The sequence below is a fragment of the Dipodomys merriami genome, unplaced genomic scaffold, assembly GCF_024711535.1.
Source record: "Dipodomys merriami isolate MVZ:Mamm:240054 unplaced genomic scaffold, mDipMer1.0.p SCAF_27, whole genome shotgun sequence".
Lineage (NCBI taxonomy): Eukaryota > Metazoa > Chordata > Mammalia > Rodentia > Heteromyidae > Dipodomys > Dipodomys merriami.
In genome coordinates, this window is record NW_027204159.1 from 2,218,041 (window position 1) to 2,362,219 (window position 144,179).

At 36.1% G+C, this 144,179-nt stretch overlaps 1 protein-coding gene across 3 annotated transcripts; it reads right to left on the reverse strand.

Annotated features, from left to right (window-relative positions):
- Positions 1–1,803: 1,803 nt before the first annotated feature.
- Positions 1,804–92,859, reverse strand: Pja2 (praja ring finger ubiquitin ligase 2). 3 transcript variants are annotated; one of them, XM_070036024.1, is made up of 10 exons: positions 92,765–92,859; positions 43,968–44,083; positions 42,024–42,224; positions 39,683–40,733; positions 30,418–30,603; positions 23,056–23,241; positions 16,720–16,831; positions 6,514–6,628; positions 6,192–6,313; positions 1,804–4,438 (listed from the first exon to the last, which is right to left on the reverse strand). In XM_070036024.1, exons 2-10 carry the CDS (start codon positions 43,996–43,998, stop codon positions 4,313–4,315), a joined length of 2,130 nt encoding a protein of 709 aa, XP_069892125.1. In that variant the 5' UTR covers positions 43,999–44,083; positions 92,765–92,859; the 3' UTR covers positions 1,804–4,312. The 3 variants fall into 3 exon arrangements, with proteins under 3 accessions (XP_069892125.1, XP_069892124.1, XP_069892127.1); XM_070036023.1 differs by lacking the exon at positions 92,765–92,859 and adding an exon at positions 61,148–61,287; XM_070036026.1 differs by lacking the exons at positions 30,418–30,603; positions 92,765–92,859 and adding an exon at positions 61,148–61,287.
- Positions 92,860–144,179: the final 51,320 nt, after the last annotated feature.

A 144,179-nucleotide genomic window follows, 5' to 3' on the forward strand; every position in this document is an offset into this window, starting at 1 on the left:
ACACCAACTTCAAAAGATAATACTAAAAACCATGATGGAAACCAAGCTTACTTCACTATTCCCTAGGACTTTTCATATCAACAAAAATATTTTTACTTTTATCCATGAAAACCAGTAGTACTGGATCTATAGTCATTTCTCTATTATTACTACTTCAAATATAATTAGGTGATACTATTTCTAATATAGCTTTTGAGAGGGGGAAATATTTTGAAAAGCAGCTAGAAAAGAACAGAACACAGTCTCAGAGAGAATGAGGCTTTTTCAGTGGTTTGCATTGTCCTTCTTGGTTCAATATATCAGCCAACTAAGATTCTTCCAAAAAGAGTATCTGATTGCTAAACATGACAAAAATCACATAAGGTGATTGGAAGTTGCTTCAACAAGCCTCCTGGGAACTCTACCCACCTGGGTGGGCAGACTATAAGTAGCATTCTGAGCAAAGCCTGTATTCCATCCTGAATGAGTCCATATTTATTAATACCTAAACAAAGCTATACTTTATTACAACTGGAACTGACACAAACTAAGAGAGAAGCAACCAAAAAACATAAGGACCTTTTTTAGTTAAATTCTGTGAGGATGTCATCCTCCATTTAGGTTAAGAATGCCTATGAAATTCTGTAGCAAGAGACAAATGTGGTATGTTTGCCTAATAATGATGGTGGCATTAGTAACAAGGTGTATCAAAAACAACCATAAGAGAATCATTTAAAAGTTAACAATAATATCCCTGAGCTCTGCTCTAGTTAGATTACAGAATTATGTTCAATTCCAATCCAACCCACTATGGTCTGGAAGAGATAACATAAGATTACATAGAAGTGATGCCCAAGGAAACCAAGGAGCCACACAGAAGAGACACAACTACTTTGCCTAGTTTCACACGTGTGCTACTAATACAGAAATTTCATTTACTCTTTTAACAATGCAACCCATGACTTGGAAGGGTGCTAGGCAGCTCCACACAACAGTGAATAAAAACAGTGAATAAAAATTATGATACAATTACAAAAGGACATTTGCACTTTAGCAGAGATATACCACTGCTATTTTCTAGTCTTAGACTGTATTTTTCTATCACAAGTTTATTATACTAGTAGAAAATAACAATTCAAAACTTGCTAAAGTTTCTAAATAAAATGTGCCCCCCCGGGCTGGGAAGTTGGCTCAGTGGTAGAGTGTTTGCCTCACATGCATGAGGCTCTGGGTTCGATTCCTCAGTACCACATAAGCAGAAAAAAGCCGGAAGTGGTACTGTGGCTCAAGCATAGAGTGCTAGCCTTGAGCTGAAGAGCTGAGGGACAGGATCTAGGCCCAGAGTTCAAGCTCCACAACCGACAAAAAACCCACACACAAAAAATGCTCCCCCCTTGTTAATTTAAGCTTAACAAACTCTGCCAGCATCTAATTGATAGTTCTGAAATGAGTGATGTATTTGAATCCTTTATAAACCATGAACATTCTTTCTAACTGAGCTGATTTAATAACAAACCCATTGATTTAGAGATAGTCACTGAGGTGAGGCAAGCCTCCTTCCCCAAACTGAGTTACTGAAGTCTTGGGTCAATATGGAAACCCGATCTGCAAAAACCAGACTGAGAAGAGAAGGCAACTATTCCTTCAGAGCTTCTCTAACAGTTCGAAGTCCACCAATTTCCACAGTTCAATTTAAAGAAAGTCAAACAGCATGAACCCATTCTTGACTTCCTTAATAGCTGTGTTCTTCGCTATTAACTCTCAATCCTTTAAGGGCTACATTACAGAAGGGATATGATTACACAATTAAATATTAGAAATAACCACTGAGTATATCCTGTTTATTGTTTATGATTTACACAGAAAATGATGGGTTGGGGTTATAGAACAATAAACCAATTATTACATTTAGACCTGGGCTTTTGAAAAACTTGCATTCCATTTTAACAGTTCATATATATTTAACAGCTTATATATAAATCCAGATCACAAATAATCTTAAAGAGTTAGTTAGCTTTGTGATAAACAATTATGAAACACAAAAGAAAACCACATAAATCTAACTTAAATATCAGCATTCATATTATAAGAAATAAGAAAATGTTCAAAAAAATAAAATTATTAGATCATCACAACATGGAGAAATAAGATAAACAATATTTTATTAATATTCATATCTACTTCTAATATACCTTCATATATTCATAACTTTTTCAAAAGGATCCAAGATAAGATCAATATTTTGGGGTTTGAACTTATCAGCCTCAGCTTCTACTGGCTTATTTCCATAAAGTCCTAAAATTTCCATATTCTTTTTAAAAAATTTAACCCAACTCTCATTCAACTTTTCTCCTTTATAGCAGCCATTTGAAGGTAAGGAGCCAACAGTAAAGGACAGTAACAGATGGAGCAAAAAGAACAACAGCTCTGATGTTTAGCTCAACACTGCTGGTTGAATTTAGAAATAAAAAAAAAAATCTCTTAACAACTGGCAGATAACAGCAAAATTTTAATAGACAAAGAAGAAATATTTTCTTTGGGACAGCTGCTATCTAGGAGAAGAAAACCAAGGTCCCTTAATACTATCTAAATATAGTGTGTGGCTTATTACAGAGAAATCTGAAGCAATTTTAAGTTTAACCAGTAAGTGTTACAACAGATTAACACTACTTGAATAGAAAATGAAACAACAACAACAAAATCACACTAGCCACAAATTTCCACAATATACACATAAGAATTAATTGCAATCTGATTTGACTCCTTGACACTAACTGATCATTGATGAATATGGCATGGAAAGATCACATAGTAGAAAACAAGCAGAGATTAGTTTATATAACAGTTTATATACATCAGAAGGAAAACATGCTAGCTAATGCAACATTAAGGCCTGAATGTAAGCATTTCCAAAGTCACAGAAGCCCCAAAGAACCCCTAAATTACAAATTCACCACATTTCATGCATGCATTGCTCACTTTTGTTTTACCCATAAAAGGATACAGTATTTTGCTGTAAATACCAGACACATTTACAATATTTGCAAAAATTAGAATGCAAGTATATTGTTCCTTATACTTTTAAGAGCCTCAAATGTACCAACAGTGAAAATTCATTTAATTTTAAGACTGGAGAAAAGAGACAGAATATAAATATTCAGAGAAATTACACAAATAAATGTAATTCTGCATTTGGGAAGTCACATAAATATTTTGCAAACTAAATTTCAGTGAACCACTTGAATGGATATACACTCATTGTGTGCTTTACTATTTTACTTGCTCAACTGTGATATTCTAAAAGCCACTGTTCTATAGTGTTCATAGCAAATCACATCTATAAGTTAATTACTATGCCTGCGTGTATACAAACTTGCCTGTTGCATGTGATCACCTACGAAGCCATTTCATTTTCACTGGGAGTTATATAATTATAAAGGTGACTCTATGCAAGTTTTCAGACCTTCCAAAATATTTCAGAACCAAAGTTACCTGAAACAAACTATCCAATACTTACTAAACAAATGTGCCAAGTGTGCTCTGAACTTTCAAGTTTAACTTTTACCAAGTAGAAACAGTTCGATAAGCACTGAAGAGAGTTTTATAAGGCTATCAAATTCATCTCACTGTACCAAGCATTGAGTATTAAATTCCTCATATGCCTCATTGACCTTATTTGAAGAACATCCACTGTTTACTGAATTTTAATGTCTAGCCATTTCAGGAGGGGTTATATCTAAGATTTAAATTTTTGTGTTATTTTGGCCAAATTCAGCCCATTGCCAGGCACTTAAAAAGTCCTTATTTTAAACCAAGACAGAAGTATAGACAATTTCCTAAAAAACTTCTCAGTATTATAAACTAAGAGGTTTCAATTTAGCAAAAGCAAAGGGATTGGTGCAAAAGCATGCTTTAGAATTCATCTTATTTCCAAATGAAACCAATTTTACTATTGTGTTCACGGTTCACATTTGAGCGAATAGGAGAGCTTAATTATAATCTCTTAGTGGCATACTTTAGACAAAACCAGTAACATGTGCCACATAGATGACTATTTCTTTGAGAGCGTTGACTGATAAGCTTGACTTTACACTTAATACCAACATACTCAACTAAAGAAAATGGATGCACTGTTTGAACATTCAGCTTGAAAATGTTGAGTACTTTCTGCAAACCTAAACTCAGTTTAGAAAGGCTATTACTCTCTTTCTAAACTATGGCATATACTATATATAGCACTTTAAATATATTTATATATAATTATTTGCACATCAGACTTAGAAGGAATTTGCAGATTTACTTTGATAGACTGATTTCATCGCAACTTTTAGATTTAGGGGGCTTCTGCAGTAGTGTCGTTTGAAGGTGGGGCATCAGGATCAGGCTCCGAGGAAGCGGCTGCAGATGCTTCAATAACTGCAGGTGGGAAATGACGGCGGCACACAGGGCATGTTCCCGACTGGAGGGAAAGAACAAGTTAACAGCCACCTGAAACATCTGAACTGCCACACAGTATCTTTATACAGAGAGATTGTATCATTATCCAAATATCAAATAAAATACCTTAAAAAAGTAAACTTTACAGCAAAATGTTAATACCATTCCTATGTACTTCAATCATAATGTCTTGCAGGGCCAACAATGAATTCAATTTAATTTAATAAAAATTTTAATTTAATTGAATTTAATAATAATGTGACTTTTTAAAGGTTTTTGTTTCTTGGCAGTACTGGAGTTTGAACTCAGAACCTTGTGGGGCTAGGCAAGCATTTTACTGACCATTTGAAGCCACATCCCCAGCCCTCATTTAATGAGTTTTAATTAAGAGTTTCACACTTAGCCACTGATGCTGAAAACAGATTGAGAAAAAATCACAGGGAATGTCCTCATGGACGGCAGTTTAACTTAACAATGCCTTGTATAGAGTTACCTATTTATTATTTATCTCTTATCTCCTCATGGACGGCAGTTTAACTTAACAATGCCTTGTATAGAGTTACCTATTTATTATTTATCTCTTATCCATAAGAAAAATCATCCAGAATACTATTTTCCAAACTATGTTCTGAAGGAGAAAGTGATCAAAGAAAGCAATATTTTAAAAAATATTTCAGGCCGGGCGCTGGTGACTCACGCCTGTAATCCTAGCTACTCAGGAGGCTGAGATCTGAGGATCGCGGTTCAAAGCCAGCCTGGGCAGGAGAGACCGTGAGACTCCTATCTCCAATAAACCACCAGAAAACCGGAAGTGGCGCTGTAGCTCAAGTGGTAGAGCACTCGCCTTGAGCTGAAGAGCTGAGGGACAGCGCCCAGGCCCAGAGTTCAAGCCCCACGACCGACAAAAAAAAAAAAAAATTCAGAATAAAAGATTTTTATCTCCATTTAGAATGCCAAGAAGCCTCATGAGATAGCAAGCACACAGAACCTCCACATGGCAATAAGAAACAGTAATTGTAGTGTAGCATGTTGTAAGTATTAGCTAAACTTTGAAATGTGCATCATGAATTTATGTTGTGTTTTTGTTAATAGAGTAACAATTTACCACATTTCTAATAAGTTTTAATCTGATATGATTTTTTAAAACATGCACAGGGTACTTACTTCCAAGTACAAATGATTATCTTATTTAGTTCTCCCAGCACTATATGTGTATACATACATACATGATTTGTACATATAAACGTATGAATACCATAAAAAATGTTCAAAACAATATATTAGGAAGCTAGCAATAATCAACTGTACAACTCTGATCTAACCTCAAATAAGCATTGTATTTCAGACTTTGATCACTTAATTGGCAAGTATGTTTCAAATGAAACATGAAATTTGGAATAGATACTGCTTTTGTAGAGAAGTTAACTGGGAAACAGTTGTCTCAGTCTATCATTTTATAAATTAAAAAATATTCTATTTGGTGAAAATTTGTCAGATTCTGGCTTTTCATGTGTTTTCAGTAATACCAACACACATTTGCAGAATAATTATTGTTACAATATTGAGTAGAATCAAAGACTTCTTTCCTTAAGATAGGTTTGAAAACACCAAATTTCATGGTTGGGATTAAAAATAGTGTTTACTGTCTATGACTGAAGGCAACCATGAAGTAATACAAACATGCAGTTAAATAAATAGACTTAAAAGGCATATGATTATTGTTAACTTAGAAGAAAGTGTTAAGTATTAACATTTAAAGAAAATCTAAAGCTTACCTTCTGTAGCCAAATTGAGACACATGGTTTGTGAAAGAAATGGTGACAGGGCAGCTCGGTTGCAATATCATCCTTAATGTACTCACTGCAACAGATGGGGCAGCACTGCTCCTGACCAATAGCTGAAACATAAATCATTTAGAGTAAATTTAATAAATACTGCTTTTGTACAAAAGTTGAATGGAAAACATTTGTATCAGCTTACCATGTTACAAATTAGAAAATATTCTACTAGGTGAACGTTTGTCAGACTCTGGCTTCTACAGAAAACTGAAACATACTTAAATCTACAATGTGTCATATAAGCCCACTTTGCCCTTACCAGTGTGGTCTTCAAGAACCAGAGTCTCTGGAAGCCCATCAATGCTCTCCTTACTGGCTGGGGGATTGGCCACTTCCACATCCACTGCAAGAGACTCTAAATGTGCCAGTGCAGTCTGAAAGACAAAAGTTAGTCTTTAGTTATAAAGTACTTTAACAGTACTGGGAAACTGTTTTTAAAGTATCTTAAAAGTTATATTCACTCTACTCTGTTATTAGTCTTTTGTCCTTTTAACCTTCTTCCAAAAGGAACCACAACCATTAAATCAAAACATAAACACACATACTCAGAAACACATCCCGTTGCTTCACACAGACAATCTATTTTATCTGAGTGATCATCAACTTGTATGTTACAATTATTTTTTTCAGAGAAGCTGCTGTCTTACAATTTTTAGGAGCACCTTTGTAGGATAAACAGTATGTAGAAAGTCGAAATTTCTTTTGCACTGATTATTTTTTCTCTTTACTATTATCTTCAAACAGTCGCACAAAAGGCTTTAATTTAACATGACTATTTGGGTACACCATGTACCTTGATCAGTATTACCACTTCCATCATTCTTCCCTGCCCTCTGATCGATCCCATCGCACCCATCTCAAGTTAATCCACTTCTATTTTCATGTGTGTGCATTGCTTTTTATGGTTGCATTTGCCTGCCATTCCTCTTTCCATTTGTCTCTAACACCCTGTGAGCGGGGGTCATGCTTCCTGCTGTTTCCCCTTGTAACACAGAAGGCATGTACCACTATATCCAACTTCTTCCACTCAGACTGAGTCTTTCAGATTTTTCTGAATGGCTGGCCTGGAACCTTGATCTTCCTAGTCTCAAGGTCTCATAAAGCTAGGATGACAGGCACTCAGTTACGGGTTAAGAAGGATCCTTGTGTATATGTCTGGGCTGGTTTCAAACTGTAATTCTTTAGTTCTTAAACCTCCCAAATAGCTTAGATATTAGGAGTGAGCTACCAGCACCCAACTAGAAAGTGAAACGTTTTGAAAAGTGCACTTCACAGGAGATAAAATGTGGTGAGGTTATTGGATGCTCGAGGGACAATAGCAGCTACTGCTTTATCTACTACTGGCAGTCAGCATACCCACATTGCCAGCTCTCAAGCATTAGTAGGTTATCTGGGTAGTGAATTTCATATATAGATAAAAGTGTCTATATAAAATTATATTTCAAAGAATGGTGAAAAGAACATTAGATAGTATGGCCACCTAGAAGGGTATTCTCTTTCTTTTTGGTACAAATTATATGAGAATGACAGGATTTTGAACTCAGGGCCTTACTATATACCTGAGCTATGCCTCTAGCTCTTTTTACTTTTAAAAATTATTTTTCCGGGCTGGGAAGGTGGCTCAGTGGTAGAACACTTGCCTTGCATGCATGAGGCCCTGGGTTCGATTCCTCAGCACCACATAAGCAAAAAGAAAAAAGCCGGAAGTGGTGCTGTGGCTCAAGTGGTAGAGCGCTAGCTAGCCTTGAGCTGAAGAGCTGAGGGATAGTGCCCAGGCCTAGAGTTCAGGCCAAATGACCGGACTCCCCCACCCCCAAAAAATTATTTTTCAGATAGAGTCTCATGTCTTTGCCTTATACCATAATTCTTCTACCTTAACCTCTTCAGTACCTGGGATTACAGATATTTACCACCATGTTCACATTGTTTGCTGGTGTCTTGCTAACTTTCCCTCAAATTGGCCTCAAACAGTAATCCTCCAAAGTAGCCAGGATTATAGGTGTCTATCACCATCCCTGGCCCTGTAAAATTACACATTCTCAGTGAATGTGCTGCTTCTTCTGACTGGCGTTTATCATCAGTGATGGCAAAGTCCTATCTTGTCTAGAAAGTCTGTTCGTGGTTCCATATCACACTGGTATCTTTTCTCTGAACTGCTACTACTCAACAAAATAATATTATACAAGTTAAAAACCTACTTGTTAGTAGTATCTCCTAATTATACTAATGTAATAGCTACGAAAGCCCTTAACATCTAGTGTAATACTTTGCTGTTGAGATGGCTATTAAATGGTCCTCAAAACTTTGTAATCAGGAATATAGCAAAATGGTATAGCTACTACAGAAAACAGCGAGTCTTCAGTAAGAATACAAATAAAATTACCATGTAATTCAGCAATTCTATTTCTGGACATATACCTAAAATCTAAATCTAAAATTGAAAGCAAAGACTAGAATGAATATTGTGATTATTGGTCATTGCAGCATTATAAGTAACAGCCATAAGATAGAAGCAATAAAAGAGATTAGTGGATGAAAGGGCATAATATGGCATGTGCACGTACAAAATAAGAGAAGGGAAGGGAGGGTAGGAGAGGAAGAGGATGAGAGGGGAAAGGGAAGAGAAAAGAAGGAGAGGAATAAAAGTAGGGAGTGAAGAAGAAATGAGGAGAGGAGAGAAGGCAGAGAGGGAGACCAATAACATCCAACCATGAAAAAAGAATGAGGGGCTAGGGGTTTAGCTCAGCAGAAGAGTGCCTGCCTGGCGAGCGCAAGGTACTGAGTTCGGTCCTCAGCTCTGGGAAAAAAAATAAGAAAAAGAAAAAGGAATGAGATTCTGATACATGGTGCAGCATGGATGAAGTCTAAAGACATTGTGCCAAGTGGAATAAGCCACAAGGATAAACATTATTTTATTCCATGTATATGAGGTTCCTAAAGTAGTAAATTCTATAAAGACAAATGGTAAAATGGAGGTTTGCCAGGGGAAAAAGAGAGGGGAATATAAGGAATTAGTTTCTAACAATATGAATGTACTAATGACACTTAACTTCATGCTTTAATCAAAGCAATAAATTTTAAATACAATTTTAAATAAATAAAGCACAATAAAAAACAAAAAAGTTTGTCTTCCTACACAGGAGCTAGATTTGTCTGATAGTTACCATTGTATTTCTTTGGCTGGCAAACACAATCTTTTATATGCTTAAGAGTCTAGCATAATTTTTCCTACTGCACAGACTTACAATAGAGCACAGGGCTAAGTCCAAAGCACAAGTACCAAAAAAAAAAAAAAAAAGGAAAATGAATGTGCTAATTGTTGCTTCACAGATCCAAATTCAACTTTCATTTATGCTGTTTGTTGTAAAGCCCTTGGTCAGCTAACATGGTCTGAAACTAACATGGTCAAACAGAGGGTGCTGAGGAGACATCCACAGGAAGAGACTTTGCTCCTTAGTTCCAGCAGCATAGGAGGCATCCTTAGACAGCCATATCTCCAGCACCAGGCTCAGGCTCCTCAGTGCACATGGTTCCTTGTGGCTTCTCCTCACTTCTAAAGCACACTTAGTGTCTGTACTGCCCAGCAACTGTAGTATACAGTGACAAGAACTTCTCCTGGCACTTACTTTGGTTTTCATAGTAGTAAGTACAGTTAGTCACTTTCTTGTGAACAGCTTCTCTAATGACCAGAGACCAGACTTTTGCCAAGTTCCTATAAGTCATGGCTATGCCCTCCCAACAAAGTCTGGATTTCAGCTATGGGGACTGGAAAACACAGCGTTCCATCTCAACCTGAAAACTGTCCTTAATTCTGCAATTCATAAATTCTTTACTCATTTATCCTTAAAAACAAACTGATCATTTATTATTCTAATCTCCTAGTGCAGATAATAATAATATAGTAAAGTTTTTCACAATAGTTTATCTCTTTTTTGACTGGTACAGATTGGTACTGGGAGCGGTCCCAGGACACAGACCTGCAAGAATCAGATTTGGAGGTTGATTTGCTTGGACCTTTGGGCTTAAGCTCACAGGAATGAGATGCTAGGGGCCCATGGACTTTGTGAAGCTCTCACTATGGCTGTAACTGTGATGAACTGCTAACAAGAAGGCACCTATGGTGCAAGTACAGGTAACACCTGCATTTGATTTGATGGCAGTAATGCTTTGCCCATAGCACTATGGTGGAAGATGGATTGTCCTTAGTGTCTTTGAGCACTTAAATAGAAAAGCCACAAATACAAAGCTGTTAACTATCAGCTGAAGACACAGTATGGGAGCCAGAGCTTTTGTGACAGGCCTTTAAGAAATCTATTCTTTCTGAAAATGAAATATTATGTGTAGATTGCTAAGTTAAAGTGAGAGTAAAGGTGGCTCAGTGGTAGAGTGCTTGCCTTACATGCATGAGGTCCTGGGTTTGCTACCTTAGCACCACATAAGCAGAAAAAGCTGGAAGTGGCGCTGGGGCTCAAATGGTAGAGCACTCATCTTGAGCTGAAGAGCTGAGGGAGAGCGCCCAAGCCCAGAGATTAGGCCTCAAGACCGACCAGCAAAAAAAAAAAAAAGTGAGTAAAAATCTGTGTTACCAAATTCCTAAAATAATTGTATCTTTGGGTCAGGAATGTGATTCTGAATTTTGGAATGTAGTGAAAGTACAAACTTGAATCTTCCAGTCACTCTGAGCTATCTTTTACTGCTGGATGATGTCTGCTCTCCACCAAGCATCCTTTGTTTGAAAACTCTGTAATAATTTGTCTGCAGAGTCCATCTCTTAGCTCTTTAATACCAACAGTAGGGCACCACAAACCTTCAAGAAATGTAGGTTGGCATTACCCACATACAGACTCAAGGACTAGCAGCTTTGCATGTTTATTTGCTTGTTTTCGGTATATACTTAATTATATATGCTAATTTTCTTTTTTCTCCATTTTTCTTTTTCATATGCCAGTTGTTGGAAACTGTATGTATAATTTTGAATTAAAATAAGAGCATATCCAGGATGGCTGGATTTGTGGAGCAATTGGTATAGCTAGTCAAAGATATAAGGATCTTAAGACTATACACCTACAAATTCTGGGGAAAAAGTAAATAAAAACTTGATTTAGAGTACCTTGTTAGTAAAATACAGTTTACAGGAGTTCAAATGTACATTGGAAAGTGTATACAGAAATGCAAATCAAAATTATACTGTAAAGGCCAGGTGTGGTGGCATGGACTATTAATCTTGGCAATGAAATCTGAGGTAGGAGGATGGCATGTTTGAGGCCAGTCTGGTCTACACTGACCCTGTCCTCAAAAAACAAACAACAACAACAACCACAGAAATTACATTGAAATTCCATCTCACCACAGACAGAATGACTAACATCAAGAAAACAATTAATGCTGACAAGGATAAGGTGAAGAGTGGGAGAGGAAGAAACCCCTTCCATTGTTGTGGGAACGTAAATTAGTACAAGTATGGAAATCATTACAGCAATTTCTCAAAAAAGTAAAAATAGAACTATATATGGTCTAGCAATACACCTCTCCTGGGTATATACACAAAAGAATATAAATCTGCATATACCACAGATACCTGAACACCTATGTTTACATCAGCACCATTCACAATAGCCAACTTAGGGAATAAGACTAGGTTTTGCCTATCAGCTAATGAATGGATACGAAAATGTGGTGTACACACAGTGAAGTATTATTCAGCCACAAATAATGAAATTATGCTATACTGCAAAAAAACAGGTGGAACTAGAGATCATGTTAAGCAAAATAAGCCAGACACCTAAAGGCAAGGACTTCTCTCATATGCAGAATCTACATTTAAAAAAAAAAAAAAACCCTGAATATGCAAGTGGGACTGTTGGAGAAGAGAGTAGATCCAGCTGAAGGGGAGAGGGAGATAAGAAAGGGCGATGGGTAGCAAATATGACTGAATATATTACATGCAAGAATGAAGATGTCATAAGTAAGCCCATTAAAAAGAATGAGAAACTAAAAAACTTAATAGCAATTAAGAAAGCATTTTATTTTTGTATCGTTCCAATTTTTTTAGTATATGTGTTGCCAAAGCGAACACAAGAAAGCATTTTAAAAAATGCATATGGAAACTCAGCAGCCAAACCAAACAATAGTCATCAAATTATTGTTCCTCAAATCCAAATTCTCTATTTTTGTCAGCTTTGTGAAAATGGATCTGGGCCATTTTAATATTTCCTTCTAACAACTCTCACAAAGTTAGGCTCTGTTTGCAAAAGAAGAGACACTGTGGGAGACCAACCAGCCTTTGCTTTTGATGCTAGTGTGCTTGCTGCACACTGATGGCAGCTCTTGTAGTGAAGGGGCCAGCAGCATCCCCAGCACCCACTTTGGACAGCTCTGTAGCACCATGCTTTCAGTTATTCCTAACTTTGTCTTAACTGTATTCACACTTATTCCTATAGCTTTCCCTGGCACTTAGTAGCACTGTGTTCCAGTGTACAGCTTTCCAGTAAGTTCTGCCAACATGGTACAAAAGCCACTTCTCGGCCATCCAGTGAGCCACAACTGTGCAATTTATATCAAGGTTTGGATTTCAACCCTGGGATAGAAAGAGACTCTTCTTAGAGTGTTCTAAGTTAGCCAGATGGCTGGTCGCTTTTCCCCATATATACTTTTCATATATTCTTTTTAATTATCTTTTTATTTTAGCTATTTGTTATTCTAAACTCTTGTAGTTAATGATCACTAAGAAACAGTAATACCCTATCTGTTCTTTTCTTTCTTATATAGCTATCTACAGATCCTGCTTAAAAGAGCTCATCTATGATCCAAATATAAAGACTGGTTAATAATAACTTCTGTGTGGGGAGATTATTCCAGGTTGTGTTTTGATATATGTTGTTTCAATGTTTTATAATCCCTTTCTCTAATGATCTGCACATTTGTGGTGATAATAATTAACACCAAGAATTTAATATATTTAGCAATTTACCTTTATACATATGTTTAAAATAATCTGGAGTCATTTATAAGCAACAAGAGCAAAAGACATCATTTTTTATGCATGACTATGAAATATCTAAAAAAAAAAGCCTACATCTTTAGGAAGAACAGTGTATTTTCAAGTTACTATCAGTTACAACTAAATAGTTTGAATAGCACAAATCAGTTTAAGATAGCATAATACTTTGTCAGTACAAAACCCATTTTCTGAAGAAAGGAGAATTTAGTTTTTGAAGAGTAAGACTTATAACAAATGACATAATGGTCATTTAATGCTAATTTGAATGACTAATCCTCTATCAAGATTTGCTAGTTTGACTGCTGACTTGACTGTACCTATGAATCTACCAATTCCTGACAACTTAGCATTCCACTAAGTATTTTGCTATATGCTTTAGCACAATCCAGTAGGCACTTTATTATTCCGCGTATGTGTGTGTGTGTGTGTGTGTATTCTCCCTATGAATAAGTGTGTGTGTGTGTGTGTGTGTGTGTGTGTGTGTGTGTGTGTGTGTGTGTGTGTGTGTGTGTGTGTGTGTGTGTGTGTGTGTGTGTGTGTGTGTGTGTGTGTGTGTGTGTGTGTGTGTGTGTGTGTGTGTGTGTGTGTGTGTGTGTGTGTGTTCTCCCTATGAATAAAGACTCTTCAAAGAGTCCATGAGTGTGGTAGGTCTGAAAGGAAGCAATAAGTCATGCTTTCTTAAACCGATATACTTAAAATTGTAACTGTATCTGAGGTATCACATTGGATCTCTGTTCAAATATTCTATTTATATCAACTTTTCTTCAACTTTATAAATCAGAACACACTGTTGTACCATTCAGAGGAACAGTCTAAAATACTGGGGTAAATCTAAATTTTGGCAACTGAACAATAAATCTTTCCAAGTGGCTTTAAAAAAAATCAAAGCTTTGCTTTGAAAACAATTGAAGCTGGTTAAGTTGATGTAACTTTTAGAATATTTCAAAAGCAGTGAGTAACAAGGTTATGATAACACTCCTTCCTTATTAAGACATTTATGTAAATGATACCTCAATCTTTACATTCATAAAGATAAAATTTATGTTGAATTATGTCTCATTCTAGGAATAAACTCACAAAATAATGGGAAAGAGAAAGTTCCACTGCACTAAGGAATGCTATTTCCAGAAAAATTTTATGTTTAAATAGTTGTTAACCATGATTTCCAACTTATCTATGATTAATTGAATACTATTAACTGGAACTCAACTTAAGCCACTTGTTTTACATTAGAAATTTTTAATATTTTCTTGAAAAGGAATATGAAGGGAAAATTACTACTTAAATTTATGCCAAAAGTTTTAGATACCAACATAAATGTGCAAAGAAATGTTTTTTTTTTTCAGATCTGGGAGTATGTAGCAAGCCTTAATATTGTTTTAAAAGGTTAAAACTGTTCCTTATTTTATCCTCCCTTCATGCAAGTATGAGACATAGATATGAAACTAATGCATACTGACAAGATTTTTACCAAAAGCTACTATTGAAACAGAAAGGTAAGTCTAGTACTGGAAAAATACCAGAAATGCAAACACTAACTTATAAAAAGGGATATAGGGTTGCTGAAATAGTAAAAGCATAGTTTCTTTTTTCTTATTTTGCTTTATTTAAAGAACATTAGAGTTCGATCTAAAAAGAAACTTTGTAAGTTTTTTTAGTTTCATTTTTCAAAATGGATGAATAAATGCACAGTAAATAGGAAAAATTAAAAATTCTGTACAATAATAGGAAAAGAGAATGCACTGATTCTGTAGTGTGAAATACTTCAATCAAATTCAATAAGCAGAGCACTGAAATATGAGGGAGCTGCTGTGTAGAAAGGAGAGGCTTAAAGCCATTAACCAGAAGCAGGACACAGTGTTAAAAAGTGACTATGAAATTGGCAGTGTCACTGGGTTGCTCATTAGCAAAAGCCCAGAAAAGATGAAGCTGTAAGTTACTAGACATGCTGTTCTTTCTCGCTTGTCTTTATTCATCTGCCAATGCCTAGATGACCTTCACAACCCACCTCTCCAGCTCAAGATTCCAATCAAATGTAACATTTCTCATTAGTAATAAATGTTACATTTTTTATTTTCAACACTTCTTTTAAAGTTATTTCAAAGGTATCTCTATACTGTAAGAAATCATAATCCACTAGCATGAACAATGTTTTAAATACTGAGAATCCAGATTCTACAATCTGTAATCAATATGTTATTGTAGCTCAACATCTAATCCTTAATCTTATTATGTGTATAATGTAAGCTGTCATATTGTCCCAATAGTTCATACAAGTTACTGGCAAAGGAGGTTAAATAATCTGGCAAATGTCCTAAGCCTGTCTGGTAATACTGACTTTTTTGAACTTCATAATATCTACTGTGGTAATTTTGAGAAAATATAGAGCATAATAAGTACAACCACCTCCATGAATATTATATACATATGTGTATGTATACATATACATATATATATATATATATATATATATATATATACACACATACATATGTATGTATGTCTATAACTGCCAAAGCAGAGCTAGTATCAGTGCATGTGAAGCATGTGTGTATCATCCATCTAACTTGGGGGTGGGGAATCTTTTCAGTCAAGGACCATTTGGATATTTAGAATAACACTTAAGGACTATACAAAATCATCAATACAGGCAGATAGAATGCAAGAAGCATATGTGACTATTGTGTCGTGTACCAAGTGATGCTAAATGACTCATATAGCTCATGGGCCAGAAATTCCCAACTTGGATCTAATTAATCACTCTAAACTGGATTTTCTTATTTCAAAAAATGTCAAAATAAAATGTCATTATGGCATTGTCTCACTTTTGGCTCATTCACCAAATTACTGTTTATACTCTGGAAATCACTTAAGGAGCAGTGATTTAAAGAAAGACTTCTTGTGATGAAATTCATTAGTACAGTGGCTTCTGATCTTGGGCAAATACATTTAAGAATAAGAAGCTATTTCCTGTTTTTGTGAAATAATAATAAAAAGGCAAGAGAAAGCAGCAAATGTGCCACATTTATGAAAGTAGGTGAACTGGGACAAAGAGGAACAAATTTCCTAATTATATTAGGTAGCAAATAAAAAGCCATAAGAACAAAAGAAACATTTGAACATGATCTTCAATTTCACTTCACAAATAAATTTGTGCCCATATGCATATGTATAAAATATATATTACATATCTTATATAATTCAATATAGGAAAATTTTATTTTACAAATGCAAACAAAACATGATTTCCATTTTGCAGTAAAAACAGAAATACTGGAACTTGAGATTAAATGGCAGGATATCAAGTATAATTTATATATACATATGGTAATTATTAATCTGTAGTAATTGTTATTAAGTAGATGATAAAACTATACAGTTTTTCTTCAGTGTATTTATAAGAGCACAAACATATCATGTCATATCCAATCAATTTATCTATAGGCATGAGGGTTACTAAAATACCTCCATAGCCTGGGCTAAGCGTTCTTCTAGTGCCATGTAGGTGAGGAACTGAGGATCCACATAAGAAATAGCTTCAGCAACTCCCAGTCCATCCGCAAAGCCATCAAATAGACTGAAAAAGCAAAATCCACAACCATGATTTGGGAAATATTATTCTAAGTATGTAATTATATTAGCATGTTGATAAATTGATACATATTCTACAAACAGAAAACCTTAAAATATGTTCATGTAAACCTTCTGGGCTGAGAAGTAGGAAAAAAATCCAAAAGCAAAGCTATGTACTAAATATAAGTTAAAATACAATTCTATTCCCCAATAGTCTGCCAAACTCACTGCATGAAGTTTATAGGGATATTCTCCTATTTCTATCTGAGAAGACTACTTAAAAGAAATTATTTCTCTTGGTCAATTCTGATAGTTTCCATTTATTCTATTTATGTTGGTTTCCAATCTATGTATTGGTGAAAGTGTAAGAAATTTAGTACAGTTTTAATCCACCATTAATCAAGGTCTCTTTTTCTTCTTTTACTTTGTATTATTTGGGTTTAAAAGTATTTGAATTTTTCAAACTTTTCTCATTAATCTCTTTACCCCAACTCTGTTAAGAACTGGGTGCTTTTTATTTTAAAGCTACAAAATTACTCATCTCTTGTTAATTCTTGTTATTTCTTTATGACCCTGAAGAAAAATATATTTCACTCTGATGCTAATCCTTTTATTTACCTCTAGACATACAAGGTTCTTCTCTTCTCTGGTTTTGGAATTAGTATTAAAATTTTTGGAAACCTAAAGCATGTCCCTCTTCTCTAGTCTTGTTCCACTGGATATTTCATTCAATCTCAATTCTTTTAATTATTCTCTCTGAATGTAACTGCTAAAACGCTATAATTCCAAACTTTTCCTGGAGCTGCTGACCTATCTCTAGTTATCTATGGGACACTTTGTATAGCTACTTCCATTACCTCATAAATCTACCACTAAAACACTTAATTTTGTCTAAAGGAAAAATTCTGTTGACTTCCATGCCCTATCAAAATTTGAATAGCATAATCAAGAACATGTACACAACTTAGCTTAAAATAGTGCTAATGTCAACCTGTGTGCCATCATTAAAAATATAAATAAATTGTGGAAACAGACACAAAAGTGTTTGATATGAAGAATATTCTTTAGCTCAGTTGCACGTGGAAATCATTGAACCTCACACAATAAAGGAAAATTCTCATGTAGTCATAGATTTTAGAATTATAACTAATACTAAGAATTACTAAATCTATTCCACCCTGTGATAGTAGAACCCTCTCATTTAACAGTGAGATTTAATATGAAGAAGTAGTTGCCTTGAAATCAGTAAGATGGGGATTTAACTGAGTCATATTTAACATGAAAAGATTAATTGTGATTGTTTCTTCATCTTTAAAATAAGCTGAGTAGATACATAAAAATTCCAGGCACAGATGTGACAACAATGTAGGTAGTACATTCCCTACACTCAGAACACATTGCTTTCCAAGGTGGTCCTCTTAAGTGTGGAACAACTCTGCTAGAAGAATAAAACTTATGGGAAATAATATTCCTACTGATAACCCTAACCCTTTTGCATTATATGTACTTCTTGAAGCAAAATGAATTACGCCACTTTCTATAAAAATTCCTTCAAATGACTGAAGTAAATTATCTCTCAATTATTATTTTCTTCTTCAGGCTAAACACATTTACATAGTCAAGCCTGACATTAAGTTGTAATTTGGCCTTTGCAGAATAATTCATTAGTGGTGAAAATTTTAACATTAATAGAAGAAGCATGGCAACAACAGTCTGAAACATGGCTCCATAATCAAATAATCAGAATTCATACTACTAGTAAGAGAATACTCTGCCACCAAGTACCTTCTGTTAAGAATAAAGAAGGAGCTAGGTGCTGGTGGCACATGCCTGTAATCCTAGCTACTCAGGAGGCTGAGATCTGAGGATCAGGAGTAAAAGGCAGTCCAGGTAGGAAAGTCTGTGAAACTCTTATATCCAATTAACCACTGGAAAACTGAAAGTGGCACTGTGGTTCAAGTGGTAGAGTGCTTGCCTTGAGCTAAAGAGCTTAGGGACAGGGCCCAGGCCCAGAGTTTAAGGCTCCATCACTGACAAAAAAAAAAAAAAAAAAAAGAATAAAGAAGACAGCACTTATTCTGCTAAAAATCTCTAAATGCAAAGAGTAGTCCTGGATTACAGCAGAGAAGTATAGATTAAACTAGTAATGTAGCATGCCTAATTATGTGACTTCAATAGTATATAAAGAAATATATAAAGAAATGTTCTTTTTGCTTAAGAAATCCATTCTAAATTTTATAGGTAAATAAATCATATCTGTAACAATCATAAGAAAGTCAATAAAAAAAACTTTACCATAAATATAGTAAAAAGAAAATGATAACTTAAAAATGTTTTGAAATGTTAGCCGGGCGCTGGTGGCTCACGCCTGTAATCCTAGCTACTCAGGAGGCTGAGATCTGAGGATCGCGGTTCAAAGCCAGCCCGGGCAAGAAAGACCATGAGACTCCTATCTCCAATAAACCACCAGAAAACCGGAAGTAGCGCTGTAGCTCAAGTGGTAGAGCGCTCGCCTTGAGCTGAAGAGCTGAGGGACAGCGCCCAGGCCCAGAGTTCAAGCCCCACGACCGACAAAAAAAAAAAAAAAAAAAAAAAAAAAAATGTTTTGAAATGTTAACATTTAAGCCAGGTGTGGTAGTGGTGCCTTAATCCCTTCTATTAGGGAGGCAGAGGCGAGAATCACCAGTGTAGGCAATAAAGATAGTAAGACCATAACTCAACACCATCACCACTACCATCAACAAAAATGAAGGGTTGGGGGTACATGTAGCTTAAGAGATTATGCCTGAAGTCCTGAAATCAATCACTAGTATCACATTAAAATAATTAAAAAATGTTAGCATTTAGGGCATCTTAGTAAAAGATGTATGAGAATTTTCCATTATTTTTGTCACTTTTCAATAAGTCTGAATTTATTTTGAGAATCCTATTATTAAGCCATTATTACATTCATGCAGGTTTAACTTCTTACAATCGTAGCAGGTTAATAATTATAAATCTGACTTTTCACAGGAAGACAGAGAAGTTAAAAGGTTATCAATAAATAAATGGTAGGATGTTTTCTCCGTACAATTTCCTATCACAATGAGGTATGACATACTCTATTTAAAAATACTTCTGAAATGCCAATCAAAACAAATGAACTGAGGCTATTTTCCATTTTTACTTTAAACAAAAATAAGGAAACAAAAGGCTATGGTTTTTTTTCAAATTGTGTCAAAGTTTGCCTTCACTGCCAAGAATTGCTACTACTTCCCATGGGATTTCCATTTAGCTGTTCAGATGTCATTTCAATATAAAAAATGAAATGTATATTTACCTTATGAACTTTTAGCCACAAGATGTAAATTCTTAAGAGCGTTATTTATGCAAATGAGAAGGTGGCATATTTAGATTTAAAAGAGTAACTTCCAATAATTTGGAAACAAAAATCAATGCTAAAATGTTTTCCCTAATTAAAAAAATATATATTTTTAGCTCTAAGAAATTTTGAAGCCATTAATTAAGCCTTAATGCCCCAAGAGGCATTAGAAAGACCATCAATGAATTAGTTCAAATTTTCAAATTAAAAGTATATTCCAAAAAGTTAAAAGTATACTCCAAAAAGATATTATTCCATTAAACTTTTAATGTGACACAACCATTTTTAAAGTTATCTGGAAAATGTATCAATTCTTAAAAGCATCCTGTATCTCACAATGTTTTCAAGTAATAGGTACTAAAGTTTAGTGGGGAGGGAGTTAAGCAGTTCATTAAACTAGTTCAATGGGTGAACAATCCTTTAAATATTAGTATATACCTACAGAAAAGAACTATAAATAATTACTTTTACAATGTTAAAAACATGTAACTGAAAAAAATTCCCTTATATGAAACAATGCCTTTAAAGTAAGTACAGATAACTAAACGGACTAATTATCCACTGCTGGAACACTTGGAGGAATTAATCTGTATATGAAGACAGCAGAATTAAGGAGTGCCGTAGGAAGTAGAAAGCCTAATAAAAGTGAAGACATAAAAGATTAAATGGGAAGATATAAAAGCTAGAGTGCCATTAAAGTCAAAAAGGCTGAGACTAGGTGAAACTATTGACTCTTTATAATGTTTGTGAAGTCAGAAAATAGGTTTTAGAGAATGGGTATGTTTAAAGTAGAAATACATCTTGCTTGGCTTCTATAAACCTTTTTTTCTAGCCCAGTATAGTAGCCAGGCATTATGAGCAGAGCTCATGCCCATAATCACAGGCACCTTATTGGTAGATGGCAGAATCACAATTCAAGGCCAGGTAGGCAAAAAATTAATGAAACTTTATCTCGAGGAGCAAACCAGACAAGGTAGTATATGTCTGTAACCCAGATACTCTAACAGTACATAATACAAGCTAGTATAAGATCATGTCAGATCAATTTACAGATGATGATACAAGCTTAACCAATGGCAATCCTATGAAATCTATCTGAAAAATAGCCAAAGCAAAAGGATGCCTGTGTAGCACAAGTGGTGGAACACTTATATGGCTAAGTGCAAGGGCCTAAGTTCAAACCTCAGTACTGCCAAGGAGTATAAAATTAAGAAAGACCCTCATTATTTTCACAAAATGTCTGTAAAAGTCTGTTCTATGTGAGTAATTTCCTCCTCTTTGAGGAGTAAGAATAGGCATATTTAAGAAAAATCTTAAGGAGGGGTTGGAAAGGTGGCTCAGTGGTAGAGCGCTTGCCTTGCATGCCTGAGGTCCTGGGTTCTATTCCTCAGCACCACATAAGCAAAAAGAAAAAAGCCAGAAGTGGCGCTGTGGCTCAAGTGGTAGAGCACTAGCCTTGAGCTGAAGAGCTGAGGGATAGCGTCCAGGCCCAGAGTTCAGGCCCCACGACTGGACCCCCAAAAAAAAGAAAAATCTTAAGGAGATACTGAGTTCATGACAGAACAATCTGAAGAAGCATACAAAGAAAAAAGTGAGGTCCAGAAGAAATAAATGAGTTTATCTTACTTTTTTTTTTTTTTTTTTTTTTTGTCGGTCATTGGGCTTGAACTCTGGGCCTGGGCGCTGTCCCTCAGCTCTTCAGCTCAAGGCGAGCGCTCTACCACTTGAGCTACAGCGCCACTTCCGGTTTTCTGGTGGTTTATTGGAGATAGGAGTCTCACGGTCTCTCCTGCCCGGGCTGGCTTTGAACTGTGATCCTCAGATCTCAGCCTCCTGAGTAGCTAGGATTACAGGCGTGAGCCACCAGCGCCCGGCTATCTTACATTTTTTTTGTAGAATTTTAAATTAAAAAAAAAACTTCCTGTAAATATAGCCATGTAGAAGAAACAAGGTAAAACATATCAAGCCATTTTTCCTCTAAGAAAAACTAGAATAAACTTTCTATAGCTTCATAATAGCTACTTCTAATGGAATATTGCACACTTGAAAGATAAACTCCCAATCTCTTATCAGGATACATTGTTTACATGCATGAAAATGTTACCATGGGAAGTGGTGCTGTGGCTCAAGAGGAAGAGCGCTCATCTTGAGCTGAAGAGCTGAGGGACAGTGCTCAGCCCCAGAGTTCAAGTCCCACAACCAACAAAAAGAAAAAAGAAAAAAGAAAAAGAAAAAGAAAAAGAAAAAGAAAAAGAAAAAGTTACCATGAAAGACCCTTATACAGCTAATGTATGTCAATTAAAAAAATAAAACTAAGAAACCCTTATAAGCAAAAATGGTACAATTCGAGCATTGTATCTCAAGAATTCACAAGTCTACTTCATTTACATGCTACTGTTATTTGAAGCTACCTAATTTTTGTCAGTATTAAGTAAGTTTAACTGAAACATTTCTACAAAATACAACTGTATCTTTTATATTTCACATATAGAGAAGTAAAAGGAAAGAGATGGAAACTGAATTCTTGTGATTTCATCCTAAATTTAAAACTACTTCAAGTATTAATTAAGAGTCTATTTTTTAAGGAATATACTAAGTGCTATAAAAACATATAAACAAAATAAAAAGTAAAATATCTTCCCCATAAAAAGCATATAAATAATTAGCATATAAAGTGACTTGAGTGTCCAGGAAGAGGCCTCCAATTAGAGAATGTAGGCAAAAGGCCACACAGAGGGTGATAGCTGAAATGAACTTTGAAGGAAAAGACTAACAGGAAAAAATCAGAGATGCAGTTCCTATCAACTAAAATCATGAATGAATTTGACTCAACCAATTAAGCACTGTAATGACACTGTGCCTCATACCTCCAGTCCACATCCAAGTCTTCACTCACACTGGAGTCATCCTCAAGGTTATTGTTACCATCCAACATGAAAGCTTCTGGCTGTGCAAATTCATTGGCAGGCTCATTTCCTTCATCACTGCTGCTTTCATTGACTTCATTGTACTGTAACCAAGGGATTTCTCCCTCTTCCAAAGATGTATGTTCTCTAATATAAATAAGACAAAGAAAAAGAAATCTTAAAACACATTGTAACACTGTTTTCTACAGAATTCTGTTCAATGTAAGTAAAGTATTTGAGTTCTAATCTCATGATGCTTTTGACACTAAAATACATTTTTATTTAAATGCCAAAATGTACAAGGAATAATTTCTAACTGCACAGGAACATATTTAGTCGATTTAGGCATTATCTATGTTCCTGCATTTTCTTTACTGTAAGGAAAAAAAAAAACAAGAGAAATTCATCTGAGACTATTTGCATTTTATTTTATGTTTTGTTTGCTTTGAGACAGGGTCTCAATATGTAGCCTGAACTGGCCTTGACTTCTCCATCCTCCAGTGTGTTCAGATTACAGATGTACATCACCATACCTGGTGATTGATTTTGAGTAGTTTCCCCTCACAAAGTATAATTCAAATTCCTCCAACTATCACATTAATCATCATGATCCATGCTTTACCTTCAGTCTATTCAGATGTTGTTGCTCAACATTTTGGCCCCTGTCTTTAATGCTCCTAACTCCTCTGTTTATTCTTGGGAACACAAAAAATATTTCTACCTTCGGCACTTTTTTCTATCTGAAATATTCTTTCATCAGACTTTTTACATCACTGTTCCCTTCTTGGTTTTCAGATCAGCTTTCATGTCCCTTCCTTAGAGTAGCCTGACTCAGTAGCTCTTCAGTAACTAGTTATCATATCACTCTACATTTTTTAAGTTATAGGATTCATTTTTGATATTTTCTTGTTTATTGTTATTCTACTTTCATTAGAAATATAAGTTCATGGGAACAGACATACAAATCAATGGTATGCATTAAGGAAAATAAATAAGTATTTCAAAACAGGAGGCCAGTTCTTGTAATAAGCTGTACTGAAACAACTGGCCATCAGCCTGGAGGGAAGCTAAATCCTTTGGCATCTATTTGCCCTTAAACAAATCTGCTATAGTTTTCTGAAATGTATGTTAATGCTTCCACTGCTACTATCATTAAAACAATGAAAATATTAGAATAATCATGACAGAAAATTGTATATAAATCTTATGTAATTCTAAGCACACTGGAACACTGAAGCTAGAAATGGGTAAGTTTCACAATACACAGTAAATAGTCAAAACACCAAAAATATGATCACAAAACTTAATGAAAAAACTTATATTAAAATACATGCCATACAAAAAGACATTAATAAATGCAAACCAATAAATGATCAACATGACCAGTAAAAAGGAGCAGAAGATATGTTTAACATGCAGAAAAGAAAATTTAAAGAGTTTTTAGATAAAAAAGATGTCCTTTCTCACAGTAAGGTAAATGGAAATTGAGTAGTGAAATATATTTCCAACAATTGACAAAAGTAAAAAAACCTTTCATAACTTTATCAGAGGTGCTGATAGAGATCTGAAGACAGTACTGGTAAGTTTCTTTGTAGGGACTTAGCAGTAGTTACAGAGAAGCATGTGCATGCCCACTGACCTAGTGGTTTTGCTTCTACATGTTTATTCTAAAACAAACATACACAATGTTTTTGTTATAATATTACTTCTAACAGAAAAAGGTATGGGAAAGTTTAGGTGAAAAGAAAATCAGTGTACCATGTTTTATTATACCATGTAGATAATAAATAATAAAAAACTAGAGCAAGAAGGATTAGAAGAAAGTAGAAGTGCTGAGTTCAAACTTCTATACCACCAAACTGAAATCATTTCACCTAAAGTCAAGAACAAGACAAGATGTCTACTCTCCTCCACTCATATTCAATATAGACAGAGCAATAAGGCAGGAGAAGAAATAAAAGGGATTCAAACAGGGAAAAACTCAAATTATCCCCACTGGAAGATTATATGATCCTATTCTTAACAGAGCATAAAAAGTACACTCAAAAATTTTTTAGGCCTGATAAACAAACCTTCAAAAATTTAGCTGGATATAATATCAACATACAAAACCCAGTAGCTTTTCAATATTCCAACAAAGAACAGTCTGAGAAAAAAAATCAGGGAAACAATTCCATTCATAATTGCCTCAAAAACAACAAAATACTTATGTATTAATTTAACTAAGGAAGTGAAACTTCTATAAGGAAACTATAAAACTTTGAAGAAAGAAATTGAAGACACTAGAAGATGGAAAGACCTCCTATGCTCATACAGTAACAGAACTGATATTATGACGATGGTCATACTGCCAAAAGCAATCTACAAATTCAATTCAAAATCATTCTTTATACCCCAAGATAAGTATTCAAATGTTTTTCCTTTCTTGTGATTGTTTCTAACATATTTATAAGATGATTTCTTTGTTGCTATGTATGTCCCTCCCCCACGGTATAATCCTTGCCTTCATTGTATTTGATGTTGGTATAATTTGTGGAGTGGAAGGGCAAAAACAAATCGTTTAAAAAGGGATACAGGTGGACCATTGCAACATGAGATGTGTAAGTCGTTACGCTGAAAAACGAACTTTACAACTTTGGGGGGGGGGATGAGGAGGAGGGGAATGGGAATGGGAAGGGAAAACAAAGGAGGAGGCAACAATGCTTGATATGTACTCATTACCTTGCCCATGTAATTGGTAACCCCTCTGTACGGTATTTGCACAATAAAAAAAAAGATTTAAAAAAATAGAAAAATTAATTGAACAATTATAGGAAAGCAAAAAAGTCAAATAACAAAAGTAGTTCTGAGTAAAAAGAGCAACACTGAAGGTATCACAATACTACATTTCAAATTATAATATAGTAATAAATAACTGTTTGGTATTAGTTGGACTCAAAGACCAATCCAATAGAATTGAAGATTTGGGAATAAAACTGCACAGCTATTCCACATAATTTTTGACAAAGAAAATAAAAAGACATATGAGAAAGATAGCCTCTCCAAAAAATGGTGCTAGGAAAGCTGGCTATCCACTTTCAGGAAATTGAAACTTGACTCTATCTCTTACCCTACATAAAAATCAACTCCAAATGTATCAAAAAACCCAAAGTAAAACTTGAAAGTTTAAATCTAATACAGGAAAACATAAGGAAGATCTTGGAACTTATTTTCTGATTAGGATTCTAAACTGTACAGAAAACAAGAACAGGAATTGAAAAATGAGACAACAAAGAAAAAAGTGTCTTCACATCAAAAGAAACAATTATCAGAACCGACAGAAAAATCTTCCTTATCTATTCCACAAATAAAGGACTACTATCTAGAATATGTATAAGACTAAACAGCAAAAGAATACTCTAGCTGGGCATCCGTGGCTCATACTTGTAATCCTGGTTACTCAGGAGGCTGAGCTCTGAGGCTCACGGTTCAAAGGGAGCCCGGGCAGGAAATTCCTGAGACTCTTATCTCCAATAAACCACTCAGAAAACGGGAAGTGGAACTGTGGCTCAAGCAGCAGATTGCCTGCCTTGAGCTGAAGAGCTGAGGTTCAGCACTGAGGCCCAGAGTTCAAGCCCCACGACTGACCAAAAAAATAATAATAATAATCTAGTAATCAAATGAGCAAATGAAATGAACAGGCAGGTCTCAGAAGAAGAAATATAAATGACTGACACATCATACTTAGCCAGAAAGGAAATGCAAGTCAAAAATGCACTAAGATTTGAACTTAGCCAGTTAAAATGACAATCAAGAAAACAACAAAGGGGGGCTGGAAAGGTGGCTCAGTGGTAGAGCGCTTGCCTTGCATGCTCAAGGCTCTGGGTTCGGTTCCTCAGCACCACATAAGCAAAAAGAAAAAAGCCGGAAGTGGCGCTGTGGCTCAAGTGGTAGAGTGCTAGCCTTGAGCTGAAGAGCTGAGGGACAGTGCCCAGGCCCAGAGTTCAGGCCCCATGACCAGACCCCCCCCCCCCCAAAAAAAAGAAAACAACAAAGGCTGATGAAAATGCAGAAAAAAAGAAACATTCATACAATGCTGTTGTGAATGTGAACTAGTACAATCACTGTGGAAATCAGTATGGTGGCTCTCCAAAACACTAAAAATAGACCTTCCCTATGACCCTGCCATACCACTAGTGAACATATATGTGAAGGTGTATAAATCAACACACAAGAAAACACACTTTCATATCTATATTTACTGCTGCTTTATTCAGAAGAGCCAAATGATGGAATCAGTCAAAGTTCCCCAAAACAGATAAATGGGTAACATATAGAAGGCTACAAAACAATAAATAAAAATGAAATCATGTGATTTCTAGGAAAAGGATGGAAGTAGAAAATATCATGATAGGCTAAGCTCAAAAAGCCAAATATCATATATTTTGCTCATGTGTAGTACCTAGACTTAAAAGACATATTGAGCTTGGCGTCAGTGGCTCATGCCTATAATCCCTAGCTACTCAGGAGGCTGAGATCTGAGGATCTTGGTTCAAAGCCAGTCTGGGTAGGAAAATCCATGAGACTCTTATCTCCAATTAACCACCAGAAAACTGGAACTGGTGTTGGTGGCTCAAGTGGTACAGTGCTCACCTTGAGCTGAAGAGCTCAGGGACAGCACCCGGGCCCAGAGTTCAAGCCACACGACCACCAACAACAAAAAGACATATGGAATTGTACTTATGTATACATATACACATACACAGACACAGAATATAATTCTAATTATGGGACTGTATGGGAAAATGAAGGGAAAAGGAGAGGAAAAAAGAAATGTGGAGAATGAACAATTTCAAAATACTGTGCAACTATGTATGCAAACATAAGACATCCTAGTAACAGGGGAATAGGGGCAAGGGAAAGAGAAAGCAATACAGAGTGTTACACTGATTAAAATATAATGTAAAACGCCTTACTACTGTTAACACTAACAACAACAAAAAAGAATGAAAGGAAAGTAAAACAGGCTCTGATGGTGGGGTATGTATGAGCAGGAGTAGGTTATGAAGAAGAGGGTGAATGAGGATTAATATGAAGTAGCATACTTCCATTTATGAAAACTGAACAGCAAAATTGGTTGAAATTGTCTTAAAAAGGGGAAGTAGATAGAGATGAGTGAGGGTGAAGGTAATCAGAATAAATTATATACATGAATGGGAATGATACAATGAAACATTCTTATACAAATAATTTGTTAATTAAAAAGCAAAACAAAAACCTAACCAGAAGATACTCATAGCATAGCTATTCACTGTGCTACTAGCCATATTTAAAGAGAAGCAGAAATGGTTAGGGATATAGTTCAGTGTTAAGAGCTCTTGCTTTGCATGTACAAGGCTCTGGGTTCTCTCCCCAGCATTATGAAGGAGGGGGAAAAGGAAGGAAAAAGGGTTGAAAATGTGGATGTGAATGTGTATGCATGCATGCTTTTATATACATAGGTTATCTTTAGAAAGTTACAAAGGAAATTGATTACAATATTCTTTAAGTGGTCTCTTCATACTAAGTCTACTTTTTATTAGGTCAATAAGAATATATTTTAAGAAAAAATGGAAAATTATAATTTCTTAGAAATTTCATCCTCTGACAGATGGGAATTTTATCTTTTACATAAAAGAACATAATCAGGAACTTTGGTATTTCCTCTTTTCCTACAAACTTAGGTAAAAATACATTTTGAACCCTTGTATAATTCTAAGCATGTTTCATCAAGGTTAGTTTCACTAAAGTTAGTTTATTATTTAGCTGGAATCATTGTTAGAAAATAAAACTGAGGTTAAACAAATAATATCACAGATTCACCAAAATCAAGTAGTTCTAGGAGCTTTTTCTAGGAGCAAGTTTAAAAAGGAAAAATATGAATGAAACTACAATTTGGCATATTAATGCACAAGACTAAATCTGAAAATCTGAGTTAATTAGCAAATATCAAGTTCCAAAAAATTAGACAGAAGGGACTTTAAGAATGCACATGCCTTTTACAATATAAAAGGTCAAGATCAAAGTCTTGGCAAACTTAAATTATAGTTTAGATTTTAAGAGATATTGTAATACAATAAATTTCAGTGTTAAGAGCAAACAAACAAATAAAATGCATAATGGAAAAAACCCTCACTTCTGAGTAAATTTTGGTTTAACACTGGGGCCTACATGTGGTTCTTGCCTACTCACTGTTTCAAGCCCCACTCTCATGCCTTTTTCCACCACTTCCTATCCTTTTCAGTGTCTGTTCTTACCATTCCTTTACATAGAAAGCTCTTCTCTTACATAGCCAACAAGTTTATTTTTTTTAATTTTGTGACAGTCCTGGAGCTTTTTCACTCAAGGCTAACACTCTACTACTTGAGCCATAGTTCCATTTGCAGCTTTTTGATGGTTAACTGGAGATATGAGTCTCATGAACTTTCTTGCCTGAGCTGGCTTCAAACTTTGATCTCAGCCTCCTGAGTAGCTAGGATTATATGCATGAGCCCCTGATACCTAGCTTATCAATTCTTTTTTTGTTGTTGTTGTTTTGTTTTGTCCGTCACGGGCTTGAACTCTAGGCCTGGACACTGTCCCTAAGGCTCTTTAGCTCAAGGCTAGAGCTCTACCACGGTTAAGTATGAGTTTACATGTGCACACACATGAAATTAACTTAGAAGCCAGAAACTTTCTTACAGGGAAAATACCAGAACAAGAGTCAATGAACAGTGAGCCACAGGTTATTTCCAATCTGCCACCATTTCTGCAAATAAGATCTTGTTGGACTACAGTTAAACCAATTTATTTACATATTGCCTATGGCTACTAACAGCTGAGAAGCTACAAAAGAAACTATCCACACAATGTCAAAAAAAATTATTATCTAGCTTTTCACAGTGAAAGTCTGGCCATTCCTAGACAAGTAGTATTCCTATTAAAGTTAAAGAAATCATCATCAATCAAGTTCTGGAGATGCCATTTCCAGAATGCAGTTAGAGAAGAATAGGAAAACTTCAACTTTTGCAACTGTCCCCACTGCTGTGAGTGAATCACAGATCTGTCTCCTTGGCTATTACCTCCCTGTATAGTAATGACAACTTACATCTACTTCTTCCTATCTCAACAAAAATGACTTTGAAAATGCCTAAATTTTCTTTAAAATGTGAAGTGAAACCAAGCATTATATCTCTGTAAAAGATAATGTTGTACCTACTGGTACAACACAGAGCTTATAATTAATAGTATACCCAATATTTGAATGTGATGTATATGCCATTCTTGCATATGCACAAAAAATGCTCAATCTCACTGCTAAATTACCCTTCCTGAAGAGATAATTCCTGGTTTTCTTCTTCAGGACCACTGCTCTCACTCTGTAACTCAGGTTCATTCTCATCTTTTCCTGGCAGTGTCTCCCAGCTCTCATCACTTGAGGACTGATCTTTCTCTGTGCCAGAAAACCGATGAGGCAAAGAAGCAGACCACTCCCCATCACTGCATTCTGAACTGTAAATCAGAGCAAAAATAATATCAATACATGTTCGATTGTTTTCTTCATTATCCTTTGGAGTGTTACCAGGTATCATGAGATAAAGGGCACTACTAATACTTAATCCAGCTAAGACTAATTCAATTTTTAAAGTACTTTGGATATAATTCTTCTAAATGATTATGCTGTATGGCAAGTTATGAAACACATCACTAGTTTTTTTCACTGAGGTATATAATGCCTATATAAATGCTTGTCATAGTTTAGACAGATTTCTAAGTAAATTTTTATACATAATTTGGTAATACTATCTAGAATAAATTATAGACTTATTACTCAATATTTATTGACCTGAAACTATTTATTTACATAATGACACTTATTACTTATTATGTATAGTTTTCTACTATTGCCATGTAGTAAAAACTTGTTTCCCTCTTACTTTTACATACTCATATACAAAAGAATCACACTTTTTTTTTTTTGGTCCGTCCTGGGGCTTGAACTCTGGGCTAGGGCACTGTCCCTGTGCTCTTCAGCTCAAGGCGAGCACTCTACCGCTTAAGCCAAAGCACCACTTCCAGTTTTCTAGTGGTCTATTGGAGATAAGAGTCTCACGGAGTTTCCTGCCCAGGCTGGCTTTGAACCGTGATCCTCAGATCTCAGCCTCCTGAGTAGCTAGGATTACAGGCGTGAGCCACCAGCACCTGGCAAGAACCACACTTTTAAAAGATATTCTAATTAATGAAAAGAAATGCTAATAAATCTTTACTGAACACAAACTAAACTTTAGTTTGACAATGTTTAGATAAAGCCACAAAGGCATAATAAACGGTTTAATAAAGAACATCTGAAAATTACACCTAATTACATAACTTTGACTAATTTGGTTATATTTTATTTTTAAAGATTAGCTTACACTACTGAAGGTTTAAGTATTAGTGATCAGTGTTGGAAGTTTTAACCCAGGTAATGGTGTCTCACACCTATAATCCTACCTACTCAGCAGGACTTTGGCTCAAAAGACAGCCTGATCAGAAAAGTTCACCTGTTTTCCACCTCTAATAACCACCAACAAGCAGGATTAGAGGTGTTGTTAAAGTGGTAGAGTGCCACTGTAGCAAGCCCAATGCCCTGGGATAAACTCTAATATTGCCAAAAAAGAAAAAGTTAAGTCTTGAATTTTTCCTCCAACATTCTGGTCAAGAACCTTAAAGATTTCCCTTTGTTCACTTGACTTTTGAAAAATAAAAAGTTTATCTTCTGTAGGAAGTGTTAAGTTGTATATATCTAGCTAGTGGGTTCCCTTATTCTAGAAATAATTGAAAAATCAAGATGTTATTAATAAACAGAAGCACTAATCTGAGCTCTGAGATATTTAATGGAAGGATAAAAACAAAATTCGCTTTTACTTTTCAGTAAAAAAAAAAGGACCATAGAGTATAAATAGCCGAGAAAAGGAATGCAATACACCTAGGTATAGCTAACAAAAAAGTCTCTTTCAATTGAGTATAAGGAAAAGTCACTTGCATTCTGGAAAAATTTGTAATCCAAAGCATAAAAAGTTTTAAAAGGTTTTAAAATAGGTTTAAAAAACTTATTACACTAACTTACCTGATGACAAAGCTCCTCAAATTCAAATCTATACATAAGTCTGATTTTTATCTCTTTAATAATTAAGAGTAGTATTTCTATATGAATGTTGGCAATTTAGGCTTAGATTAAAGATCTGTTTTTATTACTGATTGATTTGCAGTCCTATGGCTTGAACTCGGCCAGGGCTCTGTCCATGAGCTTCTTTTGCATAAGGCTAGCGCTCTACCACTTGAGCCACAGTACCACTTCTGGCTTTTTCCGAGTAGTTTATTGGAGATAAGAGTCTCACAGACTTCCCTGCCTGGGCTGGCTTCAAACTGTGATTCTCAGACTCCTGAGATCTAGAATTAAGGCTTGAGCACAGGTGCCCGGCAGGATCTGTTTTTAAAACATTAAACTCAGAGTATGATCCTGTCCAGAAAAAATAACATGAAAAGTATGTACTTCGGAAATTTACTGAAATGACTGATATAATATCTCTATTGCCAAAGCAAAATGAATGCCTATAAGCTTATAAAAGCCTACATAAAAAAGTAGCAAACTACATTCAGCCTTTGGGCCAAATCTCTCCATGATGCTTGTTCCTTAATTGTGAAATAAAAATGATTTTTACATGTTTCATTCTGTCTCTTGGTCAGCAAAGTATTTACAATCAGATTTTTAAATAAAGTTTGCAAAAAGGAAGTCCTGAAGGTTACTGCGTTTCTATTATGTAAGAAATAGGATCACTAAAATGACAAGACCACCTTTATTTGCCCAGCACAAGAGGTATAAAAGCTACAGATAAAAACTGCCATTTTGCTAGATGCTGTAGGCTAACAACTGTAATCCTAGCTACTTAGGAGGCTGAGATCTGAGGACCATGGTTCCAAGCCAGCCTAGGCAAGAAGATCCCTGAGACTCTTATCTCCAGTTAGCCACCAGAAAACCAGGAAATGGCACTGTGACCTAAGTGGTAAAACACTAGCCTTGAGCTGAAGAGCTCAGGAACAGCACCCAGACACAGAGTTCAAGCCTCAAGATTGATCAATACACAAAACACAAACAAACAAAAATCCCTTGCCATTTTTCTCCCACTCCCCCTTACCAAGTTGTAAAGTTCATTTCCAACATAGTATCTTGTGTCACTGTTGCACTGGTTCACCCTTTGTTCTTTGTTTCACCATTCTGTTATTCCCTTTCCCTTCCCCAAATCAGATAAGTATATATACAAGACATAAGGTACCAGAATCAAAAACAGTGACTACAGGGGACAAACCAACGGGAGGGAAGAACAAGAAAAAAAATGTCATACAGTATATTAAAAACAACAACAACAAAAACCCTCTTGTTTCCATATCTTGGTGTTCATTTTGACTATATGGTCATATGAATGGCCATTATCAAGAAACAAACACAGTAGATGCTGAAAGGGATGTGACTAAAAGGGAATGCTACTACACTGCTGGTGCTGGTTCAACCACTCTAGAAAGCAGTATGGAGGTTCCTCAAAAGACTAAACATAGAATTACCCTATGACCCAGCAATCCCACTATTGGGCATTTACCCAAATGATCACAAACAAGGCCATACTAAAGCTATTAGCACAACTATGCTCACCACAGCATTATTTACCATAGCTAAGGTATGCCTCTGGGTAGATGAAGAGATCAAGAAAATGTGGTATATATAAACAATGGCATTCTAAGCTTCCATCTGAAAGAATGACACTGCTCCATTCATAAGGAGATAGATTTGGAAAAAAATCATATTAAGTGAAGTAAACCAGACCCAAAAGAAACACAAGCTCCGTGGTTTCCCTCATTTGTAATAATTAGTATATGTCTAGAATAATCCTAGCAGAGGGTCACAATAGCTCTCTCTTTTTCTACCTACTTTAATCTTGTTATCTAAAATAAACTCTTTAGAAACCTTTAAAAATAAAGAGTTTGCAGATCTTGGACTCATATTACTATTGTTCATTATATACATAACTCTTACTTTTCAAGAGATAACTTTTGAATGTATATTTCCTCACCCACCACTGAACACCATACTTTGAAAGTCATTATTCATTAAATATTTTTCAGTTTCCCATTTTCTTTCCAGAGATACATTCTCATTAAATAAAATCTATCTGTATATGCATTTTTATTTTCTATGCTAAAGGCATTTTCATATCCTAATTTTGTAAACCATGTATCTTTCACTCTTCCTTATTTCTCCATATTCAAATCCTTTCTTTCTATTCTTTGCACAATGACTTTATCCTAGTATGTTTTTCTCCATTTCTAATGAAAAAAAAAATCCCTAACTCAAGTGCTTTTCCCCAAACCAAAACCTATATACTCAATTACTAATTGGTCTTCCTAAATTTAATCTTACTCCCTTAACTTATTTGTAAAATGTATTCTGGATATCTCCAACATTTCCACTTATATTAAATGGTACATTTATAGTAATACCAAAATGTTTACTAGCTCTTCTCTTTCCCACTAAATGTTTACTAGCTCCTTTCTTCCCCCCTCGCCTCAGCCCTGTGACTTTCACCCTCACAAATGTTGTTGCAGGAAGTGGCACTGTGACTCAAGAGTGCTTGCCTTGAATTAAAGAGCTCAGGGACAGCACCCAGGCCCAGAGTTCAAGCCCCACGACCAACAACAACAACAACAACAACAAAATGTTGCAGTTATACATATGCACCTTATTCTAAGGTACAACAAGTTAGTTTGCCTGGATTGGAATCCACTACTCTACATCTTTATATTCTACCTGCATGACATTATTTTCGTCTTTTTTTTTTAATTGTGAAAATACCATACAGAGGGGTTACAATTACATGAGCAAGGTAATGAGTACATTTATTATCAAGCATTGTGTCTTTGCCAAAGGAAACCAACTCTACATCCTCTGGTTTATGTATCGACAAGGACAACCTCTGGGGTCATCCAATCAACTTTAGTGTTTCTTATACACCAAAAGCAAACAAATTACACCATAGCCAGTCACCCAAATTAGATCTTCTGCCTTTTCATTACTTAGAAAGTAAGATTTTATTTTTCACTTTTGATGACTATGTAAGATAATATCCTTATTTTGCCTTTTGGTTCACAATGCCTGAAATACTACATGGACACCATATAAGAAAGTTTATAAATCTTTGGGTTCCAAAGAAGAAGAAACATTACTATTTTGACTATAATTTCTACTGGCATATATATATATATATATATATATATATATATATATATATATATACGTGTGTGTGTGTGTGTGTGTGTGTGTGTGTAGGTATGAGAATGAGAAACTGCTTTGGTTGATTGTACTTCCATTTTATTTCTACTTGAGATTTATACTGACAAGTTTTTGTTTTTGCCTTTTGCTTTGGTCTATAAGTTACATGGTTAAAGTCTACATATGAAAAAAAGTTTCTTTGCTCTAACTGAATGTACAAAGTTACATAATAAATTACATCTGAGTAAGTTATCCTTATCTGTTTATGAATATAACTCAATGCTAACTAGGGACAATATAAAGAGCAAACTAATACTTAAAAAAAAAACTTTATCCCTAAACTGCTATAAATGTGAACCCAAGATTAAAATGTTTGAGAAAACATTTAAGTATGTTTTTAAAATCTTTGTTTTGGCTGCTAATAGATGTTTTATTTGCATTTCAGAAAAGGGCTTTTTTATGACTCTTAGCTAGCTAAAAATAGAAATGAAGAGAATTCATCCTCACAACATGCAAGCTATATACTGTCTTCTTTGTAATTCTGGTAAATTCTATGGGAACAGGGATCATTTATATATATTTACAATGCCCCTGGTACAAAAGTCTGGCACTTAAGAAAGTGTCAATAAACACCTGTTTAATACATGTAATGAAATTAACTAAATGGCTAATATTCACTTTACTTTCCAATATCAACAAAAGCAGTTGTCCTGACTCCCTTATTAAAGCTTTTGATGTTTAAGCAAAGTTAAGTCCCAGTGACAGGAACACTCTCTGAGAGAAATTTCAAGTGCTTTAAGAAATGATCAGTTGATGGCATGTCTCTCTTCAGAAGACTTAGGACCAAGGTTAAAATGTGCTAGCATTCCTGAAAAGTTTTTATAAAATTCAGTATCTTGTCCTCAAATAGAAATTTTCTTGGGTATATTTCAAAAGAGCAAGGTGGTAACCTTAGTTCTTTCCTCTAATCCCAAGTCTAGTAATTATATGCTGCCTATTAAAATTCTCCTTGCAGTTCTAATTTAGTAAGGTGGTGCTCAGTTCCTGTCAAACAGCTCAGAGCAATGCTACCAGCTGCAATGCTTATCCCAGAGTATAACATTTCAGATGCGATTAAATGATCATTTAGAACTGTTCAGGGAAGAAGGTGATTTTTGCATTCATTAAAATCCTTTTCCACTTTTAAATAATAAGTGATTCATATTTTTAAGTGGCCAAATTACCTACATTTAAAAATGTCACAGTGAATTTCAGTTATAATCTTGACTAAGTGAGCTATTTGTCACTGCTATAAACATGACCAAAAAAGCTTTAATTTATCACCTGTTTTACAAAGCAAAATTCAAAAAAAAAATTCAACTTCAATTTCTTAACTTTTCAAATTAAGAACATCAAATGAAGAACTTAATTTCTCATGTTCTTAATTTCTTTCTCAAGAAAATTAGAAAAGGAGATTCATTGCTGCCCTTTTACTCTGTCTTCAATATTGGAGCTGCACACCACGAAAGTAAAACATCAAGTAGATGAGCAAAGGGAAAAGTAATTTAATAATTAAAAGTAATATTTAATAAAATTTTCACTTTTAGCTGGAACCCTGGCATATGGAAGTACTGTGCAGGGACTTAAGAGTTGAGGAACAGGAAAAGAAACAGAAATAGAAGTACTCCTTAAAACACTTAGAGTACTGAAATGTATCTGAAGTTTTAAGCATGTAAATACAAGTAGAGTCCAAGGTACAGTCATTATCCTTCAGGCTTTATTCTATAATTCTTAGAAGAACAAAAAAAGCATTGTTTCCAACATTTCAATGAATCTTCAAAATTAGTTCCATAATTTTGGAATACCTCAACTAACAGCTCTATAATCAATATATTATTGAAAAAAGTTTCTACTATGTTTTTCAGCCTGTATATTCTGGATGTAAAATACTAATATCGCTTAAGGAAAAAAGAAAAAAATTTATGAAAATGCCCTCTGGCCATTAAAAGTAGAAAATTCTTCTAGTCAAAGGTAACACTGCTACGATGGATAAAAGATATTATTAATTTAAAAACCAAGAGTCAAGGAAACTACTACCCTTTCTTTTAGGGCTAAGAATTATATAAACATTTCATCAACTTCAATGTAAGATATCAGACCTGACTACAAAAAGCAAGCAAAACTAAAGAGGCTTTTTATATTGATTTGTGTGTCCTCAAAGGTGAAAGTAAGTCAACTTAATTTCTTTTCAGCAATACTATACCTTCAAAAAGATAAATTATTAACAATTCTTTGGTTTTTATAGTAACTTAGATATAGAAGAGGCTCATAATACAGTCTAAAAGTCTTCCCTCTGAATGTTTCAGAATTTAAATATTTTCCTCTAAGTTTAAAATAGTGCTTACAAAGGAGGAGGCTGCAATGCTTGGTAAGAAATGTATGCATTATCCTGCCCATGTAATTGTAGCCCCTCTGTACAGTATGTTCTCAAATAAAATAAAATAAAATTTTAAAAAAAAATAGTGCTTAAAAACCTTCAGCATAACGCAGGCCAGTAAATAGTTATTAATCATATTCATGGTTCTTCAGAAAAATGTATAAATATCCAAACAAGCCTCAATTTAGTTCAGATCCAGATACACTATCAAGGTTAGTATCAGGTCAGATTTTGCATCCAATTTTTATATTTAGAACCTTGTAGACTTAGATGAAAGACTATAAACTCAAACTGAAAAAAAATCAGGAAAAAGAAACGTTTGACCCAGCTTAAAACATAGCAGATTAGGCAAAAATTATCTTACCTTTTAAAAGCTTCAAGGTTAACAGCAGAAATTGTAAATTGTTTTCAACAATAAGTTACACACACTGTATTATGGAAGTTTAACTCATTTTTTAAAAAATGAAATGTCTATTATGTCATGACATGAAATAAAACCCACAAATGCTTTGTATTCAAAATCGTAAATGTACAAAACAACAACAACAAAACATTACTTAACCAGATACCTATGGTTCACAACTATAATCCTAGCTACTCAGAAGGCTGAGATCTCAAGATTGTGGCTTGAATCCAGCCAGGCAGCAAAGTCCATGAGACTCTTAACTCCAAATAAGTACCAAAAAAGCCAGATATGAAGCTGTGGCTCATTTGGCAGAGCACTAGTCTTGAACAAATGGACACTACCCAGCCCCTGAGTTCAAGATCCTTTATTATTAATAGAATCCTGCAATTGATTTGTTGTCCAACTGATGGATTGAGAAAGAATGCTTATGTTAAGAAAAATTATATGTTTTCTTGAAAGCAGCAGTCTTGTGGTGAAGAACATAGCCTTTGGAGCTGACATACTCATTCCAGCTCCAACCTTTAGTCACTTTAAAAAAGCTAGTTAACTCTCTCTTGTCTCAATTTCCTCATCTATGAACAAGGGAAATGACAAATCCTTACCATATAGCTGTTGGAGATTTAATTTTTAAATGCTAACAAAAATTAAAAGTAAACTTAGTCATAGGAAGATCCAATAAAAAAAATGGGTTATATTTACAGCTACTAATCAATAGTTTCTATGAACTTCCTTTCTAACCCAGACTGAGACTTTACATAGGTTTTTAAAACTTAAGGCAAAGCCCATATCAAAATAAGCAGGGAGGTTGGGATAAAGCAGAGAGAGGTAGAAGAATGAAGGGAGATTAGAGGGGAGAATAAAGGTAAGAATTCATTGTGTATACCACAGAAGTGAGAATAAAAGGGAAGGAGGAAATTAAGATGTTGAAGGAATGACACAGATCAAGATGCACTGTATACAGAAACTGCTTTGCTAAATAGCAAAAAAAATCCCACAAAACTTCAATACATAACCTAAATATAAAAGGGAAAAAAGGGGTGAGTTGGGAGGGCAGATATAAATGTTGATAGGGGTGACATGGGTCAAGACGGTGAATGGCAACTCCTTTGGACAACTACTTAAAGGTAATAATACATTTAAAAATAAATAAATCAAGCAATTGTACATATGAAAAAAATAAACATATACTTCCCTTGAAATCCATAAATTAAAAGTTAGCATATGTACCTGTTATAATATCTAGTAAGTATTACGTGAATTTTTAATTCCTGTTAAGGATAAAAATAGCCCCAAGAAAGTTTCTGTAAAAAACTGTAACTAGTAGTTTATATGTATGGGTATGCTCATTAAGAACATTTGGTAAATCAAAGTATCTAATTTCAGATAGATCACTGAGTGTCTCAGCAACAGAAACAAACAACTTCAGTCAATATATAATCTGAAAAAGTACTGCATGAGACCTTACCTATCTTCATCTTTGTCATAAAGTTGGTAATAGTCTCCACAGCCATTCCAAAAGTTGTTACCCCGTTCTTGCGTTCCTACTGTGGCTCCACTTCCTGGTGTTACATTGCTATGTTCTGTTTCCCTTGATGTAACTCTTGAGTAAGGTGGATCCAAAAACATACATTCATGTTCTCCATCAAATTCTTCACACTTTATTAAAGAATCATCCCCGATGCATTCCTCAACTTCCAAAGCTTCCCTCCATCTTTGTACACTTCTTTGTTTGGCCTCATGCCTGTTTGAACCTACTTCCTGATCCACTTGGCTTGAACTTATCACTTTCCTAACTTTTGGCCTTACTACCTGTTCAGGAGAACTTCTACAGTTGCTGTCCCTATCACCTGCATTTTGTTCACTACAAATATGCCCTGGAACACAGGCTGCATCTTCAGGAGAATTTTCTGTCTGTTTTTCCTCATGGTCAATATTATCTTGTGTCTTTCTAACAAATTCATCTTCAGAAGAGGACTGTTGAAAGTCCTGCTTGCTCTGATGGATAAACTCAGCATCATCAGTAGAACTTTTCATTGATGGTGTGCAATCTAACTCTTCAAATTCCTCTCTTATCTCACAGTTAAAAGCCGGAACTGGCAGTGAAAGACCAGTGAATACTTCTGCCTCACCATTTTCCAGCCCCATTACTGTACTGCCTAATGCTTCCTGATATCCACCACTTTCCACAACTTCTGCAGAAAGTTGAAGACAGTCAGTTTCCTCTCCATGGTTGCCAACTGGATCATAAGAGTCAGTATAAACCAATGCAATTCCATTCTGGACATTTGAGACATTACAAGCTCCTGGAATATATGCTGTATCAGAGTGACTGTGAAGATTTATACTGCTTCCTAAGGTATCCTTGCCTTCCTGACTATGATGCTCTGTAGCAAAGGATGAATTGCTCTCAACAATTTGGTTCAACGCTGTACCACAAGTGGGAGTTCCTGTTTCACTATTTTCAAATATAGGTTCATCAGATAAGGAAGAATGAACTTGATCCAATGAACTGGAACCTTCAGAGACAAAGGAAAACATTTTGTAGGGATTAATTTAGATCAAATAATATGTAATTACTGAACTTAGTAGAAATCACACCAATTATTACCTACTTGAAAATATAAGTAAATTTATTTGGCAACTGCTTCTATGATCTTTAATTGAACTGGTACCACAGAATGGTTACCCTATGAATTCATTTGTCACCCAGTTTCCTCTCCCTTCTTTCTTTTGGAGACAATTTTTCATCTAAATCCTAATTCTTAAAATCTTCCACAAGACATAAAAGAGAAGTGAATATGATACAGAATGAAAAGCTTAAGTGGAGTCATAGGTAAACACTCTGCACAGTACCCTGTTAGTCTCCAAATTAACCTCCATTTAGTAATATAGACTAAAAAAAAAGAAAAACTTCAAATGTATTTATGGCTGATGTAATAACACATCACAAATCTAAGAGAAATGAGGCTCTAATTGTGTTTTAATGTTAATTCAGAGTATTACATCTTAGAGTCTAGATATGTATTTGATTTCTATCCTCAAAACATACTGTTATTATACATCTAAAATGAATTAACTTTTAATGTTATATTGCTATAATTGAAAAATAATGAACAAGTCAATATACTCTTTTTGCCATAGTAAAGATTTTGAGACATGAACAAAATCAAATCTATCTATAGATTATACATAATTTCTTTCATTACTATTAACTTAAAAATTAAAAAGACACTGAGATTTGCTCCATAAGAATCTGTAAGTTATAAAATAACTAAACTTTAATTGCAAGAACACTTTATTGGAATTACTGGCTAGTAAAAAATTTTCTAGATATATCAAGTTTGCTTAGAACCAAAAAGAGAAACTGAGTCTAGTCCAAAAAGTATAGCAATAGAACATGAATATCTGCAAAACACACATTTCAAACCACTGAATAATTTAGAAATTTTAAATGGCTATTATTTGGCATGGTATTTTACAAAATGATTATAAAAATGAACTAGCTAGGCTGAATTACTTAAAATATTGAAAAAAGTTATTTAAATATAATATGAGAGTAGAGGCTGAAAAATGATTTCTAGCTAACAGATGTGACATAACTATAGTTACATTTTTGTGATTGGCTATATTCTAATTTATTTTTTGTGTAAATATAAGTATTATTTGTGTAAATATAAGTATTATGATATAAGTACTATCAAGTTCCATAAAAAATTTAAAATAGCATTTATTGACATAAAATGAACTATATTCATAGTCAGACACAAAAAAACCCTTATTTATTAATATAATTACATGTTATATACCTGAGGAATTTTCCTTTGGAACATCATCCAGTTCCAATACTTCGTAGTCATCAAAAGCCCGACCTAAGTTTCTTTCATGCCTGGTCATACATGGTTTAAAACTGACATATGCATGTCTTCTTCCATATCGCCTGCCTGTAATTGTCTGATATCCTCCTGCTGGTTTGGGCCAAGCACCCTTGTTGGATTCTTGATCCATCACTAAAATGAATGAATGAATGAGTGAACAACTACTGGGGGGAAAGCATATATACTATTATTAAACAAATCAAATAGCTCTTATGTTCTAAATTATATCAACATCAAGTACATTTTACTACTACTGTAAAACATTTTTCTTAGACATTTCATAAGAAGACATTTGATTGTAATTGAACATAATGAAATGAATTCTTCACACTAGATAAACATGAAATAAGAAATATAATAAGAGTAGGTGGTCTTCTGTGTGTCAAAATATCTTTTGATTCCTTTGAGGTATTTTAGATTTTTTTTTTTTTTGGTCGGTCGTGGGGCTTGAACTCTGGGCCTGGGCGCTGTCCCTCAGCTCTTCAGCTCAAGGCAAGCGTTCTACCACTTGAGCTACAGCGCCACTTCCGGTTTTCTGGTGGTTTATTGGAGATAGGAGTCTCACAGTCTTTCCTGCCCGGGCTGGCTTTGAACCGCGATCCTCAGATCTCAGCCTCCTGAGTAGCTAGGATTACAGGCGTGAGCCACCAGCACCCGGCTGGGATTTTAGATTTTTATACTGAAATCTACCAGAAAAGATTTTGCATATGACAAATTATTACAGTGTCAAAACTGTTTATGAGCTAGACAATGATCATCCAAATTACCAAGTACCTTCCATATAATTATTCAATCCACATTAGAAGAGTTTATTATTAGCACATGATGTGATGAACACATTCTTGTCAAAGGCTACAGGTAATCACTTCAAATTGTATTTATACCACAAATACAAATATAGTCCAATGCTTAAAGTTAGATAAAATTATCTAATAGTGAGGCAATACAGACCCATGCCTACAATCCCAGCTACTTATGAGGCTAAGATCTGAGGATTGCAGTTTGAAGCCAGTCCCAGCAATAAAGTCCAAGACATTCTTATCTTAAATTAACCACAAGCAAACTGGAAGTGGCTCTGTGGTTCAAAGTGGAAGATCACTAGCCTTGAGCAAAAAATCTCAAGGACAGTACCCAGGCCCTGAGGAAGTCCCAGGAGGGATCTATCTATCTATCTATCTATCTATCTGAAAAGGATTAAGGGTAATGTAACACACATTCAATTCCATCTTTGAAAACTATGATTGAATGTTATATATTACCTCAAAAAAGCTACCAACATTTTAACAATTTAAATATTCAGTTTTGATGACTGAATGCTGAATAAACAGTAGCATCTAAGTTTGTCCAGTCAAATATGTATTACATATGCTATGCCGGAATCAAACATTTTTCTCACAATAAATAATATATAGTCAATAAGTGGAACAGTTTCATATTTGTTTCCTAACATTAAAATAAGAAATATAATAAATTCCAAGCACAAATAAGAAAGAAATGTATTTATAATACAATATCAAGTGTGAAATTATTTTATCTGCTCAGCAATCCTCAGGTAGAGACTGTATTCTAATAACTGACAAAATTAAACTAAATTAAATTAAATGTCCAGGTTACTTGTCCAATAATCTAAGAAGCAATCCAAAGAAATAATATCCAAATTAACCAATCCAAAGAAATAATATCCAAATTGGAATCAGCAACAGAAGCCAAGGCTATCAAAAAGTATCAGAAATTTACCTACTTGTATACTAAAAGCTAGAAATTAACCTTTACTAAGATAATGTATCAGATGATGATTTGCCATATATGGTACTCAAGGTATCTAGACAGAAAAACAAGCAATCCTTAATTTGGAAGAAATGACACCTTCCTTACCTGATGGCTCTTTTTCAGTGTACTGAGACATATGGTAATTTCTGTGTGCCTATTTCAGTAGAATTGTGGCTGTGGTTTGAGGTTTACTCACACAATGGATGAGCTGCAAAAGATTCCTACAAAGATACAACATATTGAACAGGATTAGTAATAAAAGCACAAAACATAAATGGCAAAGATGATGCAATACTATCTAAAATAGAGGATCAGGAAAGTATTAATTCTAGATCCAAATACTAACCTAGCAGGAATCACTTTATCACTTTAACTAGAATGTTTGACACAGACTATTTTTAAAGGAACAAAAAAGAAAAGCATAGATGTGGGATGTATATCTCTGAGTAAACTTACAAAAGCCTTGTTTTATTTTTACCTCAATGTACTGTGCCTATTATATTGGCTAACACAATATGTATTAAAACAGCAGCTGGAAAAAAATGAAGCATTGTTTCCTAAGTGGCTGGCTCTTGGCAGGAACTGTCAGTAATAAATAAGACAATTTGCTTTTTTGAAGCTTGGCAATATAATGGGGGTGGGGAGGTAGCCATCTTAAGTACAACTCCAGTTGATATTTAAGCAAGCTCAGTAGTATAATCTTCTCTTGTTATTTGGCCCTACAGATTATGTGATAACTCTAACAATGTGTGATATGTAAGATTAGAATAAAAAACATTATACTTTCCTCTTTGCTATCTCTCAGCTCATTGCCTCTGGAAGAAGCCAAATGCTTTATCATGTGATCATACCTTCATAGTCCAATGCAAAGTGGTGATCAAGTGCCAAAAGTCACTGAGTTCTACTGTCAGTTCAGTCAATCTTTCCCATAACTATGTTCCCTGCCTACAATTTCACTCTAACTTCATGAGAAACCTTGAGTTAAAAACCACTCAGCCTGAAGTGGCGCTATAGCTCAAGTGGTAGAGTGCTAGCCTTGAGCTGAAGAGCTCAGGGACAGCACCCTGGCCCCACAGTTCAAGCCCCACAACTGACAAAAAAGAAAAAAGAAAAACCACTCAGCCAGGCTGCTTATGAATATCAGGCCTACAGAATCTGAAATAATAAAACAGAACTACTAAGTTTACTGCAGAATAACAAGTTATCTAAGTTACTCTGAGGGTCATACATATACAATGTAAAAACGTGTTTTCTATTGGATTTTCTAGGCTTCTACCAACTGACAGTACAATAGTTTCATTTTTAATACTATCATAGTAATCTTTTTTTCCCTTTAGAAGATCTATTTTTATTACCAACATGGACAATAAACTAGTAGATAACAATATCCAAATATAGAGGTTATTATTTGTTGATAATATCAGAACTGCTGCTAATAACCTACATTTCCTATCACTTAATACTCATTAAATACTACCTGATCAGAACACTTACTTTAGCCATGACTTAAAATTTTAGATAGTACAAGATAGACAAACCAACCAAACTCCCAAAAGAATTTTAACCTAGCAATTGGATCTGTAGCAGTGAAACTACCCATTGAGAACCAAAAATATCTTACTCTGTCTTTAAAAAGAAACAAATAGAATTTGTCTTTGTCTTTTCTGTTCTTTCAATTCCATTAGAATATGTCTTAGGAAAACCTAAGACATATTCTCTAAAAATGTTTCCTAAAGTTTTTCTTAAGATCAACTTGTCTGCTTGCATTAATTTTTAATACAAAAAGAAATCAATTATGTACACAGAATTTTTGATAATATATACTTATCAGCACACAAGACTTATAGTAAAGAAAAATATTGCCAGATGGCTGTTTCATATATGTTGGAATCAACCACATTCTCACTCTTGCAAATTGTTTTCAATCTTTTGGTACAGTTCTTGTAATTATTCCTTACATGTTCCATATTCTATCTGCAGAGTTCTTATATCTTGTACTCTCAAGCATACATGGTTACTTATACATACACACAACTGAAAAACTGTCCAAGAGATCTTGTTTTCTAACTAATGGCTACACAATAAATAAGTGCTAAGGTGATATAGTTACTACTATAAACAATTCAACCCATCACTAAAACCAACTGCAATCCTTTTGTACAACTACTTAATAATAGTTCCAATCTCAATGAGCAATGCAAGTTTAATACTGCATTATCTTAATTTCATGTGATAGTTAATATTTATTAAAATTCATGAGCATAGAATTTAATGAAATTGAGAAGAATAAATTAATGTAAACTTAGTATCAATATTTTAAGTCAAGAGCAGGAGGGGGTGAGATATGATGTGCAATGTCAAACAAGACATTGCCCCAACCTCTTGACATTTCCAAAAGATGACCTATTCTTTGTAAACTAAAACTATCAAGTATTTTCTTAAAAACAAAAACCTAATTGTAAAAAGCAAGTGATACACTACTATCAATTCCTATTAGTTGGAAGTTACAGGTTACTAGAAAAATTTTAAGATACATACCTACCAAACCCCATAAATGAACAACTGTAAAAATGGTAATGAGACATGTTCAAATGGCAGTAATTAATTTAAAATGTACAAATAGGCTGGACACCCAGGGGCTCATTCCTGTAATCCTAACTACTCAGAAAGCTGAGGATCTGAGGATCAATTAAAAGACAGACCCAGTAGGAAAGTCTAAGAGACTCTTATCTCAAATTAATACAACAAAAGGCTAGAAGTAGAGCTGTGGATCAAGTGGTTGAGCTGTACAAGCCACGAGCAAAAAATGCTTAGGGACAATGTCAAGGCCCCAAGGTCAAGCCCCAGGATGAAACAGGAGATGGGAGTACAAATAGGTAGATGTAGCTGCAATGATAGGGTACCAGCCAAGAGTACATTGTTTAAGGCCCAGAACCACCACATACACCACACATACACACACACACACTCTCTCTCTCTCTCTCTCTCTCTCTCTTTCTCTGAAATGAGTTTGATATTCTTGGAATACATAAAGATAATCTGATAAAAGGTGTTAAAGAAGACAGCTAAGTGTGTTTAAATATTACTCTTTTGCACACCACTGTAAAAGAGGAACAGTAAACTCTAAATTGATGAGTGAAAATTACGTTAAATCATAACTCAAACATATACTATGTCATTAGAAATATCGAAAATAAAAAATGTTACATTTCAACATTGAAAACTGTCACTTCTAATGTGTTACAATAAAGAAACTAACTTGCTAAATGTGTGTAAATCATCAAGCTGTCAAAAAATTCAGATATTATATAGAGAGAAACACGATAAATGAGGTGAATGGCACATACCCAACACATTAGAACAGTAAAGATTTTCATTTCCTAGAAATAAAAGGGAACGAAAGACAAATTACAATGAAAGAAACCTACCAATTCATTAAAAAAAAAAATTAAAAGTATTCCTCAAACTTACTCCTCATTAGGAAAACCTCTGACTCAAATGTGATGCAAGTAAAAAGGCTTGGGCCATCCTCATTCTACCCTCCAAGGAGATGCCCAGATCAAATCAGTTCAGAATAAAGTACCAAGAGATTTATTTTTATGTCAGTGAAAAGAAAAACCAGGGATCTATAGGAAATAAGACATTTCAGTTACCAAAACATAAAATTTCATTTTATCATGCCATAAAAATGATGCATAAAATAAACTTAAACCCTATAATGTGTGCAAATTACAAAAGAAAGCATGTGTGAGATGTGAATGGAAATACAGAATGTGGCAAAATGCTGAAGCAAGAAGATAACTCTATCTGCACTTCCTTGTACTTGATATTTGAAAAGTTTTGTAAGAAAATCCTTTACTTTTCTTCCCTCCAATAATCTGAAGACTTACATAATGATTTTATGTGTTATATGTTTTTCTGGGTGGTACATCATTGTAGAAGGCTCTCTCAAGCACCTTCTAGGTCATTAACTCCTAGCTACTGAAATCACTTTCTGCCTTCCATCAGTTCAGATTAATTCCTTCTGCCCTAAACTTCCTATAAGTGGAATTATTCAGTATAAACTCATTTGAGTCTGTCTACTATCACTTAATACATTTCTGGGATTAATTCATGTTGCTATAAACGTAAGTTTATTTTCACCTTTCATAGGTATATACAAAGCTGAACTACTCATTTGAAGTGCCAACTTTTGAACATTTAACAGATATTAGTTTTTCCCACCATCAACATAACAGAAATAGGTTGGTTTTCTTATATCTATGGTAAACATGATACTGTCACTTTTTAATCTCAGACATTCTGAAATAATAAGCACAGTTTATTATTACATTTCCTAGATGACTTCATTCATGAAGAACTCACATCTTTCTATACATTCAAACAAACAAACAAACAAACAAACAGAAGCTAAATACTGGTGGCTCACACCTGTAATCCTAGCTATTCACGAGGCTGAGATCTGAGGCTTCTGGTTTGAAGCCAACCTAGGCAGAAAGTCAGTGGGACTTTAATTTTCTCCTGCTTACCACTCCCCACTCCCCACTCCCCCACCCCTCTATGAGACTCTTATCTCCAATTAACTACCAAAAATCTGGAAGCAGAGCTATGGTTCAAGCAGTAGAATACTAGCCTTGAGCAACAAAATCAGGGACAGTGCCCAAGCCCAGAGTTTAAGCCCCAGGACCAGTACAAAAAAATAAAATAAAATAAAAATGGGGTTATCTTTTTCACTGTGACTTATAATTTTTTTCAATGCAAATCATCAATAAGATTTTTTGTGAACATATTCAACCATGGAGAGCCTTGTCCCTTTAATGTTTTCAAAGACAAATTCTGAACTTTATGTAGTGTACATATTTTGTGTCTTGTCTATCCCAAGATCATAAAGGAGGTACTCTCATATATTTTCCTTTTAAAGGCACTGAGGTTTCAACTTAAGGCTTCAATCTTGACAGGCAGTTTGCTCTCTTTTGAGCCCTCTGCCATTATTGTTTTTGCTATTTTTCCAATAGGTTCTTACATGTATGCCATGTAATTGTCATGGGGCTTGATCTCAGAGCCTGGGCAGTGTCTCTGAGCTCTTTTTGCTCAAGGCTAATGCTCTTCCACTTTGAGCCACAGCTCTATTTCCAGCTTTTTGTGCTTAACTTGAGACTCAAAGAGTTTCCTGCTCTGAATGGCTTGGAACAGCAATACTCAAATCAAAGTCTCCTGAGTAGCTAGGATTATAGGTGTGAGCCACTGGAGCCTGGCCAGGTTTCTTGAGAAATACTGACGACTGTTTTTTTTAATTCTCTGAGAGAATCTGTGTGTGAATTTGCCATTAAATCTTAAATTAGCATAAGATTTTTCAGTGACACTATTTTGAGCTTGGGGGTTTTCATTTTAGAAAGGTTTGCATTTAAGTTGTCAGAGTAAAATTATTGAATTTTCTTATTAGTACCAGTAGGATCTGTAATGATTGCTCATTTATTTTTATTTTTAGTCATTTGTTTACTTCGTTTTTCCTTAACCTTCATTTTATAGAAATCTCAATAAACTATGAAAAATCTTATTCCACTACCTTCTATTTTTTATACTACCACTGCTTCCTTCTTTCTCCATTTTGGGGGAGTTAATTTGTTGTTCATTCAAGAACTTGACACTACTAACTTCCAGATCTTTTTTTTTTTTTTAAATAATAGGGTAAGACCTTATATTTGCTGGTCAAATGCTCTACCACTTGAGCCTTTCCTCTGCTCCTCCCCAAGTATTACTAATTTATTCAAAACACTTTAAAATCACTTCTCTGCATCATTTTAATTGCACTCCATAAATTCTACCATTTAATATTTCATTTTTCAGAAAATGTCTTCTAATTTCCATAGTAACTTTTTTTTATCCAATCTACAAGTTTTTTGGAGCCTTTCTAATTATTTTTCTCACTAAGCTAGAGTTTAACTTCATAATGGTTATAAAATGTAAGCTATATAATTCAAATCCTGTGAACCCTCATAAAATGAGATATTTTTATGGCTTTGGACTTTTGTTTTATTGCTTTAGTGTTTTGGGTGTTTGTTGGTCCTGGGGCTTGAACTCAGGGCCTGGGTGCTATCCCTGAGCTTTTTTGTTCAAGGCTATTGCTCTACCACTTGAGCTACAGTTCCACTTCCAGATTAGAATATTTTGCCAGTACACTTTCAAATGTGGTTTTCAGTTGTTAGATATGATGTCATGTAAAAGTCATATAACTGAAGTTGCTTAAACCCTGTCATTCAAACTTTCTATTCCTTTGCAAATATCTTTGTTTCAGTCCTTTAGATGTTTACTTTTAAAATCCCTAACTATGAGTTCAGACCTTTCCTCTCAGTTATGTTAACTTTGGATGGTATGATCTTTCTTCCTTCCTTTCCCTCTCCCTCTCCCTCCCTTTCTCTATTTCCTTGCCTTTCTTTTCCTTCCTTCCTTCCCTTCTCTTCCTTCCTTCCCTTCTCTTCCCTTCCCTCCTTCCTGTGTGTGGTAATGGGGTTTAAATTCAGAACCTGAAACTTTGGCAATTTTTGCTTTAGTCATTTTTTTTAAAAAGGGTCTAACATTTATGCCATGATGCCTGTGCTGATATTCTATTTATGCTTCCCACATATCTGTGAATCACCATGACTACCTTTTATTTGTTGAGATGGGATATCAGCAACTTTTTAGCAGAAACTGGGATGATGGCAGTTTGAAGCTAGTCTAGACAAAAAGAGTGAGACCCTTCCCCACTTCAACAACAAGCAAGTTAGGAATGGTGGTGCATGCTTGAAATTCCAGCTATAGTTAGGAGTGTCACAGTCTGAAGCCAGCTCTGAACCACAAATGTGAAAAGTAACTAAAGCAAAAAAAGGTGTGTGTGTGTGTGTGTGTGTGTGTGTGTGTGTGTGTGTGTGTGTGTGTGTGTGTGTGTGTGTGTGTGTGTGTGTGTGTGTGTGTGTGTGTGTGTGTTTAGTAGCAGAATACCTTGCAAGCACAAGGTCTAGTCTTGAGTTCAAACCTTAGTACTACTAAAATGTATATGTATGTATGTGTGTGTGTGTATATATATATATATATATATATATACACACGCGCTCACACACACATACAGAAAAAAAAACTCAGTAAGAGTTCAACTAGTGTATAGAATGTAGAAAAGTATTCCCAATAAGAAATTCTGGATGATTAAAATCCCATTTCTTAAAGCCATCAAACTATCTAGTCTGAAACAAGAAAAACTGGCCTGTCTCTTCAACGACAGAAAGACTGGTTCACTTGTGAAAAATAAGAGTAAAAGTTATCAAAGCACACAAATGGCTAAGAAATATCAGCTGGCCAGGTGCTGGTAGTGCATTCCTGGAATTCTACTACTCAGGAGGCTGTGATCTGAGGATGGCAAATTGAAGCCAACCCAAGCAGGAATGTCAGTGAGTCGGCGCTTCTCTCTAATATACCACCAAAAAAAGAAGTGGAACTGTGGCTCAACTGGAAGAATGATAGCCTTGAGCTCATAGCTCTCAGACAGCACATAGGGCCCTGAGTTCAAGCCCCAGGAATTGCTAAAGTATAAACTAGAAACAAGAACAGAAATCTGAGAGTTGCAGAAATGTAAAAAGTTGGGGCTTATTCACACATCTTTTCCTTAGTTCTCTATTAAAAGCTCACACAGACTGAGAAAAAAGGTTGAGAGGCAAAAGGCCATCTTTCAATGATGTCAAAAGAGTAACTGTCAATGAAGGAAAGGAGTGAAATCCTAACTAAATCCTTCTCCCCTGCAGAAGAAAATAAAAGCTAACATTACATGAAAAGGGAAGCAATCATTGTGCTACATTGTGTTCAAGGTTTGGGAGAAGAAGGAAAAGGCCTTTACTCTTGAAAAAAGACCATAGTCCAGACTCCTATCTAGACACCATTAGAGATCTCCTGGCACTGTGAAAGGATCTATAAATTTCCTTACTGAAAACCTACAAAAGAAAAGGAGGTAGAGTTTAGCTATCATGGGAAGGAATAGGTACAGATCACTGCCCTATTTACAAGACAGACATGTGGCTTATGAAACACAGAGCATGAGTTAAGAAGACAGTAATTATCTCTCTTCATTCCTGTCTAGTAAGCATAGCCTGTTGTTTGGGGGAAAATGATAACTAGTAGAAAGACTTTTTCTACAGAAGTATAGGCACAAGGAAAAAGTTAAAAGCTGAGGGCAGAGTAGTAACTTCAAGATCTGATATTTCAGGTGCCACTAAGCACATGGTAAATGGTGCATTAAAAGTGACCACAGTGAAGCAGAGTGCCATTGGCTCACACCTGTAAACCTAGCTACTGAAGAACCTGAGATTTAGGAATCTCTGTTCAAAGCCAGCCCAGGAAGAAAAGTCTGTAAGATTCTTTTCTCCAATTAACCAGCAGAAAGCCAGAGGTGGAGCTCAAGTGGTAGAGCACTAGCCTTGAGCAAAAACCCCAGGTACAGTACTCAAACCCAAAGGTAAATCCCAAAGACTGGCATTAAAAAAAAAAAAAGTGATTAGAGTGAAAACAGGATCTAAACCAGCTCAACAGTTCCCCCACATTAGGATCCTAGCAGATAAAGAAGCACAGACACAGCCAGAATAAGAACTATTCACCAGTCCACTGACCAGCCCACAGCACTATTCATAAAATAAAAACTACAAGACAAAAAAAAAAAAAAAACTTAAAAAAAAATGTTGAGACGAAGCAATAAACAAACCCAGGGATAGGACCAATCAGAAAAAGTGAAAATTATTATTACCCTGATAAAATATGACTATTCTAGCAGAAAACATGAGGAATTTAACAGATGTGAACATGAAAATGTAAAAACAAACAAACACTGGAAGTATTCTGTAGTCAAGGAAACTCAATGAGCTTAGAGATACCTAATAACAAAGTACGCACACCTAAATACAAAAATACCACAAGTGGTACAGCACTATCCTTAAACACAAAGAGTTTCAGATATAGTGCGCAGAGAAGGGAGGGGAGAGGAGGGGAGAAAAGGAGCAAAACAAGACAGACACTAAAAACTGGCATTATCTTTTATATGAGGGAAAAAAATTATGAAAAATGCTACATGCAGCAAATATCTTTCAAAAGAACAACTCAAAGTATTACATGGCCAATGACTCAAAGTATTTCATGGGCAATCTGAGAAATTTTCTCATCAGCAGATCTGAGCTGCAGGAAATGTGAAAGAGGGCGCTTCAAGTCAAAGGACAAACAATTGCAAAGTGGATAATGCAACAGAAAAAATAAATTTTAAGTAAATATATTAAAATTCAAACAGCTACGCTGACTCGTAACTACCACATTGGAGAGTGTAGGTCTAAAAATTCATATTCCTTCATCTCTGGGTCTTTATCCATGTACTCAACCTTGGATTGAAAATATTATCAAAATAAATAATACAAGATAATTATTTATATGGAATTTATACTTTAATTAACTTAGAAACCATTTAAAGCATAAAGGAAGATGTGGATAGATTGTAGGTGAATATTCTACCTTTTCAGATACATGAACTTCCAATGTATGTTCATATTCACAAGCAGTCTTGGGAGAAATCTCCATGGATACCAATAGACAACTACTCCAACGTATTATGGATTTATACCATATATAAAAAATAAAATGTGGAGCAGTAATAACACAAAGAGTAGTGAGGAGAAATTGAAAATACACTGTTGGAGAACTGACTCTATATAAAAAAGTGGAATGGTATTAGTTGAATATAGTCTGTGATTAAGATTCTATGTATGAGTCAGAAACATCAATTAAACTTTTTAAAGAAAAGACAGATAATATAAGTAGAAATTATTATCAACTACTAAAGATAAACCAAGCAAAGGGCTGAGAACAGATGGGTGAGATATAGTTCAGTGGCAATTACCTACCATCTCAAGTTCTAGGTTTGATGCCAAAACAAAAGGTTTTAACCCAGATGTGGAAACAAGCCTACAATCCCAGTTACTCAGAAACTGAAGCAAGAGGATCACCTGAGCTCAGAATATTAAGGCCAACTGGGAGAGATAAGGAAACTCCATCTTAAAAAAAACCAAAACCACCCCCCACACACACACACACAGCAGATAAAACAATTACTAAGGTGGATTTTAATTCCAGTCACACTGATAATTACATTAATTATTATAAATGGCTTAAGACACTACAGTCAGATCTAATGTTAAGTGAAATACAGGCTCAGAAAGACAAAGCCACATATTCTTTCATATGCAGAGTCTATATTATAAAAAAAATAGAAAGTGAAAGGGTGACTATCAGGGAAGAATAAGAGGAACAGGCAGAGAGAATAATATAGGTTCTACTACAATCAAAGAATATTATATAGATGTATGAAAATGTGATGAGGATCACATTATTTTGTACAACATACACCAATAAAAGGGCTTTTCATTTATATTTTTTAGTTATTGTAAAGGTGATGTACAGAAGGGTTACAGTTACATAAATCAGGTAGTGAGTACATTTCTTTTTGGACAATGTCACCCTTTCTCTCACTCTCTCCCTAGTTTTCCCTTCCTGTCCCTACCCACTAGTTGTATAGCTCATTTTCAACATACTGACTGTGTCTATTGAGTAAAATGTTTTTAAAGACATTACCTAGATATACTGAAAAACTAATTTGTATAAAAGTTAGACTACTTAAATAATCAGAGATTGAAAGGAAAAGGACATGAAAAGATATATCATGTGAGCACTAATCAAAACAAGGCTGGAGAGGCTATATAATTTTAGATAAAGTAGACTTTAAAATGAAGAATATTATGAGAGATAAAGGAAGACATTGTATAATGACTTAGAGCTCTGTTCAAGACATAGCATTCATAAATTATAAATATAAATATATATATGTATAAACCAAGAGGTTCAAAATATATACACAGTAAATACTAACAAAACAAAAAATAGGCAAACCCTCAATTATAAGATGAGACTTCAACTCTTCTCTCATGGTAACAAGTAACAAAATCTCAGTAAGGGAACACTGTTTTACTAAGCAGTAACAACTTGACCTAATACTTAGAAGACTCAACCCCAAATAGCTGAATACACATTATTTGAAGAATGTATTAAAAATAGATATGAAGATTGGCCAAATGCTGGGACATGAAGCTGCACTGGACATAGATGAAAATGAACTAAGCAACCCAAAGACAGTGATGGGAAAGGAGGAATGAGAGAGAAAGAAGGAGCAGCTTACACTAAGCAAAAGAAAAGAAATATAAGTATCACCTGATATGGAAGACATAATTGTATTGTCAAAGCTCAGAATTCACAAACTTTATAGACCATTATAATGACAATTTGCCTTGTGAAGGTTAAAATGTTTATGACTTTAACTAAGCATCACTATTCCACAATACTTGTGAAATTTATGTCATCAGCTAATATCAATTTTAAAGAAAAGAAAAATAAATATATAAGAAATTGAATATATTATTATGTGAGTATGTTATCTGTCTACAACATGAAAAAACTCAGAATTCAATCACAGAGAGATTCAAAATCACCAAATATTTGGAAATTAAACAAGAAACTTCTTAACAACCCATGGGTCAAAGTGGAAGTCATATGAAAACTTAGAAAATATTTATATAGCAAATCTGAGTGAGCTTAAAGCAAGTTTCAAAAGGAAAAAGTCTCGTCAATAAACTAGACTTTTAGGAAATTACCATAAAGGGGAGTGGGAGGGAAGATAGTGATATAGGTAATATCAGTATACATATGTGGAAATGTCACCATGAAACTCTCCTATACTAATGTGTGCGTAAAAAAAAATAGAGGAATCTGAACCCAAGCATACAGAAAGCAATAGCAAAAAGTAGAAATCAATAAAGCTAAAAAACAAATACAAAATAATGAAATGACAATTTAGTTGATAAATAATAAACTTCAACCCAATAAAGACACATGAGAAGCAGTATATACACACACACACACACACACACACACACACACACACACACACACACACACACACACACACACACACACACACACACACACACACACACACACACACACGCATACCAGTCAAGCCTTCCTGCTTTCCTCACAAAAACATTAGTAAATGTAATTTACCAACTTAGGAAAATGGGAACTATTACCAAATAAGCTTTAACAAGAATGCAAGGTGACTCACATTTGAAAATTAATGCAATTTCTCGTATTAACAGCCGGCTGAAAATAAATTAAATGGTCATCTAACTAAATAAGCTAGAACAGTGACCAAATTCAACATCTACCCAGGACTGAAACTTCCTAGTCATCTAATGCATTTATTATCAAGAGTATACAACAATCCTAAATGTAATCTCCTTAAAAGATAAATGGCCACTTCCCTTTTCTCATTAAGAATGTTGTAATGAAGTCTATTGGACAGAGTGCTTTATATAGCAGGTATTTATTTCTCACAGTTATAGGCTAAGAGGTTGTTTTCTTGTTTAAACAGTAATCTTTTCACTGTGTTTTCACACAAAGAAAGGGAGTTTTCTGGGGACTGTTTCTTTTTTTTTAAGGGGCATCAATCCTAGCCATCTTCAGTTGGCTCACATCTATTATCCTAGCTACTCAGAAGGCTGAGATCTGAGGATCAGGGTTCTGCATTAGCCCCAACAGACGAATCTGAAAGACTGTTATCTTCAAATAACCAGCAAAAAGCTGGAGGCTAATCTCAACTGGTAAGAGGGTCAAGCATGAGAAAAAACACTAAATGAAAACAGGAGGACTTTGAGTTCAAGCCCTAGTACAGGCAAAAAGTAAATATAAAGGACACTAACCCACTGAAGGAAGGTAGAGTCCTCTAAAGACCCAACTCATACCAAATGCACTATCACTGGGGAATAGATTTCAAGTTCAATTTTTGAATAACTTTTAATAAGGAAAAACTCAGTTTTCTTCTTAAAATCAAGACTTAAGACAAGGACATTGACTTTAACAAATCCTATAGCATCTCAGATTGGAGGTCTTTCCAATGCAGTAAGAAAATTAAAGGATAATATGCAAATTTGAAAAGAAAAAATAAAAATTCACAGATGTGACTAGGAAAATAGCAAGGAACCTGCCAAAAAAAGGAACTAGCATTAATAATTGAATTTAGTAAGATTACAAAAGACCAATATCAAAAAGTATATATGTGTGTGTACAAGTGAAAACTGAAATAAATTATTATAGCATCAAAATTATAAAAATATTCAGTTATGAACTGTACCTGTACACTGAAACTACAAAGTAATTAGAAATCAAATAAAAAAGTGATATTTTAAAAAATCAGTGTTCATGAACCAGAAGACTTAATATTAAGGTGTTAATTCTTCCCAAATTGATTTATGCACTCATGACAATCCATATTAAAATACCAGGATTTTTGTAGACAAAAATTAAGATACCTCTAAAAGTTAAAGAAAAATAAACACCCAAAATAATTTTTCAAAAGAAGGTAGTTCAAGCATTCATCTCTTGATCTCAAGATTTACTATAAGGAAAGAAATAATGACAATATAGAACTGGCAAAATGACAGGTGTAAAAATGAAAGGATAGACCAGAAATAGATGCACACATATGGTCAACTAATTTTCAACAAAGCTAATTCAATGGGGAAAGGAAAGTATTCCCAACAAATGGAGCTAGAACAAAACACCCTGGATGTTTACTATATACCATATACAAAACAAACTCAAAATAGCTAATATGAAAGCCAAACTACAAAATTTGTAGAAATTAGGAGGTCTGTGCAATTTTGCATTGGGCAGGTCACAAGTATACAACAACAGGACCATAATCCAGGCTGGCCTACGCAAAAAAGCTAGACACTATCACACACACTTGTAGAATGGCTCTTTGGAATAGATTACCTACATAACACGGGTATGTCCTGAGTCCAAACCCCAGTACTGATAGATAGATAGATAGATAGATAGATAGATAGATAGATAGATAGATAGATAGATAGATATAGCTTGATAGATAGAAATGCAAAATTCTTAAAATGTTAAGACCGGTTTTTTTGTTTTTTACTGAGTGAAAAATCCAAAAAGAAACTTCATGAAGACATAAGCAAATTCACAGCATCAATAGTCAACAGGTAGATGCTATTTAAAATCAGGGAGCTACTACTGTGGGCCCCCTGAAAGAGCTAAAATTTAAAAGAGTAAAATAACCAAATGTTAATGAGGATGTAGAGCAACTATAAGTGTCAAAGGAAGCTAGTGGACATGTAAACTGGGACAACCCATGTGCAAAACAGTCTAGTAGTTTCTTAAATGGTTAATTTATCATGCAATCCCACAAATTCCATTTATAGTTATTTACCAAGAAAAATAAGTACTCAAAATAAATGAATGTTCACAACAGCTTTATTAATAACAGCTTCAAACTGGAAAAAATCCAAATATCCTTAAATAGGTGAAATGGTCAATAAATTAAGGCAAACCAGCTATCACTATAGTAAAAAGAGGCTTGCCAATTGAAACACAAACTCATGATCCTCAAAAACATCATGCTAGGAAAATCCATACAAAAAGAACATATTTACATAATTTCATTTACATGATACACTAAAAAGGAAAGGGAAACTAATTTAGAATGAGAAAAAGCCAGATAAATGGCTCAGAGTGAAAGTGATTGACTGCAAAAGGGCAGAAGGAACTGTTCAAAGAGATGAAAATATTCTCTTAACTGTAAATAATTTACTCTCATGGTAATAGTGACACAGGAGTACACATTTGTCAAAACAAACAATATTTTAATAAACACATTTTATTATATTGTATCTAAGCCTCAAAAAAGCTGATTTTTTAAGGAAATTATTTAGCAAGAAATAGTGGCAATACCCATATGTAACCACTCCAAAAGATGCAAAAAAATAAAAACAGAAAGAAAACTATAAAAACTAACTTCCTATTTATGGCTTCTAAAATGTTTACAAACATGAAGACAATAAAATCACCTTAGAAAACTAAAAATAGAAGGAAATATTTGAATTTAATAGTAGTTATGTATCAGAAAGTTTCAGGACACACGTTTGTATCTACTAGTTTTACCATGATTTTAGCTGCTACTACTATTAGTCATATTATGTAGTACATAGTGGGCAAAGCAACAAGGAAAATGTTATAAAAAATTAAAACAATAAAACAGTATTTTCACAAATTAAACACATAAACAGAAAACCTGATAGCTCTTCTATGGTTAGAAAAAAGTATGTGAATATGAGAATGAAATGAGTAAGAGAAATGTTATACAAGTTTTTACCCATGACAGTAATCAAACCATGTATCAGCTAAATGGTTGGGGGAGATGACTCATAGACATCAGTTTTCTCCAAATTAGCCTAAGTACTTTAACAGAGTCTCACTGAAAATAACTCGGGGATTTTTAGCTTGAATCAAAAGCTAGAAGAAATATCAAATTAATCCAGAATATTTTAAAAGGAATAAAAAGGAGAGAAAAATACAGTCTTTGCCTGGGCAATTCTACTTCTAGGAATCTATACTTCTGAAATTATCATGCAAACAAACAGAAAGTTTACTGAATAAACAGTAATTGACTTGGGATGAAAGTGAGAGCTAGTTACACTCATACTGTCTAAAGTTTTAAAATCAAGTATTTAAAGTTTATAATTAAACATCCATCAATAAAATAAAAGTCTTTAATATATAGTATGTTATAAAAAGTAAACTGTAATAAATTTAAGTGTCTTTCAACGGGGAATGGTTACATATTGTCCATTCAGCCTGATGAAACAGCACTTACAGTCTTTTAAAAGTATTAGTACATAAATTAAGTACATAAAATAGGGAAAACGTCCAAGAGATATAGAGTTAAGTCAAAAAAGCAAGTGCTATACAAATGAGCTTCATATACTTTCTCCTGAAAACAAACTTTACCTATGTTTTACGTGCTTAAAGCTCACTTCTTAAAGGACTCTGAAAAAGAAATACTAAATTGTTCATTGTAGATAGGGGAGTGCATGAAGAAATATTCACGGTATACTTAATGATAATGTATATTGTTGAGTTTTACTTCCAGCGTACATGTCCGTAATTTTTTTTTAAAGTTACTTCACACGAAAACAGGGCGAATTCCAGAAGACGACTACAAAATGGAAGGGGGGAAAAAAAAAGCAGCTCAGACGTTTATTGCTATTTTCAGGTTTATTTACATCATCTTCCAATGATCGGTATTCTTCAGCAAAGGTGACTGCCATTTTGAAAAAAAAATGTAGCCCCATGTGATTCAAAGAATATATTAAGCCTTTGAGAAAGCATCATCAACTTCTCTGAACAAGCCGACTCAGGAGCGGTGTCTAAGCAGCTGTAAAATTGTCTTTTTTCGGTGCCTAGAGCGTGGGGGCGGGGGGGGATGGGAGGGGGGAGACCTCCCAGATGATTCTTCCTCCCAGGATCCACTGTTTACCTCCTCCCCTTATCATCAAGTTGATCCGAGAGGCTTCAAACTCACCATTTTGAATGTGAGCAAAAAGACGATCCAACCCAGCCATCTCAGGGCGGCCGGAAGGGAAGGTGCCGACAACCACCCGAGGCTGGACCTGACCTGCCATGGCTACTGGGGAAGCGGCCGGGGCGAGCAAGCTAGCTAGCAGAGGGGGAGGCACCTCCGCCGTGACTCGGGACAGGCCGCGCACACTGGCCTCGAGCCTCCGGGGCGATCCGGGGGAGGAAAAGACGAAGGCGGCGGGCGCAGCGAGCGCGACGCAACGGAAGATTTTCCGAGGGAGGGGGCCGCGGGCCTGTGGCGCAGGACCCGCCGCGGCCCAGCCGGGGACCGCGAACGGCCAGCCGCGGCGGCGCGGCCCGCAAGGCGCTGGGGCGGGAGGGGAGGGGGGGAGGCGCACACGGTGGAGGGGTCGCGGGACTGAGGGACGCCCGGCAGGGGTCCTTGGCTCGGGCACCAAGGACAGCAGAAATGGAGACGGGAAGAAGCGGCCAGCCGGGAGCCCTCCCGAGATCCCCCTGCGGGGCGGAGGCGGACGCGGTGGCCCCCGGCCGCAGCGCGGCCCCCAGGGCTGGACAGGGCCCAGGAGGCCCAGCAGGCCTCTCGCAGCGGCCCACCCCACCCACCATGGCCGGCGCCTGGGCCGGGGACAGGCCCGCTCCAGCTCCGGGAGGGCCTAGGAGACTGAGACGCTGAGGCATCACCTTCTCGCCACCGAGCCCACCTTCCCGACAACCAGAACGAGACAAGACTGGGGGGCGGGGGGGGGAAGGAAAAAAAAAACTCCCCTCACCGAAATGTGCAGCGGCTCCGGAGCGAGAACAGCGCTCGATCCTCCACCCGCCACCACCGCCTTCTTCTCCGCCTCCGACTCCTCCCCCGCCGAACGCGCAGCGGCTGGCGGCGGCTGTGGCGGCGGCGGCGGCGGCGGCGGCAGCAGCGGCGGCGGCGGCGGCGGCGGCGGCGACGGCAGCAGCAGCAGCGGCGGCAGCGGCAGCAGCGGCGGCGGCGGCGGCGGCGGAAGCAGGGGCAGCGGCGGCATGCCCCGCCCCCTGAGCCGCGGAGTCTCTAAGTCCCGCCTCCTAGACATTGCTGACCAATACACTTAACAGTCCTTTGCGGAGGCGGAGCAAAACGACATGCAACCAATGGAATGCTGAGGAGTGGGCTCACGTCAGTGGTTGGGACGTGGCAGAAAAAGGGAAAAAAAAAAAAGACTTGGTGTCGCCTCTTCCTCTCGGTGCACACCCCAGCTCGCTCGGAGGGACTTCGCCGATTGGCGGAAAGGCGGAAAAAGTACACCCACCCCCTTTTCCCCTGCAGCACTGCGACGTTCGGGGCGGGGGCGGAGCACAGTCGACGCGGCCGCGACCGCACGTCCTTTTGTGGCTCGGGTGGGGAGCAGAGGGCGGGGCTTCAGGGCCCGAGCCCCGGCGCGGGGGTGTAGGGAGCTCGCTGCGCGAAGGACTGGCGCAGTTAGACTTTGTCGGAAATTACGCACGGTCGCGACCAAGATGGAGGCATTACGGTCGACGTTCGGTCGGCCCGAGACCTAACGGTCGCAGTGCTGGGGTGCAGTCCGGGTTAGGAGCCGGGGAGCGAGGCCGCGGACGCAGGGCGGGCGTGCCCACGGGCCCGGCCGGACTCGGCTCGGCGTGTCGCCTCCCACCCTCGGCCCGCCGCAGACCCGACGCGGCGGGGCGGGGCGGGGTCCGGGGCAGGCCTCTCCCTCCCCCCCCCGCGGAGCCCGTCACGCCGCTTAGGTCTGGGGAGTGACAGCTCCTCTCCCCTGCAACCAGAACCCCTGCACCCGGTGTGATCGAAACCCCGGGACCGTGCGGTGAACCACATTGTATTTCTCGTTCCGCACATGGCTTCTTTTATTTTCATCCAGAAACTTGTCTGCTGGTCTGATCTCAGTCCTGCTCTCCTTTCTCATTCCCTACCCCCTACTCCCCCCCACCCCGCCCCAGCCCCCTGGCCTAGGCCCCGAAGGACAGGCTACATAGTTATCTGGTCGCTCCCCACCAGCACGAAGGAAAGCCCAGTTCTTGCGCTGTCCTTCGATGGCAGTGAGTAAGCTAGTATTTTTTTTTTCTGTTGATGAAAATAATGTTTCCCACATTTACTAGAGCCACAAGCTGAGAATGAACTAGACAGTTTGTAAACCCGCTCGCTTCATCTCCAGCCCTCCCCTGAAGAATATATTTTATCCCCCCCCCCAAAATTCACACTTCATATTGCTCTCCGTCTTTATACATTCTCTAAGAGCTGTAACTTTATCTATGCAAGTCACTCCCTACTTGAGACTTCCTATTTGCGTTACATTCTTCTAATTTCTCTCTCGGAAAGGTCTGGTTTTATGTATTAACCTACTTTATGGGACAGGATTTTTTCTTTTTTCTTTTTTTTTCTTTTTTTAATGTGAAAATACTGTACAGAGGGGTTACAATGACATGGGCAAGATAATGAGTACATATCAAGCATTGTAGCCTCCTCCTTTGTTTCCCCTTCCCATCCTCCTCCCCCCCCCCCCCATCGGGACAGGATTTTTTCATATTACAATCTTTCATGACAGATCTGAGAATACCACTTTCGGTACTATTTCATTTATATTGAGTGTATATTCCTTCAATTTCTTTCAGAAAGACGTACTGTACATGGAAAGCTAGCATCATCTTCCCACTAAGATGAAAGTAGTTGTAAGAAAAATGAAGAAAATAATGTTTCAAAATTCTACTTAGGAACTACTGCCTACTGAACTTGAAACCTCTATTGAAAGGGTAGATTATCAAGCATGGGACATGCATTAAAGACACTGAACTCAAATGACATTTTTATCATCATGTCATCAAAAGAGAAAAATAGAAGCAAAATAGCAAATATTTCCTCAATATATGAGTCATTGTTTTTAATTCCACAGGTCATGCCAGGTATCACAAGCAATCTAGTACTCCTTGAAAAATGCTGGGATGAAGGCTTGAAAGCATGTACTCTAGAATCAAACATACACATTCTCATACTGGCTCCTGTATTTATAGCTATGCACTTCTGGGCAACCTACTAACCTTTCTGACCTTGAATCTTATTTAAATACACAAAAGTAATAATACTTACACATTATTGTATAGACTAAATTGGAAATATAAAGCATACCATGCCTAAAGTACGAAATACATTAGCTTAGATTCTGTATAAGTATGTGTCTATAAAAATAATAGCATGTGTTAGTAAACTAATATATTATTGTTGATTACTCCATAGTTGGGAGGCACTACTTAGGGCAATAGGTTTGAGAAATCGCACTGTTTTATGCAATTCTTGAAGAGCAACCCCCAAATTGCAAATCACAATGGCACCAAAATTCTATTCATGCTCTTAGAAAAATTATCTTCAAGAAAACAATAGAGGATGGGCAAGGAACGGAACACTTAGACACCATTGGTGAGATTGGAAATTAGTGTAGCCACTATGAAATCAGTAAGGATATTCCATTTAAAAAGAAAAATTAAAACTAAAACAAGAACTACCATATGCTCTGCTGTTCTACTTCAGGACATATACCAAAAGGAACATAAATCACCATACAAAAGAGATACCTGCACACTGATGTTTATAGCAGCACTATTAATAATACTCAAAGTCATGAAAAGACTTTAAAATGTAGTATATATACACAATGGAGTTTTATTCACTCAGAAAAAGGAACAAAATATTATGTGAAAGATAATGGATGGACCCAGAGTTCAAGCCCCATGACCAACAAAAAAAAAAAAAAAAAGAAAATGGATGGAACTGGATGTTGTCATTTTTATTTAGTTATTTTTATTGTAAAGATTCTGTACAGAGGGGTTACAGTTACATTAGTAAGGCAATGAATACATTTCTTCTCAAGCATTGTTACCCATTCCTTTGTTGTTCTCCCACTATCCCTCCCCCCCACTTCCCTCACTCCTTCCCTCCCATTGAGGTTGTAAAGTTCATTTCCAATATAGTGTCTTGTGGGTATCATTGTTTCAATGGGTCAAAATTAAGGTACAAAATTAAGTACAGTGACAACAGGAGATATACCATAGGGGGAAGAACATACAAAAGAAACAAAAAAAATCACATAGCACATTAAAAACAAAAACAACAAAGAAAGAACTCGTGTCCATATCTTAGGTTCATTTCACTTAGCATCATCTTATATGATCATATATACATTACTCTTGATCTTTTCTGCTCAGCTGATAAAATTATCCTAGATAGATACTAATTATTGCAAAGAGGGGAACAATTGGGGCCTATATTTCTTTGAGTCTGGCTTTCTTCACTTAATATGATTTTTTTCCAAAGTCTTTCCATTTCCTAACAAATGGGGCAATGTCATACTTTCTGATGAAATCATAGAATTCCATTGTATATATACCACATTTTCTTGATCCATTCATCTACTGAGGGGCATCTGGGTTGGTTCCATATCTTAGCTATGGTAAATAATGCTGCAATAAACATAGTTGTGCTGGTAGCTTTAGTATTGCCTTGTTTGTGATCATTTGGGTAAATGCCCAGAAGTGGGATTGCTGGGTTGTAGGGGAGCTCTATGTGTAGTCTTTTGTCATTTTAAATCAAATAAGCCAGACTCAGATAAACAAATATTCTTTCTCTTATATGTATTTATGTAAGTTTAGAAGAAAAAGGAGGAGTATGAATGTAGAGGGGGAGTATTTGGGAAAAGGAAGGGGAGACCTTTGGAAAGAGGAAGGGAGAAAAGGAAGGGTAATGGTTATAGTCAAAGCACAATATGTACAGTTACAAAATATCGTAATAACCCCCACTAAAAATGTGTTGATATAGTGATCCTGACTGACAGTATCAGCATTACCTTGGAACTTTAAAAATATGTAAATTATCTTGTTCAACCCCAGATCTGAATTAGAAATTGTAGGTTTGGAACCCAGTTCCATTTTCACAAGACTTTTAGGTGATTGATAATGCACCTAGTTTGATAAACCTAGTTTGATAACTTTAGGCCTAATATTTTTCCTTCCAGGCAGTGTTATGAGACATCAGCCATATTCAAAACCATATTCTTTTCCCCATTTAATTACCAAGCCTACTTTAATTCTGTTTCTTCACCTCCATGTTTGTCTCTTTCAATATAATGGTCACTACTTCAAGGACATTAGGTGTAGATTGGAAAACAGAGTCCTTGGTTTATAAGGACTTTATAATCAAAACCTTTCTCTGCCTTTCATCACTCAGTTTAAGGTCTAGTAGAAGTTCATTTTCCTATTCATTTGCAGTCCCAAGCTTCTGGTATGTGTCTCACTTGTAGTTGTAAATAGCCATTTCTTGCCCAGGTTCATCTATTTCATTTTATATTTTCCTCAACACTCAGTAGCTATACTATTCTGTTGCAAATGTGCTTTCCCTGGAGTTAGACTGTACACATTGCACCTGCTTCCTAATAATTATTGCAATGATAGCTTCTTTTAAACCAAAAGCTTTTCCACTGTGTTGTATATATCTCCATCATATAAGAAGTCATGTATTAAGAACATGATTATAACAAAGACTAAAATGTTCTGGTTTAATACAGTAGAAGCTGACTTTGTAATACAAATAGTTCACCTAGGAGTAGAAGAAAGGAGGAATGGAAAACCAGTTCTGTTTTATGCTGAAGTTCAAGAATACATGTTGGCAAAGATACAGCCATCTTCCAGTCATGTGTTCAAACTTCATTCTGGTAATGCTCACTGGCGGATAGTGAAGGAACTTTGAGCAGCTGAGTGGTGATTGAGGACAAATGGGACATGAAATAGTCAAAAGAGGAGATCAGAAATACTTTACCAACTACAGATTGTGACATCATTGTTTCTATATATTTTTATCTGTGGCTCTGAAAAATTGTCCCTGAAAATAGAAGGACTTGGAAAAAAATCATATTAAGTGAAATAAGCCAGAACCAAGGAAACATAGATCCTATGGTTTCCCTTATTAATAATGAGTATATGTATAGAATAATCTTAGCAGATGAGCAGAATAGCTCAATAGCTATGTACCTATGACCATATAAGATGAGGCTAAGCAAAATGAACTCCAAGGCATGGACACAAGAGGTTTTTCTTTGTTGTTATTGTTTTTAATGTACTAAGTTATTTTTTTCTTTTGTTTTCCCCCCTATCGTTTATCCTCTGTTGTCACAGTATTTGATTTTGGTACCCTGGGTAATTAATAAACATTTATCTGAATTAGGGAAGGGAAAGGGAACAACAAAATGGTGGGACAAAGGACAAGGGGGACCAATGCAACAGTGATAGTCACAAGACAACATGTTGGATATTCTATACAGCTTGGGGAGGGGGTGTGGATTGAGGAGGAGGGAAAGAGAGAGAGAAAAATGAGGGAGGGGTTAACAAGTTAGATAAGAAATTTACTCACTACCTTACTTATGTAACTATAACCCCTGCATTCATCACCTTGACAATAAAATTAAAATTAAAAAAAACTGTCCCTGAACAAGTAGTATCTGTGTCAGCTGTACAACAAGCTGCATCTCAGCCCAACTGAATGAGACATATTAAAGGTAGGTCCCTATAATCTGTACAAAATGAACTCCCCAGGTGCTTGTAATGCAGCTGAGGCTTTGAGAAGCCTAGGGTTACAGGACATCAATTGAGAAGTGAGAGTTGATGAGCAATTGGTTCATCAATGACAAGATTTTGATTCTCCTCTTTTGTGCAGTCTAAGTGCCATTATATGGTAGATGTTTAAGTATGGAAAGAAAAGGCTGTGTGCTGGAGTAGACAATAATAGATTGACTTCTTCAGCCTTCATTAAAACTTTCTAACATACTTTCCTAAACTGGAGGCCCAGAAATGAGACTTGGAAGGTGAAAGTGAGTATCATAAATCAAAGTTATCAAAGTTACTCCTGTAATCCAAAATACTTGGGAGACAGAGGCAGGAGGATGGAGAGAGTTTAGACCATTCCAAGCAAAACTAGCAAAAGATGATCTCCAAACAAAAAGGGGGCCAAGTGGAGGAGTCTGGGGGTATATAGCTCAAGAGGGAGAGGAGTTGCCTTGCTTGTTAAAGAACATGGTTCAAAAACTCAAAGCTGCCAACCATCTCTCCAGCAGCTGTGGAGAAAGCCCTTAGTGTGTCTGGTCTTGAGTTCAAAGGCAGAGTTAGGGGTGTGGCTTGTGTGTGGTGAGATGGTAATGGTATGGCACTGAAGCTGGGGATTGCAATGATGGTTTCCCTGAATTCCCATGAGTTCTTTGAGCTCTGCTTTCCTGTGTATGGTGAAGGCAGACATTCTCTCACTGGCTGAGTTTTGCAGTGTGACATTGTGAGTAATTCTGGGTAGCTCAAATCAGAACCAGTTTTTGTAACAAATAATAAAACTTTGTCTGTTTTACCTCTGTTTTATCATTCTCAATGATACTGTAGATGACCTGGTTTTCCCCCCGACCCCAAGTTCTTTTTTTTTTTTTTGGGTCCGGTGGTGAGGACTGAACTCTAGGCCTGGGCGCTGTCCCTCAGCTCTTCAGCTAAAGGCTAGCACTCTACCACTTGAGCCACAGCACCACTTCCGGCTTTTTTCTTTTTTTCTTATGTGGTGCTGAGGAATCGAACCCAGGGCCTCAGGCATGCAAGGCAAGCGCTCTACCACTGAGCCACCTTCCTAACCCCCGCAAGTTCTTTATGTGCTGAAATTTTACAGTTTATTCTAAGAGTAGGTCTTCTTTTTTTTCAAGTGATAGGTAATGAGTACATCTCTGAATAAATATTTAACTTGTTGAATCTAGGGAATTTTCCCTAGAAAGTGTATTTTCTTGGCTCTATAGATACCTTCCTACATTTTCCCTATCATCCTGTCATTTCTGTTGTCCAAGTTTCTTTGATAATTCTTAAACTTTATAATTCTTTCTATTGAATTTTTTCCTCCTTGATTTTAATAGCTATGATTTTGTTCCTTTTAATGGCATATTGTGCTTATTTCATGGAAGTAATCTTGTTTTGAATTTCTCTGAAGGTTTGAATTACAATATGTTTTTTACTTTTTCAAAAGTTCCCTTCTAAGCCAGGTGCTGGTGGCTCTCACTCTACTCAGGGATTGAGACTGAGGATTGCAGTTGGAAGCCTGCCAGAGTAGGAAAGTATTCAAGAGTCTTACCTAATTAACCAGCTAAAAGTAGAAGCGGGATGTGGCTTAAATGGGAGTGTCAGCCTTGAGCAAAAAAGCTAAGCGAAAGCACAAGGCTCTGACTTATGAATGCTAGAATACCAAACTTTTGATCTATTACACTATTTGAAGAAAGAAAAGATCTTGAAAATTGTTTCATTCTTCAAGAATAGACATTTAGCTTTTTTAAAATTTTTTTATTGAGTTTAGGTGATTACATAAATTTCACCTATTTCACAATATTGTGGAATAGTGATACTTAAAGTCACAAACACATTTTAACCTTCACAAAGCAAATTGTCATTATCATGTTCTATAAAGTTTGCTTCCACATCAGTTGATATTTACATTTCTTTCCTTTTGCTTAGTGTAAGCTGTTCTTTTCTTTTTTAAAGGTAAAAGGGTTTGAAAGCAGAGTCTTGTACTTGCTATACTGGGGCTCTATCACTGAGTCACACTGCCCTATTTGTCAATTTTGCTTTTGAGATAGGGTCTCATTTTTTTTTTTACCAGCACGACTATGTTTATTGCAGCATTATTTACCATAGCTAAGATATGGAACCAACCCAGATGCCCCTCAGTAGATGAATGGGTCAAGAAAATGTGGTATATATATACACAATGGAATTCTATGCCTCCATCAGAAAGAATGACATTGCCCCAGTTGTTAGGAAATGGAAAGACTTGGAAAAAAGTATATTAAGTGAAGTAAGCCAGGCCCAAAGAAATATAGGTCCCATGGTTTCCCTTATTTGCAATAACTAGTATATGTCTGAGTCAAGCAGAAAAGGTCAGATAAGTACAAGGCCTGGGCCAAGATTCACTTATTTTAGGCTTCCCAGTAGTTACTAGTTGATAGATATGTGTTTGTTCACAGCTTCCCTCCAATGAAAGGCATTCTTACAGACCTTTCTTCCTTAGGCTGGCTGATAAACCTTGATCCTCCCATTCTCAGCCTCCCAAGTAGCTAGGATTCAGTTGGCTTTAAAATTTTTTCTATATAGACTATAATATAGACCTCTGTTTTCCAATATAGTAGCCACATATGGCTATTGAACAATTGAAACATTGCACATCCTAATTAAGATGTATTGATGCAGACCAAAAATGTAAAGACCTCATACCAAAATTTCAATATAAAATATGCCCTTTTCCTTTTCAGTTTTCCAAATTATCCTGCCATCCCAGATCCTTGGGAAGTAGAAATCATGATTAAAAGACCATCCCTGACATAAACATTAATAAGACTCCATCTCAACCCACAAGCTAGTTGTGTTGTAATATCAGCTACACAGGAGTTGTATGTAGGGGGATTATGGTCTGAGGTTGGCTTAGGCAAAAATGCAATAGCCTATCTACAAGACAACTAAAACAAAAAGGGGTTGGAGGGCAGGATATAGGGCTATGAGACATGTGCTAGGAAGTGGAAAGCCCTAAATTCAAAACCAAGTGCTCCCAAAAATTAAACTTAAATTTATATTTGGGGCTCACTGCATCTCTTACATTATTTTGACATAAATCATTCATTTACCTTTGCTTTCAGTTCTATTTATTTTGTCTGATACACAACAGTGTCTAGCATCTTGAAACCCTAAATACGACTAGGAAAACTGAACTTTGCTTGTTTCCATTTCAGTTAAGACCCATACCAAGTATCCTTGGATTTCTGAGTGTATCGACCAGTTATACTCAGAATACAACTTGAAATCTCTCATGTGCTAATGTTAAACTTCCCATTCTTTTTCTCATTGATGGCATGTGCTTTCACATTTCTTCAGTATTATTTTTCTGTCTATTTGGGAGGAAGAAGCGATAACTTGCTGTGTGGAGTGTACACGTTAGCAAAGGGACTCTTAAAGGTCAGAAGACATGTTCTTGGTTGTGTGCCCAAGTTGTCTTCAGCACTGCATAGATAGAAAGGACAGCTAAGATATGAAACCAACCCAGATGCCTCTTAGTAGATGAATGGATCAAGAAAATGTGATATATATATATATGTATATATATATATATATATATATATATATATATATATATATATATGAATTCTATGCCTCCATCAGCAAGAATGACACTGCCCCATTTGTTAGGAAATGGAAAGACTTGGAAAAATTATATTAAGTGAAGGAAGCCAGGCCCAAAGAAACATAGGTCCCATGGTTTCCCTTATTTGCAATAACTGGTATATATATAGGACAAACTTACCAGACAAGTAAAAAAGGTCAAAAGCTATGTACATATGACCATATAAGATTATGCTATGGAAACATAAAGGGGATCCAAATAGGGAAAGATGAAGTTAAAACTCTCCCTTTTTGCAGATGACATGATCTTGTATTTTTTTTTCTTTTTTTTTTTTGGGGGGGGGGTTCGGTCGTGGGGCCTAAACTCTGGGCCTGGGCGCTGTCCCTCAGCTCCTCAGCTCAAGGCTAGCGCGCTCTACCACTTGAGCCACAGCACCACTTCCGGCTTTTTGCTTTTTGCTTATGTGGTGCTGAGGAATCGAACCCAGGCCCTCAGGCATGCAAGGCAAGTACTCTACCACTGAGCCACCTTCCCAGCCCCCATGATCTTGTATTTAAAGAACCCCATGGATTCCACTCCCAAATTACTCGAGCTGATTCAAAACTTTGACAAAGTGACAGGGTATAAAATTAAAATCAATGGCTTTTCTGTATTCCAACAATGAGAAGAACAAAACCGAAATCAGGAAAGCAACTCCTTTTGTAATATCATCCCCAAAAATCAAATACCTAGGAGTTAAGCAAAGAAGTGAAGGACCTCTACGATGAAAACTTTAAAAACCTGAAAAAGGAAATTAAACCAGAATTAAGGAAGTGGATAAACCTCCCATGCTCCTACATTGGAAAGATTAACATCGTGAAAATGGCAATACTTCCAAAGGTTATCTGCAAATTAAATGCAATACCTATCCATATTCCAACCTTATTCTTCAATGAAACAGAAGAAGCAACCCCAAAATTCATATGGAACAATAAAAGACCCTGAATAGCAAAAATAATCCTTAGCAGAAAGAACAATGCTGGAGGAATATCAATACCAAATTTCAAACTCTACTACAAAGCCACAGTAACCAAAACAGCTTGTTACTGGCACAAGAACAGACCTGAGGACCAATGGAATAGAACTGAAGACCCAGAAATTAACCTACAGACCTATAGCCATCTAATCTTCAATAAGGGAGCTAAAAAAATAGAATGGAAGAAAGACAGCCTCTTCAGTAAATGGTGCTAGCAAAATTGGTTAAACACCTGTAGAAAAGTAAAGTTAGATTCTCATATTTCTCCCAGCACCAGAATCAACTCCAAATGGATCAAAGACCTTGAAGTCAAAGCAGACACCCTGAAAACATTACAGGAAGGAATAGGAGAAACCCTAGGTCTCCTTGGCACAGGTTGAAATTTTCTTAACAGAGACCCAGAAACACAACAAATCAAAGAAAGTTTGAATAAATGGGATTGTATGAAACTGCAGAGCTTCTGCATGGCAAAGGACATAGCTAGCAAGATCAATAGAAAGTCAATGGATTGGGAGAAAATCTTCACTAACCAGACAAGGGACAAGGGTCTCATATCTAAAATATACTTGGAATGCAAAACAACAAATCCTCAAAGAAACAACTGCTGATAAATAAGTGGGCTAAAGACTTAAAGAGAAACTTCTCTGAAGAGGAAATAAGAATGGCCAATAAACACATGAAGAAATGCTCATCTAATGGGAAGGGAAGGGAAGGGGAAACAAAGGAGGAGGCAACAATGATAAGAAATGTACTCATTACCTTGCTCATGTAATTGTAATCCCTCTGTACGGTATTTTCACAATAAAAAGAAAAAGAAATGCTCATCTTCTCTAGCCATAAAAGAAATGCAAATCAAAACAACATTGAGATTCCTCCTCACCCCAGTTAGAATGGCTATAATCAAGAATTCTAATAACAACAGATGCTGGAGGGGATGTGGCCAAAAGGGAACCCTGCTGCATGTTGGTGGGAGTGTAAACTTGTTCAACCACTTTGGAAAGCAGTATGGAGGTTCCTCAAAAGACTCCACATAGAGCTCCCCTATGACCCAGCAATCCTACTTTTGGGATTTACCCAAATGATTACAAACAAGGCCATACCAAAGCTACCAGCACAACTATGTTTATTGCAGCATTTTTCTTTTACCATAGCTAAGATATGGAACCATAGAAAAGATATGCGTGCACACAATGGAATTCTGTGCCTCCATCGGAAAGAATGACACTGCCCCATTTGTTAGGAAATGGAAAGACTTGGAAAAAAATATATTAAGTGAAGTAATCCAGGGCTCAAGAAACATAGGTCCCATGGTTTTCCTTATTTGCAATAGGTTTTTTTAAAAACACATTTAGAATATACTATGTGATTTTTTTGTTTCTTTTGTATGTTCTTCCCCCTTGGTATAACCCGTTTTCACTGTATTTGATTCCGGTACCCTGCATCTTGTATATACATTTTTCTAATTTGGGGAGGGGAAGGGAAATAACAAAATGCTGAAACAAAGATACAAGTTGACTCACTATAGCAATGAGATGTACAAGACACTATGTTGAAGAAGAACTTTACAAACTTCAGGGGGTGAGTGTGGGGTGGGGAGAGGAGTTGGGAAGGTGAGGAGGGAAGGAATGATAGGGGAAAAATAAAGGAGGGGGTAACAATGCTCAAAAGGAAATGTACTTATTACCTTACTCATGTAACTGTAACCTCTCTGTATAGTACTTTTACAATAAAAATATATATTAAAAAAAGAAAGGATGGTGAAATGGAGTCATTTGACCTCTAAAAAATCTCAGAAAACTTTTGTGGCCCTAACTCAATCATACAAAAGGATATCACTGTGATATTTACAACATGCACATAATGTACTTTGATCAAGCTCAGCCCCTCTATATTATTCTCTCTTAATCACCCTCTCTCCTTCTCACTCCTTTGAAAAAGATGTCAAACTGAGAATGACTAATCATACTTCCTTATGATGGGAACAGTAACAGGGTTGTAATTAATCCAAACTGGCTGATTAAGGAAGAAAAGAAATAATTGAAAAAATAGTCAGTAGTTCCCAGAAGACTAGAGAAGCAGAGCTTAGAAAGTGGCAGGTGCAAATGGAGGTTGGGTATGTGGAATCTGAGGCTGACCTGAGGCTCGTGGCCTATCCAGGATGAGAAGGACGCTTCTCTGAGCATAGGAAGACAACACAGCTGCCCAGTGGTGCTCCTGACAACTTGACCACTCAAAATTGACTGTAGTTGCTGCAAAAGCAAATCCTTCTAAGGACATGCTGCTTTATCTCACTAGCTCCTGACCCAAAGAGCCTGAAATGGATATCTGATCATCATCAGTCAAGAGTGGGAAGGGAGGTAGCTGACATTTTGTGCTACTCTGATAGGAAGCTCTGCTTCTTAACATTTCTGTGGCAGGGAATTCCTCAAGCAGGAAAGAAGTTTGTGTTCCAGCTAGTCAAAAGAAATGACAAATATCCACTGCAACAAACTCAGCCAAGGTCAAAATGATAACTTTTTACAATATGAATGTTTAAGACCTTTAATATATATGTTGTGGTGTAGTAATTGCAAAATGCAAAGATATATTGGCTATGGCATCCTAACAATTTATCGGTTGATTAGTAAAAAGATTAAAATCTGAAACGTGGGAAGAGTAGATATTGGTTGGGATAGCTTCTCATGCAATGCAGAAATCCTTCTCCAAGATAACAGTTTTAAGAAATGTATTGAAATATGGCTCCATTCCAATTACAAATTATTAAAAGTGGAATGTTTTCCATTTCCCAATACTCGTTTTGCATCTTACTTGCAGGAGTCCTAGATCTGATGGCTCTATTTATTCAGAATAGAGCATAGTACTTAAAAGTTTGTCTGGAGTCTATATTTGTTTTTTAGTAACTAGGTGACCTAATTTTGTTTTCTATATCTGGAAATGAGGATTATAAGAGCACCTACTCAAAAGAGGTATTGTACAACATAATAAGATGATTAGTAGTTAGATCAGAACCAGCAAATAGTGAGTATTCAGAAGGTAGCGACAATGTTCGCTGATGGATTGATGTTGGTGGTAATGATGATTGCATTTCCAAAATTAAGAGTCAGCTGCCATAGAAATGCAGAATGCTATTGGATAAAGAATGATGGAAAATATTGGATAAAGAACTAATATTTCAGTTTTAATCTTATTATATCATTCTTTGTAGCCACAAAATCACCACACTATATTTTTTGCAAAGAAAAGAAATGTGGGATTGCATTCTATTTATGAGATCCCTTTTAGCTCACACTTTTGAGATTCTATGTACACTTAAATACTGTTTTTCATATGGAAGATCCAGTTTACTCAACTATACCTATGAAAGCTATAACTTGCATAGGACACTAAAATGGAAAATAATTTTTTTCCACTATACTCACTACTTTTAACTCTGTAGCAAATGTGGATGTTTTTTCCTACAGTGGCCAATCCTCTAACACTATCTGGGTGTCCTCAAGTTCACTTAAGTGTAGACACCATCTACCTGGAATTAGTGTCAGTTTAAGAGCATAGTATCATACAATTACTCCCCCACTCTAGATACCAGTCACAAATGAGTCTTTAGGTTATCTGCACTTCTGTCCTAAATGGCTGAAAATCAGGATTCTTACAATGCTTTGTTTAAGGTTGATAATTTACAATGATAGATGACAGAACTCACAGAAACCCACTTCCTAGCTTATTATAGGTGACATAATAAAAAAATACAGATGAACAGCCAGAAAAGAACTACATGGATGAAGTTTGGAAAAGTCCTGAGGGCAGGAGCTTTCATCCATAGGGAACTGCATACAGTCACCAACCTTTTCTGTACGTTTGCCAGGCCTGGAGCTTGAATTCAGCGCTTTGGGCATTGACTCTGTGCTTTTGTGCACAAGTCTAGTGATCTACCATTTGAGTCACACTTACATTTCTGGCTTTTTGGTGGTTAATTGAAGAGTCTCAGGGATTTTTTTGCCTTGGCTGGCTTTGAATCATGATCTTCAGAGCTCAGCCTCCTGAGTAGGTAGAATTATAGACATGAGCTACCAGTACCATGCAAACATGGAAACTTTTGAACCTCTTTTAGGTGTGTGTATGCATACTCAGGGCCTCACATACTAAACAAACTCTTCCTCTTGAGCTATTGTCCTGCCCTTTTTCTTTTGTATTTTGCTCCTTAGATAGAGTATCAATAACTCTTTATTGATCTTGAACTCTCAATTCTCTAGTCTTGGCCTGGAAAGCAGCTGGAATTATCGGCATGAACCAACACACCTAGCTTTCCTTAAGCATTTTTGTGGAGGCTTCATCCCATTGGCAATATCAATTTGTAACTACAAATCTACCTCCTTTCTTCTTTCTGGATAATGGGTTGGGACTAAAAATTCTGAACTTTTAATCATGGCATTTTTGGACGAGCCCTTATCCTGAAGTGACTCCGGTCTCACCAAGAGTCTCTTGCTAGGACATAAGCAGGAACTGGTGGCTCATGTCTGTAATCCTAGCTACTCTGAAAGACTAAGATCTGGAGAATTGTTGTTCAAGGCCACTGGGGCATCCATCTCCAAATAAGCAGCAAAAGCAGAGTGTGGAGATGTGCCTCAGCTACTAGCCTACCAAGTTCAAGCTTTGATATTATATTCCAGTACTGGACAAAAAAAGATTATCTCACTAGGACCAAAGATGCCTCTATCACCCAGTAAGAAAAATTTAAGGAATTTCAGAGCTCTGAGTCTAAGATCAGTTATTTTAAGAGCTGTTCTTAGCACCTCGATCATTGAGGATATTACAAAAATTTTAGGACCTGTGTGAGTAGAACTGGGGACAACAGTCAGATTTTGTATTCATCACAACACGTTGCAACTGATTACCAGACACATTACAGCTTTTGCCGCCTCCCTCAGCAATGCTTGTCAATGTCACTTTTGGGGTGCAGCAGTCATTATTATATTAGTAGAATTGTTTCTTTAAATAACAGAAATTCTCCTACATATTTTAAAAATGAAGGATCACAAAGGTATGGATAAATATACAAAATGCAATAATATAAAGAACCATGTAGTTTGCATTAATTCTTTATGAAAGATAAAATGGTAATTTTAAATAAGCAACAGTTGATTCTATGACTTATAACATTTTAAATAGAGACCTCATATTCCTAGAAACATATATTTATTCTTCATGAAGCCTATAATTTTATCCTATTCATCTATAAATTCCATAGGGGTAATCCATATTAATTCTATATTAAAATAAATGTATCACTTAATCCTGGTATTTAGCAGAGTTTACACACACACACACACACACACACACACACACACACACACACACACACACACACACACACACACACACACTTGGAAAACTTGTAGCATTTGAACAAGCCTAATTCTACAAAGAAGCAAATACTGGCTTTACTTTTGCAAATATTGATTTTGCTTTTGGGCATTGATGATATTTAGGATTTTGAATGACACCTAAAAAACATATGGTGGTGTATATTTTTGCTAAATTATTTTCATCTAGCTTCCTGAGATATAACTAAGCCTTTGAAAAGCAGATAGTGCCTGGAGTTTATATTGCCAAAAGTTTGGAAATGTTGACTTCGATATGGGAATAAGTAGATAGAGATTGCTTTTGTAGAATACCCCTAATTTTGTTTTGGAGAGAGGCTAAGTGTAGATGAGGACACTGAGAAAAAGAGATATTTTGGATTGCAGGGCCATCATTATGCAGATAATATTCAGCTTTATTCAGCCATACATCTCCCTTTCCTTTAGCCCAGATGGTGAAATGACTCATCTATTCCACTGGCCAGCAAAACAAGGGAGACAGAAGAGGAGCTGTTATAATCAGATAAAAATGGATGATGTTTCAGAAGCAAGGGGAAAATATTTCCAGGCAATGATGATGGTACATTGATAGAACTTGTTAATACTTTACATTCCTTTTCAAGATTCACAGCTTGGGTTTCACATTGCTTCCAGGATTTTGGCTAGTAGCTCTGACCAGGAATTCTTTTAATCTTCCTGGTGTGTATGTAAGTTGAAAATCTTTCTGACCTTCAAGTGACTGATTTGAGTAATTTCTGTTTGTGAAGCCTAAATATCACCCTCTGAATGTGTGACTTTTTCTTTACTTTCTTTGAAAATCACCTAGGAATTTTATGTGGGGTGTATTTTTGTTAGAAATGTGATTAGCATGAATGTATAATCCCTTCCTTGAAGAACTTCAGGAAATGCCTACTGGATGTTCCCAGAACAATGTAGTAGAAAATTATGGGTTGTGATGACATAAATGAAAGGAGTAGGATGTGGAAAGTTTCTGTGGTTATTAGGTGAGGTCATGCTGTTACTATGTGGAAGGGTTTAGAGATGTGTAGTTGCAGCAGTAGGGTTTATTTTTCCAGCAGTAGGGTTTAAATCTAGGGCATCACTCATGCTAGAAAAGCACTCTGACAATGATGCACACCCCAACACCAGCCAGAGAAAACCTTAAATCTTACTTCCCTGAAGATATAAAGAAATCATTGATCCCTAGGAAATCAGACAAGTCTGTCTCTAGCTAGATGTTCAGTTTTGAATATAATTAGGTAAGATTGTTCTTATCAATGAGTGGCATAATAGTATATATTAGTATTTCTGAACCTAACTTCCTAGTCTGTTTGTTTATGAAACAACTAACTTGGCTTTCCTAAACAACTATTTTAATCTTATTTTTTTATCTTAACACATTTGATAGCTCCTCCTTTCCTCTGAAATTGGGTAATATCTTCCTTCTGGTCATTCAGGGGGAGCTCTACACAACAGAGCCTACTTTTCTGGTTTTATCCCAAGAGGGCTGTTTTTGTGTTTCATGCCAGCCAAACGAATTATACAATGTCTTAGGAGTCTAGTATAAACCAGCTGACACTGCTTGCATCACCCACAATACATTTCTCTAGTGCATGGGAAATATTTGGTTTTGCCTGCCTAACTTGAATTTTCTCTTCTTATGAAATAGTATCTTGATTTTCCATTAAGGTAGAACCACTTCCCAGTGCAAAAAAACCCCTTGTGTTTCCCAATTAATGGTAGGGTACTCACCCTACCATTGGTTAATAAGTGGGAATTTGAATAGAACATGTGATACTCAAAGGAAAGTCACTGAGATGTTACCATTTCCTGGAATTTTAATCTGGAGCAGTGTAAGAAATTTTAAAAATTGGAATTATTTCTTCAAAATAGTAACATTCATTAAGAGATTACCAATGGTCTCTTATTTTTTGGTACTAAAAATTCACAATATTTTGACCATAAAATATCTTTTCTGTATTTCCACAAGCCAACCCTTTTTCCTTTGTTAACTTTCAATCTGATTAAATTAGAGGTCATTTCTATTGCTTGGAAACAAAGAATGCGGCAGAGCTCTACAGTTGAGAAAATAATAGCTCTCAAAGATGGCCTTTTTCAAATCCCCCAAATCTGTAAATATTGTATGTTAGATGTCAAAGGAGACTTAAACTAGCAGATCAAATTAAAGTTAGCAGATTTTAAGATAAAGTGTCTTGGTAATTAACAGAGAAGAAAGAAGCAAATGAATCAAAACTATAAATATCATGTCAGTAATACTAGCTGGTCACAATTGGCTTCAAAGATGGAAAGAGACAACAACTTGAGAAGTGAAATGAATCTAGAAAAAATAAGAAAATAGATTTTTCTTTACAATCGTCAAGAAGGAATATGGGGGCTGGGAAGGTGGCTCAGTGGTAGAGCACTTGCCTTGCATGCATGAGGCCCTGGGTTTGATTTCACAGCACCACATAAGCAAAAAGCAAAAAGCTGGAAGTGGTGCTGTGACTCAAGTGGTAGAGTGCTAGCCTTGAGCTGAAGAGCTGAGGGACAGCGCCCAGGCCCAGAGTTCAGGCCCCACAAACAGAACCCCCCCCCTAAAAAAAAAGAAGGAATATAGTCATACTGACCACTTGACTTTAGCACAATGGCAGCTATTTTGGATTTCTGACCTACAAAAGTGCAAGAAAGAATTAGAGCTCAGTCTAGATTATTTGCATATGTAAGATACATGGAGTCCTAGGTTTTATCCCAAACACCACAAAGAAATTTTGTAAGACAATTTGTATTGTATTAACATATTAAGTTTGTGGTTATTTGTTAAAGCAGCAATAAGAAGCTAATAGAGTTCCACAAAACATGGTTGAGTAAATACTTATATTTATTCTTTAAGAAAGATCCCTCTTTTGGGGAGGGGGATGTGGCCAAAAGGGAACCCTACTGCATTGTTGGTATGAGTACAAACTTGTTCAACCACTTTGGAAAGTAGTATGGAGGTTCCTCCAAAGCCTCCATATAGAGCTCCCCTATGACCCAGCAATCCTACTTCTGGGCATTTACCTAAATGATTACAAACAAGGCCATACTAAAGCTACCAGCACAACTATGTTTATTGCAGCATTATTTACCATAGCTAAGATATGGAACCAACCCAGATGCCCCTCAGTAGATGAGTGGATCAAGAAAATGTGTTATATATATATATATATACATATATATATATACATATATATATGTGTATAATGATATTCTACACCTCCATCAGAAAGAATGACACTGCACCATTTGTTAGGAAATAGAGAGACTTGGAAAAAATTATATTAAGTGAAGTAAGCCAGGCCCAAAGAAACATAGGTCCCATGGTTTCCTTTATTTGTAATAACCAGTTTAAGTCTAGGACAAGCAGAAAAGGTCAAAAGCTATAACCATATAAGATGATGTTCAGTGAAATGAACCCCAAGATAGGGACAGAAGTAGATTTTTCTTCCTTGCTATTGTTTTTTTTGGGGGGGGATCCGGTGGTGGGGCCTGAACTCTGGGCCTGGGGTGCTGTCCCTCAGCTCTTCAGCTCAAGGCTAGCACTCTACCACTTGAGCCACAGCACCACTTCCGGCTTTTTTTCTTTTTGCTTATGTGGTACTGAGGAATTGAACCCAGGGCCTCATGAATGCAAGGCAAGCACTCTACCACTGAGCCATCTTCCCAGCCCCATCTTGCTATTGTTTTTAACATATTTAAAATGTTCTATGTGATTTTTAAAATTTTCTTTTGTTTGTTCTTTCCTCATGGTATAACCCCTGTTTTCACTGTATTTGATGTCGGTGCCCTGCATCTTTTTTTTTTAATTGTGAAAATACCATACAGAGGGGTTACAATTACATGAGCAAGGTAACGAGTACATTTCTTATCAAGCATTGTTGCCTCTTCCTCTGTTTCCCCCCACCATCCCTTCCCATCTCCTCCTACCCCCACCCCCCTGCCTTGCATCTTGTATATACATTTTTCTAATTTGGGGAGGGGAAGGGAAATAACAAAAAGCTGAAATAAGGATACAGTTTGACCCATTTTAACGATGAGATGTACAAGACACTATGTTGAAAACGAACTTTACAACTTTGGGGCGGGGAAGGAGGAGTTGGGGATATGGGGAGGGAAGGGATGGTAGGGGAAAAACAAAAAATAAATAAGAAACATCTCTCTTTTCTCCATGATGGTTCTTACTTTTTTAACTATTTCAAATATTTATGAAAAATATAATGACTATGTATATCACCGTTTTTGTCAACTTTGCGATTTTTTTTCAATATTTCAAACACACAACAGATATTATCTCTTGAATAAAGTTGTCTTGAATTCATTTCTTCCCAAATCCCCTTTGTGTATCTCCTAACTATACTATTTAGTATATTCTGTCATTTATACCTACACTATATATAATTTTCTTTTTCCACATTTTCAAGATTACGTAAATGAGGGGTTTCCTTATAAATCACTCAGCAGCTTCATTTTTCTCAAAGCTATGTTTAAAATGTTTTATCTATTATGAAGTATGTAAATTGAGTTACTTCTTCTAATTTTATATCTTGTCATGTATACAGTTTATCACAGTAACAAAACAGAGTAACTTAGAACCAGAGACTATTTCTCTTCCTTACATTATACTTTCAGAGGTGAATAGCACAAGGCTGTTCTACCTTCCTGAACATATGGTTTTCATTTAGAAGATGAAGATGTTTCTGTTATAACTTTTATATTACCTAGTATTGAATAGGCAAAGAATAAAATAGTCTTGTTTTTTTCTGACACGACTAAGATGTGACACATACACATCATTTCAGTTCCCAACCCTGCAAATCACGCCCAGCTGCAAAGAAGCTAAAGAACTCTATCAAGGCAGCAAAATGCTCAGCTAGGATGTGTAAGGAAACTTCCTTATTTCTGTTTCAGTAAAACCGATTTAGTCATCAGAAGATCATCAATGACAGAGAAAACCCAAACATGATCAAGCAGCACCACTAGCCTTTGTAGCTTTGATTATTTTATTTTTTTTGCTGGTCCTGGGATTTGAACTCAGGGTCTAGGTGCTGTCCCTCAGCTTTTCTGTGCTCAAGGCCACTCTGCCACTTGAGCCTTGGTGCCACTTTTGGTTTTTTCTGAGTAGGTTGGAGATAAGAGTCACACAGACTTTCCTGTACTGTCTGGCTTCAACTGCGAACCTCAGATCTCAGCCTCCATGGTAGCTAAGATTACGGGTGTGAGCCATGGGTTCCCAGCTATCTTAAGGTCATAAGAAAAGGTCTCATGATTTTGGAGGCCAGCCTGGACAGTGATCCTCCTACTACTGTTTTCCATAGAGTGAGTGACAGGTGAGTGCCATCGAATTCAGTTTCTTTAGTTGAGACAGGCTTTTAGATACTTTATGCCAGGATTGGCCGCAAAATGTGATCCTCCCAATCTCTGCCTCCCAAGTAGCTGGTAGTATAAGTGTGAGCTACTACATCTTTTGAAATTTGCAAATATTTAGTAAGGTACACTAGATCTTGGTTCCAAAATAACCTTAACAAATGTAAAAGAATTGAAATGCTGCACAAATAGTCTCTGACCATAACAGAATTAACCTAGAAATCAGTAAGAGAAAAATATCAAGAAAATATTTTCAAACATTTGGAATTTAAAACATGCTTCCACAAAATCCAGTAGCCAGAAATATTTCTCAAGGGTAATAAAAATACTGAATTAAATAAAAATAAAAACACAATTTATCAGTAGACAATGCAGATAAAGCAGGACAACATGAAAAAGTTATACAATACATTCTTATATAAGAAAATAATTTTTAATTAAAATACTCAAGCTTCCATCTCAAGAAAGAAAAGGAAAAAAATAGTCCAAGGCAAGAGTGAGGAAATAACAATTTTGGGACCAGAAATTAATGAAACTGAAAGTTTCAAGATAATAAAAGCTAGTTTTAAAAATGCTGTTTTGTGAATATTAATAAACACTAGAATGTACTTCTAGCAAGACCAATAAAGAAAAAGTGAACATCATTTACCAATATCAGGCAGTCAAGAGGGAATAACACTGAAGACTGCAAAAATTAAAAGAACAATAAAAATAGCTATAAATATTCTACATTTATAAATTCAACAAGTTACAATGGAAAAATTACTTGAAAATCACATAGTGAAATACAGTCATATGCCACATAATGTGAGAGAGGTCCTATAAAAGTATTATGGGGCTGGGAAGGTGGCTCAGTGGTAGAGCACTTGCCGTGCATGCGTAGGCCCTGGGTTCGATTCCTCAGCACCACATAAGAAAAAAAGAAAAAAGCCAGAAATGGCGCTGTGGCTCAAGTGGTTGAGTTCTAGCCTTGAACTGAAGAGCTGAGGGACAGTGCCCAGGCCCAGAGTTTAGGTCCCATGACCGGACCCCCCCAAAAAAAAGTATAATTAAGCTGAAAATCACCCATTGTTCTGATTGCTCAAATGTAGCATGGTAAAGTCATAGCACAGTGGCTTAGTGGCTTACTTACTCTGTGTTTGTGGCTATATAAAGCTGGCATTAACAACTACACAATTGTATAAAAAATACAATTACAAAAGCATATAACATTTGATAAGAAGTGACTAGGTTACTAGTTTATGCATTTCCTATAACATCCATCTTTTATTGCTATTTTGGAGTGAGCTTCTGCTTGTGAAAAGTCTGCAGTAAAAGAGTACATGTACACCGACAGCAGCATCACAAAGCTCATATTCATTGTGTCTCTGATTGTACCATCTGCTTGGTTGAATGTCATGTGGTTTTGCTTATAATGGACCTAGAAACAACAAGTTACACCAGGTTTGGGTAGCTACATTCAGGTGCTCACATGTCATTAACTGAGGCACAAATGAGTATAACTACAAAAAAATGTTGAATGAGTAGCTAAAAATGTTTTCATTGGCAAAAATCTAGCAAAGAAGACAAGTAATTATTAGTTACTTAACCAATAATTCTAGAACACAGAAGAGAAGGGAACACGTTCCAATTTACCCCAAGAAGTCATTACTATTCAAATCCAAAACTAAAGACAATCATAGTAAAAAGAAAACTTTATTATAAATTTAGACATAAAAGACTCCATAATATACAAGTAAATCAAATCTAACAAAATACAACAAGATTATATTTTAATAAGATTAATCCTTGGCATGCAGAGTTGGCTTAATAATAAAAAATAGTAAGTACAATATAAATTAATAGACTATTGCACAAAAATCACATGATCATATCAACATATGCAGAGAATACAAAACCTCAAAAAAAAGAAGAAACACAATGAAACATATCTAGATAAAACCAGAGACTACTATTTACTCTTTTTCTTTTTCTTTTTTTTTCTTTTTTTTGTGGTTGTGTGGCTTGAATTCAGGGTCTGACTAACACTTTATCACTTTGAGCAACAGCTCCACTTCTGGTTTTCAGTTAGTCAATTGGAGATTAGAGTCCTAGACTTTCTTGCTTGGGCTGGCTTTGAACTGTGATCTTCAGATCTCAGCTTCCTGACTGGCTAGGATTATAGGCATGAAGTACCTGGCTTCTCTTTTTATTCAAGTCTTTGCAAAACTATGTAGGGCGAGAACTCCAAGGTTTAAAATATTGATATAATGTACATGACAACTCTAATGAATAATTTTTACTGTCTTATAAAGTTGAAATATTTTTAGACTTTACATGAAAGTTAGGTTATTAACTGTAGGTATATTGTGAAAATTTAATCTATGTTGTAATTTATAAAATATTAATAAGATAGTTGAAAGAAGTATATCTTTAATGCCAACTAGAAAATTAAAGTGGAATGTAAATTATTTTAAAATACTAAGATTAATAAAAAATAAATAAAATCATTAAAAATGAAACTATAAGTGGAAAATTTTAAATACTGTATATAAATATTTACAATAGCATTAATCAATTAACACATTATAAAAAATAGAATTTGAATCATAAAATATCTACAAAAGAATCAAAAGTGATATTAAGAGGTAATGTAAAAAAGATCAACATAACATATAAAGAGTAAACACAAGAAAAATAGAGAACCTATACTGATGTCATGGTACATAGATTCAAAAGCACAACACAATACTAGAGAATAGATATAGCATTTCGTGTCTAGAAAATAACAGTTCATGAGGAAGACACACAATACATAGAAAACATTAACATAACTCAAATACATGAAGAGAAAGTTACTTATTCATTCTAAAATGTAAGCAAGTGCTTAGACTCTCTTCTTCCACTACCACCACCAACACCTCCTCCTCTTCCTCCTCCTTCCTTCCTTCCTTCCTTCCTTCCTTCCTTCCCTTCCTTCCTTCTTCTCCCCCTCCCTTTCCTGTTCTTCCCTTTTCCTTCTTCCTCCTCTCTCTCCTCTCCTCCCTCCCATTCTCTTCTCCTCTCCCTTCTCTCTCCAGGATGGGAGAAAATCTTTTCTGGCTACAAAATCTAGCAGGAATAAAGAGCTCAATATAGATATCAGAAGAAAAAATATTCCAATCAATGAAGGAGCAAGTGAATCCAATATAACAAAGAGCTCAGTATAGATATCAGAAGAACAAATATTCCAATCAATGAAGGAGCAAATGAATCCAATACACAGTTATCAAAAAAAGTAATACAAGTAGCTACTTTCGCCATCAGGGATATGTAAATCAAGACTGCATTGGGATTCCATCTCACTCAGGTCAAAATGGCTGTCATCAAGAAATCAAACAATACATGCTAGCAAAGATGCTGGTAAAGAGGAAATATTATACACTGGTGTGGGAATGTAAATTTGTATTGCCATTGTAGAAATCAGCATTGGAGATTCCTTAAAAAATACCCTAAGTGTTGACTTTCTTTTTGAACTTGCTATACTCCTATATACCGAAAGGAATCATCATACAATGGAGATACCTGTCCAGCATGTTTACTGTGGCTTTGTCACAATTGCTAAGTGACATGATCAGCCTAGGTGCCCATCAACTGATGTATGGATAAAGAAAATGTGCTAGCCAGGTGCAGGTGGCTCACATCTGTAATCCTAGCTACTCAGGAGGCTGAATATGAGGATCACAGTTCCAAGCCAGCCCAGGGAAGAAAAGTCCTCATGAGACTCTTATCTCCAATTAACCACTCAAAAACCAAAAGTGGTGCTGTTGCTCAAGAGGTAGAGCACTAGTCTTGAGCACAAAGAGGCTTGGGGACAGTGCACAGGCTCTGAGTTCAAGCCTCAGGACTGGCAAAAAGAGAGAGACAGAGAGACAGAGAGACAGAGACAGACAGAGACAGAGACAGAGAGAGATAGAGGGAAAGAAAGAAAGAATGAAAGGAAAGGAAGGAAGGAAGGAAGGAAGAAAGAAAGAAAGAAAGAAAGAAAGAAAGAAAGAAAGAAAGAAAGAAAGAAGAAAGATAGATAGAAAGAAAAGTGCTAGCTGGGGTGCCAGTGGCTCACACCTGTAATCCTAGCTACTCAGGAGGCTGAAATTTGAGGATCAAGATTCCAAGCCAGCCTGGGCAGGAAAGTCCATGAGACTCTTATCTCCAATAAGCCACCAGAAAACTAAAAGTGAAGTTTGTGGCTCAAGTGGTAGAGGGCTCATCTTGAGCTGAAGAGTTGAGGGACAGAGCCCAGGCCCAGAGTTCAAGCCCCAGACAAAAAGAAAAAAGAAGAAAGAAAGAAAGAAAGAAAGAAAGAAAGAAAGAAAGAAAGAAAGAAAGAAAGAAAGAAAGAAAGAAAGAAAGAAAGAAAGAAAGAAAGAAAGAAAGAAAGAAAGAAAGAAAGAAAGAAAGAAAGAAAGAAAGAAAGAAGAAAGAAAGAAAGGAAGGAAGGAAGGAAGGAAGAAGAAAGAAAGAAAAGAGAGGGAAAGAACGAAAGAGAAAGAAAGAAAGAAAGAATGAATGAGGAAGGAAGAAGAAAGAAAAAAAGAAAGAAAGAAGAAATAAAGAGAGAGAAAAGAAAAGTGCATAGCAGGGGCTGGGAAGTTGGCTCAGTGGTAGAGTGCTTGCCTTGCATGCATGAGGCCCTGGGTTCAATTCCTCAGCACCACATAAGCAAAAAGAAAAAAGTCAGAAGTGGTGCTGTGGCTCAAGTGGTAGAGCGCGAGCCTTGAGCTGAAGAGCTGAGGGACAGAGCCCAGGCCCAAAGTTCAGGCCCCACGACTGGAACCCCCCCCCCAAAAAAAGAAAAGTGCAGAGCAGAGGAAGAAATTATGTCATTTGCAGGAAAACAGATCATAATATTAGATGAAATAAGCCAGCCTCAGAAGGACAAATTCACATATATTCCTCTTATATGCAGATTTAGATTTATTTTTAAAAAGAACATGAGCTGAGTGTCAGTGGCTCATACACATAAACCTGGCTATTGAGAAGATTAAGACCAGGCAGCCCAGGACAAAAAGGTCCACAGAACCCCGTCTCCAAAATAATCAGCAAAAGCCAGGTTGGAAGAATGGCTCTGGTTGGAGAACACTAGCAGAGCAAGCAAACTGAGCAAGCACAAGGCCTTGAGTTTAAAAAGATAGAAAAATCTCTGATAACAGGGTTTTTGTTGTTGTTGTTGTTGTTGTTGTTGTTTTAAGAATGACATGAATTGGATGAGACAGGTATGGTGGTTCACACCTGTGTAATCCCAACTAATTGGGAAGCAAAGATCAGGAAGATCTCAGTTTGGGGCCAGCATGGGGGAAATGTTAGTGATACCCTTTTGGATATGATTATGCATGCCCAGCATCCCAGCTACAAGGGAAGCAGGGCCATCTGTGGTAGTCCATGGGTAAAATGTTGACACTGCCTGAAAAATAATGACAGCAACACAGGTTGGGGCATGAGTAAGGAAGTATAGAAGATATTTAGTAAATCTGAGGGCTCTGTGTTTAAATCTGAGTATGTCTTTAAAAGAAAAAATAAGACCTGAAAGGAGACTAGGAAGAGAAAGGGAACCAATGCAACAAGCTGGGAAGAGGGGAGGGGAGGTAGTGGACAGGTCAAAGATTTGAGGCTATGAGTAAAATTAGAGTACATTATATACATGTATTAACATGTTATGAAAGCTATTAAAATGTACAAAGACTCAGGCTGAGTGTAATGGCTGAGAATATAACAACTTGAAACAAAAAAAATCGTACTATGGGGTTTTAGCACAAATTGTAAAGTATTCACAAGTCCATATTGATACAAAGAAATGATTTAGTAAAGTAATTAAAGGAGAAGAGGTAAGCCTTTGAAGAAGAATTCCAAATTATTTATGCAGCTACTCTATCTTCAAGGAGATGTGGCACAGTTCCCATTTCATAATTGTGCATAATAACTTTTTTCAAACATTACAGTAGGGAAAGAGGGACAAAGGAATTTCAGAGTAGAGATCTGAGAAACCCAACCATAGCAGTGTGACCAAAATAAGCATCAATTTTTATGGATTATTTGTTTATAGACAGCTCTCGATATGATGTCATAAAAGTGGTGCTTTAACCTGTGGTCTTCCCCCCACAAAACCAGCAACCTCAATCATAAATGTAGAAAACATCAGATAAACTCCAATAGAGGAGCATCATGACCAGTTCATCAACAATGTCAAGGACCATCAGAGAACCTGAAGTCTGCAAAACTGAACAGCCTGTAGAAGCTAAGTAGATATGCAAGTAACTGTTTGGCTCTATTTTAATCATGATCCTTGAACAGGAAAAAAACTAAGGAGATTTCGATAAAATATGAACATTAGCAATGTAGCATCCTAATAACATAAGGTGTGAATAATAGGTTAATAATGGGGTATGATTTATTTGAGAACTCTCTGGGTTATCTTCCCAAACATTCTGTAAACCTGAAATTGTCATAAAACATGAAGTCTGCTATTAAAAAATTAAATAAAATATAGAGTATAAAATATATACTAATAAAAATCATTAAAAATTAGAGAAGAAAACTAAGAAACCCACAGAAATATAGCCCTTAATGTATGAAAAGGTATTCGTTTTCACTTCTATGTTGCGAAATGCAAATTAAAACAGTTATTATGTCTTTCCAGAACATCTTTAGCACTCTCTTTTGCTGAAAGAGGAGTCTTTCATTCAACTGTAGTGAAAGACTTGATTATAAACACTTGACATATACTAAGGGGTCAATTTTCATCTGTATGTATGCATAGGGCAAATCACACACCCAAGAAAATAGAAAATAGAAATTTGGATGGCTTGGGATTGAAACTCAATCCCTTCATTTTTTGGGAGATTTAAAAAAGGGTAATAGAAACTGCAAGTGTCATAGTGAAGGCAGCCATGGTTAACAGATAGATAGGGAGAGGGAGAGAGACAGACAGATAGACAGAAACATACAGGTGTTGGGACTAGGATTTAGGTGGTGCAATTAAATAGTTGCTGTCCTCTTTTCCTGCTTATATTGCCAATGTTTATCATATCAGTTATCATAGTAACATGTTTGATATCTGGGTAAGTCATCAAGAAAACACATGAAAAGACTCTCAGGGCAGAGATTCTCAGGAGGCTGAGATCTGAGGATTGAGGTTTGAAGCCAGCCTGGGGAAGAAACTGTGAAGTTCTTATCTCCAATTAAGCACAAAAAAGAAAAAAAATAGCCAGAACTAGAGCTATGGCTCAAGTGGTAGAGTCCTATCCATGAGCAAAAAAGCTCAGGGACATCACCCAGGCCCTGAGTTTAATTCCCAGGACTGTCACACTCGCGTGCAGCGCGCGCGCGCGCGCACACACACACACACACACACACACACACACATTTCTTTTTTTCAGGTAATCTCTCTCTCTCTCTCTCTCTCTCTCTCTCTCTCTCTCTCTCTCTCTCTCTCTCTCTCTCTCTCTCTCTCTCTCTCTCTCTCTCTCTCTCTCTCATTTTTTTGTCAATCGTGGGGCTTAAACTCTGGGCCTGGGCTCTGTCTATGAGCTCTTTGGCTCAAGGCAAATGCTCTACCACTTGAGCCACAGTGCCACATCCTCAAACACATTTCTTATCCATAAAATTAAGAATACACAGAGAAAACTATTTCTCATCAAAAGCCATTTGAACCCAATGCACCTCTCTCTAGGCTCTGAGAAAGTGCTAATTTGTGTATTACAAATGAATGAATTCTCTACATGGTGGATGTTGAAATCTAGCCCATGACTTCAGCTATCCTCCATTCTCTCATTCTTATCATAATTTTAGCTTAAAAAACGAACCTCTTGATTGTTAATATTGTATCAATGATGGCTTAATCTCTGATCCCAACATAGTCACTGAATAGAGCAGAATTGCAATTGGGTTTGGAAAGAAGCACTAATAATTTTCAACTTCTAGGGGTCTTGTGACATTGATTAAAACTTCACTTGCCCAGAAGACTACGGAAAATATCAAAATGCTAACCTGCCAAGTATAAGTAAATAGGATTTTAAATTATGGGAGAATTTGCCTATCAAAATTGTGAATTGTTGTTCATTTTACAGCTGAACTCTAACAGAACAATTTAGATGCTTCATATAAATTTTTTGAAGGCCACCTATATATTTAGTTTTCAATACCTATTGCATCTAGCTTCTGACAAGCCAAACACCTTTAATTCATTGCCATGTGGAGAAAAACTTGTAAGAAACAGACCAATGATAGCCTTACATTTTTTCTTTGTATTATGAAATGCCTCTCAGTGTTGAGATGTCTAATAGAATTAACTATGAAAGATGCATCCACAGTGGAAAAAGCAGAAATTTTATTCTAAATCTACATTTCTTGTATGATCTTTCTGAATCATTCATAGTGTTTCTATGACTTTATTGAATTGTAATATCTGATGCATTTTTATTTAAATAATGATCAGCATCAGATGAGGATCAATTTGTTTTTAGAATAACTGGCTTATATTCTAAAACCCTTTTGTGAAGACCTCAGCTCATATTTGAGTGAATGATTCAAGTATCATGCTAACAATGCCAAGAGAATTATAACAGCAACCAGAACTGTAGAGGTAATGATGTCTACATTTTTTCTTTAATGTTTCAGATAGGAAGTATTATTTATTTATTTATTGCTGGTCATGGGGCTTGAACTCTGAGCCTGGGCACTGTCCCTGAGCTTTTCAGCTCAAGGGGAACACTCTACCACTTGAGCCACAGTGCCACTTCAGGTTTTCTGGTGGTTAATTGGAGATAAGAGTCTCATGGACTTTTCTTCTTGAGCTGGCTTTGAACCACAATCCTCAGATCTCAGCCTCCTGAGTAACTAGTATTACAGGTGTGAGCCACCAGTGCCCAGCTCTGATAAATCTTAATTCTTTTCTAATTAGGTAAAGTTTAATATTATAAAATGTTTTAGATCAATTTCTAAAAGCTCAAAATATGCTAGTGATATGAAATGGCTTGTCTGTCAGGAGTGTGGAAAGGAAGACATCCTTCTACTTTGTGAGTGCTTCATTTAAATGAACATATTTTGACTCTAGAGTCAGAATATTCTTTAGTCTTCGGCTGAAGCAGTTGGCTGTGCTTCATGCCAGCAATGCTTCAATGATCACTCAAGGAGCCATAGGTGGAGACTTGGGTTATTGAGGCAACCTAAATCCCCAAAACTTTATACAGAAACTTATCCCAGGCCTAGCTTTCCAATTCCTCTCCTCATTTCTAGGCAAAGAAAGGATAGGCCTTCATGATACTTTACTCAAAGCTCCAAAGACGTATTTGCAATTTTTGCCCCTTCTAGTGCTGGTCTTGTCCTGATTTTATTTTGAAAACATAAAACTGTAGAAAACATGAAAATAAATAAACGAAAACATGTTTAACTATACAACTCTCAATTTAATACAGAAGAAATTCTCAAGAATAAAAATATTGAAGACATTTAATCAATGAGGCAGAACATGAAAGACATATAAAACTGTGTGTAGTAGGAAATGTATCTTATTTTAGATGCATAAGCACATTCACAAAAAAAGTTGACCATGTCATTAGTACACACACACACACACACACACACACACACACACACACACACACACACACACACACACACACACACACACGTCAATAAGGTCCAAAGAATAGAAATAAAAAAAATAGCACTTTCTAAACTTAAATCATTAAAACTGGAAATAAACAATAATTTTAAAAAATCACACCCACATGCACATGTTAAGTAATTATATTTTATCTTAGAGCAAACAAATAATTAAAATTACAGACTTTTCAAAGGAAAAATAAGCTAATTTAATACAACAATAACATGTGTCAATGTGGGTCAATGTGTTCTGAGATTAAACAGAATAAAACCTACTCTTTGGTTTTAAATTGTTGAAAACGCGAAGGAAGACCAAATGTTTTAGTATGGAAATAATGCTAATTTTTTTCTTATATTTTTGGCTGGATAACTCAATGTGTAATGTTTTTTCTTATGTTACAAAAATATGACCTTAAATGCATCTCAACTCATTTATCTAAGAGAAGCCTTGGAATGTGATACAACATACTTCTTAGAAAAGATACTGGGAAGAACTATCAACATCTTTTCATTTCTGCCTGCTTTTGTTTCTTGTTCTTTTGCTCAGGGCAAACCTAGAGCAGATGTACAAAGTGTAAAGTTTTCTTGCTTATGGCAAGAAACCAAAAGCTGCACCAGTTATAAAAGAGAAAAAAACACCTGTTTTCCCCCCTCAATTATTTTGTCCTTCCTCCAATAGTTAAATTCTTTCCATCTTTGTATCTTTTGTTCCCCAAACAAAAAAGGCAAAGTAAGTAAGTAAGTATGCTACTCCTGGCTCTAAAGGACAGCATGGCTGGAGGTCCATAAACCCCAATTAGTCATGATTTGTACTCACTGAAGACCATGGAGGAGTGGGCAGAGATGACTGGCTCGGAGTATGGTAGGGGGCCTTTAAAGGCCAGTGTGAGCGGGGGCCTCTGAGGTGGACATTGGCTGATTTTTCTCCTCAGTATCCATTCTTTCTTGATTACCAGTTCACATGGTTCAAGTGGGACTTCCTACAGCTTGAAGTTCCAGTGGTTCCTAGATGTAGAGAGTGATTGTTAAGCCACAATGCATGATCTCACTCAGGACTGTTACAGTTAGATTCAGGATTTTTTTTTTTTTTGCCAGTCTTGGGGCTTGAACTCAGAGCCTGGGCACTGTCCCTGAGCTTCTTTTGCTCAAGGCTAGCAATCTACCACTTGAGTCACAACACCACTTCCGGCTTTTTCTGTGCATGTGATATTGAGGAATCGAACCCAGGGCTTCATGAATTCTAGGCAAGCACTCAACCACTGAGCCACCTTCCCAGCCCTGATTCAGAACCTTTGATGGAACACAGAGAAAGTGCCTCTTATACCAGGAGTCACTCTTCTAGAGAATCATGTTTTCTGGCCCAGAATCTTTCAGTAACAGTCTTTATTCTCAGAGAATTGCCTCCTCTTGAAGCCTGATGCACCCAGGTGACACAGAAAGCTCCTTTTCCAGTCTCTAGCAGCAGAGAAGCATGTGTGACCGAGGCTACTTTCCTTATCACTCATGTAAAATGTTGCTAAGCCACTAGACAAAGAAAGAATACCCTGGGACACTGATAAGAAGGATGATGACTGAGATTTACAGCTTTTGGTGAAGAGGCGACTGGGTTGCAGGGTTGAGCTCTGGCCTCAGTGCAGCCTTGGTCCCAACAGCAGTGGAGTTCTCAGCCAATGTCAACAAAGGTTTCAGTTGTTGTTGGCAGCAGAGCAGCACTGTTTATATTTTCTACAGAATATTTCTTGTTGGAAACTTGGCTGCTGGCAAGATGCTTCAGTCTTTATAACAATTTTGTAGTCTTTTAGTAAATTCTTTTTTTTCCCCTGCAGTCCTCCGTGTCAGAGGATGTGGTTCTAAGAGCTCTGCCTAAAATGTCATAAAACTGATAGGCCTGGATATGTCAGGATATATCAGGAGCCCTGCTGAATATAGTTTGTTTGAAAATGAGATTAACCTAGAGGAAAACATGGCTGAGATCAAGAGTTGGACTTAGACTGATATTTGCTGAGTGCTAGATCTAGCCTTGCCTGAAGCTACTATGATTAAATGTGTAAGGATATGCATCTTTTACAAGTTACTTTTAGTTGAGTTACCTGTCATTGCAACTGAAGATGTTTTGAGTAACAAAGTCTTGACATGGTTATATTATATATATTCTTTTTTTCTTAACAAAATAACTGTTAAGCAGTTTAAATTTTATTGACCGTAACACCTAGCACTGGTGGCTTACCACCCTAATCCTGGCTACTCAGGAGGCTGATTTGAGGATCATGGTTCAAAGCCAGTCTGGCAGGAAAGTCCCTGAGACTCTTATCTCCAATTAGCCACCAAAAATTTTTAAAAAGCTAGAAGTGGAACTGTGTGGCTCAAGTGATAGAGTATTAGTCTTGGGCAAAAAAAAAAAAAAAAAAAAAAGAAAAAAAAGAAAAGAAAAGAAAAAAAGAGGCTTAGGGACAGTGTCCAGGCCCTTAGTTCAAACCTCAGGACAGCACACACACACACACACACACACACACACACACACACACACACACACACACACACACACAGAGCACAATTTTTTTGGCCTCCCAGGATTTTTAAGTTAAAATAACCCATGCCTAAAAAGATTTACTAAAGAATCATCTTTATAAATACATGTATAAAATATATATTCTATATAACCCCCACATTATAATGAAATCTAGTTGTAGTTTCATAATTAGATACATACAGATTTCATAATTAGATACATAATTAGATGCAGAATAACCATTAACTTTTCCTTGTAAGTTTTATAACAAAAGAGATGGAGGTGTGTAACTTTTCTTCCTTATATTTGCCTTTATTTTAAAATTATAATTAAATATAACTATAAAAGTTGAAATGAGGTGTTGTAATCCTTTATCTGTAATCCTAGCTACTCAGAAGACTAAGATCTGGAAATGTTGACTTGAAGCCAATCTAGACAGAAAAGCCTGTGAGACTCTATTTCCAAAATTATCAGTAAAATGCCAGACAGGAGGCATGGCTCACAGTGATATAATGCTAAGTGAGCAAGCACAAGATTCGGAGTTCCAACTGCACTAGGGGTGAGTAGTGGAGGGGGGAAGAAAGCTAGTTTAGAAATAATATGATGGTATAAATGCCTACCAACAATGATGTAATATTCATTTTATAATCAACTAGAACAGGATTTCTTACTACAAAGTGAACATAGAATTCAACAATAACTTTTTCTTATTGAATCTATGCAGCTTGATCCAGTAATTTTATGTCTAATTTCAAGAAAATAGTGGGTGTTTGCAGAGATTTAATATACATAAATATTAATCATATACAAGTAAGAATTTCTAAAAAAATGAAAAGCAAATTGCAATAGTTGCAGGTCACAATTATATGCTGATTAGAAGTTGCCTGTGCTAGTTTTTTTCTATTAACTGAAAAGATAAAACAAAGCTATAAGATTGATACTATTTTTTATCTCATAGCTAAAAAGTAAAGCAGAGAGAAGTTGGAATCTTGCTTAGATCCCTGCTTCAATTACAAAGCCCACTATTACCTTGGCTTACAAGTCCTGCCAAGTTATTTCTGTTGAGGTCTCTCCAAATGATCACAAACAAGGCAATACTAAAGCTACCAGTAAAACTATGTTTATTGCAGCATTACCATAGCTAAGATATAGAACCAACCCAGATGCCTCTCAGTAGTAGATGAATGGATCAAGAAAATGTGTTATATTTATACAATGGAATTCTATGCCTCCATCAGAAAGAATGACATTGCCCCATTTGTTAGGAAATGGAAAGATGTGGAAAAAATTATATTAAGTGAAGTAAGCCAGGCCCAAAGAAACATACATCCAATGGTTTCCCTTATTTGCAATAACTAATATATGTCTAGGACAAGCAGAAAAGGTCAAAAGCTATGTACATATGATCAGATAAGATGATGTTAAGTGAAATGAACCCCAGGATAGGGACAGAAGTGTTTTTAAAAATTTCTTGCTCTTGTTTTTAACATATTTAAATGTACTATGTGAAAATGTACTATGTGAATCTTTTTTGTTTCTCTTTATTTTGGGGGGGGGAGTCCTGTCGTGGTCCTGAACTCTGGGCCTGGGTGCTGTCCCTCAGCTCTTCAGATCAAAGCTAGTGCTCTACCACTTGAGCCACAGCTCCACTTTTGTTTTTTTTTTTTCCTGCTTATGTGGTGCTGAGGAATCAAACCCAGGGCCTCACGCATGCAAGGCAAGCTCTCTACCACTAAGCCACCTGCCCAGCCTTTTTGTTTCTCTTGTATGTTGTTCCCCTATAGTATAATCCCCGTTTTCACTGTATTTAATGTCGGTGCCTTGCATCTTGTATATATAATTTTTTAAATTTGGGGAGAGGAAAGGAAATAACAAAAATCTGAAATAAGGATACAGGTTGACCCATTGTAACAATGAGATGTACAAGACACTATGTTGAAAACGAACTTTACAACTTCTGAGGTGAGGGAGGAGGGAGGAGTTAGGGAGCTGGGGAGGGAAGGAATGGCACGGTAAAAACAAAGGAGGAGGTAACAATTCTTCATAGGAAATATACTCATTACCACTCATGTAACTATAACTCCTCTGCACAATATTTTTACAATAAAAAAAGTAAAAAAGAAAAACTGCCAATATTCTAGTGAAAAGCAATTGGACATCACTGCTCATTGGGAGCTGTATGAAAGGCCTTGGGAGTATTTTAAGACTACCACAGTCCCCCATTGTCAGAGTTGGGATTTAAACCCAGACAATCTAAGTCTTCCCATTATACCAAAGAGATCTGTTAGTCAGAATATAATTCATGTATGTATAGATACATATAGATGTTAGATTTATGGATGCTAAATATAATACAGAGTAGTGATTTTCATTTTTCTTTTTAGCCACAGAACCCTTTAAAAATTAATCTGAAATACATATTAACTAATATAGATAACATTATATTACATATATTATAAGGCACATTTAAAAAAACTTCTATTGATGAACATGGGCTTGGAGTGGAGGTGGAGTGAGGAAGCTCTGCCCACTCAGACATACCCAAACCCTGGAACACCTTCACTCATTTTAGGGGAAGCTTCAGGTCTCAAAAGACTGGTGGTTTGATACTGACTCTTTAGACATGAAAACTGGACATGTGTGACAATGTTCCATGTACAATTCTCTCTCGGTGAGAAAAACACTTTACAAAGCAGTATGTTGTGGTCCCAATTATATTTAGAAAAAAGCATCCCCATGTATACATGAAAACAAGGGTTATTTTGATATCTCTAACTGTGATGGTTTACCAAAATTCACTAAGATTACCTTTGTATAGAGAAAATGACTTTGTTTATAAATGTAAACTTAATGTGAGATGGCATTTCCTATACTGATACTTCCTTTCACTAACTTAATACTATATGTAGACATATTTTTGAATGTGCATCCATTTATTTTTGAGAGTTTGAATAAACCAAGAGACACAGTGATGTCAAGGAAACAATGTATTTTGCCTGTACTTACCAACATGCAGATACTCAGGTATTTCAGTCCTGAACTGAATTTAGAACTGTTAACTCAGAGATTTTTTTTTACTGTTGTTCCATTGACTAGAAACCCTAAATTTTGCATCATTGCTTTTAAACTAGACTTTCAACAACACAGCATTTAAATAGACACAGTACCTTTAGATGGAAACAGATGATCTGTTAGATATAAAGACTTCCTCTCCTCTCATCTTAACCTCATCAGTCCTCATGCTTAGAGGAAGATGTTCAAGCATAGTTCATTGAATCTATTCTGGTTCGGCGGTAGACAAAATTAGCCTATATGCTGATAGCATCTTTCTATATTTGCATGAAAAAAGGGAAAGTTATTGCTGGGCCTTTATTAGCACCAATACAGATTTTCCCTGCTCCATAGAAAGTTTTCATTTTAATTCACTGAAACAGCATGAGAAATGCAACTGTATATTGTATATATGTTCATATGGTATTCATATACTTAAGGAAAGCAATACTTAGAAAAATCTCAGTGTGTTGTATTTGTAAGGGATTCTAGAGGTAAGAAAACTTGCATTGCTGATAAACAGACACAATCAAAGCTATACAGCACAAAGTATGACCAGACTAGGATTCAACTCTTCTTAGCATACCAATCATACCACAGTACACCACATCTTATTATGAACAGACCTTCCTGAAAATTTCCAAATAAGTTTGAGACCTCTGGCATTTCTAGGTAATGATTTTTCTTCTCATGGGGACATGGGATCATTAGGTCACAACCATTTTTCTTCAACCAAGTATGCCAGGGTCACTCTCCCCTTTTCCGAAAGAGCTACCTGTCTCTATCTATAAATCTCTTGCAATGAAGCTATAATTTTATTTCTCATTGAGGTCACAGTTTTGACTTGGGACAAGAATAAAAAGGGATGAGGCCAGGGACTTGTGGCTCAAGCCTATAATCCTATCTACTAAGGATGTTTAGATCCAGAGGATCAGGGTTTGAAGCCAACCTAAGCACAAAAGTAACCAGTGAAAAGCTTAGCTAGAGATATGCTCAGGTGAAAGGACACACGCAAGGCCCTGAATTCAAAATCCAGTGATGGCAAAAGAAACCCCCAAACAACCCACCCCCCAAAAGTCCTCAAACCCTTATGGCTGTGATGTACCTTCTTTGTGTAGTGGTTCTCCCATGGTGTCTTGGGCTTAAAATTAATTTAAAATTAAAATTTTAAATAGTGAGGAAAACTTCTATCATCTACTCATTAGTTACCAACTAAGAGACCTCAGTGCTAGGACTCAGGTGATGGTTTTCCCCTTCAGACAGAGAACTGGAGACTCTAGCTAGCCTATCATGCCACAGAGGTCATTACAGGGTTGTAAAATGCTCTATCTGTTGGTGACCTGCTGTTCCCCTCTCACTTTCATAAAAATGAATTTGTGTAGTATAATCCCACCCAAGAGTTAAGTCCAAGTCTAGCATTTCCTGTTTTATTTTATATGATTCTTTTACAAGTTAGCACAAACAATGACAATGAGGTCCAGAGAAATGAGATAACAAAGCTAAAACCATATGTCTAGTTCTTCATGAGGAACTTACTGCTCAGTGCTTAGTCTGTGGCAGAGAGAGCTACAGGAATCTGACAGACATTGAAGCAACCAGATTCAAAGAATGCAAAAACTATTCAGTTCAGGGGAAAATCTTGTGACCCAATCAAAGCACCCATCTTCACGGGGAGGGGGCAGCATGATGCTCTTGAGTTAAAATATTTTGAGTGGCTTCATTTCATCCTGGTTTTTTGGACATTGATATTTTTATTAAAAAACTTTTTGAACTTATTCTATTCTCTCACCCAAGAGAATGAAAAATCGAAGGAAATGAAGGCTATTGATATTTTATGTGTCCTCACTAGATGTAAGCAGCAATAAACATTGAAATGAAGGCCTTCCATTAGTGTAGCAAGTGTATGTTCAAGTTGTGCTGGGAAGAGCTAAATAGCATCTGAAGACAGGGTCATAGACTATGTGCAAAGCTGTGGGAATATGTGTCCCACAGACACAGGTGACATAAGCCAAGCATTATGCTGGCAATTACTAGCAGGTTAAGAAACCAGTTTACTAGTACAGCATGTGATAGCTTTCATTCTTCTTTGTATTTTGTGTTGCTTATAGACTCAGTCCTCTTAAGTTTTGTTTTATTTGCTTGCTACAATTTTCATGGCTGAATTAACAACCTAATTATTCTCGTCTGTTAAAAGGTTTAATTTTTTTGCTGTTAATTCATTCTTCCCTTTCACATTATGAATATTTTTGAGTTAGACATTGAGCTGGTGACTCAGTCTATTGCCTTGTCCTTCTTTATCTATTTGTACCTTTCTATATGTTATTCTCTCCATCTAGGAATCTCCTTACTTTCTTTTCTTACCCACTCCTTATCCTGCAAACTCATCTCTTCTGAAAAGATTTGATGCACAAATTGCTTCTAAGCCAATATCTTTACTTATACCTGATGAAAACAGATAAGATTACTTGAGGGAAAAACAAGTCTGTGCAAACAGGAGAACTGGATTGAAGGGACAGACAGAGGAAAAATGCCTATAAAGGAGAAAAGTTGTGCCAGAGAGGGAGGACAAAATCCAGGAGGAACCAAGGGAATTTCCACATGCAGAGCAGAGTGATCTATGTTCACTGCTGCAGAAAAATAAAGTGACACGTGAAAACCATCATTGGCTTTTAATTGCATATGCTTCTATGTACATAGATCAACACAAGAACATTGAAAAGAACTTAAGAAGAGTGGTTACTATAGGAGAGTACACCTTGGCAAATGAGAAACATGTATAAGAGGTAGAATTTATGTCATGCATACCTAAAATTTCTGAATTGTGAAGGTAAATGTTATGCTTATTCAGTAAATTAGGTTGAAAATGAACTGAACGCTTACTAATATTCATATGAAATAAGCAAGATACACATAAACTTGCCAATTTTATATGAATAAAAATAGATTTAACCTGTCAAGTGATCTAAATCAACATTTGTATGAAATTTGTGCAATATATTCTTGTTAAAATCATTAATGCATTTGTTAAGTATACTTAAGAAGATATTTCTAGTTGATTTAATTTGTATTTCAGTAATTATGTTTGGCTCTCAGTCAAGGCATCAAAATAGTGTCAAATATTCTAAATGCTACAAATTCTCTTTCTCTTCCTTTCCTTTATTTTTTGTAATTAGGGAAAGTGTACCCAAAATACATTATATTGTACCCAAAATACATATATATATGTATATATATATATATATATATATCCAAAATACATATATATGTATGGAGGAATCACTCCTTATGTTTCATTGTAGGGTTAAAAATATAAGAATTTTAAAACAATTTTCCATTTAAGAAAAGGTAATAAAAATTATAGAATTATTGAAGCTTCTAAAGAATATTTGTTGAAGTTTGAGTTTCTGAAGGAGCCTATGAAAATCCCTTGATAGATTTTTTTTCTTACTTAGCATTGTTTATATAAATACTATGGGGTTTTTGTTTTGGTATGTATGTATGTATGTATGTATGTATGTATGTATTTATAGTGCTGGTCCTGGGGCTAACTCAGGGCCTGATCACTGTGTCTGATCTTTGAACCACAACTTCTCTTTTGGCTTCTTGGTGGTTAATTGGACATAAGGTTTTCATGGACTTTCCTGCCCAGGCAGCCTGCTGAATAGCTAGGATTCCAGGCATAATCCACTAGCTCCTGACCAGAAATACAGTTTTAAAGGTGTCAGTAATATCTGATAGATTTATGTTTTAAAACTTTAGTAATGTTTCTGTCTGTAGTTTCTGTCTCTGTATCTGAACTCTTTGGTGGGAAAATTTTTGTTCCTAGCAATGTCTCTGAGACTCAACCTGTCCAGTCCTCTTTTCTGGGCTTATTTGTCTCGAAATCATGAGATTATTCTTTCCCTTTTTTTCTTTTGTTTTTACTGAATTTACCTGAATAACTTCCCAAATTCAAAATTTTTATGTTAAAATAAATTAGTATTTTATAATGAGCTCTTTGAAATATGGTAGAAACAATAGAAACTCTTTGCAAAGTATATCTTATTTTCTTTCATAAATTTATTAAAATATAAATAAAATGATTTTCTAAGAATAAGAACTGTTTTAGTCTGAACAGCCATTGGTTACAGTTCATATTTCCACCTAAGAGAAATCCTAAATGTATTATATTTCAGTTTCAAAAATGCCAAAGATTGGGAGAGAAACAGTCTCTCTGTCAATGTGTAAAGTCTGTAAGGCTATGATAAAGCTCCAATCAAATAGTATGGGTTTCTTTCCCCCCACTATTTATGGTGAAGATTTGTTTCTGAATAGTTTAGACAGGCTAGGCTATCCTAAAGTAACCAAGTAATCCCACAATGTCTATGAGTTAATACAGCAAATTTTATAAAAATTCCAATATGAGCCTGGTGCTGGTGGCTCATATCCATAATCTTATCTACTCAGAGGGCTGAGATCTGAGGACCATGGTTCAAAGCCAACCTGGTAGGATAGTCCATGAGATTCTTATCTCCATTTAACCCCCCCACAAAAGCTGGAAGGGGATCTGTAGTTCAAATGTTAGAGAGCTAGCTTTGAGCACAAAAGCTCAGAGTCAGCTCTGAATTCAAACCCCAGAACAGGCATGTACACAACAAAGCTTTGCCTAGGCTAGTTTTAAGTGTATATTATTGTAAAGTATTCCTTCTAGTACCAATTATCCTTCAAACAGCAGAAATTCTATGGTTGAAATGAAATTAGATCCATTACTCATCTCACATTCCTTCTGCTCGTGATGGCATTTACTCACATAAAACTGGTCATCTCAACATGGGATTTATGAACATCCCTGCCTTATCATTGTCTTTAGGATTTAGTGCCAGAGTTTATTTTCTCCTGACTGGATATTGCAAATGAGAAAGGTGTAGGAGTAGGAATATATCAGTTCACACACTTGTGAGGGTGAAAGGCTCTTGTCATAACTTCAGTTTAGCTTTTGGAAAACATTAGCACCAAAATTGGTTTGCATGTCCCTGATAATAAATATGGGCTTACAACTTTTACTGCATTAGCATTTGATGGATGGGAGAGCTTACATTAACAAAGATGAAATTATATCTAATAAAAATGCTCTATAAATGTCACAAAGATAAATGAGGTTTTTCATAACTTAAAAATATGCCTTTTCTGGAAGCATTTTTTAATCTAAAATAAGAACCAAAACGTTTCCTAAACTCTATAGTTTCAGGATAGTTTGAATTCTATTAAAATTATTTTTTTCAAACAAAACTTTCCTTTTGAACTTTAAAAGTATAGTCAAGAAAGGTTGAAATATTTGCTGTTGGTTTGCTTTATTAATGTGAAGACATCTTGAGTACAAAAGGGAATCAATGGCTATATATCTAACATACTCAGACTTTTCCTTGGCATTCAGGGTATTCGGACGGAGCTGTATAGCTGTCATTTGAGGTTGGTAGGTTGACCTACTGGATACAGCATTAGGGTTATATATGGTGGCTGGCCTGGCAGGTCTGAGCATTGGTACAATATTTATGAATTCCAGCTTTGCTCCTGAACTTGTTACAGTCTCATGTAAGTAACAGGTGAAATTTAAAGAAGGAAGTCTATTATTAGATTAGCCAAAATAATAATGAAACCAGGAAGCAAATGATATTTTCAAAAAATCATCAAAAGAGACTTGTATCACATTGCTATTAACAAAGATGGCAGAAGTGAACTAAGAATAAATGAGAAAAATGAAGATGAAGTATATTTTGTGACCTTAGCCCCAACAGGTTCAGAGAGACTGAGCTGAAAAATAGAGCAAACCAGAGAGCTAAGGGACACTTCTTAATGAAAGTAGAAAAAGCTTAGATAGTAGTTCACAAATCTTTGCAGTGTCCTGAAAAGAAATTCAGTTCTTCATATTCCCAATCATCAGAAGAGCTGAGAATGAGTCCAGTCATAGAATACCGCTGACTTTTACCAGCCATGGGGCCAAATGGGGTGAAATCTGCCAGTGGCCAACATAGCATGTGGGGTTGGAATAGCAATATGATAAGTGAGATGTGGAAGCAACATGAAAGTATTTCTAATCTTCATACTTAAAGAATGAATCATGGAAGAATTTCTGGCTGTAGGCAGTATGCTACGGTCCCTTTGAAAACCAGGTACTTGAAATAATATAATAGTTTTTTATTAAAATGTGTGTATGTGAAGATATATGCCCAAATTAAAGGTATAATAAAATAAGCATCATTTAGCAATTTCTTAGTCAGAAATTTGTTTTTAAAAATTCTGAGTTATCTGGGTGCTGGTGAATCATACCTATAATCCTAGCTACCCTGGAGGCTGAGATCTGGGGATTGCAGGCTAAAGCAAGCCCAGGCAGAAAATTTCATGAGATTTTTATCTCCAGTTAATCCTCCCAAAAGCCAGATGTGGAGCTGTGGCTCAAGTGGTAGAGTGTTAGTATCGAGCAAAAAAGCTCAGGAACGGAGCCCAAGTCCTGAGAACTGGAAGAAAAAAAAAAGAAAAGAAAAGAAATTAAGAGTTAAAAAAAATCTCAAATCAATTATTATAAAAAGAGAAACATCCAAGGGTTGCTGGCTGGCTGGCATATTGTCTTGAAAGCCAGAAGTACCAAGTGGAAAAAGACCAGCTGAGAAGGCAAGTCAACTCATGGTACAGTGATATGGAAATATTCAGGAGACACAGGAGCCTCCATACACAGCAGTGACAAAGATCAGTATTGTTCCCAGTGTTACTAAGCTTCATAATTAATCAAGCATGAAACAAATATAGAGAGAAATTCAAATGCATGGATCCCATTGGTAAGCACCAGTGTGGAACATAGGAAGGAAGCAAGAGAAATAATAGGAAAATAAAGTGAAGTGTAATTGAGGTACTGAATCTAATCACTCGTGCCCAAATAGTTATCCCTCCCAGGCAGTGGAGATAAATGGCTAACAAGACTGTACCTATACAGAAACATCAGTTTTAAAAATAAATATCCTAGGTGGATGACGATAAACGTAAACAACTCACAAATATTTTAGAAGGTGTCTGGTTAAACAATAAATGGCATTATGTACAGTGAAATACTGTGCAGTTTATAGCCATAAAAATATGATTCTCGGGGCTGGGAAGGTGGCTCAGTGGTAGAGCCTTGCATGCATGAGGCCGTGGGTTCGATTCCTCAGCAACCCATAAGCAAAAAGAAAAAAGCCGGAAGTGGCGCTGTGGCTCAAGTGGTAGAGCGCTAGCCTTGAGCTAAAGAGCTGAGAGACAGCGCCCAGGCCCATAGTTCATGACCGTACCCAAAACAAAAACAAAAACAAAAACAAAATAAAAAAAGGGGATTCTCTGCCGGCACCCCCTCTCTTATTAGTGTATCAATCCCTAAGATATACTAAGGAAAGACAAGAAAAGTACAGAAGAATGTTAAAATAATATTATCTTTTTGTAAATTGAGAGGGAAAAGTGTATGTACTTGTGTGTGAGGGCATGTGTGCTTTTATAAGCAGAAAGATATGTTAGAATGAAAACAGAAAAAAGCAGTAACATTGATTGGCCTATGAAAAAGACAGGTGCTTGAGAGGCAGAAATTGGAAAGGGGAATTTTCATTATGAATTCTTCTTTCTATCTATCTATCTATCTATCTATCTATCTATCTATCTATCTATCTATCTATCTATCTATCTATCTCTCTCTCTCTCTCTCTCTCTCTATATATATATATATATATTAATCTCTTGTGCTAATATCAGAAGTTGAACTCAGGATCTTATGCTATCACACTCAGCATTCTTGTTCACAGCTGCTGCTCTACCACCTGAGCCACACATCTAGGCATTTTTGCTAGTTAATTTGGACTGTCACTGAATTTTTTGCCTGGGATGACTTAAATCTGAGATCCTATAGGTCTACAGGCTCCTAAATAGCTAGTATTATAGATGTGAGATATTGGGGCATGGTTGAGCCCTTTTGTAGTTTTGAAATACAGAACCTTATAATGATGTGGTATATATAGAAAAGTAAGTAAAATATACACAGTTAAGTGATACTGTGGTTCTTGTTAGGGAAAGCACTCTTGCTTGTCATTATCACCTTCAGTGGTTGTCACATACGTGTGGTCACTTACAGAGACATCTGCTGGCATTTGTCAATAGCACTGTCAGATCAGATTTCAAACTCCTGGCTTGAAGAAGGGCCATGAAATGAGGTTAGTGGATCCATTTAGCATTAAAAAAAACCCATGAAACAGAATAGAAAATGTCAGAGAATTTAAGCAATAAAGGTGTATAAGTACCATTGCATCAACTTTTGATTTGTGTGCACATGTGTATGTGTGTGCGTGTGTCCTGACATAACAATTAATCTTGCTAATGCTTAAAAATGTTAGAAAACCATGATGCTCAGTGGGTCCTTTTCCATTAACTAGTCTTTCACAGTTCTTCTGGAGCACACAGACGTACTTAGGAAGGCTTGAAGCATGAACAAGGATTTTCATTGTGGATGTGGGGTTGGTGCCTCTCTTTCTCTCCATTACCACCATACATACAGTCTCTATCCACAGCCTGCAGGCTACGTGTCATCATACATGAAATCACATCTATTGTTCTTAAGAGTATCTCTTATCCCATGGAATAACTGTATAATTAAGAGGGTTGATTGGAGTCTACATGTGATAGCTGAGACTAGTAACCCAAGCTGAAGTACTTTATGCATCTGAATCTTCAGTGACTTTGTAGCCACTCTCCTGTTCAGTTTGGCCCCAAAACCTTGGATCATGCAGCCACAGCACCAGCACCAGCAATGTCTCTGTCTCTGTCTCTGTCTCTTTCTTTCTCTCTCTCCATCTTCTCTCATTGTGGCTCAGCTGTCAAGTTCCTTCCCAGAGCTCCATCTACCATGGATTCTTCCCTAATTCCCTTAGCAGAAAATGATTTCTCATGCAATCATCATGCTTTCTTGATTTCAGTTGAATAAAACTCATCTGAAACAGGATTTCAACAAAGAGAAGAACTAGAGCTTAACTAATTTGGAAGTTCACAAATAGATCAGATCCACAGGATAAAAGTTGTCACAAATAGATCAGATCCACAGGCTGAAAGTGAGAACTCAATCAGTGTTCCCTCAACCCCTCCTATTCTGTATTCTGTGCTGATTTAGTTTCTTCTTGGTGGCAGAACATCTGCTGGGAGCACAGTGCTTATAACCTGAAACTTTTAATTCTAACTGGAATAGAAACTTTGTTTTTCTCAACTTTGTCAAAAGTGCAAAGAATGGGACCGGGAATGTGGCTTAGTGGTAGAATGCTTGCCTGGCACACATGAAACCTGGGCTCGATTCCTCAGTACCACATAAACAGAAAAAGCCAGAAGTGGCACTGTGGCTCAAGTGGCAGAGTGCTAGCCTTGAGCAAAAAAAGAAGCTGAAGGACAGTGTGTAGGCCCTGAGTTCAAGCCCCACAACTGGTAAAATAACAATAACAACAACAATAAAGTATATAGAATGTATTTCACTAACCTACACTGGCTCATGTTTTCTGCTCTGAAACCATCATTACATCCATGGTGTCAGAACCTATCACAAGCTCTGCAGTGGAAAGCAATCTAGGCATAGGCTGTATCTCAAACACATGAAAAGTGTTGTTACCCAAAGGAGAAGGAGAAACAGAGACACAAATGCCAAATGCCTCTGTCAACTTGTAAATCTGTACAAATGCCAGTTTCTTAGATACTTAAATATGATTTCTTGTGTTTACCTAAGTGAAAATGGATCATTTACAGTAATCTTGGCAAAACAATGAATGATAAGAATATACAAATTTTGATCTACTTTATTCAATAGTTTCTATATTTTCAGGCTTTGCCAAAATGTAATTTCCCTAAGAATTCAATTTAGCTTTCTCACTTACAAATTCTGTGGAGAACTGGGGAATCGACCAGCTTATAAACTCTATAATAATTAAAATATTGCATGAATAGTATTTGCCCCTTAGATTTTTGCCAAATACTTCCATCTCAATAGAAAACAAAAGCCATGGAAAGAAAGCCAAAGTACTCCTCCAGGAGTACATTTCTAACTCCAGCTTCTGGGTGTTCTTTCTCAGAAAATGAATATGTTTGTAAAGACAAACATCTTAGCACATCTGGTGTGATTTTTCTAGTTACCCAGTTTAAGCCAAAAAAAGGTAGTGTCATCTGTTTTTCTTTTATAGACTCTGAAACATGAGTCTCTGAGAGCTATTTTCTAACATATGTCAATTTAACATCTGCCAGTTTCTAACTGATAGCCAGAAACAGCCGTGCTGGCAGCTCCTGTGATGGTGCCAAAGTATTTCCCATTAGAACCATCTTCACTTTGTGACTGTCAGTAATATTTCTCCTCTAGGGGCACACTAGTTCCTTAACTTGAAGGAGACATGTGGATGGAAGCGCAGATCAGGATGAATAAACAGAATGATGTATTTACATCTATACAGAAGAGCAACAGAGAAAGGTTGCAAAAAGAAATAGTAGATAAGAAACTCAATGTCATTGCACATTGAGTTAATATAAAATGGCTTTTCCTGGCAAAGCATGCTTTTCTATATGCATCTTAATTTCTCCTGGTAACGGTATCAGGAATATTTCAAAGCAGAATTAAAATGTGCTAACCATATCTAAGGGTACTCGGCCATATCTAAAGCTTCTCATTTTTTTCTCTCCCTGAGAGAAAAAATTTTGTGAATTTATAACAGAATGATATTTTGACATGCATTTTTGAGAGAGGAAGAAACTCCTAAGTGGTTGTCCCAGGAGACAATAGTATGTTTGCCTGATTTAAGATAATATGCTGTTCAATAAATAGGAATTCAATAATTTTCAGATCTAGTAATTTGAGCCTCTAAATCCTCAGCATTAATTTTTCCCCTTCGTACATTCTCCTCATTCTAATGCCACCATTGCATTTGTTTTATTGGGCAGCAAAATGTAGAATTATTGTTTTGGGTTGTCAAAATAAAGACCTGTATATAATTATCAATGTATCCTCAACATCAAACCTTGATATTCACTAAGTATGGATTTAAGCAATCCTGTCCAAAGAATCTGAAATCCACAAAATTCTAGACTTCAAACTATACAACAGCCAAAATAAGAAAAACAGCTTGGTACTGGCACAAGAACAGACCTGAAGAACAATGGAACATAATAGAAGACCCAGAAATGAACTCACACACCTACAGCCATCTGATTGTTTTTAAAAAGGGAACTAAAAATATGTGTTTGGAAAAAGACAGCCTCTTCAACAAATGGTGTTGTGAAAATGATATCCATATGCAGAAGACCGAAAGAGGATCCCTGTCTCTCACCTACACTAATCAATTCAAAGTAGATAAAAGACTCAACCAAGACTTGAAACCTTGACACTACTACAGGAAAGATAAACAGTGTGACTTATTGGCATATACAGAAACTTCTTGAATAGAATCCCATGAACTTAGCAAATAAGAGAGAATAATTGTTTAGCTATACATCTGATAAGGGTCTAATAACTAGAATATACAAAAAACTAAAAAAATCTGAATCTCCAAAGAATTGATAACCCAATTAATAAATGATCAATGGAATTAAACAGAAAATTCTCAGAAGAAGTACAAATGACCAACAAATATATTAAGAAATACACAACAACTTTGGCCATAAAGGAAATGAAAACAAAACAATATTGAAATTTTTGTCAAACTCTAGTCAACTGATCAACTAATGAAGCAATGAACGGATCAGGAAATATGATATATATTACATACACACATAATGCATAATACATACATCTACACACATATACAACAATGAAATTATTCAGGAAGAATAAGAATAATACTATGTCATTTGCAGGGAAACAGATAGAATAGGCAAAAGTTACTGAGTGCGGAAAGTCAGTCAGAAAGCATACTTTTTCTCATATGTGGAAGTTAGATCTAAAATATAAACATGTGAAAAGACATACACTGCCATATGCATATATGCACAATCAAGTTGACTGAAGTATGGCATTTACAGAGGTGAGTTTCTATGTTGTAACCCCACTTTGGACATGTAATTGAATGCTGTCTGTAATCGAACATGTAATCGAATGTCCTGTCTGAGGAAAATAAGGACTCAGTGCATGGAGATAAATGAATTGGGAGAGGAATGGGAGGCAATTATATTGAAAATACTCAATGTATATACATGAAAATTAAACTATGAAACAGTAGGAGATGGGTAAGGATTGGAAAGATGGGGGAGTCACAGTGGGTGAGGCTAATCAAGATGCATTGTATACCTAAGTGGACATGTAATATTCAAACGCTATTGTATAAAGATTTTAAGATAATAAAAATAAAGATTCTGAGATCCAGCAGTACTAAAGTGGATTATCTTGAAGGGTACTATGTAAATTACAAATGTTATCAAATTGACTTTTATAAAGAAATAGAAAGTGGATTCTAAGACTTGAATATCCATAGGAGAACTACGATGATAAGTCTCTCTAAATAAATTTGGGAAATCATGTATTATATACCAACTACCATTTATAAGGATATTCAGTCAACTTTTTGGCAATGACAGAGGTTCTGACTAGGGGTAGTAGAAAGAGAAGAACATTTGGAGATAGACCTTTTGAAGTTGAAAATCTCCATCCACTCCTTATAAAATTACTTAACTTCGATTTCATTATTCAGGAAACAGCATAATAATACAATTATACAGGGCTGTTGTAATAAATTCAGTACAATAACAAAACACCAAAACTTTACTAAGTATCTGGAAACTTGTGGCCACTCAGTAAGTAGTAGTAATTACGAACCTTATTATAACTGCCCAGATTTACGTAGTATTTTCTGATTTACATCGTAGGAAAAGTAGGCCCCATTACTCATAACCCAACTATTTCGAAGCTTTATAAGTTAGAGCTAAACTCTAGCTGGTGTTACGTTAAGTCACCATAGCAGATTGGCAAAAGCCATCCCTTTCCTGTCACATTTTCAGCAAACAGATGTAGTGAGAGGTAACTTCTTGGCCTAGCTATTAGGGATATCCCTAATAACATTAGTGTAGGAGAGAGAGGAGAAATGCTTATCATTTTACATATGGTTTTCTCTGTTGCGATTACATTTTCTCCATCTGTGACATAGTATTCCTGCAGGTACACACATACATTTACATAGGAACTGAAAAATCACAGAGACTGATCAGAAAAGGCTCAGGTTAATTCTTAGAATGATATAACAACAGATTTCTCAAGAAGTCCCTTCTCCCTTTACTTCTCTCCCTATTTCCTTTTTTAGGATGTGTCAGGTATTATATGCACAAAAATACCTGCAGTTAATGAGTCAGCAGACGAAAGGTAATCCATTTTTTAAACAATTATCTTTAGAACTGTTATGAACAAGACAGTCCATCAAATGTTCAGTCCTCTAAACATATATTGACTTTTGGCTCACTAGAGGGATATGAAAAGTTATATCATTAAAACTTTTGACATGTGGTAATGTTACAGTGAAATCTCCCTCTGATAACTAATGTAAGGTAATAAGAGAGATGAGAAAAAGCTTTTGACTGGTGGAACAAAAGCTAAATACTTCCAATTTCAACTTGAAAGTCTATTTATTGAAGCCCTATATTCAAACTACTTTCATTATTCTTTTTTCTTAACAGACTGGATGGGGACAAAATGCAAACTCAATATGGAAATATTGAGTGCCTTCAGACAAGTTATTTACTGAAAAATATGTGGCAGGATGATCATATGTCAAGGTGAACATTGTGGTTCTACACAACCAATTATCCTCTACTTGCCTCTTTCTAAGTAGAAAGAGAACTATTTATTCCAGTAATAGTTTCTTTTCAAAGTTATTACTTAAAGTAGCAAACTAATTGAAATATGTTCCACTGATATTTGAGAAAGGGAAGCCTATAGTTATCAATATGGCTACAGTGTATAACAAACTAGATCATTTATATGATATTTGTATATAGGCACAATCCCAGCAAATACCCTTTAAAAGCTATATCACTTGATTATAATGATATACAATCAAATGAAATGTATAAAAATGTTATGTTTATGAAATGTAAGAATTCTCCCTTTTTGGTGGTGCTAAGCACTGAACTCAAGTTCTCATGTTAATAAGCAGTGACACAATATTTGGAGTTATTTTCAAGCTGCTTGCTCAAGGCAAGCTAATTCTAAGAAGGAGAGAAGTTTATTTAGCTGATAGCTTGGGAAGCTTAAAGTCCTAAGGGCATTGTATAGGCTATGTTAAAGGACCCCTTGGCTGTATCACATCATGTTAGATGTCAGCAGTGGGAAGAAGAGATCATTTCTTGAAACAGAAACCAGAGACAAAGGTCCCACATTCCCATTCAAAAGTGTGCTTTTAATGACCTAATGCCCTCCCACAAGGCTCTACCCCATAAAAATCTACTTCAAGACCAAGCTTCTATCACACAAACCTTCGAGGGACAAAAGCTGTTCTGAACAGCATTTACTGTGTCCTTTCTTTATTCAAAGCCTATGGCCCTCACCATCACAATGTTTCTGCTATGCCCCCTTATGCATTCCTCCATTCAGATCTTCCTGTGCAGAATAGAAAAAGAAAGCTACATCGACAGTGTCAGTGGATCAGAAGATGATGTGTGGTCTTTGCAGTAATACATTGGTCTGACTCAGAAGAGCCATGGACAGCACTAAGTCAGTTGAAGGTAAAAGAAGGAGATGCTTTCATGGGAGGAACCCAACACTGACATCATCATCATATAATCATTATTATTATTATTGTTATTATTATTATTGCCACTCCAGTGGCTTGAACTCTGGGCCTGGAACCTGTCTCTAAGCTCCTTTTGCTCTACCACTTGGGCCAGGGCTTCTGTGAGTAATTGGAGATAAGTCTCATGCCCCTGTTAGCTTCAAACTGTGATCCTCCGATCTCAGCCTTCTGAGTAGCTAGGATTATAGGCAGCTGCCCAGCTTTTCTCTTCTTATAGTTATCAATAAAATGATTCACTAGTTTCCCTTCTGTGTGGAATGGTATTAAATAACTATGCAGAAATCTATAAAGAAAAAAAAGAGATTCAATGGAGGATACTTTAGTTTTTCTAAAAAATGAAAATAAAAAAATACCCTCCTCTTTGGAATTACAAAAATGAATAGAAAATTAAGCTGATTGAAGGTTGTTTTTGTTTTTTTTGTTTTGTCGGTCATGGGGCTTGAACTCTGAGCTTGGGCACTGTCCCTGCTCTAGGTGAGTACTTTACCGTTTGATCCACAACACCACTTCTGGTTTTCTAGTGGTTTATTGGAGGTAAGAGTCTCATAGACTTTCCTGCCAATGCTGGCTTTGAACTGCAAACCTCAGATCTCAGCCTCCTGAGTAGCTGGGATTACAAATGTGAGCTACTAGCGCCCAGCTGATTGAAGGGTTTTCAGTGGATTGAATTTATTACATTGTTTTATGGTTAATGTGTTGTAGATGAATTTGATTTTCTTTTGTGTGATGTAACTATACATAATCCCTTTCTAGAATCAATGTAGTTGGAAGATGCATGCCCATTTTAAAAGGCACAGATTATGATATTTTTACTCTTTATGATTACAGAGGACATACCATATATCATTGTTGAATTTCTATGGCAAAGGTTAGCTGAAATAGTTAGTTTTTGTATCCTCTGTTTGGAACCATGACCTTCAGTTATGACCTTAGTTTTTGGTGAGAAATGGTGTAGGTCACCACAGATATCTATAGAGTGTGATTTCCAGGAATGCATTATGTATACACACAAGTACCTCTGTTCCAGGAAGTGGAAATGATAGGAACCAGCATTTCAGAGAACACTGAAATGCACCCTGACACCAGTCACTGCACAAGACAAATAAGGGTTCTAATGGAGCCTGGAGGAAGAGTACTAGAAGGAATGTAATATATTGTTTCCTGATTTATCTTTGTTTATGATTCTGTAGGTGTCTAATTGTTTTTTCTAAGACATGTGACCAAATGAATCAGAGGGAACAGGAAGAGCAAGAACCATGGGCTCCCAGTAAATTCTTAATAAGTGACATGCTACACTAAGACCAGTTAAGTCCTTTTAAACTTAATAGAGCTTTGTTTAAACAAATAATTTTTGAGAAGTACTTTCAATTCTGTATTGTATAATTTCCTTGACTGATCATCTTTTATTCAGCACTTCCAGTAAAACATGACTAGAACAGCTTATCAATTTTTACTTTTTATGCATCTGCTTTACTTTTTACATATTTTACCTTTTATGCCAATTTAGATCAATTTTTATATCTGAAAACTCTTCAACATTTACTTTTATCTAATATTCTTTATTTGTAATGCTGAGTAACAAAATTAAACTTTTTTCCAAATTTGTTAGACACTAGGGAAAGGATTGTATATAAATAATTTTAGATGCAACTCTTCAAGCATCTCTAAATGGTAAAATCAATTAATCATTAATCAAAATTTAGCATGCCATCTAAAACAAAATCTAGATGAAAATCCATCTCATTTTCTAAGCCCTAGTCACAGTTTAGAAACCCAACAAATGGATTTTGCCTAAGATATTTTTTAAATAAAGGAAAATATCTCCTTTATACAGCATCTTCTTCCTCAGAGAATTTTTGTAATAGAATTCTATTATTATTATTATTATTATTATTATTATTATTGAGTTGTACAAAGGGATTACAGTTCCATGAGTCAGGTTATGAGTACACTGATTCTTGGTCAATCTTACCCCTTCCTTTGTTCTCCCCCATTTTCTTTCTCCTATCCCTAACCTCAAGTCACATAGTTCTTTTCTTTATTAGAAAAAATATGAATTTTATTCTTTAGACTTTTCCCTAAGACTCTTGATCAAATCTCTTAACTGACTTTTTACATATAGTTATTGAAATATAATTTTATTATTATTAAGGTGTTATACACAGGGATTAATTTCAAAAGTCAGGTAATGAATACAATTCTTTTCAGACAATGTCCTGCCTTCCTTCACTTTCTCCCACTTTTCTCCTCCAATCCTTTATTGATTTAGTGATTCTTTCTTCTTTCTTTCTTTCTTTCTTTCTTTCTTTCTTTCTTTCTTTCTTTCTTTCTTTCTTCCTTTCTTTCTTTCTTTCTTTCTTTTTCTTTCTTTTTCTTTCTTTCGTCGTGGGGCCTGAACTCTGGGCCTGGGCGCTGTCCCTCAGCTCTTCAGCTTAAGGCTAGCGCTCTACCACTTGATCCATGGCACCACTTCCAGCTTTTTCTGTTTATGTGGTGCTGAGGAATCAAACCCAGGCCTCAAGCAATCTACCACTGAGCTGTCTTCCCAGCCCTAGTGATTTTTCCCTCTTTTTTTTTGTGACATATATTGAATGAGAGAAAGCATGCCATACTTATCTTTGTAGAACTGGCTTGTTTCACTTAACTTGATGATTTCCAGTTCCATTGGTTTTCCTGCAGAAGATATACTTTCAGTCTTTTCAATGACTGAGTACAGTTCCATTGTGTTTAAGTACACATTTTCTCTATCCACACATAAACTGATGGGAACTTAGGTTAATTTCATATTATCTACTACTATTTGTTTTCTTTTCCTGTAAATTTCTAAAATAGAGGAAAAGTTGGTATTTATACATTAAAATTTCCCTTGAGCATATCAAAAGACATGAATTTTACCTGTTTGGGAACAATGGTACAGAATATAATTGATAGAGGGTGACACTATGTATCTGAGGAGACAAAAGTATCACCTTGTTCTTCATGAAAAAAAAAAATAACTAGCAAAGCTTTCCCCCCTCAGTTCAGGGAAGAATAGTAGTAATTTATGGGAAACTGAAATTAAAAACTCTTTTTTCAAGCTAATATTGTTTGGTGAAGACTGATAACACATAAGACAAATGTTTGAGTTCCTGTTTTTTTCCACTTATATAATTTGATTACTTGTATAGTGCAGGCCTTATGCATAAAATTGGCAGGTAGTATGATAGTAAAAAAAAAAAGGGTGAGATAGAGGATTTTGGTCATAGCTGTGTTGTAGCTTTGCTGTATTAAGGGTAGAGTTATAGTTTAGTTTTGCTTAGTTTAGGGTAGCCTCAAGATGAGTGGCTCTGATAACCAAACAGATAATAGAAAATGTACGTTTTCCAAACTTCCAGTAATTTTATAGGACTTTTGAAAATACCATTTTTTAAAATGTGTGCCAGTACTGAGGCATGAATTCAAAGCTTGTACTCTGGCCCAGCTTTTTTGTTCAAGGTCAGCCCTTTGCTACTTCAGCTATACCTTCAGATGCAGTTTTTTGTGGGTTTTTTTTGCAGGTTAATTGAAGATAAGAGTCTGTCCAGACTGTCTTTGGACTGTGATCTTCAGATCTCTAGGGTAGGTAGGATTATATAGGTGTCAGTGAGTGAAAACATTATTTTTATAGCCTCCATGCCTCTAGAAGTAACATGTTTCTCAGATGGTTAAACCAAAGTGAGAATTCTACTTCCCATAGAAAGTGCTAGAAATTACCATTTTAAAACAAAATAAATCATCCTTGAACCCCAAAGCCTAAGACAGATAGCAATTTTTGTAACAACATCTTCTTAAATATAAGATAGCTTTAATATATATGCTATTGTTATTGTAGAGGTGATATACAGAGAAGTTACTGCTACGTAAGTCAGGTAATGAGTACATTTCTTTTTGAACCATGTCATCCCAAACCATGTCACCCCTTCCCTCACTCTCTCCTACTTTTAATTTCCCATCCCTACCCACAAGATATACAGTTCTTTTTCCACATAGTGACTAAGGAGTACCATTGCTGTATTTGTTCAGATGACAAATAAGAGCACTCAACTCTGAGGGACAGCATGTTAAAATAAGCTTATTAAAAGATGAAATTGGAAGACAGGAGCAGAAAGATTTTCGAAATAAATATAAAATGAATACCTAGGTATGTGGTACTCCGTTGTATTATCTGAACATATTGTACATTTTTCCTATTTGTTTTAGTTTTTTGTAAAAGAAATAAAGAAAAATTTCTATTTCTTCCTTCTCACGTCTTACCCTCTACAGAAATGACCGTCATGAATTTGATACTCATTGGTTTTTTTTTGCAATGTAGGGATTAACTTTTTCCCCCTTTTGGTGCAGAATTTTTTTATACAGAAACGTTTGAAATTTTAATATAGGAAAACATATGACTTTTTGTTTTGTAGTTTTGACGTGTTGCTCAAGAAATTCTTTCCTATTCTGAGATGAAGACAATAAACTTCTCTGTTTCCTTCCTATATAGCTTTCAATGGTTAAAAATATCTAGGTTCCTAGATGTTTTTCAATTTATTTTTGATTTGTGTGAGACAAAGGGTATGGAGTAAAGTGGATTGAATTATGTTACAACACATACACATGCACACGCACATGTGTGCAAGTGTGTACACACACACACACACACAGCATAGTGAAACCTACTAAACACTGTTTGATGGGAGAGGACTAAGGAAATATATTGGAAAGGGTGAACTTGCTCAATGTACACTGTATAAATCTGTGAAACCATCACCAAAAATCCCTTTATACTGCTAATAAAAAAGAGATAAAGATTTTTAAAAATTTAGTTCACTTCAATCTGTTGAAACTTAAACTATTTCTCATTTCTCTGATCTTTGGACTGCCATATAGATTTTTTTCTTGGACCTATATTCGGCTTCATCAGTGTGAAATAGTAAGTTAATCACATATTTTCATTTTTATTCTTCAAGTTGAACAATTCACACAAACAATTACATTGGTGTTTGAATGGAATTTTAAAAATCTAATTTGTAGATTCATTTGTAGAGACTGGTATCTTTATATTATTTAGTCTTTTTTTATCCATGAACATTGTATAACTCTTGTTTTTCCAGTAATGCATTTTAATAATGCTTGGCATAATCTGTAATAAAGACTTCCAAAATATTTTGTTAGAATAATTCCAAACTTCAGAGAATCATCTCACATACTCTGTTTTCCAGCTGTTTATTGTGAATGTGTATATACTGTTTTTCTTTGTTTATCTTGAAAGGAAAAATTTCAAGGCCACCTTACAATATTTTAGCACATATTTTTATTAAATAAATGAATTTGATATTTATTTCAATTCAAGAAAAGCTGTCTACAGATAAGCTGACTTGTATATAGGAGTGATAATTTTTAAAAGTTTCAGATCTTTTATTTTAAAGTCATTATATTATGTTGTTGTATCTAGTCTGGCCAAGACTAAATGACCCCATCTAGTTGTAGCTTAAGTTCTAAGTGAATTGAGAAATGCATTTCCAGATTTTTATTGGCTACTTGCATTTAAAAAATCATGATAGATTTGATTTCATCTTTCTAAAGAATTATGCTGTTTGAGCTCTTCATAGAGTCTATTGTACTTATTCTTTGTAGATGCTTGTATATCACACAGTGTGTTTACTTATAGATTTATAGGTATATTCTAGCTACCACAAATTTGGGGAACCATGCAACCTTTCTTTCTCTGTGTCTAGCTTACTTTACTAATACAACTTTTTTTGCAAGTCTTCCAATTTCCTTACAAATGGTACAATTTATCATTCTTTCTAATGGATAAGCAAAATTCTTGTGTGTGTGTGTGTGTGTGTGTGTGTGTGTGTGTGTGTGTGTGTGTATCACATTTTCTTCAGCTATTCATCCATTGATAGGCATCTGGGCTGCTTCCATATTTTCACAATGGAAAATAGTGCTGCAATGAACATGGTGCTGGTGGTTTTACTATAGCATTGTTTGTGCTCAACTGGATAAATGTCCAGATTGGGGTGGGGCCAAGGGTAGAGGGATAGAGGAATAAAGGGGGAAGGAGGGCAGAATGCAGTCAAGAATTCATTGCATATACCCAAAATTAAGGAAAATAGGGAAGGAGTAAGTCGAAGTGGTGAAATCTTGTAGGGGATGACACAGATCAAGACGCATTGTATTCATAAGCTGCTTTGTTAAATGTTGAACTTTGGTGAACTCCTTTGTACAGCTACTGAAAGATAAGCCTGGGCACTGTCCCTCAGCTCTTCAGCTTAGGGCTAGTGCTCTACCACTTGAGCCACAGCATCACTCCGGTTTTCTAGTGGTATATTGGAGATAAAGGTTCGTGAACTTTCCTGCCCGGGCTGGCTTTGAACCGCGATCCTCATATCTCTGCCTTCTGAGTAGCTAGGATTACAGGCATGAGCCACCGGCACCCGACTATAAAGTATTTTTTAAAAATCATGATGGCAATCAATATCCTGGTTGGAAATGCCAAGAAACAGCAATTAATTTAATCATCAAAATTAATTATGCCTATTGTTTTTATTATTGTGGCTTCAAGAAAAGAATGAAGCTGAGCTTATGGAGAAATCCTGTAAAACCTCCAATACTAGAGCCAAATTATATATGTATACACAAAAGAATTTATATTTTAAGATTGTTATTCAGAGAGTTATGAGATGTCATGTTTAAACAATGTTTTAACAAGATTATCAGTAGGCAATTCACAGCAAAGTCAATTCACATGATCTAAATAACAATATAACCCTCACAATGAAGACCACTTTATAGTTAACCACCCTTTAGGATAAGACCTATTTTCATATTGTATCATTTAGAATTATTTCTTTATGTAAGAAATGACAAAATTTTATGAATAAATTGAACTGAATTGCAGAAAAAATTGGGATATCTTGCTAATCACTTATAAAAATAGTAAGTTCAGAACAAAGTGGATAAAATTTGTAAATGTATACAATAAGACTTTAAAAGTATAAATGCATGTGAAAATTTATTTAATTTTTGTATTGAGATGAACATTCTAATGACCAATAGAATTTTAAGGGTCAGAGTTAGTTAAAAACTTGTATAGAATTTTTAAAAATTAAATTAAAATAATAATGTCACACCTTTGGTAAAATATTTAAAATAATAAACCATTTGTTAGTTTGAGTTATAACTGAAGGCATTAAGAACAGACTATATTAGTACTTGAAAATATATTTGGAAGAAGCTTTCTCAAGAGAAACTTGACAATGCTATTATACCTTTAAATATGCATAATCTTTGCTACAGAAATTATTAATCATAAGAATATAACAAAAAAGTTATCAGAATGTTCTTCATAGTATTACTTAAAATATGTAAAAATTAGGAAAAATACAAATGTTTATCAATAGATAAATTGAGAAATTAATAATAACATATATTCTTTGTTGGTCATGGGGCTTGAACTCTGAGCCTGGGTGCTGACCCTGAGCTCTTCAGCTCAGGGCAAAGTGCTCTATCACTTGAGCCACAGTGCAACTTCTGGTTTTCTGGTGGTTAATTGGAGATGAGTCCCACAGACTTTTCTGCCTGGGCTGGCTTTGAACCGTGATCCTCAGATCTCAGCCTCCTGAGTAGCAAGGATTACAGGTGTGAGCAACCTTCCCTCCCCCCCACGTATATTCTTAGTAGAATTCCTTGCTGTCACTAAGATAAATGTTTCAGAATATATTAAGACATTTACAGTAATTATATAATTAAACAGAATGATGGTCAGACAAAATATGAAATTAAAAGCAGAAAGTGAGTTGTACATCAATATACTTTTATTTATAACCTGTTTATTTATTTATAAACCTGTTTTTGATATGATGAAAAATTCAGCATGGACATATTTAGTAGAGGGTCTATTCTGAAGTTTTATCTTCTAATGTGATGGTGTTTATATGGGGCTTTGTGAAGATGACTAGGGTTAGATGAATCATCATGGTGGGATTTATATATAAGAAGGTATACTAAAGAGTGCTCTCATTCTCCCTTCCTCTCCCTCCTTCTCCCCGTCCCCTCTCTCTTTCTCTCTCAAATGAACCAGGTCCCACCATGTGTTTCTCATGGGAGTTACCACCTACAAGCCAGGAATGAAACTTTCAACAGGACTTGGTATGGACTCTTGGATTCAGAATTGTGAGAAAATAAATGTCTTCCAGTTTATGGTATTTTCTTATGGCTGCCCAAACAGGCATAAAAATTTCTTTTTTGTTTTTCATATGTATGTCATGTGTGTTATGTAATATATATGTGTGTGTGTATGTATGTATGTATATATATATATATATGTATATATATACAGTGTTTGTAACCTAGAGGGGATTTATAAAGATCTACTATTGTGATATGAGAAGCTAATCATTAAATTGGTGATTCTCACTTGGTTCATAAGATTGCCTTATTAATTTTCTTCATACATGAATTACTTGAACTACAACTAAATTTAACAGTGTAGCTCAATGGTAGAGTGCTTACCTAGCATGTGGAAGCCCTGGGTTTGATCCCCAGCACTGTTAAAATACAGCAAAGAACCAAAAAATTCTATAGAATTAGATTGAATGGAGATGACTAAAGAAGATTAAGAAGGTTTCTAAATTTACTGAAGAAGGAAAGGATTATTTTCCTTCCTTCTAGTTTCATTTAGTATTTGGAAACATTATTTTATTATATTCCAGTTAGAGTGTGTAATTATGATTCTGCCTCAGAGATTTCATTTATAAAAATAGTGGAATCATAAAATTATGCTCTTTTCTTGTATTATAAGACGTTATATATTTTTTTGTCAGTTGTGGGGCTTGAACTCTGGGCCTGGGTGCTGTCCCTGAGCTCTTCAGCTCAAGGCCAGTGCTCTACCACTTGAGCCATAGTGCCACTTCCAGTTTTTTGGTGATTAATTGGAGTCTCATGGATGGTCCTGCATGGGCTGGCTTTGAACCGAGATCCTCAGATCTCAGCCTCCTCAGTAGCTAGGATTACAGGCATGAGCCACCAGCGCCCGGCTTAAGACATTATAATATTGTAATACTTATCTCCCCTATTTCTATATTATACCTTCAAATTTCCAAAAATATTTTAATACTAATCTGTTGCTGCAATTATATCTAACCATACAAAAGTGAGGTGATAAACTATGACAATACATGATGTTTAGTACATGTACACATTTACATCTACATACACTATTCAAATTAGTATCAATTAGTACAAGAGAGTTCATTTTAATATGTCCATTCACATATGCGTATAGTATGTCTAGATCAGACTCACCTTTTCATAATTCTTGCTCATTCTAACCCCTTTCCAGACCAATATTAGCAAACGTCATTGTTCCTGTTCTACATATATGAATAAAGAATTTTGACTATATGTATTTTACCCTTTCCCTTCCTGCTAGTACCCATGCCTAGATAGAATCTGTTTTACATTCCTGTTATTGTTGTTTTTTCAATCTTGGGGCTTGAACTCAGAGCCTGGGCATTGTCCTTGAACCTCTCTGTGCTCAAGGCTAGCACTCTACCACTTGAGCCACAGCATCACTTTCTGGAATTTCTGTTTATGTGGTACTGAGGAATCAAACCCAGAGCTTCATGCATGCTAGGCAAGCACTCTACCACTAACCCATATTCCCAGTCCTGTTATTCAGTTTTTAAGCACACACACACACACACACACACACACACACACACACACACACACACACACACACACACACACACAATTGACTACTTCTATACTCTTACTTTCCCCATCTCTCTACCCACTACTATCCAACAGTTTTCAGTGAGTTTCCTTTTGCCCTTTCATTCAGAGATACCATGTATTTCAATATTGTTCACCCTCTAACATTGTTTTATCTGCTCTCTCTAATCCCTTCAAACAGTCCCACAATTCCCAACATGTTACATATATATTATACATATATATATATATACATATGTATTACTGAATATGTATGTGTTTATGTATATATTTCTCTTTTAGGTCTAGTTTCCACTTATGAGATAAAAACATTCAACATATATTCTTTTGAACCTGGCTTACTTGCTTAACATCATGATCTTTAGTTCCATTCATTTCCCTAAATACAACAATTTAATTCTTCATTATGGTTGAGCAATAATGTTTCATTGTGTGTGTGTGTGTGTGTGTGTGTGTGTGTGTGTGTGTGTGTGTGTGTGTGTGTGTGTGTATATATATATATATGTATGTATATATGTATATATATCACATTTGTTTGATCCATTGATCAGTTGTGGGACATCTAGACTGGTTCCATAGGCTTGGCTATTGGGCATAGTCCTGAAATAACTTCTAAGAAACTTAAGTTCAGATGCCTCTATTGTATCCTAACACAGTCTTTCAGATCTATCACTAAGACAGATATTGCTGAATTGTATGGCAGTTTGGTTTTTAATCTTTATATCAACATCCATACTGAATTCTATAGTGCTTGTACTGGTTTACCTTATCACCAACAATATATAACATATCCCTTCTCCCCCATTAACATTTGTGGCTTGTGTTCTTGGTGATGGCCACTCTGACCAGTAAGATGAAATGTCAGTTGCTTTGATTTGTATTTCCTTTATGAACATGGATGTTGAGAAATTCTCTGTGCATTTATTGTGTAAATCATTATTTGTACTTTTTTGAGACATGTGTATTCAGTTCACTTGCCCATTTATTAACTGGGCTACTGATTCTTTAGGAGTTAATTTTTTGAGTTCCTTGTATATTCTGGTTATTAATCCTCAGCTGTGTTGCTAGCGATGATTTTCTTTCATTCTTCAGACTCTCTTTTCAGTCAAGTGAATATTTTTTCAATGTGCAGAAGCATTTTAAGTTGACACAATTCCATTTGTCAATCCTTGTTTCTATTTAAGGAGCTATTGGAGTTCTATTCAGAAAGTTACCCACCTATATCAATATGTTCTTCTGTTCCCTCTATTCTTTCCTGTAATAGTCTCAGATTTTCTTGTCTTACATTGAAATCCTTGATCTACTTGGAGTTGATATTAGTAAAGGGCAAGAGACAGGTCTCTAGTTCCAGGCTTTTGAATGTAGCTATACAGTTTTATCAGTATTATTTGCTGAAGAGATTGTCTTTTTTTTCTAGCGTATATTTTGGGTTCCTTACTCAAAAATCAGATAGCTTTAGCCTTGCGGATTGATTTCTGGGTCTTCTGTTCCACTGGTCTTCATGACTGTTTTTATGTCAGCACAGGGTCTATTTTGTTATTACAGCTCTATGATATAATTTGAAGTCTACCACACATGTGTGCACGCACGCACACACACACACACACACACACACACACACACACACACACACTTTCATACATTTAATTTTCATCATCTCAATATTATTAAATGATGAGTATGTTGTTCAGGGGAGGAATGTGGAAGCCAGGCTATGTTTCATGGCTAGTAATTGTGTGTGTGTGTGTGTGTGTGTGTGTACAAAGGGTTTAAACAATCCTGGCATCAAGAAAATGTAGGGCCTCACATCAACAAGTAAGAAGTATTTGAAAGCAGAATATTTCTCTTTGCATATATAGATGTCCTCAAGTCTACAGACTACTCTAAATGATGGAACCTATCTGAGTCAATGGATGTCTTTGGACACGTTCTTCATGTTGTATTCCTTTCTCACCTTCTAAAAGTATAAGCCAGAAAATGTACATTTTTATCTATGTTAATATATAGAAACATAATCTCATTTTCCCTAACCACTCTGTCCTTGGGATCTGATTTGAAGACATTACCAAGGAAGCAAGCCCAACCTAGAAATATTGGCCTCTCAACAATCATGTGTTCAGGGAACCAGCTGCTAGGGGCTGGAATCCAGCCTTAAGTGTTTGACATTAAGGATGCTTACATTTGTCAGCTCTACCAGATATTCTCTAAAGTTCTTGATATTCTTTCATCAATTCCATTTCCACTTACATTTGCAAAAATAAGTTCTACAGATTGCAGCGAAGAATTCTGCCCATTAAACGATCTCAATGGTAACATTGCTTTCTCCACAAAGCAAAACAAGACAGCACCAAACCAAATTCCAGCCCTAATAAAACTGCATGGCTCATTGTTTAGTTAAAACCAGGACCAACCATATTTATAGACACTGACAAGGAAATTTAATGTAAATCAGTGCAGCTTTATTTATTTACTTACAGAGCTTTAGTAATTAAAAAGAAAAGAACTTTCTAGCCCAAACTCTTCTCTTCTGCACTTATCAGCAACATTCATCCTTCCTGTTTCCTTGGTTTCACAAATAATCTGAGGATTCAAATAGAACTTGTGAAGCTGACAACTTCCTCATTAACACGTGTTTGATCTTTGCAAAGCCTTCCCTTCACTTAATGGGTTCTGAGCTGCTTTTCTCTCTAATATGTAAACATCCTGAAATTCTATTTCATATTGCATGCAGTGTTGACTGTCACACACACACACAAATCCTTAAAAGAGCACTGATCAAATATCCTTGATGTAAGTATTAACACCAGTGGGTATTTGTATTTGTTCTGCTCAGAAGCTCCTATTCAGAATGAAGGAATAAAAGGGCAAGGGAAATAAACCGAGACACATTTCCACAATGTCCTTTCCACACAGGACTTTAATGAGAAGCTACCCCACTTAGGGACAATAGATAGGCATTGAATGCAAGTGATTAAAATCAGAATTTAAAGTTCGTAAACATAGTAATAATTATTTTGTCAAATGCCAAACTGGCTATATCTCAAAAATAACTTTTATTTTCCACTTGATAGAATAGTATGCCATCATAATCACTTATATTTTTGAAGATTATTATATTTAGCTAATATTTGTTGGACATTTATTGTATGGCTGCCTGAAGACTATGCAAGCTATGCCTCATTAATTACTTCTGATAGCATGAAGTAAATATTGTCACACATATGTAGAGATAAAGTAATTCCTGGTGAGATTAATTAATTGCCCAAGGAAGTATAGCTACTAAATGGCAGAGGTGGGACTGACCCCAGGTCTACTAAACATCAGAAAACCTTTCACTGAATTATGAAAGTTATGTATTACATTGCTTACAATTTTTCATTAAGTATTAGAGGTATGAAAATTACACATACATACATATATACACGCTTTGACACAGCAATGTGAAAGCTTTATAGATGGGAACACAAAGGCTTGGAAGGAAACGTGTCATGTGCTGCTCACTTTTGTGTCCAAGAATCTGAGATTAACAAGAAACAGTCCATTAAAGCCAAATAAAATAGTTTGGATGAGGGGTGTGTATGCATGAGTATACACAATAGTATATTTAGGGAACTTGAACTTATTTCACTTCCCTATTATACAGTTGGATAATGGGAGACTTGGAAGGTATTTTTTTCTTCCCAGTATGTTCTTACAACCTGCTCCCTGTTTTTATAATAAAAAGAGAGCTACAAATAGCCCATACATATAAGTTGACAGATCCAGGGTATCAGTCCCTGAGAAGTGCTAAGTAAGTAAGGCTGAGGAAACTGGGGTCAGTGCCACCCTGATTGCCTGCAGGGTAACTGCTGGGCGCTGTCTGATGCAAGCCAGGGTGAGTTTGGATTGAGTCCACAAGGTCACTGTGCAAACAGCTTTAAAACTGTTGCTGACTGTCAAGGACAGGAGGAAGGTAAACATTTACTTGTTCCAGGAAGGGAAAGGAAACACATTATCCTAGGATTGCACAGATAAACTCTTCTAAGTGTTCCAAAATGGGCAGACTTTATTTTATTGATTTTGTTTTATTATTTTATTTTACTATTCTTTTGTGAGGGTATTGGGACTTGAACTGGGACTTAAACTTAGGGTCTGGTGCTCTCCCTTAGGTTTTTTTGTTGTTGTTGTTCAAGATTAACACTTTACCATTTGAGCCACAGCTCTACTCCTGGCTTTTTGGTCATTAATTGGTAATAAGAGTCTCATGGACTTTCCTGCCTGTGTTGGCTTCAAATCATGATCCTCACAAGACTTTAGTCTCCTGAGTAGCAAGGATTTACCCAAGGGAGCCACTGATGCTCTGCTCAGATTCTTTTTTAAACGAATGATTGAGAATCTCTTCACCTACAAGATCACTCACCATGCCTCACCATCTAACAGGCTGTCTTCATGTACTTCTTTTATGTTGGCAGAACAAGCCTACATACATTTCCATCATAGCAACAGTAACTGCTGCTTCCCCCTTCTAAGGAGTCCATTGAGGAAAGAGGGTAAGATGAAACATTAAGGCAGCCCAGAGATAGAAGGAAAGATGTACCAAGGGAGGTTTCCTGAAGGAAGTGTCCCTGAAGTGAAGCCATGAAAAGAGGATTTGTATATTTAGGGCAACAGGGAGGGGTAGAAAGCTACTGTAAATGAGTAAAGAAAGAAAAGATATGGAAAACATCATTCAAGGCAAGCATTTCTCTGAAGCGTGTCAATTGTAACTATTTTTAACTATTCAAAACCCTCAGCAATATGCTAGATATTGTACAGTCAGTCACACCTATGAATTCTTTACATTCTAATAGATAATCGTATTTCCAAACATATTCAGCTTTACTTTTAGGAACAACCACAAAAATCCTGAAAACTGCTTCAGATTTGAGAAAAGAAGATTTCAGCATCATATTGAGCAACTTGGAAGGAGCAGAAAAAGAAAGTAGCACAGAGTTCTCTGTAGGGTAAAAATATTTAGGTGTGGTCAGAACAGAATAATAATCACAGAAGGTCTGGGTAGCCAGACTCCAAGATGGTAGTCAAGATGCCCTGTCTGGAGCTATTCCTACCTTTGAGCAGTATCTTTCTACATTGGAGCAGTGTTGGTCTGTGGAACCGATAGAATCTGGTAGATACAACTGTTGATATGTGACTTCTGAAATAAGGTTATGGAAGAAAATGTAGTTAATGTCTTAATCTCTATCACTTTCTTGGATACTTTGAGGTAGGTTAGCTACAAAGAAAAAAACGCTGAAACCAACTCCCTCTTCTAGTCATACTGTGAAAGACATCCATGAGTTGGATCTCCCTCCTAGTACCTTCCATGGCCACTTTTCCTTGGGGGAGGAGAGGTGGGGTGGAGGGTAGGCAGTGATCTGTTTGTGGTTAGAATGTTCCCTAGGAGTAGAAAAACTTCAGTCCCATTCTAACCAAACTGAGGCCTCTTTATTCTGATCTTTGCCCAACAAACTCTTATGTAAGGATTCATGCACCTGGCCTGCATCTCATAATTATGGGATGACAACCCTGTACATGGACAGATCCCTTCAAAAAGTCTGCCAAGTCATGATCTCTCATTTTCTTAAGATCAGCTCACTATCATTACTATGAATTCCTCCTACACTCTCAAATGCTAGAAAGCTGAAATTTTCTTAACTATGGGTTTGCTTTCTAGTTACCTAGCTATTTCCCTTAATGATGTATATTCTCACTATTAAACTCCTTGCTTTGCCTCATTACTTTTCTTGGTGTGGTTTTATTCTACTTTTTGCTGGAAACATCAAGAATCTGGTATCCTTGCCTATGAGACCACTACCAATAGCAACTTCTTCTTCAGAAAGCCAAATCATACATCACGAGCTTCCCTGTGAGAAGGCCCAATAATACCTATGTAATAGAATCATTATAAAAATCAAATGACTAAATAGCTAAAGAATTAAGTACATTAAGTGGCTGACCCACGGTTGGTGCCCTATACATATGGAATATTAGCTGTTAGTTATACAATTGAGGGGAACAGCTACACAAGTAACCTTGGAAACAGATCCTGCAGTTCTGGCCAGTAGCTTGGTTTTATAAAGACCTCAAGAGAAACTTTAAGATAGAACCACAAGGCTAAGCCACTCCTGGATTTCTGGCTTTCAGAAATAGAGTAACAATAAACTCCTGCTACTTTAGTGTGCTGGTGTAGGACTAATTTGTATAGAGTAATATGTAACTAATATGTAACAAATACTAGACAAAGAGTCAACACTCCAGGTCTCCACAGAAGGTATATTCATGGAAGTTATCTAAGCCAGTCAAGAATAAGCAAGGCCATATAACAGTCACAATCTAGGGAGTCTAAGCTCATATACCCTTCCTAAGCTTTTTAACAAAGGGTTGTCTTTGGATAGACCAGAGGAATTTGAGGGGGGTCCACTTTCCATTGTTTCAGCTAAAACTGAAAGACATATAAAACTAAAAGACATATGAGATCATATTCATATCCTTGAGTGCCAGGGCACTGCTGTAGTACCCAAGGCAGGAGGTGGGTGAGTGACTGACTCAGCTTTGTGGGTAAGTGATCTGAAGTGAATCCTGGTTACTTTATCTGAACAGGAGGCTTGTTTCACTGGTGGTCCTGGAATTCCCTTAGAATGGACCTCAATTGTATAACTAACAACTAATATTCTCTATGTATAGGGCACCAACCCTGGGTCAGCCATTTAATGCACTTAATTCTTTAGCTATTTAGTCATTTGATTTTTATAACGATTCTATTACATAGGTATTATTGTAATTTCATATTGGAGATGAGAACACTGAGGCAAAGACAATATAACCCCTACAGGTTATATTGTCAGTGTCCTAAACTATGCTATACATGCTTATCAGAGGACTTGCCATCCCTAGACTTGACACTTCTAGGCAGTCAGCCATATGAAGATTCACATAGAACTCCTTATCCTTTGTGGTTGATTTCAATATTTAAACTAAAGCACTCTAAAAGTCAGCTTTAGCAAATACACAGTTCAAAGCATCTTCTAAAAGAAAATGTGATAACTTCATTTAAAATACATAGGTGGGATGGGGTGCCAATAGCTTCCTCCTGTAATCCTAGCTACTTCAGAGGCTGAGATCCAGAGGATTAGGATTTGAAAGCCAGCTTTGGCAGATAAATCCATGAGACTCCATCTCCAAAATAACCAGCAAAATGATGGGCTGGATATTGATGGGGATTGCATTGAATTTGTAGGTAGCCTTTGGAAAGTATTGCCATTTTCATGTTAATCCTCCAAATCCGGGAGCATGGGAAGTTTTTCCACTTCCTTAGCTCTGCTTTAATTTCCTTTTTCAGAATTTTAAAGTTTTCATCATAGAGGTCCTTCACTTCTTTAGTAATTCCTAGGTATTTTATTTTGGGGGGTCTGTTACAAAAGGAGTTGCTTTCCTGATTTCAGCCTCGCTCTTCTCGTCATTGGCATACAGAAAAGCCAATGATTTTTGAAGGTTAATTTTATACCCTGCTACTTTGCCAAAGTTTTGGATCAGCTCAAATAACTCTGGAGTGGAGTCCATGGGGTTCTTTAAATACAAGATCATGTCATCCACAAAGAGGGAGAGTTTTATACCATCTTTTCCTATTGGGGTCTCCTTTATGGTTGCATCTTGTCTTATTGCTCTAGCTAGGCATTCTAATACTAAATTAAGAGGAGTGGAGAGAGTGGACATCTTTGTCTCATTCCTGAATTTAGAGGAAAAAAATCATATTAAGTGAAGTAAGCTAGACCTAAAGAAATATAGGTCCCATGGTTTCCCTTATAATGCAATAATTAGTATATGTCTAGGATAATCTTATCAGATGAGCAGAGAAGCTCAAAACCTATGTAATATGACCATATAAAATGATGCTAAGCAAAATGAACCCCAAGATATGGACACAAGAGGTTTTCCTTTGTTGTTTTTTATGTACTATGATTTTATTTTTATTTCCATTGTATGTCCTTCCCCTTTGGTATATCCCCTGTTGTCACTGTATTTGATTTTGGTACCCTGCATCTTATATATACATTTATCTAATTTGGGGAGGGGAAGGAGAATAACAAAATGCAGAAATAAGGACACAGGATGAATCCATTGCAACAATGAGACTCACAAGATACTATGTTGAAAATGAACTTTACAACTTAGTGGGGAGAGTAGGGAAGGTGGGGGAGGGAAGGGATAGTAGGAGAAAAACAAAGGAGTAACAAAGTGTAGCAATGCTTGATAAGAAATGTATTCATTACCTTACTCATATAACTGTAACCCCTCTGTATAGCATCTTTACAATAAAATAGATAAAATAAAATAAAATAAAAAGATGGGCTGGAGATACAGCTAAGTAGTAAAGTGCCAAATAAGCAAGCAAGAGAAGTATAAGCAAGCACAAGACTATGAATTTAGAACCCCATACTGGCAAAATAAAAACAAAAGCAAAACAAAGAAACAAACAAACAGAGTAAAGCACCAGTGATTCACATTTGTAATCCTAGTTACTCAAGAGGCTGAGAACTGGAGGTTCCCAGTTTGACGTTAGCTCAAGTAGAAAACTCAGGGAGACTCCAATTAACCAACGCTGGATTAGTATGACTCAAGTGGTAAAATGACATTTAAGAGCAAGAAAACTGGACAAGAGGCCCTGAGTTCAACTGCCAGTCTTGACTCAGTCATATTCTCTCTCTCTCTCTGTCTCTCTGTCTGTCTGTCTGTCTCTGTCTGTCTCTGTCTCTGTCTCTGTCTCTGTCTCTGTCTCTCTCTCGCTGTTTTGCTGTTTTTCTCTGTCTCTCTGTCTCTTTTTCTGTTTCTCTCTGTCTCTCTGTCTCTGTCTCTGTCTCTCTCTCACACACACAATGGGAAAAATTAACTTTCTTATCAATGTCTAAGTTTCTTGAACCACATCTAAAACTGTGCAAAAGGCTGTAACTCTTCACATTTGCTTCCACTGTTTCTGGTTTTATGATGAAATGCTTTAATTTGTTCCACATATAATGTCCTTGAACTATATTCTGTAATTTATACCATATGCTGTCCACTTTCTTGTAATATTTTATTTAGTAAAGCCCTTTGGATACCAGTTTATATGAAAGATGTTATTTGAAATGAAGTTATATTGTAAGCTACATTATAGTTTCCTTCTTTCTTTGTCCCTACTCTATCTTATGAAGTAGTGAAATTTAAATGGAAAGAGTGTTTGGAATGATGCCTCATGTATTACTTATTTAATCTGCTGTCAGAGCAATGCACTATTGAGTTCTCAGTTTTCAATATCTTCCAAGGCCTGTCCTGGCATCCATCTTACTTTGCCACAGAGAAAATATGCACTCTGTACATAGTTTCCAGTAAAACTTAAGTGGATAAAATTTTTCTGGGTAACATCACAAGATAGATTTTTCAATAAGGTCACCTAATTATTACTAGTCATTGAAAAGTTTGTCAGTTCTCAATTATTCAGTGACAGTCTTTATCCTTCTATTTATTTATTTAGTCATGGGGTTTGAACTCTGGACCTGGACACTGTTCCTCAGCTCTTCAGCTCAAGGTGAGCACTCTACCACTTTATCCACAGTGCCATTTCCTGTTTTCTGGTGGCTTATTGGAGAGAAAAGTTTCACAGACTTTCCTGCCTGGGCTGGCTTTGAACTGCAATCCTTAGATCTCAACCTCCTGAGTAGCTAGGATTACAGGTGTGAGCCACCAGCACCCGGCATCTTCATCCTTTTAAAAAAAATTGTCCATTGCGCTTTTTTCTTCACTGTTTATTCATTACAAGTATTCCTTAGTATTTTGGTAACTGGACAAAGAAGAGGAAAAATTGAACTGGTTATTGGAATGACTCTGGTAGATAAAGACACAACAAAAGAAAATATTAACTTAAAGACAATGAGGAAGCTGGTATCTAAAATTTTCATGCTCTATGGATTTAAGATTTTCAATGGATTTTAGCAAATAAGTTAATTATATTTTACATGCTAGACAAAATTTCTTTGTCCTACTTTGGGAAGAGAACTACAGTGATAATAATATTACAGATGATGTTAATGTTACTCACAAAATACCACATGCCTAAAAGCATTTTTAGTAAAGAAGAAATGGGTTACAAAGTAGATGCCATAGGGTGTTTTTCTGGGTTATTATTCTTCATTCTGTTCTTGCCAATTTCTCTTAGGATAAGTTTTAAACCAGTTCTATGGTTGAAAGGCTAAGGAGACCTTCTTGGACTCTCCAGGCATGCCATTTGCAGTTCTTATTTATACATTGTGTTTCAAACTAGAGTAGACATTCCGATGGTAGCGATGTTTTGGGTTCATCACTGTTCTTTGTATTGTACTTAGCAAAATTTCCTGTAGAGAGGAGGTGTCAAAAGTAATTTAATTGGGGCTGGGAAGGTGGCAAAGTGGTAGAGCGCTTGCCTTGTATGCATGAGGCCCTGGGATTCCTCAGCACCACATAAGCAAAAAGAAAAAAAGCCAGAAGTGGTGCTGTAGCTCAAGTGGTAGAGCGCTAGCCTTGAGCTGAAGAGCTGAGGGACAGCACCCAGGCCCAGAGTTCAGGCTCCATGACCAGACCCCCCAAAAAAGAAAAAAAAAGTAATTTAATTATTGGTCAATGATAGGTTTTATATTCATCCCCCATCTAGTATTACATAGTTATCAGCATAATTCTAGTGACATGTAAATAACAGATTTTCCCAGTCAATCTTTGACATAAGAAAGATGGCACTGAAAGAAATCTTAGAAACATCCAACCCAATCCAGATTTCCTAGGAAATGGGGGAATTAGTGATCTTGAGTAAAGACCTGGATCTAAATTTTGTTATTCACATTATTCATTCTCGGGAAGAATATTTACTGACTCTGAATTTACATTTATTCTATTAAAGAAAAACACAGGGCTGGAGATGTGGCTCAGGTGGTAGAGCACTTGCCCAGCAAGCAAAAGGTCCTGAGTTCAAACCAACTCAAGACTGCCAATGAATGAATAAATGAATGAATGAATAAATAAATAAAGCAAAGTCTTCAACTTAAACAAAAAACAATAAATATTTAGATAGTTTCAATGAATAATATGAAGTGTTGGATGTAAAAGTACTCTGTAAAATTTTAACTACCCTATTAATGTTAAGTCCAGGAAATTAATGCTCAGCGACATTAAGGGCTGACTCCAAGGTTTATTTTTCAGTCAGTGGCAGAGTCAGATTTCTTCAGGAGGTACACAGTAATTAAATAAAAACTGATCTTGGAATCTGAAGACACATTTCAAGCAGCTCATAGCTTTGCTTGAAACATACAGAGGACATCTTTCCCACTTTGGTTAATGCTGATTTGAAATATTAACAGTTTAAGCTGAGAGTTTTTAGGAGTAGAACTGACTTCAAATCCTGTCTTTCCATAGGTAGCCAGCTCTTGGTGGTATGTACAGTGGGGTGAAGAGCTGGGCTCTGCTTAACTTCCACAGAGCACTGTAGCTAGCAAAGGGGATAAGGCAAGTGGAAGCATTTTGTAAACAGCAAGAAGCTCTGTTACTGTCATTATTATTGTCTCCTGCTGCCTCTATGTGACTTTATATTAAATTTTTCAAATCAGGAAAAAAATATTCTCATGCAAATTTTACATCGTCGCTAGAATAGCTAGTATAAAACTTTTGGGAAATAACATTGATTGATGTTTATTTTAAAATGTGTTAAGCCCATGAAATCATCCTTCCATTTACTTGCTCCAACTTTTATTTCCTAAACTCTTTAGCATATTCTGTTTTTCTTCTTTTTGTGCACATTTTTGATTATTTTTGACTTTACGCACTTCCCTCCTATTAATCTTTTTTGCTTGTTTCTTGTTTCTTTTTTTATTGTGAAAATACTGTACAGAGGGTTTACAATTACATGGGCAAGATAATGAGTACATTTCTTATCAAGCATTGTAGCCTCCTCCTTTGTTTCCCCTTCCCATCCCTTCCCATCCTCCCCTTTCCCCCCTCCCCCCCCCTTCCCCCCCCCCCCCCCCCGCCTTCCCGGGTGCCCCCCCACCCCTGCACCAAAGTTGTAAAGTTCGTTTTCTATATAACGACTTGTACATCTCATTGTTGCAATGGGTCTACCTGTATCCCTATTTAAACGATTTGTTTTTCCCCTTCCCCTCCACAAATGATACCAACATTAACTACAGTGAAAGCAGGGGTTATACCGTGGGGGAGGGACATACAAAGCAACAAAGAAATAATCTTATAAATGTGTTAGAAACAATTGCATGAAAGAAAAAGAACACATTTGAATACATATCTTAGGATTCATTTCCCTAACATCACTTCTCTCTCTCTCTCTCTCTCTCTCTCTCTCTCTCTCTCTCTCTCTCTCTCTCTCTCTCTCTCTCTCTCTCTCTCTCTGTGTGTGTGTGTCTCTGTCTCTGTCTGTCTGTCTCTCTCAATTTCTCTCTCTCCCTCCTTCCTTCCTTCTGAATTGTGTGACTCTTTCACTCATTCTATATATACCAACCTTAGGGACTCTCACAAGTAAATAGTCTAGATTAAGCAAAACTCTTAGGAATTTATTAGTTGCCCCTTAGAGAAAACAGCTAAGATTTAAACACACAAATTTCCCTTTAAGAGAATTAGTATAAAAAGAACATTGCCCCAAATCATAGCCCTTACTCTTCCCCAATTTATAGTTCTCCCTCTTATAAGGAAAGACTCCATACAGAAAGAATCTCAAATCAGCACCTAATAAAAGAAATTCAGCTCCATTAAAACACTAGAATACCAGATGGTGAAGTTTACGTATTATTCAACTACTGTTTATCCTACCCAGTGCTCATTTTAAATTCAACATTTTTGAGAATTATTCATGAAGCCACAGTTGTATTTCATGCAGATAACAAGCTCAGTTTGGAGTGAATTACCAGAATGCACCCATAATTTCCATACTTCCTTGGTTATTGTTAATTTGGATTGTAACTATTAGTTAAAGTTGAGAGGCTTTCGAAAGCAAATCGATATCCAGCTATTGTGGACAATAATTTGTTCGACAATCTGCAGGGAGGGTAAATCATTAAATTTTACAGAGTAGAAGAACTCACCAAAGAATGCAATGTTCCATCTGCCAAAGCTAAAAACACAACTGTTTGATGAGTGTTTCTTCCTCTATAACAGCCTGCCCACTGAGCAGGCAATTATTCTTGCTTTTATCTAAGAGCTGTGGTGTAACTTTTAAGTGAATGCAAAAAAAAAAAAAAACTATTTCATATCCCAACACCTCCCTATGTGAATCACTGAAAGATCCACAAAGCAGTCTCTAACACAGCACAATTCCCCATTTCAAGTCACAGGGCCCTTTGAGTTGATCACCAGGACACGTTATAGCCAATGTAGATTACTGAGCTCCTTCTGACTCGGTCTTCCACTATACATTTGTATTTTATTCACATCATGTTAGGAAAAATGACAAGCTTTTCTGTTCCAAGTCATTATATTAGGAGTCCTTTTAAAAGAACAACATTCATTTCATTGCTAAAAGCTAATGCTTTGACAGCTTGAAGACTTTTCACTCTATGTAGAAAATCAGTCTTTGAATGAAAAAAAAAGTTAAATTCACTATGACACATCTTCAATACTTAGAAAAGCTTTTATATAGGGAAACATGCTTTTATTCTTGAATTTGAAGTAATACATGTTAAAGGGACTTTAAGTTATCTTTGTGGCTGAGCACTTAACTGTGTGCCACATTCATCTCATGTAGCTACTACATGGAACTCCCATATATAGGTGGAGACTAGAGTTCCAACTTGACATAATATAACTACTTCAGGGATCATGCAAGTTCTACTATATCATACTTCCCCTTTGAGACTCACAGATGTGAAACCATGTGAAGAAGTTAATATTTTATATGTTAAAAATGAGAACAAGAAAGGAAATCAAACCCATATTTTTTTTCAGCTGGGAGTCCACACCTGTAATTTTAGCTACCCGGGAAGCTAAGATTTGAGAATTATGGTTTGAAGACAGCTTGGTTCAAAGCCAGTCCAAGGAAGAAAATCTTTGCAACTAATTTCTGATCAACCATCTAGGGAAATGGAGCTCAAATGGTAGAGGAGTAGCCTTGAGAAAGAAAAAAAGGCTAAAGGAAAAGCACTAAGGCTCTAAGATGAAGCCCTGCAATACCAGAACACACATTGTTTTTCAAAACATGAAATAAAAAGCTTAACTTGGGTTCTTCTTTATGCCCACCTCCACTTCTTAACAATTGTAAACTTACATTCAACACTCTATGGAGAGTGTGTTTCATGTAACACATTAAATGAATTTGTAAACACCAAAATACTCCCAATAAAATGCAAATTCTTCCAGCTTTCTTTGATGTCTCCTTAAATGAACATAGTTCTACTCAAATTTAAAGCTCTTCACTTGTAAGAGGAGTAAGGATACTACCTAATCACGTGGGATGATAATTCTCCATGCCTTGCCTTTCTATTTGCTTTGAGAGTAGAGGCTCTGACTGCCTTCATTTAATATGGTAAATAGCTTTGGAGGATGACCTGGTATTTCCCTCTGGAAGAACTAACAGTATGCTTATTATCTACTTTACAAGATTTGAGTTCCTAAATTCCAGAGGGTTTTCTCTCCCATAATGCAATCTACTACTTGTGCAGATGTCTGACCATCTCTGTATTGCCTGTGGGAATTGGGGTTTAGAGAACTTGAACTAAAAAAAAATGCTGATGAGTTGATTACTGTTATTTCTGGGTGTAATAAAGTCCTTTGTCTGACACAAAACCTCATGTTTTCCAGCAAAAACTAGAGCAGGATACCCTGTGAGTCTGTCAGTAGTGTAAAATCTTAGACCTTCCCCAATTCTTGATACATGACAATCAAGTGTGATACATGATTTAAAGAACTTAAATGGAATTCTATGCTTCCATCAGAAAGAATGACATTGCCCCATTTGTTAGGAAATGGAAAGACTTGGAAAAATTATATTAAGTGAAGTAAGCTAGGCCCAAAGAAACATAGGTCCCATGGTTTCCCTTATTTGCAATATCTAGTATATGTCTAGAACAAGCAGAAAAGGCCAAAAGCTACATACATATGACCATATAAGATGGTGGTAAGTGAAATGAACCCCAAGATAAGTACACAGAGTTTTATCTTTGTTACTGTTGTTTTTAATGTACTTATAATGTACTATGTGATTTTTTGTTTCTTTTGTATGTTCTTCATCCATGGTATATCCCATGTTTTCACTGTGTTTGATTCAGGAGCCTTGTATGTTGTATATACATTTTTCTAATTTGGGGAAGGGAAAGGAAATAACAAAGTGCTGAAACAAGGATACAGGTTGACCCATCGTAGCAATGAGATGTACAACACACTATGTTGGAAATGAACTTTACAACTTTGGGGGTGGGGCAAGGAGAGTTGGGGAGGTGGGAAGGAAATGGATGGTAGGGGAAAAACAAAGGAGGGGTAATAATGCTAGATAGAAAATGTACTCATTACCTTACTCGTGTAACTGTAACCCCTCTCTACAGTGTCTTTACAATAAAAATATGTATTTAATTTAATAGAAACTCCATGTAAAGAGTAAGAAATATATGAGGGCTCTTGCTACAATTACTGTCCCAGATAATCCAATACATAGCATCTTGACATTTAATATGAATTCACTTCAAATGATTTTTTAAAGTGATAATTTATCTAACAGTAGCATTCCTGTGAATATATGCTCCAGTAAGGTTGGTAGGAATGTTTAGAAGGACAAATCAACTCTGTAAAGACTAGGTTTTTGAATATTTTGTCTTTATATTTTTCTATTTTAGCTAAGAAAGGTAGTATATATTTTTTCAGGGTAATTTGAATATAGATTTTGCAGTGTTGTAATTCCATGTTGAGATAAAAATTGATAAACCAATCAAACAAGTGTCATTCAATCGCCTGCCAAAACTTAATGACTCAAAAACCCCAAAGCCTATAGTTCTTTATGTACTTGATCTGAGGAACATTGGAAATATGATTTTTAAACCATCTGTGAGCCATATAACTTGCCGATACAAAAATGAGCTTAAGAAATACAAATGATAATGTAGTTCTGAGAACTGTGGGATCCTTCTGGAATTCATTCTGTTTCTCATAGTTTCTTATCTGTTTATTTTAGCTTTGCCCTCAATTTTTTTTAACAGGAAGGTGTTCTTGGTACTGATGGCAAACTGCCCATGCCCTTTAGATGATGTTGGGATTTTTATACTCTACCTTTATCAATTCTATGTTAGGAATTTTACAATAGCCCCCAGTCACTCCAACTTCCAGATATTAAGGGTAGAATTACTTTCCTCTCAGTGGTACAGGTAATCCTGCGTGCGGTATTTTTCTTGATTATGCATAATTTCAACTGAAGTATGAGAAAATATCAGAGGAACAGTCTACAAAAAAGCTGATCATTACTTTTCAAAAATCTGGAAGTGTCCAAGATTGGATCACAGGGAAGATGGTTAGCCTACTAGTATAACTGGAGTCTCAAGAAACACTAGCATTATTTTAAAGGACATTGGAAATGCTGGTGTACTCTGACTTGTATTACTTAATAGGCTTGTACAAATAGCAATTTCTTAGGTTAGAGATAATCTGTTTGATTGTGGGAGATGTTAATATTACTGGAAGATGAATGAAAGGAATCTGGGATCTCTGTATGATGAAAAAAATCTATAGGGATCCAGAATCTCTTTGTGATTCTATGAAAAATGAGTATCAGCTCAGAGATATTCTCATCATCTGAGAATATCTTAAGGAAAAAGTTAAAAGAATCATTGTAATAAAACTTTGGAGCAGGGTGCTGGTGGCTCACACCTGTAATCCCAGCTGCTCAAGGGGCAGAGATCTAAGAATATCAGACAGGAAAGTCTGTGAGACTCTTATCTCCAATGAACCACCAGAAAACAGGAAGTGGCACTGTGGCTCAAGTGGTAGACTGCTGGCCTTGAGCTGAAGAACACAGGGACAGTAACCAGGCCCAGAGTTCAAGCCACATGACAACAAAAAAGACAAATAAATATTAAAAAGCCTTTGGTTTATGAGTTTGTCAGCTAAATCTAGCTTCCACATATAAGGATCCTTCGTCTTTTGGGGCCTTACTTCACTTAGCATTATTTTTCCCATCTTTCCATTTCTTTACAAATGGTATAATATCATTTTTCCTAATGGATGAGTAAAATTCCATTGTGTATATATACCACATTTTCTTGATGGATTCATCCATTGGAGGGCATCTGGACTGATACCGTACCTTAGCTATGATAAATAATGCTGGTGGTGTGCTGGTGGATTTACTGTATACTGGTTTGTAATCTTTTGGATAAATACCCAGGAGTGGAATACATTGGATGGTATGCAAGTGTATACAATGTATAATTAAAATATGGCAGATTCAAGGAAGACCTCAAATAGTGTAACTCCTTAGAAAGCCACAATCTCAGTTCAACAAAATAAAAGACCAGGAAGCCAGTACTTGAAAGGTGAGATATGGTCAAAGGGTAAGGAGAAGAGGAATGAAGAGAAGAGTTGGAAAACCCAGACAATGACCCAATGTATATCCTACAAAATCAAGAATAGTGAGGGCAGTGGTGTGTAGAGGAGGGATGGGTGAGAATGTAGAAAGGGGTGACCTTGATCAAGATATATTGTATTCATAAACTGCTTTGTTAATGGCAACTCCTTTGTCCTTAAAGATAACACTTTTTTTTTTAAAAAAGAAGGAACTCTAGCTTTATTTTTCTGTGCTAGAAAGGTGAAAAAAGAAAAGGAATGCCACAGTTCACTCATCACAAGCTCAACTGTGAAACATTATGGAGTCACAAAATGTGGTATAACGAACTCCAAAATGGCGAGTGGCTAAAAGTTTGAACAGGAAAAGTGCAGAAAAGAGGCAGGATATAAAAGCAAATAGAAAAGAGACTTGAGAACTAGTTGGAATTAAGGTTGCAACTTTTAGCTTTTTAAAATTTATTAACTGCTTAACTTTGAATACATTGTTTCTCTTTAGCTGAGATTCTTTGTCCCTCTCTTCTTATAAGCTATTTTAAAAGAACATTTGTGTATTATTTCTTTCTCTCTGTCCCTACCAGTTCACCTTCTGGGAATAGTGACAGCTTTATATGAGCTGAGTTATGTGTGAGACTAGAATGGTGAACTGGAGTAGGTATCCAGGGATTCCTAACCTTATTTTTTAATGGATGATTATCTTTCCCCTTTATAGTTTTAACTGTGAAGACAAACTTTACTGAGTCAGAGACCACAGGTGTCTAAACAAGTCCAGGAGGCTTCTTAATTCATGTATGCATCTTGCAGGCTGAGCTGCAGACTTGCCATTGCTATTATTCTGCTAATACAGAAGGCAAGAAACAGCTAGGCTCTCCTTTGCACCAAAGAAGGGTTAGACTTCTTCCAAAAGCATCTTCATCTGGCTTTATCTAAGGCCCAGTTTAGATGAAAGAAGTTGTCTATGACAGGAGAAAGTACCTGTGCTATCTACCTCTACTTCTGAGTAAAGTGCTTCAGATGAATCACTAACGATGACATCAGCTCCAGCAGCCAAGTAAGAGATACTCAAGGGCTTTCCCAAGGTTGAATAGACTTATGAAGCCACAGTCAGTGTGTCTGAGGGAAACAGCTCATCTGAAACAACTATATCTCACTTCTAACTGCTGCTTCTTTGATTTGAAATGTGTTGCTCAGGCTTTGCTCAGGCTTCAATTTGCTCTGCTATGGTGCAGACACTGAATACCCATTTCTGGGTTGAGAAGCTCTGAATAGCATTTCTAGACAATAGCTGAAGGGATTTTTCTAATAGCCTCTCCCCCCCCAGTTCTGAGGCCTGAACTCAGGTCCCAGAGGCTGTTCTGCAGCTCTTTGGCTCAAGACTGGTACTATACCACTTGAATCACAGATTGACTTCCAGTGTTTTTGGTGGTTAATTGGATACAAGTGTCTCACTGACTTTTCTTCCTAGGTTGGCTTTGAACCAAGGTTCTCCTGGGTAGTTAGAATTACAAGCATGAGCTATCTGCACCTGGCTTTTTATGAGCTACTTTTACAATTTTTGGTCGTGGGGCTTAAACTCTGGGTACTGTCCCTGAGCTCTTCAGCTCAAGGCGTGCACTCTACCACTTGAGCCACAGCACCACTTCCTGTTTTCTGATGGTTTATCGGAGATAAGAGTCTCACAGACTTTTCTGCCTGGGCTGGCTTTGAACTTATATCCTCAGATCTCAGCCTCCTGAGTAGCTAGGATTACAGGCGTGAGCCACTAGCGCCTGACTGACAAGTATATTTCTTTCCATACATAGATAATACATTTTATGTTAGGGGTTAAATAAGCTATTTTTAGAGAACATTTGTAAATTGTTTCTTTCTCTCTGTCCCTTCCCTCATCCCCTGTTCCGCTCTCTCTGCCTTCTCCCTTTCAAATAAGTGGACAACTAAAGCATTCCTTATTTTCTCTCATACATTTCATTGGGGATTCCTTTATTCATCTATGCCTTTTACCATGCTTCCATTTTGTCACACTATGTAAAATAATGCTAACTGAGATGTTCTTCTGTCAATACCAGCAAGTCCATGCTACCAGAATTTCTTAGAATGAGCATCACATCTAAATAACCTGAAAACATAATCACCAATTTGAAGATATAGTAGGAAAATCCCATGTATCTTACACTTTTCTTATATGATAGCTGTCTTTTATGCTTACGAGTAAGGCTATATTGATTCTTCAAGGCTTATACATATCAATTTTCTTGCCTTATGGTCATATTACTATTGGATTTTGGTGGTACTGGGGTTTAAACTCAGAGCCTTCCCTGTGCTAAGCCTGCACTTGAACCACAGATCCAACATTAGTCAGAGTATTTTTACTCAAACATCACCTCACGTGATACTGATTGTATTCACAACATATTAATATTGACTTGCTTTTGCTTGCTATATTGGGAACACAAAATTTGTATTCCAAGAAAATAGTCTCAGATCAAAGACTTGATAAGCTAGAGTATCTAGTAAGGACTGAACTGTCTCTTCTACCTCCCAGAAGAAATCAAGATTTGTCAATTTAAGACTACTAGAAAGTATGTATTTGGTTTAACATTTCTTTATATTTATTTTTTTATTTTTTGTGCCAGCACTGGGGATTGAGCTCAAGGCTTCAAGCTCTTAGTTGGCTTTTCCACTCATGGCTGGTACTCTGCGATTGAGCCACACCTCCACTTCTGGCTTTTTCCAACTTATTTGGAGATAAAATCTCATGGGTTTCTATACTGAGGTTGGCTTTGAACCACAAGTCTCAAATCTTAGCCTCCTGAGTAGCATGGGCTACTATTGTTTGGCTGATTTTGACTTTTTTAGATTCCAGAGCCATAGCTAACATTAATGTATTTTGTATTTCAAAATTGTTAAGAGGAAGTAACATTCTAACCACAAAGAAGAGGTGCTGTGATCATCTCAATAGATGAAGAAAAGGCATTTGACAACATCTAACATCCCTTTATGATGAAAAGTCTGGAGAAATTATGAATCCATGGAACATTCCTCAATATAATAAAGGCTGTGTTTGACAAACCTACAACTAACATTATACTTAATGGAAAAAACTAAAGCCATTTTCTCTAAATTCAGAAACAAGACAAGGATGTCTGCTCTCTCCACTCCTCTTCAATATAGTATTAGAATGCCTAGCTAGAGAATAAGGCAAGACACAAACACAAAGGGAATTCAAATAAGAAAAGATGATGTAAAACTCTCCCTCTTTTAAATACTCTTGTATTTAAAGAACTCCATGGACTCTACTCCCAAGTTCCTCAAGCTGATCCAAAACTTTGGTAAAATAACAGGGTATAAAATTAACCCTCAAAAAGCAATAGCTCTTCTGTATGCCAATAATGAGAAGAGCATGGCTGAAATCAGGAAAGCAACTCCTTTTGTAATAACCCCCCCCTCCAAATAAAATGCCTAGAAATTAAATTAACCAAAGAAGTGAAGGATCTCTATGATGACAACCTTAAAAATCTGAAAAGGGAAATTAAAGCAGAACTAAAGAAGTGGAAAAATCTTCCATGTTCTTGGATTGGGAGGATTACCATCATGAAAATGGTAATACTGCCAAGGGCTTTCTACAAATTCAATTATACCTCATTCTTCAATGAGATAGAAGTAATCCAAAAATTTATATGGAACAATAAAAGACCCTGAATAGCAAAAACAATCCTAAGCAGAAAGAACAGTACTGGAGATAATTCAATACCAAACTTTAAACTATTACAAAGCTATAGTAATCAAAACAGCTTGATACTGGCACAAGAACAGCCTGAGGACCAATGGAATAGAACTGAAGACCCAGAAATGAACCTACAGACCTATAGCCACCTAATATTTGATAAGGGAGCCAAAAGAATAGGATGGAAGAAAGACAGCCTCTTCAGTAAATGGTGCTGGCAAAATTGGTTAAACTAAAGTTAGATCCTTATATATCACCCTGCACCAGAATCAACTCCAAATGGATCAAAGACCTCAAAGTCAAAGCAGACACCTTGAAGGAATAGGAGAAATTCTAGGGCTCTTTAGCATAGGTCGAAACTTTCTTAATAAAGACCAAGAAACACAACAAATCAAAGAAAGGTTGGACAAATGGGATTACATGAAACTGCAAAGCTTCTTCATGGCAAATGACATGGCTGGCAAGATCAATAGAAAGCACACAGATTGGGAGAAGATCTTCACTAGCCATACAACAGACAAGGGCCTCATATCTAAAATATACTTAGAATTCAAAAAATTAAATACTCCAACAACAAATCCTCAAAGAAACAGCCACTCCATTAATAAGTGGGCTAAAGACTTAAAGAGAAACTTCTCTGAAAAAATGAATGGCCAATAGACACATGAAGAAATGTTCAACATCTCTAGCCATACAAGAAATGAAAATCAAAACAACATTGAGATTCTACCTCACCCCAGTTAGAATGACTAAAATAAAAAAATCGAATAACAACAGATGCTGGAGGGGATGTAGCCAAAAGGGAACCTTACTGCACTGTTGATGGGAGTGCAAACTTGTTCTACCACTTTGGAAA

Coding starts and splice junctions, on each gene's coding strand:
- Pja2 (XM_070036024.1), bottom strand. CDS start 43,998: ATGTCTCAGTACACTGAAAAAGAGCCATCAG. Junction 30,604..39,682: donor TATGACAAAGATGAAGATAG/GTAAGGTCTCAT, acceptor TCTGATTTACAG/TTCAGAATGCAGTGATGGGG. Junction 23,242..30,417: donor GAATTATCTCTTCAGGAAGG/GTAATTTAGCAG, acceptor TATTTATATTAG/AGAACATACATCTTTGGAAG.